The following is a 121,486-nucleotide window of genomic DNA, read 5'->3' as shown; positions in this document are numbered from 1 at the left end:
TGCTTCTCCCAGTAGACAGTTGCTTTTGGGCCTGGCACACTAGCCTACTGGCAAAAACCCAATCTGCTAATGCTGGCCTGCAGGATCAGTGAGAAACAGTGGCACTAAAATGCTGGCACTAAAAATCACTGCCACTTAAATATTTCCCTGAATCCTCTTATGATGTAGATTGTCCCAATTCAGGTTCTTGATATTCAAGACAATCTTAAGGATCCAGGGTTTTAATTCTTGTGCCTGGATTTATGTAAATACTTTAAAAATTATGCAAATTTACAATCTTGCTTTTTATGTTGTTGTTATAAGGTGTTTGCATGAGGAGACTGGAAACACTAAAGGAGAAAAGGTGTCTATAGCAATATGAGTGTAACTGACTATATAACTTCCATTGCTTTTTGCAGTGGTGGTGTAGCTGTGTTGGTCCCAGGATATTAGAGAAAGTGAGTGAGGTAATATCTTTTATTGGACCAACTTCTGTTGATGAGAGTAAAAAAAAAAAAAAAAAGATAGAAAAAGCTGCTGTTACCTACAGAAAAGGAGTAACTGCCTTTAGAGCTTACACCTTTTTCCACTTTGTATATGTATTGTGTGGGGGCGGGATTATAAATGCCAATCAAAGGATTTAGATCAGGGATGCCCATACTGTGGCCTGAGGGGCAAATACAGGCTGTGGAATTCTAATTTGCTCTTCATAGCCATCCTGTCCCTCCAGGGTCTGAACCAAGTTGATTGTCTGCAGGATTTTAAAATTCTTTTCAGTAGATAAAGGAGGATAAAAGTAAAAGCAAATATTGGGTGTGTATGAATTACTAAAACATGTAAATCTCTATGCAAACAGCCCCTAGTCTCCTGGCAGGCAACCAGCGTGACTGTCAGTGTTGCAGATTTGGGACACATCTTGGCCTAAAACCAAGGTCATGATAAACTTAAAATGTCAAAAGGGGAGAAATTCAGTTCTGCACCAAAAACACTAAACAGAGAACTTCCTTCTCCTCGGCCATTAAAGTCCTCCAACAGGCCATGCTGCTTCTAGGAATGGCAAAGTTAAGAACCCCTCCATTGTGGTTCTTTGAGGGTATTTTTTTAAATAAAAGAGTGGCAAGCACAGAAAATATCCTATAGATGCACAGTCCAACCCACCAGCTAGGCAGAGAGATCACAGGCACAATTCTGATTCTGACCCAATGATCTGCACCCTTCTACAGTCTGCTTCTGGAACTAACGTTGCCTGATTCTGATTAAGGCCATCATGGCTGTTGGCCTTCACATGTTGAGCAGTTAATACTACATCTAGTGTACTTAGGAGCTGCTATATTTATCCCTCATGTTAGGAACACCTAACTACCTGTGTGGGTTCCCAGGAAAGGAACCCCCCAAATCTTTGGAGCTCCTCTGATGCTGCCCTATAAGAGTGCAGCTCTTCTGCTGGCAGAGCTGTGATTTGCATTTGCTAAAGGAACTGGAAGAGAGTGAAAGATTCACAGAGAACTATGTTGCTTCTAGAAGCCTGGACATTGCAGCACAGGCTAGCCACCTGAGTACAAACCCAGAGAGTTGGGCTGTTGCTCGTGCCATGGTGTTCACACTGCTAGTTTTAGTGTGCTAGCTTGAGCAGAGCTAGTGTATGTCTGTGTACCCAGCCTGGGAGGCATGCTCCCAGGTGCACCCTGGGAGATTTAAGGCCTGATTCTGCACTGCATTGAAACCTTCCTAGTTACACCAGCATAAAACTGAATGGACAGTCAGGCACTTACCTTTAGTTTGTAGTTCCCAGGTTCTTCTGTTCTGGGGATGGGGGAGTAGATAACACAGCTTTTGGGGGGAGGGGCATGTAGATGGAGTTTGAAATAATTATTTAAGTTGCTTGGTATTGGACCTTTAGGGCCAAAATCTGTACCCATTGACTTCAGTTGGTTTTGGATTATGCCCCTAGTTCAGGGGTCGGCAACCTTTCAGAAGTGGTGTGCCGAGTCTTCATTTATTCACTCTAATTTAAGGTTTCGTGTGCTAGTAATACATTTTAACATTTTTAAAAGGTCTCTTTCTATAAGTCTATAATATATAACTAAACTATTGTTGTATGTAAAGTAAATAAGGTTTTTAAAATGTTTAAGAAGCTTTATTTAAAATTAAATTAAAATGCAGAGCCCCCGGACCGGTGGGCAGGACCCGGGCAGTGTGGGTGCCACTGAAAATCAGCTTGCGTGCCGCCTTTGGCACGTGTGCCATAGGTTGCCTACCCCTGCCCTAGTTCATTTAAAGTAAGGAGGCCGCATTTTAGTTTGTTATAAGGCTTTAGTTAATCTCTAGAATAGACTGGTCAAAGCATGACTAACAAATAATCTGCAGAGAGCAATACTATGCTGTAAAAGGGATGGACTAGGTGACCTAACAGGAATAAGTATTTTTCATCTCTGATTTATCTCAAATCTTCTGTTCAAGTTCTGAGGTCTGTATGGTATGACAGGTACTGTAGGCATGAAATAGGGAAGTGCCCATAATATTTTCTGTCAGATAGGTATAAAAAAACCCTCAGTATTCAATTATAAATTTCTCCCAGACAAGAAGACTTCCTGTCAAAGCTGCCAGAGTTGTATGCATCTTCCCCCCTCATTATTTTTTTATAATCAGTTTTAATAATACAGTCAGATGCTATATATAGTCTATGCTATCAATAAATCATGCCCATGCATCTTCATATTTGTCCTATAATTTATAAGTACCAGTTTACTTGTGTGCATCTGTTAAATTATTCTGGCTAACAAAATGTCCCTAGTCCAGTTCCAGGAGTCATGAGAGGTGAACTGCAATGCTTTTTAACTTAGAATTAAAGAAAGAAATTGTATTAGACTTTATGGACTCCTTCCCTTCAGTCACAAACCTGGATAATCATCTTCATTCCCAGTTCTAGCCCACCACAAGCCCCCACTTTAACACCTTGTAGTAGAAGCTATTCATCTTCTGATCAAGGGATGGCCATGACAGTCTCTCCCTAAGGGCCATATGCTTCCCCTCCATTGAGTGGCATGGAAGAGAGCAGAATGACAAAGATCTCTTGGAAGCGGGCTTGGAGGATTGTATGAAGGAGAAGGCAATGGGGATATACAGTATGTCCACCAAGTCTGTCGCAGAGCTGCAACATGATAAAAATAGTGACAGGCTGCCTGAAAGGGGGCTGGCTGGGAGATACAGCTACAGTTGGGGTGTTCTTCCTCCAAAAAGATGGAATTTATGCAGCACTAGTCAGCCCTCTCCACTGTGGAGTTAATCCTGCAAGGTGCTGAGTGCCATCACTTCCCATTGAAGTCAGTAAGAATGAAGGCGCTGAAGGCTGCAGAGGAGTGCTCAGCACTTCACAGGCAAAGCCATACATGAACCCCCTGGGAAGACCCATAGCCCAGTCCAGCAAAACACACAAGTATGTGTGTAGCTTAAAGAATGAGTAGTCCCCCATGTAGTCAAAAGGAACTACTCATATGCTTAAAGTTATGCACATTATCACACCACATTGGCACCTCCTGCTGGCTGTTTCAGGAATTAGCTCTGGTCAGCAGGTATGCCCTCCAGTGGTAGCAGCTCTCCCATCCTCATCTTTACCTGCAGACTCACTGCCTCTGCTTTGTGGCATAGCCCTCCAGCTGTGTCACAATCCAGGTTCCCCCCTTCCCGGGGACTCCTTCCACAACAGTCTAGCTGCTCCTTGCAGTGACTTTGCAGTCCATAGCCTGGCTGCTTCTTCAGCGGCAAGTGGGGGGGAAGAGAACCCAAGCCCACCCCCTATTCTGGGTCCCAGCTCCAGCAACAATTCTGGGTCCCAGGCCAGGGACCCTGTAAACAACAGCTTCCCACTGGCTCTCCTTTCTTTCTCCACCAGTGTCAATTCCCTGGGCCACTTCCCCACAGCCCCAGCACCTGCCTCTGGCTCCTTCACCCTCTTCCCAGGGCCTCAGGCCTGCAAGTCCTAGCAACCCTGTTCACAGTACTAGTCCCCTTCTTTGGGCTTCCTTTTGCACAGTCACTTGGTTTGGCCTGCAGCTTCCTTTTATATAAGCCAGCTGGGCCCTGATTGGCTAGTCCAGCTGCTTCCCTAATTGTCTGTTTCCTTGCAGCCCTCCAGGCTGTTTTAACCCTATCAGGGCCAAAGCGGGGCAGACACCCTGTCACACACATCCATATGAGCACAGCTGGAGTCAATGACAGCTTTGTTGCAAGTGGGACAAATTGAGAGGCAAGCAAAGCCAATGTGCATGTCCATATATACCCAGAGATCCACCGACAGAGTTCTGGATGGCTTTTCTTTTAGATCTCCAGCCTTCATGGGGATTTGAACCCAGGCCTACTGTACCAAACCCAACAGGTACACCTCACCGAACAGACTGTTGTGGATTTATAGGCCCATGTAAGACAGGCATGTTTTCAGTAAAACCTCTACTTAACTCACTTAAAAAAAAATCCATGGCCAAAGTGAATTCATGTAAACATATGAATGGGGATGTGTGGATTTTTTTTAAACAATATTTGCTCATATCTAGCAATGCATCTGCCAAGCAGTATGTTGGCTTCTGAGAATTAGTGTGGGATTTCCTCTTAGTTGTTTGTTTTATTGGATTCCTGTATATAATTTTATCAGGCTACGAGGACAGACTCTGAAATAATACAAGTCTTCAAAAACTAAATATAATATTTCTGGAGAAGTTGATTTAATTTATTCTTAACAAATTAAGGTATCTTCATTGCCTCATCACCATCCCCATCACAATCCCAAAATAACTCCCACTTAGGAAAGAGTTTTCCTCCAAATTTCAGCCTACAGCTGACACTCCTGAGGGCTGACTCCCTTGCAAACGGGAAGGTGTAGTCAAAGTGGATTTACTTCTCTTATACTGTACATCATAAGTCAAGCAGTTGATTTGGAGAGAACTGTAGGTGAAATTCTACATTTGTACAGATGGCGAACACATCCTCATCAATACACAGAATGACTAAAGGAAAAATCTGAACTGAGGGTTGAGTCACTTTTTTTTACTGGCAACACACCCCAAAATACCACTAATGAAATAGATGCTTCTAAATTTCATCCTCTTATGCACAGGAGGTTTTCCCTCATTGCTACTGCCATTGGATCTATCTGCCAAAGTCTGAGTAATGTAACGGATGTATTTAAGTCTACTGTGGCAGATTTTAAAGGAATCCTGTCAAAGTGCCTAAGCCTGACATTTCACACAACTTAAAATAGTTTAATGCACTGGGCTTGCTCCCTGTATCAAATTATCCTTGGGGATCTCCTGAAGAACTTTTCATTTTGGAGGTACTCCAGGATTCTTCCCATTCTCCTTCTGTTACTTTGTCTCACACATCATAGAAATCCGTTCTCTGGCTGATTAGGGTAATAGAGGTCTAAATGCTGCTGCTCCCTCCCACCATAACCCATCACTGCTACTCAGAGTGTAAGACAGAGGGAGTGGCTTAAGAGGAGGTGAACACACACACACAGTAAAATTGCATTGCCTTTGCAACACTCTCAGTGCAGGAAGCTCAGTAACAAATGTAGATACACTTTGTGACAGCTATAGTGTATTGTGACTAGGATCAAGCCATCAGAAAGTATTTAATAATGGACAACTACACTAATGCTGTTAGATCTGGCAAGAGCCACTGACACTGCTGATCATGAAGTGCTGACTTAAGCGACCTCGCAAAACTGACTGTGGAATCACACAAAATAGGCTTTGCTCAGTCATCTTTGAGAACTCAGAGGGTTGTGATGGGCAACTGTGTCTCCTCCTTCTGTCTGCTCACCCAGGTTATCCCACAAGCCTCAAGCTGGTCTCACCTCCTGTTTACATATATGTTAGTCACCTTGGGGAAACCGTGAGATGCTGTAGCCTCCTCCAGCAATATGCATGGAGATACGCATCTGTACTTCTTTACTTCTTCATGTCAGCTGCACACAGTGCCATCACCCAGACCTATAGGCCTTGAAGAGATAAGCAGTTGCATGAAAAATAGCTGGCTAAAATGAAACCCAGGCAAGATGGAGGTGATGGATGGAAGAGGGAGATTCCTTAAAATTGACATTACCTTAAAGGGTGTCTACTCTCATGTCTGTTACCCAGTCTCAGGATACTACTGTGTTCTTGGTTGTCTCTGGGATACCTAAATAGCAATGGTAAATGCCCTTCTCCATCTTTCACTGAGTAGATGCAAACCTAGTCATGGTGATCTACATATTCATCACATCCAGACTGCACTATTGCCATGCACTATGCCTGGAGAGGAAAATGAAAGTCATAGGGAAGCTCCAGCTAGTCCAAAACATAGTAACTCATCTACCAAGCCACACTGATTGATGGGAGCACATTTTTCCAGTGCTCTGCTTGCTACATTAGCCTCCTGTCCAAAACCAGAGCTACTTCAAAGCTCAGTTCTTAATTTTCGAAGCCATCATTGGGTTGGCTATGACTAACTTAGTAACTCATCATGACAGCTGCATCCATCAGGAACTATGGAGCTGATAGTGTCCAGAGGGAAACTCACAGGCGTTGGACCAGGTGTTCTTACCTACAGATTTCCTTCAGAAATCAGATTGACACCAACTCTTGACACCTTCAGAATGCAAGGTACATCTCCTCTCTTTGCTATTAGCGTCACACAACAATAACACTGAAGAATGGTCCAGCAATGCTTCCCTCAGGTTAATCAGCAAAGATTACCCAGTACACAAACAAAATTAAAATTAGAAGGCTCTTTTCCCCATAGCAGTGTAACAAGGAGCAGCAGAGAGTACAGTCCTTCTGACCGCATGTTGCTCTTCATAATTCTGTTAGAGCCTTGATTGCTGTGTGTGTTAACCGTTAAATTAAGTAGTACCTTTTAGTCTCATCTTATTACTGAGGGAGATTCTATTTTAAAACTGAAGTCTGTTTGGCAGTGGATACTCTGAGGGCTGGCATGTTGCCTTTGAGAGAAATAAAAGCAACAGCCCTGCTTTCTTCCCTGGGGGACAATCTTGGGAACACTCCAAGCTATCAGCTTGGCTACCGGATGGCATTGTCCAGATTGCTCTTTCTGGATCAGAAACCTTGGTCCCAGGTCATCCCTGATGTAACTCTGCTGAGGTCTAAAGGTAGATTTGGCCTTTTGAGTTTAGTCTGGGATGGTGTTTGGCCAAACAGTACCTGGTATGAACCACAATTCAGCATCCCTCCCCAGAGATGCAAAACAGGGTGAATATTCACCTTTAACTGGTGAAGTCCACTTGTTTTTAGTGTCTTGAGTAGGGTGACCAGATGTCCCGATTTTATAGGGACAATCCTAATTTTGGGGGCTTTTTCTTATATAGGCACCTATTGCCTCCCACTCCTGTCCCAATTTTTCACACTTGCTATCTGGTCACCCAAGTCTTGAGCCACTGGCAGTTCATCTACCCCTTTAGCTGCTCCTCTGGTGAGACTTTTGGCTTGACTGCTCTATTTGTTATTTAGTTGTGCTTTTGGCTCTTCCCAGCTCCCTTGTCACAGTCCCTGAGTTAACTATACCTCTGACCCCACACCCCCTCTTTGTTTCCATATGGGCCCCCAACTCTAATCTCAGACCTCCAGCCATCCCCTTTCTTGGAACAGAATCCTACAGTCCTTTCTCCCCCCCCCCACTCCCAGACCGAGGTCTTACATTGGAGACTCCTGCAATTCACTGTGATTGCCTGAGCAACTCTGATTGCAGTTGAGCACCTACAGTCCTGTTTTCTCAGAGGCAATGATAGGGTTATCCAATGACCAGCCAGGTTTCTGTTTATGCAGAACAAAAGAATTTCAGCAAAAACACATCTTCAAAACAATAATCACCTTGTATGCATGCTTAGCTTATCAGGTGGTCAGTCATCTTCCACATAGCATCCTGAAAGGTCTAAAATACTTCAGGTGCTTCTGCAGAGTCTGATTCTGCTAGACAATCTCATGCTTGCCAGTTCTTAGATGGAGTGAGAGTAACTCTCCCCTCAGGTCAGGGCAGTTTTTATACAGTTTCAAGTCTTTTGTTTGACAAGGCCTTTGAACCAGGTCAAACCAGTCTGTGTGCGATTCTCCAAGGGAGACAAAACTTAAAAAAAAAAAAATAATAATAATAATAATAAAAAAAAGCTTATAACCTGCATTGTTTCAGTATAGGGAATTTGCATTAATTACCAACCCTGCATTATCTTTAGTTCCAACAGAAAACATTCTTTATCTTCTCCATTTAGCCAGGAATGCAATCACTAGCCAGCTCGTAAAGATACATGTAATATTTATACCATTAACACAATAGTCTTTGAATATTCCATGATTCCATAGCATCATGTTTATCACACTCCTATGTCTGTAAATTTCAACTTGATTTCACTACATGAGAGTCTAATGCTCATGGAATGTGATGTGTTGGCATCTGTGGAGAACAAAGTCCTCTTTGCAGAGAGCAGGTATCACATGGGCAGTGACTGTTTAAGATTCCTCATTGTGGCTCACCTGTGCAGCTCTATCCTGCCTGGAGCTAGAGTGACCAGATAGAAAATGTGAAAAATCAGGACAAGGGGTGGGGGGTAATAGGTGCCTATATAAGAAAAAGTCCCAAATATCGGGACTGTCCCTATAAAATCGGGACATCTGGTCACCCTACCTGGAGCTGAGAGAATAGTTCACTTTCCATCTCTGTTGTAGGGTATGTTCTCCCTCTCCAGCAGTGTGAGCAGCACACCTTGAAAGAGGGGAGAGGACCTATAATCTGAAGGAGTAGGAACAGGGAGGGATTGGAAGCAGCAGGACTAGGAGAGGAGTAGCCCTTCCCCACTACGATGTACCTCTGGAGATGACTCACGTCAGGGAGTATGTGAGGAGAGGCTGCTCTCAGTGAGAAGCTTAGAGGCAGTGAGTGCAAGATGGAGGGAGCGAGAGAGGAAGAGGTCATGGCTGATGGGGATCAGAGCAAGAGAAGCGGAGGAAGGAAGTGGAAGAGTGTGGATGAGTTTTGGAAAGGATGGGCCAGAGGAGAGGAGATGAAGGAGGGACCAGAGTTGGAGTAGTTGTCACCAGAACCAAGGAAGAAGTGGTAAAAAAAAAAAATGAGGTGAGAGAGACATTTGTAAAGGTGGGAAGGGAGGCACAGGGATGGAAAGGAGAAAAGAGAAGGTAGAGTTGATATGAACCGCAAAGAAGGGAAGGTTGAAGAGGTGGGAGATGCAGCTGCCAGGAGATGGGAGAGGAGAGAGGCGCATTCCACACCCCTCCAGAATGGACAGAGAAAATACAATTGTGGGCTTTAGTTCTACCTGGGCAGCCCCAGCGCAGCCACTCAGGGCCTCATGGGACCCACACAGAGAATACGTCCTGTCACACTTGCTGTTAAATCCCAGGCCTCTCTACTGAGACTTCCAGCAGGGTTCTAGTTAGTGTCATTTGTGATAAGGACACCTGTCCACTGGAAACTGGACTGAGCCCTGCCCCCCCCCCCCCCCGGTGCATTTTACATAGTTCATTGAAAAGTCATCATATGACAACAACAACAACCCAATGATCTTATTCCATTACCAATCCCTTCAACTATACAGCTCCTCAATATTCAGAATGGTTAATATTGGGATCAGAAAACCCTGCATAATGGATGCATCCTTTCCCAGTGCCAGCCCATTAGAAAATAGGAAGTCCTTACAGACTAAGAAGGAATATTGCACTTGTCCTCTTTTGCTCCAAAGAGGCAGCAAAGTAAAAGCAATAGAGGATGCAATTCAAATGCTGATAAATGATTGATGCCCCCTTCTGCTTTTTACTTACAAAAAGAATATCAAAACTCATTTTGTAAATCATCCAGACAGATTTTCTTTGGACATATCCACAATTTGATTAACAGATATTGCATTAAGGTATGTAGGTGCCTAACTCACATTGATTTCAATAGGAGTTAGGTGCCAAAATGCCTTTGAGGCTCTGGGCTTAAGTGTTAGCATTGCAGCAATTTTACTGTCTTTGCAAATAGTAAGAGACATGTTTTGGGTTATGCTCTGATAAAGAGACAAAGGTTAAAGGCAGCTCCAGTGTCACCCAAAGTAATTGCTTTAACATGTAATTAAGACCAGATACTCATCCCTACACTAAGGCCCTGATCCAAAGCCTGTTGAAGTTAGTGGAAAGACCCTCACTGACTTTAACAGGCTGCAGATTAGGCCCCACAGTTCCTATGACCATTAATGCAACACTTGTAGGACAATGTGATGTAATCTACTTGTAATAATAGCACCTCTCATCCAGGATGATCCCAATATACCTGTATACATATGTCAATTTACTGACCACACATATAGAAATTACTCTGCCCCCTGCTGAAATGCAGCTACCTCTGGGGCAGAAAGTGGTAGCTGTTTAGCAGTGCACAACAAGTTCTCACCAGTGTTCAGAGGAGGGAAAAAATTAAGTAGTCATAATTTAATTACCTAAATTGTAACTGGATCAGGACAGAAGGTTTAACACCTCTCTTTTGATTAAGTTCTAGAGGATCTCTAATAATCATAAGTGGTCAGGACCTGTTTTCTGTCTCATCTGAAAGGCAGAAAACAAACACACATGCTCAAAGTGACTTAAGACAGTGATATAGCTCTGCAAATTTAGCTCCAATATTCTCTTAACTAAAATATAGAACAACATGCTTCCTGCTAAATTGTGAAATGGCCCCTGGCTAAACAGGAAGGGTCATCAAAACTTTAATTAACACATGCTCTGTGTTCCCACTCTGAGTGGTTGATTCTGACCTTACAGTAGCAGCAGATATTGACTGCACCCACTTCTTATTGCTCTGCAGAGAGGAGGTGTCACTGAGAATGCATTTTGTTCCTTGTTTTGCTAGCCATATAAAGAGAAAGAGACTAGGCATCAAGCCCAGATAGAGGGGGCAAACGTTAGGGTAGGGCATGTGAGTTTTGTGTGTCTGCCTGTAAGGCGCTTATCATACTTTGGCACTATATACATAATTATGCATATTTAATGTGTGTTAGAATAGAAAGAAAGGCTTATAAAGGGAAAAAATAGCCCCTTCAGGCAGATAGCGCAGTGACACTGATCCTCTGATTTATGGATCGCAGAATGAGCTTCTTTACATGGATTTTGCTGTCCTCTCTAGAATTTAAGCTTTTGGGGTTTTTTTCTGTCCCTTCTGGTTGTGAAGACAACCTTGATAATAAACTGATGCACTGAGTTTGCAGCTAGCGAGACTGAAGCAATAGCAAGTGCGATGTGACCACTTTCTGAAGCTTAATTATCAGGGACAGTAACAGCCATTCCTTTCACCCCTCTCCCAGATCTCAGTTCTTCTCTTGTCTTTAGGCTTTCTCTATGCTTTGCTTCAACTGCAGCCATAGTACTGACAGTACCTAGTATGCCAGGATGCCCACATGTGCCTCAGACCAAGAACCCCAGCTGGGCTTAGGTGCAGAATCTCTACCTCTTTCGCACCCAATCCCTTCGATTATCAGCCCTTGGGGTCAGCTGGCAGCAATAATCCTAGAAACCACCAGGTTAATTTAAGCAAATCAAAGTTTATTCAACATACAAAACTATATGAGAGAATCTATGGAAATGAAAGCAAATCACTTCGCTTCATACCACTGTCCAAAGCTTCCCCAACCCTCATTCGGTAGGTTCTTGCTTAGTACAGGTGAATGGATGTTCAATAAGTTGGGGGGAAATATCTTACATTCAGAATTCAGCCAGGTCCTTGTTTTTCCTTCCAGTCTGACTCAGCTTTCAACTCCGAGGTAGCTCTCCCCTATGCCGCTTCGCCCACCTGGGTGATGGCTTTCAAATATGTCAGGGGTGTGTGCACTGCAGCTCTGATCCAAAGTCCATAGACTCAAGAAGAGTCCTTCCCCTGACTTCCCTGGGCTTTGATCAGACCTGAAACAAGGTGGACCTCCCCATCTTGGTGGGATAATATGCATGACTGGAATATTGGTATAGAAGGGTACAGCTTGCTCAGGAAGGATAGGCAAAGAAAAAAGGAAGGAGGCATTGCCTTATATATTGAAAATGTATACAGTTGGACTGAGGTTGAGATAGAAATAAGAGACAGACTTGTTGAAAGTCTCTTGGTAAGGATAAAAGGGGTAAAAACCAAGGGTGATGTCATGGTAGGGGTCTACTGCAAACCACCAAACCAGGAAGAAGAGGTGGATGAGGCTTTTTTTAAACAACTAACAAAATCATCCAAAGCACAGGACGTGGTGATGATGGGGAACTTCAACTACCCAGACATCTGTTGGGAAAATAACACAGCAGGGCACAGATTATCCAACAAGTTCTTGGAATGTATTGGAGACAATTTTTTATTTCAGAAGGTGGAGAAAGCTACTGGGGGGAGGCTGTTCTAGATTTGATTTTGACAATAGGGAAGAACTAGTTGAGAATTTGAAAGTGGAAGGCAACTTGGGTGAAAGTGATCATGAAATGGTAGAGTTCATGATTGTAAGAAATGGTAGGAGGGAGAACAGCACAATAAAGACAATGGATTTCAAGAAGGCAGACATTAGCAAACTCAGGGAGTTGGTAGGTAAAATCCTATGGGAAGCAAGTCTAAGGGGAAAAACAATTGAAGACACTTCACAGTTTTTCAAAGTGACATTATTAAGGGCACAAGAGCAAACTATCCCACTGCGTAGGAAAGATAGGAAGTATTGCAAGAGACCACCTTGGCTTAACCAGGAGATCTTCAATGATCTAAAACTCAAAAAAGTGTCCTACAAAAAGTGAAAACTCGGCCAAATTACAAAGGATGAATAGAAACAAATAACACAAGTATGTAGGGACAAAATTAAAAAGGCCAAGGCATAAAACAAGATCAAACTAGTTAGGGACATAAAGGGTAGCAAGAAAACATTCTACAGATACATTAGAAGCAAGAGGAAGACCAAGGACAGAGTAGGCCTGTTACTCAATGAGGGAGGAAAGACAATAACAGAAAATGTGGAAATAGCAAAGGTGCTTATTGACTTCTTTATTTTGGTTTTCATCAAGAAGGTTGGTGGCGATTGGATGTCTAACATAGTGAATGTCAATGAAAATGAGGTAGGATCAAAGTCTACAATAGGGAAAGAACAAGTCAAAAATTACTTAGACAAGTTAGATGTCTTCAAATCACCAGGGCCTGTTGAAATGCATCCTAGAATACTCCAGGAGCTGACTGAGGAAATATCTGAGTCATTAGCAATTATCTTTGAAAAGTCATGAAAGATGGGAGACATTCCAGAAGACCGGAAAAGGGCAAATGTAGTGCCCATCTATAAAAAGGGAAATAAGGACAACCTGGGGAATTATAGACCAGTCAGCTTAACTTCTGTACCTGGAAAGATAATGGAGCAAATAATTAAGAAATCAATTTGCAAACACCTAGAAGATAATGAGGTAATAAGTAACAGTCAGCATGGATTTGTGAAGAACAAATCATGTCAGACCAATCTGATAGCTTTCTTTGACAAGCCTTGTGGATGGGGGGAAAGCAGTAGATGTGGTATATCTCGACTTTATTAAAGCTTTTGATACTGTCTCGCATGACCTTCTCATAAACAAACTAGGGAAATACAACCTAGATGGAGCTACTATAAGGTGGGTGCATAACTGGTTGGAAAATCTTTCCCAGAGAGTGGTTATCAGTGATTCACAGTCATTCTGGAAGGGTATAACGAGTGGGGTCCCGCAGGAATCGGTTCTGGGTCCACTCTGTTCAATATCTTCATCAGTGATTTAGATAATAGCATAGAGAGTACACTTACAAAGTTTGCAGATGATACCAAGCTGGGAGGGGTTGCAAGTGCTTTGGAGGATAGGATTGTGACGGGTTGAATCACAGAAATCCCTTTGGGACTGCCACCTGATGTGCTTAGACTACCTCTGAGCCTGTTTTCCCTGCCAGCTTGGAACTTCAGTCCCCTGCCTGGTTTGAGCCAGACACACTAGCCTGCTACAAACACAGACCCAGGTCTGAACTACGTCCCCCAAAAGCTGTAAGTTTAATTGAAAACAGCTTAAGAAGGCTCCTGTCTCCAGCACTCAGATACCCAACTCCCAAAGGGATCCAAACCCCAAATAAATCTGTTTTACCCTGTATAAAGCTTATTCTGGGTAAACTCATAAATTGTTCACCCTCTACAACACTGATAGAGAGAGATACACAGTTGTTTGCTTCCCTCCCGTGTATTAATACATACTCTGGGTTAGTTAATAAGTAAAAAGTGATTTTATTAAATACAAAAAGTAGGATTTAAATGGTTTCATGTAATAACAGATAGAACAAAGTGAATTACCAAGCAAAATAAAATAAAACACACAAGTCTAAGTCTAATACAGTAAGAACGTGATTACAGATGAAATCTCCCCCTCAGGGATGTTCCAGTAAGCTTCTTTTACAGACTAGCCTCCTTCTAGTCCAGCAATCACTCACACCCCTGTAGTTACTGTCCTTTGTTCCAGTTTCTTTCAGGTACCCTTTGGAGGTAGAGAGGCTAACTCTTGAGCCAGCTGAAGACAAAATTGAGGAGTCTCCCAGGACTTCATATAGTTTCTCTCTTGGGGTGGAAACCCCTCCCTCCTCCTGTGTAGAATCCCAGCTACAAGATGGAGTCTTGGAGTCACATGGGCAAGTCACATGTCCACACATGACTTAGTTCTTTACAGGGACATTCCCAGGAAAGCTCAGATGTGGATTGGCGTCTATCAAGGTCCATTGTTCACCAGATACTTCCATTTACTTGAATAACCCCTTCACGCTATGTTGATCAAATCTTAGTTAGGTGCTTTCTACAGCAAACACTTTAAATACAAGCATAGAGCCAACACTCATAACTTCAGATATAAAAATGATACATGCAAACGAATAGGATGAATACATGCAGTAGAACATAAACTTTGCAAAGATATGTTACATGGCATATCTAGCATAAAACATATTCCAGTTATGTCATATTTACATTCATAAGCATATTTCTATAAGGCATTATGGGGTGCAACGTCACAAGGATTAAAATTAAAAATGATGTGGAAAAACTGGAGAAATGGTCTGAAGTAAATAGGATGAAATTCAATAAGGACAAATGCAAAGTACTCCACTTAGGAAGAAACAGTTGCACACATACAAAATGGGAAATGACTGCCTAGGAAGGAGTACTGCGGAAAGGGATCTGGGGGTCATAGTGAATCACAAGCTAAATATGAGTCAACAGTGTAACACTGTTGCAAAAAAAGCAAACATCATTCTGGGATGTATTAGGAGAAGTATTGTAAGCAAGACACAAGAAGTAATTCTTCCGCCTTATTCCACGCTGATTAGGCCTCAACTGGAGTATTGTGTCCAGTCCTGGGTACCACATTTCAGGAAAGATGTGGACAAATTGAAGAAAGTCCAGAGAAGAGCAACAAAAATGATTAAAGGTCTAGAAAACATGATCTATGAGGGAAGATTGAAAAAATTGGTTTAGTTTAGTCTGGAGAAGAGAAGACTGAGAGGGGACATGATAACAGTTTTCAAGTACATAAAAGGTTGTTTACAAGGAGGTAGATTGTTCTTCTTAACCTCTGAGGATAGGACAAGAAGCAAATGGGCTTAAATTGCAGCAAGGGCGGGTTAGGCTGGACATTAGGAAAAACTTCCTAATTGTCAGAGTGGTTAAGCACTAGAATAAATTACCTAGGGAGGTTGCGGAATCTCCATCATTGGGGATTTTTAAGAGCAGGTTGGACAAACACCTGTCAGGGATGGTCTAGATCAGTGGTTCTTAACCTTTACTGCAGCCTGCACCCTTTTGGTTCTCAAAAATACGTTCTCGCACCCCTTATCAAAAATTGTTGAAGTAGGTCAGTTCTTTAAACCTAGATATATCATAACTATAGAATGAAAGAGAGAGAATTATATATTTATTTTAATTTCACAGTTAAAGTTTAACGCAGTAATCGTTATAAAAATGTATAATGTTAATAAATACATAGGTTTGATGAAACAAAGTAGTACTTACGTGCCTGTGCTTAATGTGTGTTTTCGATGATTTACCTTCTAAAAAAGTCTGGCATGTCTCACACCCCCAGAAAGGGCATCGTGCACCCCCAGGGGGTGCGTGCACCCCAGGTTAAGAACCACTGATCTAGATCATACTTAGTCCTGCCTTGAGTGCAGCGGACTGGACTAGATGACCTCTTGCTCGAGGTCCCTTCCAATTCTATGATTCTGTGATCTTAAAACAACCCTCCCTAGCCAGGTCTCCACAGTTAGCTGGAACAGTTCTGAGCCTCACAGTTGCCCTTCTAGCAGACTCTTGTTAGATATGCAAGGAGTGTGCAGCTAGAACTTGACCCACATTGAATGAACAAGCACCCTTAACCCATTTAGTTCATTCTGACCAACTCTTCTAGGAAATCCCAGCACCACTCACTGCTTTCGCTTGTGCAAGTGAACTCACCCACCAAGCATCCCTCTCTGCTCAAGAACCCTCCTGGCCCTGGACCACCACCCGATGGACCCACCAGCTTCTTTAAACTGGACTGGAGTTTATCAGAAAGGGGGCCACTTTAAAAAAGTAACATTATATGGCGGGACTGGGTGTGGGGTTACTAAAGCCAATAGAGATGCTTTGTGTTTGCTCACTTGCCTGCTTGTGAGACTTTAAAAGGCATTTTAAAAAATATACACCTCCAGGGCACAAAAGGAGAAAGGGATCCCAGGAGATGAGTCTCACAGGCCGCGGAGGGTAATCAAACATGCAGCAAACATGCAGGAATGCAGCATGACACCCCTGGTCAGACTGAGGGAAGTACTGTAGGAATGAACGCACTGAGTTCCAGCTGCAGGGAGCAGGAAGAAATATGGACAGGGCAGTCAGTTTGCAGGAGGCTGCAGTTGTGTGGAGGGGGATGGAGGACCGGGGATCTGTTGGAAACTAATGCGAACAAAAGAGAGGCTAAGGAAGCAGTGAGGTGTGTGGTGGGGGAAGGGAGGAGGCAGAAGGCCTTTCCTTGCAGGCTCGCATGTCAGGTGAAAGGAGGCGGAGGTGATGGGCGCTGGAGTGTGGTGTAGCTGAATGGAAGCGCTCCTGCTGCAGAAGAATCAAGGCCACCGCCGTGGGGAGAAGGCAGAGAACAAGCCCTGGGCTGGGTATAGCAGAGGACGCAGGTTTATTATCCCGGAGTTATGCATGGGATCTTTGGTGGGGCGTGTTAATACCGCTCCAAACAGCAAATCCCTCGTGCAGCGCTGAGAGCCGCGGGCCTCGGGGCAGGCGGGAACAACTCACACAAACAGGCTGGAGCTGTGCTGTGCTCGGACCAAGGCGGCCCAGAATATTCTCGGGTCACTTGCGGCTGGCTGGCCCCGTGCACGGAGAGACGCTAGCAGGACACTGGGATTTCTGGGCGTGGGGGAGATTCCCGCGCACTGCACTCCAGGCAAACAGGAGCTGTGGCTTGTTTAGCCAGGTGGCGACACATGCAGAAGGTTGTTTTTAAAACCAGGGAGTCTGCCCAAGAGCGACACCCCTCCTGCTTGCCAGCCAGCGGCCCGAGCAGGACCGTGACGGTCCGTCTCAGGGAAGCCAAGGGTGGGCTTTGGAAAGGACGCTCCGAAGTTGGCAGGGACTCGCTCCACTGCAGACTCCGGGGCTGCACACGCTGAGGCGATGCACTGACAGGGCGCGCAGGCGGGGAGGCTGCACCCTCCGAAGGGAAAGGAGACCCTGGCTGCCTGCAAAGCAACCTCCCCAGCTCCGAGAACGGCCTGTGTTGTCCTGGCTTTTGATCCCGGCGGCGTATTGGATTGCCAGGCGGAGTTCTCACGCCGGTTGGTGGGAGGCACTTTACCTAAATGCGGCTTCTGGCGTTGGCTGATAAAGTGACCATGCTTGCAACGCCAAGAGAGTGCGAGTGACTTACACACAGACACACACACACACACTCTCTCTCTCTCTCCCCACCCCATCCCCCTCCCCTCTTCATTCGGATTGTGGCGGCGGGTGCGTGTGTGGGGACCCGGCTCTGAGGCGTGTAGATTCTGCACGGAGCAGGACGCTGCTTTGGCGATGGGGAGAAACCTGCCGTCCCAGGGCTTTCTTACTGGTAAAATCCGACTGTCCTACTGGGAGGAGGAACTTGGAAACCCTGCGGCCCCCGGGTTTATTTGAGGTGGGGGGGGCTGGGAGACAGGAATGGCAAAGAATGTCTTCGGAGGTGGAACCAGAACCAGCTGCTGAAACAACTTCGAGCAGCCCAGAGGGAGGAACAGCAGCACCTGCAGATGTTCGAGAGGAGGTGAGCAACCCAGGGCACATCTGGGCGGGGCGGGGGTTATCGTTGGTGTACCTGTGTGCAGTGTGTGGATATATATGCGTGTGTGTGACAGCCCCAGCTGGGCGGACGGAGACACACGTATGCATTGTATACAAACCCAAGAGAAAAAGTGATCGGTAATTGGTCTTGGTTCCTGAACTCGGCGGGAAAACCCGGACACCGGGCAGGGCTCGATCACTTGCGGGGTTTGGTGTTTCTTCGACCGAATTCGATTAAACAAATGAAATGGCGAGTGGAAATAGGGGGGAGTTTCAGTGCAAGAAAAACAGTCTCAGGGAGCAACGTAAGGAGCTGCCGCTGCTTAAGTCTAGCCAGCTAGACGGGCATTTGGGGATCTGTGTGTGGTTTGTAATGCAAAGGAGAGAAAAAATAAGTGATTGTAATGCAGCCTCGCTGGGCTTCTTGCAGCCCCTTTACTGAAGCAGTAACCAGTCAGCCGGTATCAGTGAAGAAGCCGGTGCAGGGAGATTTAATCCCACCCTACACAGTAGAGAATATCCTCCCATGCCCCCAGCAGGCTCCGGGAGCTCTCCACGGTGCTGGGGTTCTCCCCATGACAGCATCGGATTTACCCTCCACCACACCCTGCAGGACCAGAGAGCTGAGGAAGGGGCTGTGCTTTCCCCACCACCCGCCCCAAAAGACAAGGCAGGATCACCCACTGCTCCTTTGCAGACCCAAGCACCAGGTCCCGAGAAGGGATTGGAGTCTCGCCCTGCTTCTCCTGTAAGGGAGTCACAAGAAGGGCTCTGCAGTTGTCTGGCTGACATTACAATTTCTTTCTTTCCTAACCATTGGCTGCTGCAGATTTATAGACTGTCCTGAACAAATCACTGTCTCCAGACAGAATCATGAAACTGTCTCCAGACGTTTCAGTGCCTCTTGCTGTGATCTCTCTGAAACATGGATACCCCGCAGAACAAGCACTGGTTAACTTTAATGCCTGCTGACCCTAATCACTAACATTTGCATTTTTAATGGGTCTCTACACAATTACAATATATGGCACCTTTAGGCAAGTACTAAAACTATGAGTGTTCTAAAAAATTCCTAAAGATCAAACAATATCAAAATCCATACTCATACTACACTCTCACATGATTATTGTTATAACATTACATTGATGCAATATAATGTACTGGGTATGGGGAATGCAAACCAGAAAGTTTCAGATAGATATTTAAACACAAAGCTTAAATGTTTCTAACAATGTAATATAGAACCAAATCCTGAAGTCCTTATTATGGCAAAACTCACCGAGTTCAATGGGAATTTTGCCTAAGTAAGGATTTCAGGATTTGGCCTACAAAAACACACTTCACCCCCCCCCACACACACACACCTTTTTCAACTTCCAAGCAACAATCTAATTGGCTGAGGCCTCAAGTGACTTAAAATAGCTTTGTACTATTGGCCTCCAAGATGATCACCTCTAATCAACTTGTGTTGTCTATTTGAAGGTTGACATAAAACATATTGACCCATAACCCATTGGCTGAGACAGAGTCACATGACTCAATGATTGTAAATATAAGCACCAGCGCATCATCCTATGTTAGAATACATTTAGAGCAAAGAGATAGTTAACCTTTTTGTCACACTTAGTGCAGCATTTGGTGTATACTTCTTTGCTCTTCTGCAGTTTCATAGGCTTGTCATCCCCATTATGGGACATAAATCATAGGAGGGCGAGGAAGTTTTAAAATAATATGAAGTTAACAACAAATTTAAATGCTACCCCCTCCCCAAAGGAAATGAATATGAGGGGCATACACTATCAATCAAGGAACATTTCCACTCTTATTCAGGATAGCTGGGGCTCTGTCCCTGATTCAGAGGGCCACATGATCTTGTACGTTTAAATAGAGCAGCCTCAGCAAACCCCACATTAAGCTCAGGTATATTTAGAGTAAACTACCACCAACAAAAATACAAACATTTCTAAAGAGTATAAAACTGACCTTTCAGCTTAGGTTGAAAAAGTTACTACAGGACAATAATGTCATCAGTCAGTGACTTCAAGTATTTTATCCCCATAGTCAGTCACTTTTCAACTTCTGAGGCATAGTTCACAACTTTAAACTTCAACTATTATCATTCTACAATTGCTGATATCACTGGAACTCCCCAATGTAATTACAGCCTAATAGAAGATCAATAACTGGGTAGAGCTGGGAAGGAATTCTTGATTTAGCCAGTCTGTGCTCCTAAACCACAGAGGGTTTTCACTGTATTAATCCCATCACAAAAATGTCTAGACTCTTACTGGACATTTCTGAAGATCAGAGTACTTGATCTCCACACTTACATCATGCTTAAATGATCCCCACTCTTAAATTTTTCCTCTGGTCCAATACAAACATTCAGTGTTTAATTTTACACTAACTCATTGTCTCATTATTTTAGCCTTATGTAATGAGTCCTTTCCTCCCCCTTCTGCCTGCACAGACAGTTTCTGTGTAATGTTCTAAGGTCCCCCACAGCCCCTTAAGTGTCTGGTATAACATGGGTGCTTATCTATTATTCACACAATTTGTGTGTTCCGGTTTCTTTATAAATCATGGAAGAAAATCTTAACAGTGACTAGAAAAGCTTTTAATTGAAAAGACAAAACAAAACTGGTAAGTTCCCAAGCTAGTAATAGATGTTTGAAACAGCGGAGTCTAAACAAATACAATTTAAAACAGAGCCTTTGAAGAACAATTTGTTTTCAGATACCTACTATGACCCTGATCCTGCATTATTTAAGTCAGTGGAGCTTCACCATTGACGTCAATGAGTGTAGAAAGAAGCCCTAGGATTTAAGACCAATGTTCTGTGGTTTACCTGCATGGTATTGACAATTAAAGCAAGACCTAGAGCTGGCGCTCTGCATTGTTTAGTAACGCCAACAGCTGTTGCAAAAGAAACACAGACTCGTTAACAAAGGTTTTGGTAGGGAAGGGAAGGAGAAATGATTTTCCAGGTATTTCAGAAGGTGTTTCCATATCTACATGGATTCTCCAGAAATAGTTTCCTTCCCATTTACCTTCTTTCTTGACTGCCTTTCCTGTTCTAACTCACCCTCCTCCATTGTTACGTTTTTAACTGCTGTCTGGCCAGGTTTCCCAGATTGGAAATTACTGTGAGATCCAGACCCATACCTTGTGCAAATCAATGTATTTCCATTGATTTCAATGTAGCAATGCCAATTTACACCAGATCAGGATTTGGCCTTAAATATCTTAATTTTAAAAGCTTAATTGGAAGTTTTATTTTAGCCAATTAAACTTCATGAATAAAAAGTCATTTATAACCTTCCATAGCTAAATAATTGCCAAGGAATCAGGATACCAGCGGGTAACTGGCATTTTGAAATATTTGTCTCATCCATTTCTGCAGATTTAAATAGTGCTTGTCCGTTGCTGCTTTTAACTTGTCCTTTGTATTAAAAAACTTTAATTGAGTGTGATACAATATAATCAGTTAAGCTCTCCAGGTGACAGAGAAAACTACAAGAAGCCATGGGCAGACATTACTGAAATCCACAGACTTGAGTCTGTGTGACATGATCATAACATTACAGATAAGAGACCTTTTAAGTCATCTCATCCATCTCCAGTTGCCAGTGCAGGCACATGGAGAGCTTATTTCTTATATCATCAAAGAGTGCCATTTATGGTCAGGACAGCACCATTTAGTACTGCTGCCTTTAAAAATACGGTATTGCAACTTTTTAAAAGATTGCTTATTTGTGAGCTTCTGTCTCTCTCTAGAGCAGCCAGCATGTTGCATGACTCTTTTCTCTCACACACACAAAAGGCCATACAACACAATGCATTTTCCATTTTGGGGTTTATTTTAATCACAGAATCCTGATTTTTCACCATACCCCACTCTCTGACATAAGTCTAGGCATCTCAAATGCACTTATAATATTCATTTGTCCACTCTCTCCCTGTCATATCATAGTCACTTGTGTATCACTGTTTGCATGAAGTTCTGAATTCCTAATTTATGCCATTTAATAAATTTTAGGTTGAATGCCCTAAATTTTCAGTCATGTATAGTGTTATTGTTAACAATCCCATTTCACAGCCTTGGAAATGCTAAGAATTGGATCAACTCCCTTTACCTTTCTTCATGATTTAGATTTAGACCTAACATTCTCATGTTCTAAATTGTACCCTGTTTATGGACTGAATCATAATCAAGGAAAGGTGACAAGAGGCCCAGGAAATTCATGGCATTTTCATCAAATCTTCCCTTTCAGAGAAAGGTTTATGGGCCCTGTAGTGTAAACAGGGAGTACAGCCCCCCAACACTGTAGATCTCCAGAATATGCAGGGATGGGAACCCCCTTAGTCCCATAGAGGGACATTTCCTCCATGCTCCCCTCTTGTCCTCCTCCTTCTAAAGGAAGGAGCTGTGCTATATTCTCTCCTTTCTCTGCTCAGTAGAAACAATGCTGAGGGAGGGGGGAAGACTCACATTGCTCCCAATCAGGTATCATGAGGGTCAGTAGGTGACAATCTTGCAGAGAGCAGTTGGTATCTTTCTCATCCTTGCCCCCTTCAAAATTCCATGAAGCACCATCCCCACAGAGTTCTGGCAGAGGAGCTTTTGGGGGTTCCCAGATCAGGGGCAGAGTGATGACACCAGAGAAGCACCATTCCCTCCCTGGCCCCTTCTGAATCCCACTGGCAAGATCTACCAAAGTAACATCCAAGATACCAGCAAGGGCCTCACCAGAGCGTCATACAGCAACAGCATCGCCCTTTGTTTCATATTCTATCCCTTTGCTAATGGGTTCTAGTAACTGGTTCATTTTTGTTTTATTTATATAAACACAGCTACTACAGACTAGGCTGATATTTCCACCTCTCCAATTCCCTTACCTGATTGCTTTGCCAGAAGACTGTCCCATGTTAGCACATAATCCTCAGACTGCTGCTTTGATCATATACTAATTCTACATTTTCCGACAATGAAGTGTATTTGCCACCTGCTGGCCCAATCACCTCACTCGTCCAAACGCTTTTGAATCAGGACAGAAGAGGAAAGATCCCTTCCCCTCCCCACCTCTATTCCCCAAGAAAACATAATGCAAGGAATAAACTTGCTTTATTGATACGGATAACATCACTGTAAATGCAGTTCAAAGTGCCAACCATAGCTGCAATGCAGGAAAATGGAACACCTTTCTTTACAGGTCTTGTCGTTCAAGGGAATATTTGCACTGCATATCCTGTCAACAGCTAGTCCTAGCTTTGTCATTGTGTCTTTTCACATCCTCACTCAGAGTTTCTGTTTTTCTTTTCTTATGTCCTGTATTTTTGTCCTGCTTCATTTTCTAATCATGTGTCTATGCTCTATGTTCTGGGGTTGGCTCTGTACTCTGTCCTCCTCACCAAAAGCTTCTGATAGTGAAAAAAATTACCAAGAAACTGCACTTGCCTGTGTCTGAGCTTCAAATGGCAGCTATAACTCCAGCAATATGTGCATTTTAACAGTAGTGTCCTTCCATAGGACTCTAGCAGTGTGGGCTTCCTCCTAGCAGTGAGTTTTTTAGTACCTATGAAAAACCATCAGTTTGGATTTCCTTTCAATAATGCTCTGCTATGGATACCACTCAGAAGAAAAAAGCATGGGAAACCATCTGATGGAACTACATGATCAAAATTGCACTAGGCCCTGAAAACCTCATTAATGTAATAAACAATATTCATTGCTTCATCTGTCTGCTTTATTTAGGACTAAAGTTCATCCTGCCCTTCTAATTGACTCTCCACAGTCTTCCAAGCATTAAAATATAAAGTACCAAGTAAGGGCTGGTCTACACTGAAAAGTTACATCGGCATGGCAACATCTCTCCGGAGCGTGAAAAATCCACACCCCAGAGCGGCGTAGTGTAGCCAACCTAATCCCTGGTGTAGACAACGCTAGGTTGATGGAAGAATTAGCTACCACCCATCAGGGAGATGGATTACCTACAGTGATGGAGAACCTCTCCTGTGCCACAGTGCTGCAGTGTTTGCATTTTACGTGTAGACCTAGCCTAAGACTCAAAGAAACATATAAGGTAGGTCCTTAAATACATGTGGTCAAATCTTCAGCTGGTGTAAATGGAGTAGCTACATTGACTTCAATGGTTCTTGGCCAGTTTAAACCAGCTGAAGATCAGGCTCATGAATTTAAATGGTATAGGACTGAATCAAATTGATTGTAACCACTGTTTGACAGTGGATAGGAATAACTGCTACTTATTGGATACTCAAAGGAGCAGTAAATTCTCTTACTTGGTGATATCCAACAATGCAGCATCAATACAACCCTTGTGGAAGGCCTGGTTTTCCCAATCATGAGTGATCTTGGAATAATATCCCTGAAAGAGAAATGGACTCACAATAAACAAAAGTGAAGACAATATCATGCCCTGCTAACCCCTCTTCTCCCACCACTTCAGATGGAGAAAGCTCTCCATGCCTGAAACCCCAAGAATGCTACTTGTTTTTCTCTTTACTTTCTCCTGCTTCATCAGGGGCCTCATACTGTGGCTAACCTCTCTCTGGCAGAGAACAGTTGGACCAGTCTCCCTCTGATGCTCACAAAGGCTGCTTCTCAAGCCAGTGGAAGTTTTTGCTAGAAAGTGGTATAAGGTACATCTTTTCCCTGGGAGCAGAGCATGCTGCCTCCGCTGGGATCCCAGCTTTTGCTTACCTCAGTGCAAGGAACCCACCTTGGGTCCCCTGAATAAGAGTGTATCAATCATTTCCTTACTTTAATCCTTCCAACCAGTACAATTTGAGAATCTGTGTCTGTGCCTGATATTGCTTTTCTTGCCATCTCCTTCTGCCTCTTTGCAAAAGATGGTAGTAAGTTTTTTTTCATCTCATCGGGAGATGTTGCAAAAAATGGAGGCAAAAAGACTGAGAAGCTCTGAAGTAGCACCTAGTGAGTAGCATGAGTCTTTAGATGAGTTTCTAGTATACTGTAGCACATTAACACTGACAAATGTTAGATGACAAAACAATAACCATTGAAAGGTCTGTTGAGTCATTATGACAACACGGTTTCAATGCCATCGCTAAAATTGTGTTCACTTAAATAAGGAATTCAAGCACTTTGCTTTTGATGAACAAGCCAGTGCATCTGGCCCAAATTTTATGTACATAATCTCTGAGGAAAACTTGAAGTTTCTGAGGAGTTTCAAGAAAATCAGTTAATTAGTTTCCAAGTTCTAATAAATGAAAAATTGATCCACAAAAGTGTGTGCTGAGTCTTGTGGTTTTTCACGCCCTTCTAGCTTAAAAATTACAACCTGTAAAAAAAACAACCAGGAGTCCTTGTGGCACCTTAGAGACTAACAATTTTATTTGGGCATAAGCTTTCGTGGGCTAAAACCCACTTCATCAGATGCATGGAGTAAAAAATACAGAGGCAGGTATAAATACACAGCACATGAAAAGATGGAAAGATGAAAAGATACATGTGCTGTGTATTTATACTTGCCTCTGTATTTTTCACTCCATGCATCTGATGAAATGGGTTTTAGCCCACGAAAGCTTATGCCCAAATAAATTTGTTAGTCTCTGTGACAGGGTCGGTAGCTCACCGCTGTGGCGCCTCCTCCTGGCCGCTTCGGGGAATTAGTTTTGCGCCAGTAGAGCGCCCTCTTTGGGTGGCGTTCCGCCTGTCGTCTCGCCTCTGTGGGGTGCACGGACTTGCGTTGCTCCCGACGTCGGCGTCCTCTTCCGGAGCACTGCCCTCCGACAGTGTCCCTTTGTCCAATCACACCCCCTTCCGGGGGGGGGGGGGGGGGTAAACGACAGCCCCACACCTTCAAGTCCGATCCTCACCGTCTAGGATCTGGTGTGGTTCTGACCAGCCGCTCCCTGCGGCCCGTGGCTGCGCGTGGGGTAGCACAGCAAACAAAGGGGGAAAAAAGGGGGGGGGGGGAACTCAGGCCCGCCCACTACTCTGAGTCCCGGTCCAGAGGCCCTCGTGTGACAGTCTCACTGTCTTCCTTCTCCTTCCTCCTCTGACTATCCCTCTGGACCGCTTCCCCCAACCGCCCTTCACTACGCTAGGCCTCCTCCTCCCAGGCCTGCCGCCTAGCAGGCTATGGAGTAGGGCCTTCTCCCACTCTCTCAGGCTGGCCTGCACTGCACTGCGCTGTCCGTGGTGCTGGCCTCCCAGCTCTGGAGACAGACCTTCCCCTCTGAAGGCCTGGGACAGACTGACTGCTCCTGCTCTGGGCAGCCTTTTATATGGCTAAGCCGGGCTCTGATTGGCTGGCTCCAATCTGTCTTCCTATTGGCTCCCAGTAAGCCCTCTCCTGATTGGCCGCGCGTCTACGCAGGCGCCTAGGCCTGCCGCAGCCCAGTCTCTCTAGGTGTGGGGTAATCGCCCCACCACACACCCTCCCCCTTAAGAACCCTCCGGGGGGGGGGGTGTTATCCTAACCGGCCTAATGGCCTAGAGCACGGAAAGCAATCTTTGTCCCGCAGCGGCTCAGCTTACCGGCTCAAAGTCTAGAAACTTAGCCCTTGTCACTGGGCCTTATGGCCTACTGGCCCCAAAGTTCCGGAAATTAGTCTTTGCCTATGGGCAACCCGGCTTATCCACCGTCTCAGCGGGGGGGTCCCACCGAAACACGCTGAGGCTTACCGGGTCCGACGTACCAGTCCGTCTCGTCCCTTAAGCTGCCTCCTATCTGCTCCACTGCTGGAGTGTCCCACGGGTCTCCTGATTCTCCACAGGTCTCGTGGTTCACCGCCTCGGCTGGTCCCCCCCAGAGTGAGGCTCCCTCTTGACCTGGAGAAGTCGCAGTTCTCGGCGGTTCCAGGAGAGTGGGCTGGTCCTCCACCAGGGCTTCCCGCAAGGGTTCTCCTCCCACGGCCGCCTGCCTAGGCTGGGGTATGTTCCCTCCTCTCGCACTCTCTGTGCATTTGAGACACACCCCGTACAAGCGTGACGGATCCTCTGCCGTCAGGGCTAACTGTTTAGGTCCTCGGCAGTTGGGGGGGAGCCTGACAGCCCCCTCACGGACCACCCCCTGCGCTAAGGATCCCCCTCCTTGATCCGATCCTTCGCCCTCCTCCCCTAGCCTGGAGAAGAAATCGGCGTTAGTATGGGCCTTACCCGGTCGGTGGAGCACCTGGAAGTCGTAAGGCTGGAGGGCGAGGTACCACCGCATAATTCTAGCATTCGTGTCTTTCATGCTGTGGATCCATCGCAAAGGGGCGTGATCCGTGATTAATTTAAAACTATTCCCTAACAGATAGTAACGGAGGGCGTCAATAGCCCACCGTACCGCCAAGGCCTCTTTCTCTATTGTTGAGAAGTGTCTTTCTCGGGGGAACAGCTTCCGACTTAAATACAGTACAGGATGTTCCTCCCCGTCTACTTCCTGGGAGAGTACTGCGCCCAGGCCGACTTCCGAAGCGTCTGTTTGGAGTATAAACTCTTTCGTGAAGTCGGGGTGCCGTAGTACTGGTTCTTGAGTGAGCCGTTCCTTGAGTGTGTTAAAGGCTCGCTCGCATTGTGTAGTCCACTGTACCTGTCGAGGCTGGGAGTTCTTCGTTAGATCTGACAGGGGGGCGGCTATGGATGCGAAGTCTGGTACAAAACGACGATAGTACCCAGCTAATCCCAAGAACTGACGCACTTGTTTCTTCGTTGTGGGAGTGGGTACATCTCTGAGGGCTTGTACCTTGCTAATCAGGGGTGTTAGTTTCCCCCCTCCTACCGTGTATCCCAGGTAGGTCACCTCTTCTTGGCCTAAGTGACATTTCGCCGGGTTAGCTGTTAGGCCGGCCGCCCTGAGGGCTTGTAGCACTGCTGCCAGGTGGTGTAAATGGCTCTCCCAGTCAAGGCTATAAACCACGATATCGTCGATGTACGCCGCCGCGTATTGGTCGTGGGGCTGGAGGACCTTGTTCATCAGGCGTTGGAACGTGGCTGCGGCTCCGTGCAAGCCGAACGGCATGGTTACGAACTGGAAGAGGCCGAAAGGCGTAGGGAAGGCCGTCTTTGCTCGGGAGTTTGGCGTCAGTGGGATCTGCCAATATCCTTTAGTTAAATCTAAAGTTGACAGGTACTTGGCTCCTCCGAGGCGCTCTAACAGTTCATCCACTCTCGGCATTGGATAGGCATCAAAACGAGAGATAGCGTTGACCTTTCTGAAGTCGATACAAAACCGGGTCGCCCCATCTGGCTTCGGTACTAAGACGATAGGGCTTCGCCACTCGCTCGTCGATTCTTCTACCACTCCCATCTCCAACATCGTCTCCACCTCCCGCCGGACGGTGTCCCACATTTTCTTGGGTAACGGTCGATGGTTGTCCGTCACTCTCTTCCCGGGGTCTGTGGCAATATGATGACTCATTAGGGTCGTCCGGCCTGGGCGGGCCGATAATACATCTGAGAACTTCTCCACCATCTGTTGCAGTTGTCCTCTCTGTCTGGGGTCGAGGCCTGACCCCACCACAGCCGGTCCGGGGTCGGGAAGATCTCCTGCTAGGGGTCCAAGTTCCGCCTCTGGGGTGGACGGGCCGATGAACATGGCTTCCCGGGTCTTCCAGGCCTTTAGGAGATTAATATGGTAAATACGGGTCTCTTTGCGTCGACCAGGTAGTCTGACCTCGTAATCGATTGGTCCCACTCGTCGGATCACTTCGTAGGGACCCTGCCATTTGGCCAGGAGCTTCGACTCGGAAGAGGGCAGCAACAGCAACACCCTATCACCTGGGGCGAACTTCCTCCCTCTTGCCCTTCGATTATAGAGGCGCTCCTGACCTGCCTGGGCCCGTTCCAGGTTTTCACGGGCGAAGGCCCCTAACGTTTGGAGTCGCTCCCGGAGCTGTAGCACGTATTGTGTGGTCCCAAGGACCCGTGTCTCCTGTGCTTCCCACTCCTCTTTCAGGAGGTCCAGTATTCCTCTGGGCTGCCTGCCGTATAGGAGCTCGAAGGGCGAGAACCCCGTCGAGGCCTGTGGTACCTCTCTTATCGCAAACAAAAGGGCCGGCAACAAGGTGTCCCAATGTGAGGGGTCCTCCTCCACAAACTTCCGCAACATGGCTTTTAGTGTACCGTTGAACCGCTCTACCAAGCCATCGGTCTGCGGGTGGTACACCGATGTCCGGAGGGTCCGGATATGGAGGAGGCGACATAGCTCGGCTATTAACTTGGAGGACACATTGGTGCCCTGGTCCGTCAATATTTCACCGGGTATCCCCACCCGGGCAAAAATCTTTACTAGTTCACCCGCAATGGTCGGTGCCGTCGCTGTCTTTAGGGGCACGGCTTCGGGATAGCGTGTGGCGTAGTCCACGACTACTAGTATAAAGCGGTTCCCTGTCTTGCTTCGCTCAAGGGGGCCGACGAGGTCCATCCCGATCCGTTCAAAGGGTACCCCCACGACTGGCATGGGTACCAGGGGTGCAGGAGCTACCCCTTTCGGTCCGGCTCGCTGGCATTCTGGGCACGAGGCGCAAAAGTCTGCCACTTCCCGGTGGATGCCTGGCCAGAAAAACCGGCGGGCCACCCTCTGTAGGGTCTTCTCGCGTCCCAGGTGTCCAGCCCAAGGGTTCGCGTGGGCTAAGTGGAGGAGGCCGGCTCGCAGTCTCCGGGGGACCAACAGCTGGCGGAACGTCTCTCGGGTCTGGGGTTCCTGCGCTATTCGGTACAGGCGGTCCTGCCATACCTCAAAGCGGGGGCCCTGCGGAGTCCGTACCGTCCCGTCCCCCTCAACAGCAGGGTTGGTGGCTTGTTCCCAGGCTCGGCTTAGGGTTGGGTCTTCCCGTTGCTCACGTAAGAAGTCCCCGTTGCGCTCTAACTCTACCCGGGCGTCCTCCACCGAACGGGGTCTGGCTCCCGGACCACTCGCAGGGGTCTCCGCCGTCGAGGAGGTCCCCTCGCCGGGGTCATCCCTTAGCCTGCTCCCAAGCAGCCCCGTTCCCGGTGCTATAGTCCTGTCTGGTCGGGGCTTGGGTGGCTGATATCTTAGGAGGACCTCTCCAAAGCCGGGGCAATCTCGTCCCAACACCACCGGGTAGGCCAGCCTAGGGGCCACTCCTACTCAGAGACCCTCCTCTCGGCCGCCTACTCCCATCTTGACCCAGGCTGTGGGATACTGGCGGATGTCTCCATGCACACACTGCAGGTAGATCGGGGGCCCCGAAAGATTGAGGTTTGGGACCAGCCCCTCTCGTATGAGGGTCTGACTACACCCCGAATCTACGAGGGCATTGGTGGGGTTCCCTTCAACCTGGACCGGGACTATCAATTTTCTTACTCCTTTCTGCCGTGCCCGTTGTCCGGCCATCCAGGCCTGCCCGTAGCTGCAGTCCATAAAAGGGCAATCTCGCCGGAAATGTCCTTCTTGACCGCAGTCCCAGCACCTCTCTCGGGACTCGGCTGGGCTTGTGCCTCCTCCGGGGGGGCCTGTTCGCTCTGGGGGCTGTCGCTCCCTCCAAGTCGTCCCCGGTAGTAACTTGGGTCGGGGTTCAGGGTTGGGAGGCCTCGGACGCCCATGGCTGTGGCCTGCCAGTGGTTCGGAGGCTCCCGCCCCACGAGAATTTACCTTCTCTGCGCCGCCCTTGCGACCAAGGCTTCCGGTCGCTCGGGGTGGTGCCTCCGCCCCCTCTGCCGACAAGTAATCCTCCATTAAGGCCACTGCTGCGGAGAGGGTGGCCGGGCGATGCCGTCGTACCCAGGCCCTCCCTCCCGGGGGTAGGATCTGGGTGAACTGCTCTAAGGCTACCATCTCCGCGACCTGGGGCCCCGTCAGGCCCTCTGGGTTCAACCATCTCCAGCAGTGGTCTCGGATGCGTTGGGCCACAGCGCGGGGTCGGGCCCCCGGAGGATATTGTTCCTTGCGGAGATGCTGTCGGTAGGTCTCTGGGCTAATGCCGGTATGGTCTAGGATGGCCGCCTTGACTCGGGCGTACTCGAGCGCTTCCCGGGGGTCGAGGCTCCGATATGCGGCCTGAGCCTGCCCCGTCAAATAAGGGGCTAGTAACGTGGCCCAATGTTCTGAGGGCCACCGGGCAGCAGTCGCCACCCGTTCAAATGTCACCAGATAGGCCTCTGGGTCATCCTCGGGCCCCATCTTGGTGAGACGTATCGGTAGTGCCCCTGGGGTATCCCCCAGTCCGGTTCCCATGGGGACAGCAGGGGTGCCTCCTGCCGGTCGTAATAGTGCGGCCATCTGTTGCACCAAATGTTCCTGCTGCACCCGCTGCTGGGTGGCCAACTCTCGGAGGAGCTGCTGCTGATTCTCTTGGTGCTGAGCCATCAGCAGCTGCTGCTGAGTGGTCATTTGCTGCAGCATTTGCATCTGCTGCTGGTGCTGCTGGGCCGACTGCTCCTGCTGCTTCTCTAGCAGCCATTTTAATAACTTCTCAGCCTCCATGTTGGGGTTCAGCGGGTTACTCCCGGTTCAATCCCCACACTCTGGACCCCTTTGGTGGGTCCGGGTCTGTACCCACAATCTGGGTCGACCGTCTGTCCGCGCAAGGCACTGTTCTGGGCAATAGTCCGCAGTCTTGGCGCTGGCCCCTCGTATCAGGGGTGGACCGCTATGCCCGCATTCTCCACCACGTGTGACAGGGTCGGTAGCTCACCGCTGTGGCGCCTCCTCCTGGCCGCTTCGGGGAATTAGTTTTGCGCCAGTAGAGCGCCCTCTTTGGGTGGCGTTCCGCCTGTCGTCTCGCCTCTGTGGGGTGCACGGACTTGCGTTGCTCCCGACGTCGGCGTCCTCTTCCGGAGCACTGCCCTCCGACAGTGTCCCTTTGTCCAATCACACCCCCTTCCAGGGGGGGGGGTAAACGACAGCCCCACACCTTCAAGTCCGATCCTCACCGTCTAGGATCTGGTGTGGTTCTGACCAGCCGCTCCCTGCGGCCCGTGGCTGCGCGTGGGGTAGCACAGCAAACAAAGGGGGAAAAAAGGGGGGGGGGGACTCAGGCCCGCCCACTACTCTGAGTCCCGGTCCAGAGGCCCTCGTGTGACAGTCTCACTGTCTTCCTTCTCCTTCCTCCTCTGACTATCCCTCTGGACCGCTTCCCCCAACCGCCCTTCACTACGCTAGGCCTCCTCCTCCCAGGCCTGCCGCCTAGCAGGCTATGGAGTAGGGCCTTCTCCCACTCTCTCAGGCTGGCCTGCACTGCGCTGTCCGTGGTGCTGGCCTCCCAGCTCTGGAGACAGACCTTCCCCTCTGAAGGCCTGGGACAGACTGACTGCTCCTGCTCTGGGCAGCCTTTTATATGGCTAAGCCGGGCTCTGATTGGCTGGCTCCAATCTGTCTTCCTATTGGCTCCCAGTAAGCCCTCTCCTGATTGGCCGCGCGTCTACGCAGGCGCCTAGGCCTGCCGCAGCCCAGTCTCTCTAGGTGTGGGGTAATCGCCCCACCACAGTCTCTAAGGTGCCACAAGGACTCCTCGTTGCTTTTGCTGATACAGACTAACACGGCTACCACTCTGAAACCTGTCAACCTGTAGAAAGTAAATTAAAAAATAATGTACATAGAGTTCAGTGAGGTCTCTGGGTTATGTAATTATTTTATTAATTTAAAAAGAAAAATGTGGTTTTATATTAAAACTGTTGGTTTACATGGCCATGAGCCGAGTGAGCCCGTTGTTTATGATGACCAGGACCTTCTATCAAGCAGTAGCTGTTGGTTCATCTTGGACTAGGAGCTCTGACACAGTGGTCATCCAGTTCTGGAGTGGCACCACCAAGTCGTCTGGGCATTATGTAACTGAGCAATGGCTACTTTCAATCTGAATATCCCTGGGAAATTAATACACACTTTTGTGCATCAGTCAAGGTTGTTCTGTACATAACATACCTAACAAAACCACATAAGCATGGAAATGAAAAGTGAAGGTACCCAACAGTACACACCTTCTACTCCTCCTCCTCCACCCAGAGACACAACGCCCCACCATTGAACAATCACCATACACCACAGACAACATACATCACAACCTTCACTCCACCCCAGTAGGGATCCCAGCTCTCCATTCCCCAAACATGAGAGAGTGTGATGTTCCAGAAACATGCAGAACGTAGTAAGGGGTGAGGGATGGCAGAAAGCTGGTGATGGGTTTTGGGAAGAGAGTGCTGGAAGGCTGTCATCCCTGCTGGGGCAGAGTTAAGATTGTGACGTGTTGTCTGTGGTGTATGGTGGTGGTTCCAGTGGTGGGTGGATGTCTGGGAGAAGGAGTAGAGGGGGTGTACTATTAGATGCCTTAACTTTTTATTTCTTTGCTTTTGTGATTTTTGGATTAGGTATGTTATGTACAGAGCAACCTAACTCACACACAACGTTGTGGTTCTGGGTATTAGTATAATACCTGCTGGCTCATTACAGGGCACTATGTTAATCCCCAATTCAACATCCAGCCGTCTGAGAGCTCCATAATCTGCAAAGCACAGGAAAGGGAAGTGACACCTGAGTTCAGAGAGGAGGGAGCAGAAACTGCATGGGAGCTAGAGCAGGGGCTGCAAGCAGCCTGGGAACTGGGACTGAAGGGCTGAGAACCAAGCTGGGAAGCAGCCAGTTGTGAGCAAAGGGACTAGTGGTATCTACAGCTGGTGGCCAGCCAGGAAGAGCCTGCAGATTGGGGCAGCTATGTGGAGTGGCCTGAATGAGACCACAGGTGCTGAACAAGGGAACTGGACTCTGGCTGGAATATGTGCAGGCCAGTGTGTGCTTGTCTCCAGGAAAGGGGACGGCTGGAGTGATTACTCCTGGCATGAGAAGCCCCACTTTGACACCACTGGACTGCACCTAGGGGCTGCATTAGGACTGTGGAGTACCATCTCTTTTGTGCTGTAACTTAAAGCAATGGTGCCTAGGTAATCTGGATCCTATTTCCAGCAGCTCTAGTAAAGAAATCCTCTGATACCAAAGCCATCAGTGTTCTAGGGGTTAGAGCTGGAAAAGCCTAATGCTTGGAGCATCTACAGCACTTGCCCCTGACCATGTGGAACCCACCACCAGCCACCTAGGAACTGGTGTATCCCCAACAAACTGGTGGAAGCACTGGGGATCCCACCAATAGCTAAAAGAGAGGAGAAGAAACCCTTCCAATTGGCAAGAGATTGAATGGCTGGCCAGAAGAGCAAGTACCAGGTGTAACCTCCAGAGGACTGTTCTTTGGATGGAAATGAGACAGTGGGTGTGTTCTAGGAGGGGGAGAATGACACCCTACCTCCATGCTGAAGGTGTACAATAGAGTGGACCCCACTAGGATTTCAACACCAAAGAAAGATGGTTTATAACAGTCTGCTGGCCCCACCACAAGGTCCTGTGGCTTTGGGGGTGCAGGTTGGAATCCCATAGCTACCACAAGTTTGTAACTGACCCCATTGCAGGATATGACTGCTCCCAAGCTGCCTGGCCTTCTCTTCATAGCCAGCTCTTAGGCTGCTGCTTTGCATTTTCAGGGTGCCTTTAATATGGTGATTTTAAATCGCTTCACGGACATGAATTCTCAATGTCCCTTTGAGGCAGGTGGTGTGTTTTCTATTTTATGGATGGGTATATTCAGTCACAGCAAGATTAACTGAGGACACAATGAGTCAGTGGCAACAAAACCCAAGACTCCTGGCTTGGACGCACTGGATAAAATTAAACTGATAAGTGGATGTGCCTCAGCTGAAGTCCTCTGAAGTGCTATGCTGTCAGAATCTTTGGCAGAACTTGTCTGTGTGACCTTCCTTTGGGAGGCAATATTTACCTTCAATTCTCTTTTCTCCCAGAGAAGCATTGACTGCAGAGATTTTAGCTGGTATTAGCAGGGGCACTGTTATAATTACCACACTGCCAGGGTCCTTGCTACATTTGACAAGGTGCGGATCCTTAAACCCCACTTTTCTGTGGCAGCATTGCTGATGCATAACAATGGCTGGACATTCCTGTGAGGATCACACACTGCTAGCACTGTGAGGAAGCTACCACAGCTGATGCCTGACCCTTGTAGACACTTCAGTGATAGAAGTTTCCTTACAGCAGCGTTAGCTGCCACAAACAGGTTATTACTGTGAGGAAGCTGTTACATGGATTCACAAGGTGCGTGTGGAGTCTAACCAGAGAGTCATCACATAGGATAAAAATTGAAAACTGTCTAGTTAAAAAGAAGAAAGGAGGAAATAACTGCAGAGGTGTGAATAAAAACTACATGAAAACAGAACAATTATTCTTATAGGGTCTGAGCCAAAGCTCACTGAAATCAATGCACATACTAACATTGACTTCAGCGGGGTGTGGATCAGTCCCATAGAATACTTCTTTTGAGGATTTAACAGAGTTTTATATTCACAAATTAAGTCCTCCATGATCCCTAAGACATAGAAAGGGATTATTATTATTATTATTTTATTCTAAGTGTCTAGGTAAATTGAGGCACGAGAGGTCAAATGACTCCTCTAAGGATAGTGAATTGATGGTAAGGTCAGGCACAGAGCCTTGCAGTTGTATTTTCCACACTCCTGTGAAACCCACAAGCCAATTTAACTTCCTTTGAAAGCTATAATGACAGTCTTGAACAGATATGTATGACACTGACAGGTGAAGAGACCATGCATCCCAGTTTTACTGGTACAGTCCTCATTTTTCATATAACTTCCTGGTGTCTCAGGAATTTCTTTCAGGTCATCTTACATTTCCTGTTTGTTTTTTCATTTCATCAATCAAACCTTTTTTAATGCAAAATCTATGTTCAAGACACACTGCTATACTAATAATAAAACTTGCTCTGTCCTTATGAGAGATAACAAACAGTCCCGTGGAATCAGAGTTTAGTCTGATGAGCAGAATTTGGACTGAAAATTTAAGTGACTGTAGTCACTATCAGCATCTACTTTGAGTAAAAGAGTAGCTTTAACACTTGTTCAGCACTGGATGATGAACTCATTCGGAACACAAAATTACTGGAAAAAGTCCTCCTCTCCTAGAAATATACATGTTGTGTTGCTGCTGAGTCAGAATGCAGCAGCAGCAACATCAGCACACATTTTAAAAGGTGGTACTTTTCTGTGCATTAATGTTTTGCGACCATGTAAAAAGTTGCCACAGAAGTGGGCCTTTTATAAAATTCTGAAAAATCATGGTCACCTTATTGATCAGGATCCTCTGCTTAGATAGCTACATAATTTTTTGGCCCTCACCACTGTAGAATCTGAATGCCTTAAACTCAAAAATGGATTCTGGACCAAATTCTTGTCTTCATACCATTGGTGTTGAAGTAGGGGGCATTCCCACCTGTTCTTAATATATTACATACACTGTCTAAGATCCAAATTTACTTCTCTCCTGGGGTTTCCTTTACTTCTAACTTGAAGAACAAGCAAGCACCCCGCAAGAGTTTGTCCATGAACTTGACTGTTTTCAGGGTTGGAGGCTCCTTCTGTCCCTGCCTCTGGTTCCCTCTTCTTCAGAGGGAGGCTCAAATGTTTTTATAAACTAGGTTGAAGTCAATAGGACCCATCTGGGACGGTGGCCAGTATGAGTCACTAGAACAGCTTTGTGTGTTTATGCAAGGTCCTAGAGCCTGCCACTCAGACCAATCAGCAGAAGAGCTCTGCCTCTCTCTGCTGGGTACTATACCCTGCCATCCTGCTTCAGGCTATTACTGAGGAGAGAATTTGCCCCCTTCCATTTTGCATGGCATTTTCTCTCTAAACAATCAGTCTGATAACTCGATTTAATGAGAGGAAAACAGAAGCTGCAGAGATTTAAAACCAAAAGAGATTCAGGTGCACAAGAAGCAGATGGGAGTGATAAGGATTAAATCTTCTGCAGAAATAAACACCTCTAGGTTTGTGACACTACAAAGGCACAGAGTGTGTGAAGACTTGTTTTTTTAGACTAAAGGAAAGAACATTTCTGAGCAGCATTTGACAGCACAGCTTTTAAAACAAGAGTTATTGAACAAAGATTTCACTTTGATTGGAATTCCATCCCAGAAGAGCAAACAGTGCATTTTTAACATATACCCAATAACAAACAGGTGCTGTGGGGAAATCCTCCTGGATGCTATATGACTCTTTCCATTAAATTCTCCCCTTATATTTTCCTCTCTATACACTTTGGCAGCCATGTTTTCAGCACTTCCTGTTGGCTGAAGGCCATGACATATGTGTCCACACACCTTGAAATTCAGGAGTGGTCATCTTCCTAATTCAGGGATGTTGGGAGCTAGAATTTTGGTTCAGGACCTTCTCTAGTTATATGGATGTCAAAGTAGACCTGATATAGGGGTTCAGCTGGAACTAGATTGAAAAAGGAGCATGTGCACTGATTTTGAATGGTTCACAATCAGTTAATTTTCTTCTCTAGACATCCCCACCTCCACAGCGTTAGACCCGTTATGCCAGCTCCCAAATGGTCAGAAGAAAAGTGGGTTGTAATGCAGTTCTCACTGGCAGCTTCACAGGGAGTTTTCTGTCTCTCTTTTCCAAAGCTCAACTGAAGCAAGCTGAGAATATTTCTCTAAAGTGTGGGACACTTTGGAATACTGCAGCACCTTGCTGCATGTATGGTGCCACTGTACTGGACAATATCATTTTATTAACACCCTGGTCATCCAACAGGTAGCCTTGCACAACATTTCTCTTCTTAGGTGAAGCATTTCCACAGCTCTCTCTAGATCAAGATGAAAAGATTCACAGAATTATAGCAAAAATCCATCTCCACCCAGGCATGGCACGCACCATGCTGCTGTAGAGCGTAATGTTTGGTAATCCAGTGTTTTTTCCTCATCTCACTGCCCTCATTCTCTGAGCCACATTCATCCCAGGTGTACACCCACTAAAGTCAGTAGAATTACACCTGGGATTAATTTAGCCCATCATATTTTTCTTTATTTGCTTGTTCCCTGTCTAGCTCTGTTTCTTCTTCTCTGATTTCCTTTGTCTGTGTCCTCAATCTTTTACTTATTTGCCCCTTATCTGGTATATAAAAAAAAAAGGTTCCTCCAATGTAAACATTGCCCACATGAGTAATCCTTAGCCTTGCTGAGTTGTTGAGTTGTTTTACCATTGAATGGCATCATAAAGGCACTGTAGAGTGATGTCCATATTTCTGCAATGCCGTGATGCAAACATCACAGTGGAATGCAGAGGCTGATTGTTATGAGGCTCTCTGACTCCATTTGCCACAATCTCTCCCCACTGCTCAAGTCTGCTAAAATGGAATTTGAAGGAAAGAGTTTCTTTTTTCTCTTTCTTGCAAAGCTCTTATCCAGCAAATTCCACAGGCACCATATGTGGTACCTGGAAAGGCCACATGCAACATTACAGCTACACTACACATTGAGAATCACTGCAGTATATCATGCTTTAGTGGTGTAATCTTCATTGCCATCCAATTAATTCTTACCTGCGCCCCATCTCTGTGCTATATTCCAGTCTCTTCCTGTGTAGGTTAGTTGCTCTCTCTCTCCACTGTCTGTCTTTGCTATTTCCCTGCCTTTGTTCCATTTACATTCTGCCCACGTCTGGGTTATCCTTTCTCCCTCCTCTCGCTCACTTCCCTCTCTCTCCTTTCTTCTCTGTTTCCCTGTCATTTTTGCTATTTCCATTCAGGCCACGTCTGGGTTACCCTCTGTTTTTTCCCTCAGTCTTTCATTTTAGACATGATAGCAGTTTGCTTCAGCAAAATTACAGCTCTTGAGGTCAGCCATCAAAGGCAGACATGGTTTTTAAAAGGGACAGAGGTCTATTTTAGAAATGCTTTTGCAATGATTTTTTTATTAAGTGTGAATTTTAATGCTTTTGAAAGTGGGGAACCAACAGATCTGGCTTGGAGTCAGGTACAGCACAGTCAGCACTGGGCCCAAACTATCCACAAAAGGAATGTAATGGATCATTGTATTTATCTGCAACACATTTTCTGCAAATAGACCCACTGCAAGAGTTTTCAAGATTTAAGATGTGGAAAATCTGAATGGGTAGTAACAAGGCAGTTTTTAACTAGAGAGAGAGAAAAAGAAATAAACCTAGGTCATCATTTCACATTAAGGTAACATATTTAACGACCTATAACTCAAAAACAGTTTGGTCAGTTTCCTTTGAATTTTGCAGAAAATGTCTCCCCAGCCTTCAGTGTAAGAATGGTAATTTCAGGTCAAATTTATTTTGCCAGCCAGAGTTACAATTGGAATAAATATAAGGCTTATAATGGAAGCTGCTTGCAACCTTAGCTATCCTCTCTCTATAAACTGCACTTAGCTAGAAAAAGATATACAGAAAGGGATTGCTTCATGCATCACCAAAATGCAATTGTTTCTGGAGTAGAACACTACTGCTGTCTAACAGCATACAGCAACATTAAATAACAGTTTAGAACAGAAAGTAAATAATAAGTTATTCAATTAAACATAGGCTCCATCTTTATGAGTTGCCAGGGGGTGCTCGACCCCTGCTCCTCCCCAGGCTCTGCCCCCACTCCATCCCTTCCCCCCAGCCCCACCTCTTCCCGCCTTCGCCCTGCCTCTTCCTGCCCCTGCTCCACCCGGTTCCATCTCCTACCCTGAGCACACACCCCCTTACTCCTCCCCGTGCCCCCTCTTCCCTCAGCGTCTCCTGCATGTTGCTAAAGAGCTGATCCGCAATGGGCGGGAGGCCTTGGGAGGGAGGAGCTGATCTGAGGGGCCATTGGCAGGTGGGAGGCACTGGGGGGGAGGGGGAGGCGCTGATCCACAAGGCTGCTGGTGGGTGCTTAGCACCCACTGTTTTTTTTCCATGGGTGCTCCAGCCCCAGAGCACCCACAGAGTCAGCACCTAGGCAATTCAAGTTACAAGGAGGACTTATGTAAAACTGTTACTATGCTGAATTGAATGTTGTCATTACACCAAAGCATTGGTGCTGAAACTGACATGGGCTCTTGAAACTGACATTGGGGCTTATGGTTTTGGTTTTACAACCTAGACATTTAGTTTTATGAAGGCATAAACTTGTATAAGTTTACTAATTAAATTAGTGGGGTTCTGCAAGAATTGGTGCTAGGCCCAACACTATTCAACATTCTCATCAATGTTATGGCAGTAAATGTAAAATCACTGCTGATAAAATGTGTGGATGTCACAAAGATTGGAAGAGTGGTAAATAATGAGGACAGGGCAGTCATGAAAAGTGATCTGGATTGCTTGGTTAGCTGGGTCCACTCACATAAAAGGTGTTTTAATACAGCCAAATGCAATTTCATACATCTAGGAACAACGAGTGAAGGCCATACCTACAGAGTGGGGGACTGTATCCTGGAAAGTGGTGATTCTGAAAAGGTCCTAGTTTTAAGAATGATGTTGAGGTATTGGAGAGGGAGCAGAGGAGACCCACAAGAATGATTCAAGAGCTGGAGAAAATGCCTTACAGTGAGAGACTTAAAGAGCTCCATCTGGGTAGCTTGTCAAAAAGAAGTTGGAAAAGGCATTTGATTACAGTGGATATGAACCTTCATGGAGAGACAATACTAAAGGGCTCTAATCTAGAGGAGAAAGGTGTAACAAGAACTAATGTCTGGAAGATGAAGCCAGACACATTCCAGTTAGAAATTATGCACAATTGTTAACAGTGAGGGTGATTAACTGTTGGAACAAATTACGAAGAAGAGGTGGATTCGCCATCACTTGATGTATTTGAATCAAGACTCAATGCCTTTTTGGAAGTTATGCTTTAGTCCAGGGGTCGGCAACCTCTGGCACGTGGCTCGCCAGGGTAAGCACCCTGGTGGGCCAGTCCAGTTTATTTACCTGCCGACGCGGGCAGGTTTGGCCGATCGCGGCTCCCACTGGCCGCGGTTCGTCGACCCAGGCCAATGGGGGTGGCGGGAAGCTGCGGCCAGCACATCCCTCGCCCGCGCCACTTCCCACCGCCTCCATTGGCTTGGGACGGCGAACTGCGGTCAGTGGGGGCCGCGATCGGCCGAACCTGCTGCGTCGGCAGGTAAATAAACTGTCCTGGTCTGCCAGGGTGTTTACCCTGGCGAGCCGCGTGCCAGAGTTTGCCGACCTCTGCTTTAGTCAAACACAACTGGGCTCAGTACAGAGGTAACTGGATGAAATGTACTGGCCTGTGATATATAGGAGGTTAGTCTAGGTGATCTAATGATCCCTTCTGGCCTTAAACTCTATGAATCTGCTTTTAGTTTTAATGGAGGCTGAAGCTCCCTAGTCCAGAATATCCCTACAAAACCAGGAATATTCATAAATATTTTAGATGCCTAAGAATATCCTTAAATATCCAAGAATAACTGAGAACATCCTTGATTATTATTTACAAGATAAAAATCCCAGCTCATTGTTAGCTGGGACCTGTCATGTGGTCATTGGGTCAACATTTTCACATGAGCCAACATTTTCAGTTGTCTGCTAATTTTGGATGATGAACTTGACACACAGTGGACCTTGTTTTCAGAGGTGCTGCTTGCTCCTACCTCCAAAGTGAAGTCAATGGCCGTGCTAGAGACATTTCTGCTGAAGACATTCAGAATGAGTGTAATAATGCACACCTTAATGGGCTCCTAACTACTTACTCAAGGACAGTAGACATCAGGAAAAGAATCCAGGTGCCCTGGTACCCAGTTCCTTGCTCTAGCCAACAGAGTACACTCCGTCCCTGATAGGCAAGTGGAAGAATATGCCAGCTTGTATATTCAGACTCTCCTCTTCCTTCACCCGTCATTGGTATCTAGGAGTAAAAGCCAAAGTCTGACCCCAAGCTTGTTACAACAAACAATATTGTTTAAAAAGGGGTGGGGCCGGGGGCGGTACTGAGTTACTGCTGCAGAAGCAAAAGGACTAACATGTTGTAGCTGCAGTTCAACAAGGAACATGAAGCACTGGGTGTGCCCGGTAAACCAAAACCATTCCATAGCTGCTCTTTATTTTGGGCACCTGCCACCCCACAGAGTCTTTGAATGCAACTGCCCATCAAGTCAGGGCTTTGATACTTTATGATTTACAAATGAAACTGCACACAGGATTCTCTAGGTGTGTCCTGAAGGGGAAAATTAACCTAATTGTAGATTCACACACCTGCCCAACCTCTGGTAATCTCTTCAAGTGCCAACCTAGAAACACCTGTTTGGTACATGTACCAGAAATTCCAGTTCTTAATCTGCAGATTCTGACATTCCAGACTATTTTCTAATAACCATAGGAACAAATTAAATAATATCTATCATGTAAAGCAGTGATCCAAAGGCTTCACACCAACAGATAGTAAACAAGCCATGACAGCATATGAAGCTCGTAGATTGTAGTTTAATATATAATGAATTTGTATGAAAGAAGGGTGTGTTTCTTTATTAGATTTTGAGAGTGGGTGATACTTTATTACTATTATTGTTGTTTTTATTCTTTATTATATCTGGCATCTTTCATGCAAACTGAGCCAAAATGCTCATATGCCAATAGAATTACAACATTAAATAATTATAAGGCCAAAGGAAGGGAGAAATGAAGGTGTATAGGCCAGGGCAAATATATTTGGGATTTGAGATAAAATGAACAGCTGAGGAGATAGAAAGATACAAGGGAGCTGCAGAGAGAATTGGTGCAGGGACAAAAAGAAGGAATAAGACAGTGAACAAAAGGAGAGAAATAATGACAAGGTTCCCTGAGCAGTTCCATGGAGGGTTTTGAACACAAAGACCATTTTGAACTGGATTCTGAAGTGAATGAGGAGTCAGGGGAGCTGTTTGAGGATGGGAGTGATATAGTTGCACTTCTTTGTGCCTATGAGAATGGGGGGAGGAAGGCAGCAGCATTCTGTACCTGCTGGTGTGTGGAGAGTGGGCCCTAGAGAACTGAAATCTAGACAATCAAGGAAAGAGATGGAGGCATGATTGGGGATTACATCTGAGCTGCTGTGGAGGCATTGGCATGTATGGGCAATGGTACAGAGACAATGACAGGCTGTAGGGATGGGCAAAATGAGTTTGACAAACTGCATGAATATCTGCCATTTTGGCGTGATTCTGGTATTTCCAGTATCACTGGGAACATATTATGCTTTCCGGTATCACAGCGAGCCTTAAACAATCCTAGTCCACCCTTGCATTGTGCTCAGGCCCAGCCTGGGGATTTGGAGAGGTGTTGGGACTACTGAGGGGGGCTGAGATTTTCAAAGCTGTGCAGGGGATTTAGCTACACATCTTCCATTATAATAGATGGCTGGAGCCCTGGCACTGCTTTGAAAATCTCCTCCAGAATTCGCACGTAACTGCCTCATTTTACCCAAAAAGTGCCTGTGTGTGCTGGTGAGTGTGGATTTGAAGTTCCATCATGACCTTCTGCTGTAGAAGGAAAGCCCAGCTGCTGCTTCAGTCCAAGCCGAGAGAGTGTTTTATAGAAGTTTACAGTCCCCTCACAAAGAAGAGGGCTAGAAACTTACTTTAAAATATAGAAAAGACGTCTGAGATTCTTCATGAGGTTCCCACCATAGTTCCCACATATCAGGAGAGCCTGGGGCTGTGGGCTTTGCTGGGCCCAAAGGCTGGGCTGTGCAGAAATGCACAGCAGAGTGATAATGGGATTAGGGTTTAAAGATAGGTGCTAGAGGGAGTTTCACAAGACTGTTCCACCCACTCAGGGTACATCTGCACTGCAATGTAAGCCCAGGGTTAGCGGGACTTGAGTCAGCGGACTCTGGGTCTGAGAACTCAGGGCTTGAGCATATACAGTGATTGCCAAATTTAGGTTAAGAATTTTTTAACCCAGGCCCAAACCTGAAGCTCTGGCGTCCACAATGGAGTATGCAGACATGAATCCAACCAACTGTATCTCAGACTTCCTAGCACCCTCCCAAAATGTGAGGCGCTGGTGGGCAGCTTGGCAGTGTTTTCTGACCCACTGAAGGTACCTGACAGAGATAATGACAGAGCAGGAGGAAGAGGAGGACACAGATATAGCAGACTTGAAGTGGCTGATGCTGCTTATGACACTCGGTATAGCCACTGATATCCCTTCCATAGACCAGCATAAACTGGTAGGATTACATTGTCATGCAGACCTCGGATGACCAGCAATGGGTCCAGAACTTTCACACAAAAAAAACTTGTATTTCTGCAGCTTTCTGAGCAGCCTGCCCTGACCTTACAGTGTAAAGATACATGCATGAGCCTGGCCATGACGGTCCACAAGTGGCTTGCTATAATCATCTGGAAGATGGCTACCCCAACCCGCTACAGGTCTGTGGCCAATCAGTTTGGTATTGGAAGGTCGACTGAGGGTAAGTGGCAGTAGAGGTTTCTGAGGCAATCAGGCATGTGGTTTAGCACAAGATGGTAGGCATAAAAGATATTCCTGAGGTAATTGCTGGCTTTCAGAGAATTGGGTTTCCAAACTGTGCCAGGGCCATTGATGGGACCCATGTGCCCAAAGTTTGCCCTCATCATGGAGCACATAAGTACATAAACCACAAAGGGTACTACTCCATTGTTATGCGGGCCCTCATGGACCACAGAGGTCGATTTGTGAACGTCAGTATTGGCTGCACTGGAAAAGTTCATGATGGCAGGGTTTTTTGCTGATTGAGAGAGTCTATATTCATGGACAGGCTGGGACATTATTTCCACCACATGACATTACTGTATATGAAGTTCCATCCCCACTGTTATTCTGGGGGATGCTGTGTATCCCCTTTTGCCTTGGCTTATGAAACCATACCCTGATCTCAGATGCCCTGGCAAAAGAAGGTTTAATTACACTCTTAGCAGGTGTAGAATGGCGGCTGAATGTGCATATGGCAGACTGAAATCCCAGGGGCGGTATCTACAGACCCATTTGGATGCCAGTGTCATCAATGCTGTCCGCATTTCTGTGGCTTCCTGCACTCTTCACGATCGTTGTGAAGCCAATGGTGAGCCATTTTCCCCTGAATTAACCTATGACTGCAAGGCCCCCTGAACTGGTACACTCAACCAGAAAGTGCATCTACCACAGCTGGAGCTGGATGCACCCAGGCAACAGAAGTCAGAGCGGCTTTGTGGTCCCACATTATAGACTTCCATGGGCCAACTGAAGAGGGAGAATAGTACCTCTATGTGCTTGTAGGGCACTGATTGCCCTGCATTGTAGTTTGAATGATGTGACTGTTTATGTAATAGGGTGAGGTGGAGAAACCAGAATGGATTGATGTTAATAACTGATGTATGTATATAGCTGTAGTGAGACATGGGTTTTGCATACAACCTCCCACTTGTCCCTGCTCCTCTGTTTACCTTTATTATTTGAAATACACATCATATGATGTGTTGCAGTGATGGCAATACATCTTCTTTATGAAATAAAAACCTTTATTTTTACACAGTTAGTGGAAAAGTACAATATTCAACCACTGCCTGGCAGGCCAGCTGCCATTAGCCCACCATAACACCAGCAACACCAAAAGCTTTAAAAGTGTCCAAGAGCATAAACGTGTGCAAACAGTGAAATGATGTACAAGACACCCTATATACACATTATTGTGTTTCCCCTGGCGCACCATTCTCCTTTCACTTTTGCCATGCACTTGGTGCCGGGGCAAGGGTATGGAGGCGTCCACGGGGGTGGGGTTCAGCACTGAACCGGGGCACATTTGCCCGGCCTGGCCCAGCCACTGATAGGGTCTGATTGCATCATGGCCCACACAGCCATGGAGTTGTCCAGGCTGTTCCTGGAATGCAGGCCAGGGTACCACAGAGGGGACACAAGCCAGTGGAGTCTTCACTTTTGCAGCCATTCGAGACAGCCGCTGCTCAAAAAGTTCTTTCTGTTGCGCTCTATCGTCCTCCCTTCACCACCTTTCCTGTTCCAGGAAATGTGAAGCAAATGCCTGCTCCTGCACCACTACCCTGTCCTCAAGCTGCGCAGCCAGACCGAGCCTTCCTGCTTGCCTTTCAGCTTGTCTTTCCTCTTGGAATAGGATGAGACTCAGAGGGTTACTGTTTCAAATAGCTCAGTGCAGGAGCCCAGAAAACATCATCTTGGAATTTCAAGGACAGAAAATGTTCCTTACTGAACGTCAGTGTATTGGCAGAGGGCTGCTTCACACCACTGACGCTCCATAGACATGGCTGGGCAAGCCCCCTCGCCCCGACCCTGCTCTACAGCGGGAGTGCCGGGCAGGCAGGCAGGCAAAGGGAGGCAAGTCCCCGTGCCCCGACCCCGCTCCCCGGCAGGAGCGCCAGGCAGGGGGGCAGAGCAGGGCAAGCCGCTGCCCCCTGACCCTGCTCCCTGGCGGGAGCACCGAGGGGTGCGGGAGACTGCAGGCAGAAGGGGAGGGGAGGAGATGGGCCCCCACTTGTCCTGGCCCAGGGCCCCACAAACTGTAATCCGCCTCTGCTTCCCAGTAAAAACTCACTTTTACATGCTTGTTTTACTGTTTGTGTTTCCCCGTCTCCATTTTGAATTCCACAGGGTGGGGGAGGGGGGATGCAAGGCACTGGCATGCAATCCACCATTAGCAGATATACACTGCTTCCCAGGGTTTGCATTGGTTCATAGAGCCAAAAGCCATCTCTCTTTCCTATACTAAGAAATACACAAATAGAGTCAGAAACTTACCAGGCTCCAGGGCAGCTTCTCCCTCTTCCATTTCTGCTGCCAGATCCACAGTGGGCTGTTCCTCTGGGCCAGGAGGGCATCAAAAAGCTCCTCTGAGTATGGCCCCAGGATGAGTTGCTCCTGCAGCAAAGCCTCCTCTGGGACTGGTTTCATCAACAGAGTCACTTCATTTGCCTCATTCGGTGCCTGCTGCTGGCTTCCATCAATTCCCATGCTGGCTACAGGGGCCAGCAGGACATCATCCCAGCTGACCAGGTCATTGTGCACCGCTGATGGACCAGTCCTCAGTGCAATCCCCAGCACTGGGTCAAACTCATCATAAAATAGGTACAATGCTGGTGAGTTGCCAGAGACACATTTGTGATCTCTGGTTTTCTGGTATTTGGTCTTGATCCACTTAATCCATTCCCTGCACTGATCACCCCTACGGTAAATTTCCAGCGCCACCAGCTTCTTTGCCATTTGCTGGTATGCGTGGTCATTTCTGGTACTCTTACTAATAAAATTAATTGTCTGGTAATCTCTCATGGCCTCACACAATAGATTAACCAAAATTAGACTGTGCTCCTGTAACCACAATGCAGCATGCTTTGTAAAGGACTTCTGGTCGGTATCCATGGCAAACACTGTAGGTTCTCCGATGGTTTGTTTGCAGGTTGGCGGTCAGAATAAAATGCTAAACTGTTGTATTAGAACAAGGTGGGGTGCTTCCTTTTCCCTGGAGTCAACTGACGATTCTTGGGAGAGAGAGGACAAAGGAAGTCTGCCCACAGTAGTGTGGAGACTTTTGGTGGACTCCAAGAACCTGAGTCTGGGGAGTTGCATCTACACTGCAAAATGATAGGGCTCGAACCCCGGGTCCTACTTTGACTTGGGCTCAGACCCTCTACTCTCACAGGCTCCTAGGACCCTGGGTCCAACCCTGAGAGATTTGAGTGTAGATGGAAGGGGGCTTAAGGCTTGAACCTGAGTCAGAGCCTGGGCTTACATTGCAGTGTAGACATACCCTCAGTGGTTGGATCTGGACTCAATTATATACCTACATGGCTCCTGCTGTTTTGCAGTTATAGTTCAGAGTTCTGGGTGCGGGTTGTAACCATTTTGCTGCTCTCTTCAGAGTTCCCTAAAGGAGATGAGGAAAAATGGGCCTGATTTACATTTGTAATAAGGTCCCTTTACACCACTATTGCAGTATAACAGGGCCTTAGAGTGGATGTAAATTACATTTTTATAAATTTGGTCCCTTTACACTGCCAGTGGTTGTCATAATTTCCTCCTGGAAGCATTCCGATCTCAGGTACTCTAGATTTACACTGGTGTAATTCCATTGAAATCACTGGAGTTACTCTGAGTTTACACCAGAGTGAGATGAGAATCTATGAAATTAGAATCTCTAGTCCCATGAGTCCAACTGTACAGGGCTCAGCCTCAAAGGAAGCAACAAAGACCTCTAAAAATTACCTAAAATAGCTCTTTCATGCCTAAAAATGAATGACTTTAAAGTCAAACCTCAGCCTTGCAATGTTAAAAGCAAATGCTGCTGTCCCACTGGGAAAAGGGCAAACTCTTCTTTCAAATGGCATAAAGCTCCCATTTCTAGCTCTGCAGTAGGGTGACCAGACAGCAAATGTGAAAAATCGGGACGGGGATGAGGAATAATAGGAACCTATATAAGAAAAAGACCCAAAAATTGGCACTATCCCTATAAAATCAGGACATCTGGTCACCCTGCTCTGCAGGGTCATGAAGCATTGGACCTTAAACTCATCACTGGTCCAGAACTGAATCTTGCCTGTTGTGGGCCTCAGGCAACCAATATTAGGGGGAAACAAAAACATGGCATCTGTTGGAAGCTGTTAAGAAATTTGGAATGTTAGAGGTGGCCCCTTGGGAGATAAATTGGTTCTATTTTTTGCATCAGAGGTGGAAAAGCAGAGAGATGGTGGATGTGTCTTGGTGTGTTTCACTGTATTTATTGCTGTAACACTCTTACTGTAAAGTGGGGCCAAATGGCATCAGTAGCAAGAGGGAGGCCAGGACAGAGACACATCAGGTGTAAGGCTCTTGCTGAGTGTGCTCCTCCCAGCCTGTACACTGGAGCCAGCCGGTACTGGAACTCTCGCTGCTGCTGCTCTTTATAAAGAGATAGCTCAGTTGCTACAGTTTCTGGCTACTTGGCTTGATTTGTTTCTTATTACAGCCCAGCACAGCATGACATGCAACAGATGCATTGCAACATCATCAGGGTGAGGACGCTAATCCTGTCCTCTCAGGGAACACAGGTGGGAGTGTACGAGTGTAAATTGTAAACACTTGTGATATGTGTCCTGCCTTTTGAGCCCCAAAAGCAGGGGGATCTGCTGGATTTGAACTATTCACATATATACCGTTAGCTACATAGCTTAAGCCCTTTTTTTTGCTTCTAGCCAATATTGTTTTCAGCTTGTTACCATGCTACCTGGAACTGTGATTCTGTCAGAACTGAAAGTAAACATGGTTGAATCTAGGCAGTTTCTGGATGGGAGACCTCCAAGACAACGCTGCCGCACACATGGTGTTGATAATTTGGTAGGTGTTGCTCTTACCTCTGAGTCAGCTCCGTGCTGCTGGAGGCACAGGCTCTGGTTCTGGTTTACATTCCTCCGGCTTCATGCTGCTCTGGCAGTCCTCTGCCAACTCTGGGGCATGGCCAGAATGAGTGGGTGCAAAACCACTAAAGAAGAGTGCTTGCAAAGCTTCTCAGCAACAGAGCATGGATTCAGAAATTTAGCAGTTGCAGAATGTAAGGGCCGAGACAGCAGCCAAATTGTCTTCTCATTCATACGCTGTGCAACCCTATTGATTTCAGTGGGATTGCACAGGATGTACATGAAGGCAGAGGTTGGACTATGTGTCCTTATAGGGGTGTAACAAAGAATAAGAACCCTGTGTGGGCTATCGGATCTGGGGCCCAGGCACACAGGAGTGAGCAGGTATTGTGCCTCTGCTTATCCTCACCCCTGAGCACATGGGCGAGGTGAGAATGGGTGAAGCGTTAGCTCTGCTCCTAACACATCAGGATAGTACAAGGACACAGTGAGACAGTATTGGTCAGCATGATCGACGTTGGCCTCCGCACACTGGCAGCCTAACCGTTGTCATGTCTTTTGCAGGCATCACAGCACAGTAAAGTTTTAAGAAAGGGTTTGCAGATGGTTACAGAGAGCACCTCCCAGGCATGAGGGGAAACGGGAGAAAGTACAAAAGGTGCTTGTTTGAAATTTAACATATGGGTGATGGAGACTGGCCTCTTGGACTGGTCAGAGGCAGGAGATGACTTTTCCATACTGAATAAGAGATGATAGGTAGGGTGCTTAATTTGTGCCAGGGCTGAGCCCTGGCACTTCTAGGCTTGGCAGTTCATAGCCCCCGTGCCTCTGGGGTTGCTGCATCTGTTGTGAATGTAAAAAAATTGCTTGAGACACGGCACCTCTTTCATTACAAATTAAACCCTAGGTAGAGCTCTGTCATGAAGGGCCTAAAAGTGAAGACAAGCAGCTTGCGTTTGATACAACAGAGAAGAGGGAGTCCGTGAAAGGATATGAAGAGAGGGGTGACATGGTTAAAGAGACAGGCTAGGAAATGATCTTTGCCTTCTGAATGGATATGAAAAGGGCACAATTGCCTTTGTCAAGGCCAGAGAAAAGGATGTGGCAGTAATTGGGACGCAAGATGATAAGAAGACTGGATGAGAGTTTTAGCTGTGTGTATGGATAGGAATGGCCATATCTTAGAGATGTTAAGCAGAAAGAATCTACAAACCTGGATACGAGGACCTAGACAGAAGTCTGAATCGAAGATGACATCTGGGCTATTGGCATGAATGACAGGAAGAATGGTAGTGGTATCCTCAGGGACTGTGAAAGGCGGTAGCGGGGAGAATTTTGGAAGAAAGATCTATGTTTTAGCCATATTTGGCCTGAGCTGAAGGCTAGACATCCACAAGGAGATGTCAGAGAGACAGGCTGCGATTTTAGTTTGACCAGAAGGAGAGAGGTCTGGAGTAGATTTGCTGTCGGTATAGGCCAGTAGCATGTTACTCCCATTGTGGAGGAAGGAGAAAAAGGAAAGGTGTTGTGCCTTAGAGAGGTTTCAGAGTAGCAGCCGTGTTAGTCTGTATCCGCAAAAAGAACAGGAGTACTTGTGGCACCTTAGAGACTAACAAATTTATTAGAGCATAAGCTGAGCCATTACAAACATTGAATCTATCTCCCCTTGTAAGTATTCTCACACTTCTTATCAAACTGTCTGTACTGGGCTATCTTGATTATCACTTCAAAAGTTTTTTTCTCTTACTTAATTGGCCTCTCAGAGTTGGTCAGACAACTCCCACCTATTCATGCTCTCTGCATGTGTGTATATATATCTCCTCAATATATATTCCACTCTATATGCATCCGAAGAAGTGGGCTGTAGTCCACGAAAGCTTATGCTCTAATAAATTTGTTAGTCTCTAAGGTGCCACAAGTACTCTTGTTCTTTGTGCCTTAGAGAGACATTTCTGAGGCACAACGCTTTCTGGGGCTACTCCTGTGACTGCAGTTTATACACCACACCTTACTGAGGGCTCTGCCTATAGGCCCAAGCTAGTCCTAAGGCATTCAGCAGCTAAGCCAAACACAATCTTGAAAGTAAGAGTCATGTATTATGTAAAATGACGCCACTGACATAAATTACTCTTTTTCTTGCTTCTCAGCAACGCCCTGTCAAGCAGTCCTTGAGTGCCTCCATGTGCAGAGAATCCCACTGGAAATGCCTCCTTCTTTCCATCCTTATGTATGGCTGCCTGGGTGCTGTGGCCTGGTGTCAGCTAGCCCGAGTCACCAAGCTCAGCTTTGATAGCTCCTTCAAAGGCAAGTCTATGATCTACCACGATAGCCCATGCTCTGATGGCTATGTCTACATCCCCCTAGCCTTCCTCACCATGCTGTACGTGGCCTACCTGGTGGAGTGTTGGCACTGCCATGCCAAAAGCGAACTCCAGTACAAGGCAGATGTGGACAGTGTCTATGACCGTATCAACCTCATGCAGCAAGCCACTCCCTGTATCTGGTGGAAGGCCATCAGCTATCACTTTGTGCGACGCACCCGGCAGGTGACCCGGTACCGCAATGGTGATGCCTATACCACCACGCAGGTCTACCATGAGCGGGTCAACACACATGTGGCTGAAGCTGAGTTTGACTACTCTCACTGTGGATTCAAGGACATCTCCAAGGAGCTGCTAGGCTTAGAATGCTACACAGCCACGAAGCTGAAGTTCACCAAGTGTTTCAGCTTTGCCAACACAGAATCAGAGAACTCCTACCTGACCCAGAGGACTCATTTTTTCACAGAGATTGAGGGGCTGGATGACTACATGGAGGTCAGGGAAGGCATGCAGCTCAAAAACATAGACTTCAAAGAGCTTATGATGGCCTATGGGGACCCAGAGCATCTCCCATGGTACGTGTCCCACTATACTTTCTGGGTGGCAGCTGTCTTGATGATTTCCTGGCCGCTGCGGGTGCTCATAGAGTATCGGACTGCGTACGTGCACTACCATGTTGAGAAGCTCCTCGGCCTAGAGTACACAGTGCCCGGCATAGCAGAGGAGCCCCTGTATAGGTATCGCATGCCCCGGGATAACACTCAGGACAGCACTGAACTGGAATGGCACATCTGTACCAACCGACAGCTGATCCCCAGCTACTCGGAGGCCATGCTCCTGGACCTGACAGACTCCCCTGTGTACAACGGCTACTCCATGTGTGGGTACAGTGAAATAGCTCATGGCTGTGAGCGCTGCAACCAGGCCTCCAGCAACTCCTCCATCTTCTCCCGCTACGCCTTCCACAGTGGCAGCGGAAACTCACGCCTCTCCCTCAACACCAGCCGCTTCTCTTTGTGCCGGGTTCATGGCTCCCACAGGACAGGCCTCGGGAGGAGCTGCAGCAGCAGCATTGCGGACCGTGGCTGCCAGGATGAACAATGTTGCTCTTACTCTAGTCAGCTAGCCATCAATGAAAACCCACCCACCTACCAGGATGCCCGCTTTTTCCCAGTGTTAATTGTGCACAGGCCTGAAGGGCACGAGGGGAGGCGCTTCTACATCCGGCGCTCATCCTGCCTGGAGACGTCTCTGTGATCAGGCCTTATGGCTCTATGGCTCCTCCCTCTCCAGGACAGCTCCATTGCACTAGTGCTGTTTGACAGAGATGCCATCAGCAGGGAAACCGTTAACTTCAAGACTGTGCCACCACACACTAGCTCCACAGGGCAAACTCTCCAATTCTAATTCCCCTCACTGCCAATGCAAGAAAATATATCCACTCTGACAAGCAGCTACTCGTTTCTCTTCCTCACATTTTCCATTACTTCCCCATCACTGGGTGTCCCCTCTCTTTTTTCCTCTTGCCTCCCCTTCTTCTGCTCATCAGTCACCCTTTTCCTTTCTTCCCCTGTTTCTGTCTCCTCTCTCATTCCCATCTCCATCCTCCCCTCACATTTCAGTCATTATTCTTTGCACCACAACAGCAATTTTCACCTGAGGATCTCAAAGCACTTTGCAAACACTGATGCATTTAGCCTCCCAACTCTCTTGTAAGGCAGGAAACTGAGGCCCAGAGAGGTTAAGTGATTCGCCCAAGATCACACAGCAAGTCAGTGGCAGAGCCAGAAGCAGAATTCAAATCTGCAGACTCCCAGTCACCTGCTGTTACCACCAGACCAGGCTTATCTTTCCCTCCTCCTTCTCTCATTTACTCCCTCCCTCTTTCACTGTCTCCTGTTCTTCTCTGTCCACGCCTGTCTTTCTTTCTGGCTGTCTCGGTTCTGATCCTTAAGTTCACGTCATTCCTTCCCAGGGTCTTAGAGAGCTGGATCTTGCCTAATCAAAGTGTCTTCCTTGCTTTCCAGGTACAGCCATTTAGTACTGGTAAGAAATTATATCTACACAGCACAAGTGTAATGGTCCATTTGTATAAACAAAGGGCCTGATACTGAAAGGTGCTGCGCACCCAGCACTTTCGCTGAAGGGTCAAGCCCCAGAATACTGAAGTTTACCAGTAAAAGGAAAGAACATGCTCCATCCCACCTTTCCTCCTACTCCATCACGCTCCCAGGCCTTGTCAGTAAACATTTCCTCCTGTTGCTAGCCCCATTTCCACTCTTCAGAGTTAGCAATGTTGGAGGCACTAATGTAGACTGAGTGCTGGTTGGCACCACCATTTTTAGCATTGTGACCCTATTTCCCAGGTACTTCATTCCCACACCTGGCACAGGAATGGGGTGGCCAAGAGGCAAAGGTGGTCTTTTGTCACCTTTGTGCTCCCCATATTCTGGGGCTGTTTGGGGGTTGCCACAGCCCTCAGTGTAAGTTAGAGCAACCTCAGAGCTGCTCTAACTTAAACTCTGCTTCCCATGCCTTCTATGGGCCCTGGGAAACAAAGAATAGCTGTAGCTCTGTTTACTAAGCTACATCCCCTGCCCCATTCTCAGCATCCCACTCCATCACCCCAACATCAGGGGTTGGGAGCACAGTTGTATCAGGCTAGTTCTATGCTGGCTAGGAGACCCATTTTGCAGGGGTATCCTTGGGGTGCTGTTTCTCCTCCCCATAAGGCCCCTTTATGCTGCCAGACCATGGTAAAGGTGCCTTAGTGTAATGGCAGATTGGCCCCTGTGTCATCTAATCCTGCTCAGAGCAGGTCTAAATGACACACTGGTTAAAACAGCAGTGGCAGCCCATGATACATCTACAGCAGGGTACTCTACTGCCGGTGGAGCTGAACTGCCGTTAGCAACAATAGACAAGGCTCTAGGCTCTGTCAGTGGCATTCCTGCTTTCCCATCTTGGGAGTCAGCATTTTTTAAACATTTCCTAGCTCCAAGATCTGAACGAATCAAAGGCGGCTGGCCGTTCTCAGGAACTGCGAAGGGACCATCTCAGAATGCAAACCTGCATCCAATGAGTGATCGTCTAACACTGAACAAGACCTAGAAATGTTGTTGGGTGGATTGTGGACATCATGATTATCAGTGGCTTACAGTGAATATCGGAATGCAATACAGTATTTTTCAGAAACAAGGTGTTTTAATACCACATGGCTAATAAATAAGAAACATTGTCCACTAAGGGATTGTTAAAAATGCTTACTCCCAAATCAGTTTCTTATATATCTACTTGTAATTTGAAATCTATACTGTCTGTTTGGTATGTGTAGATCAGATCTGTATCTATACATATACAGTGATTTCTTATGGCATTGACTGTTGCATCATGTAAAAATCCTTTCAGTTTAATTATTCTGTTTTGTAATACTGCTTTTATTTCAACACGAGAGATAGGGATTGCTTTCACATATGCAACACAAAGTTCATCTGTAAATGATGATGATTGCAATCAAAAGGTTGTCTCAGTCTACAGGAATTTATCTATTTCTATAAATGTTTTATGCAAGTGCTTACCACTCTGACAGCTAGGCACTAATTACAAAAGTTAGGAAACATACCTGATGCTTTTAGTTTATTACCTTTAAAAAAAGTGCTTAGAGTTACCTGCCCCAATGCTTAGAAGAGCCGGATCTAGGTTTGGGTGAGTTTTCAGAGATGGACTCAACCCAAAATCTCAATTGTGATAAACCTCAAACCTAGGAAGAATTCAGACCTAGATTCACACTATAATGAGCCACCCAAACCCTCAGATCTGAACAACGGCATACTCCACCACCACTCAGAACAGGGGGAGATTTTAAATCCAGATCAAGAGTCAGGTCTGAGCTCTATAGCTTGAGCTCATCTCTAATTATTTTTAGATGGAGTAGTTGAGACTGTTTAATATGATTCCCTTTCTCCTTTACATACACACACGCGCAGAGTTAAACTGAGAGCATATGAAAGACTTAAGAACTGGAGGAGGCTGCAGCTTCCAGAAATACAGGAACTGGACACATTTCAGCATGATTTCCTACTAGAAGAGGTGATGGAGAAGTAGAGGAGAGGGAGAAGGGACACGAAAGGAGACAGAAAAGGGATGATAGAGGCATACACACTAAGTGAAAGGAAGAGGCTCAGATGTGGATAAAGATAGCTCTCAGCCTGCGATCACACAACCATGTCAGATAACAAGGTTACAGTGCGAGTACCCCCAACACAGTTAAAATGTGGTTCAGTCTTGGAGCGTAGCTGGAGCCTACATCTCTGAACCGAGCGAAAGCCCCAGTCACGTCCAAGGCTCTAGCGCAGTCAGTTTGGGGACATGGTTAAAAGGATATTTAGGTGCAAGACTGAGACTGACCCGTGTTTCAACTATGTCCAGGGACAGCCGTATTGTAAGTGGGTCCCTAGACATGGTTATTACTGTGTAAAAGTTGTTATATGATGTAAACAAGCTGTAACAAATCCATTATTATGATGGGTTGGGTGGAACATGGGAGACAACTGTTGCCAAACCAATTAATTTTCAGTGAAATGTTCACTAGGTATATGCAGGAGCGCCGCCAACTTTTCTGCCACCCTAGGTGACAGAAGGTCCTGCCCCAAAATGCCGCCCCCCATAGAGGCGGCGGAAGGTCCCGCCGCCGAAATACCGCCGCGGTCGCCGCCCCCCAAATGGTAGCGCCCTAGGCGACCGCCTAGGTCGCCTAATGGGTTGCGCCGGCCCTGGGTATATGCACTACCTCCATCAGAATGTCCCCCATCTCCTTGGTTATATTCTTGGCAGGGCTTGAAAAGCCCTAAGGATTCCCACCAAGTTTTCCTCCCCCCCCTTTGAACATGCCTTGGGGCATAATTGAGGAAGCTACACCTTATCTTAGCAGGCCCACACAGCTGGGTTAGCTTCAGAGCTCATTCATGCTATTTGACAAAACAAAAAGCCCGATGCAGCTCCCATTCTGACCTAGGGCTGAACATGCTGGTTCAACCATCCCCAGCCAGCTCAGGAAGCATATGAACAGTCATCTTGGATCTCCTTCCCCACAGAGCAGAGCTACTCCTACTACTTGAATGGCACTTCACTGTCACTCTTGCCAGCACTTCAATTTACTAATGCAGGATGACAGGCCTATCTTCTAACAACTATGGGAACAACTTGTGCCCTTTGAAGCTAAAGTCAGAGAATGGAAAGAACTGGACATTCACATCTTGAGTGTGAACTACGTCAGCTGTTTGGAGACCACCTCATTTAAAACATGGGGAATGCATGTACAACTGCAGGGGGATAGCGGTAAGCAATGACAAAGATGGATGTAATCTAGTAGTCTTTGCAGAACTTGATCCCTTTTGACACACAACAGGGACACTGGGACACTATAGTGAGGCCTTTATTTTGCAGCCATCAGAGAGAGGCTGCGATGATAATGAAGACAACAGGGCTGCTCAGAGGGGGGGGGGCAAGTGGGGCAATTTGCCCCGGGCCCCGCAGGGCCCCCCCGGAGAATATAGTATTCTATAGTGTTGCAACATTTTTTTTTATGGAAGGGGCCCCCGAAATTGCTTTGCCCCAGGCCCCCTGAATCCTCTGGGCAGCCCTGGAAGACAAAGCTGCTTTCTCTTTTGATGGCCAGTTCTTCTTTTGTGGGCTCATTTTTCAGCAACCCTCGTAATTAGAGCTGGTTGAAAAACAGAGCAAAACAATCTGGCCAATATTTAAAAGAAAAATTTTCCCCTTGCCTTTAGAAATTTGTCAACACTTTGACCAGCTCTACAGTTGCTCAAAAAAAGGTGGGGGGGGATAATGAAAATTTCATCACTAAATATTTCACCAAAATTTTGAATTTCAACATGCTCTGTTGGCACGTGACCCTTTGTAGGGCTGAGCTCTTTCTGCCTTTGCCAAAATGCATATAAAGCATCCAATGGGTCAGGTGAAACATAACACCGCAATATCAAAATACAGGAAGGAAGGAGATAGATTAATTATGAGTCATTGTGGTGTGTGCTTTATAAATGGATGTGTAATGAACATTGTCATTGGTAGTCTAGGGCCAATACTACAAGGGCACCAGTACCCAAAATCATTGAAGCTGAAAAGCAAGAAACATTTGTTCATGATCCTTTGAATCTTAAAAGCATTCAAAAGTCACAAGTTCTTTTTGATTTCTTCATGGTAATATAGCACTTCCCCATGTTTTCCCGCAGCAGTTTGCAGTCCAACTGGCAAAGAATCCAGGATTTCAGTCCAATTTTCACATAGTTCTTCCTCCTTATCATTGCGGATATAACCGACTTCTGAGACGATATGAGGCCAGATCCTCAGCTGGTGTAAGTCAGAGTAGTTCTGTTGAATTCAATAGAGCTATGCCGAGTTATTCCAACTGAGAGTCAAGCCTATGGTCCTTAACAAAAAGTTCATATCACATACTCACGTTTGCAGAAAAAGCTGCTCCTGTAGGCTCATTTTTAGGGACACTGGTAATTAGAGCTAGTTAAGAAACAGGAAAAAAAAATCTGGTGGATGTTTAGACAATTATTTTCTATACTTGGTCAAAAATGTTTAAAATAATAACCATAAAAGAGTAAATACGTATTTCAGATCTCCCAGCAATTCTTAGGTGCATTCTCTATAGTTTCCTTGCCTTTATTGAACTCACTGCCAAGATGAGGAGACAGGGCTGTGTGTAAGATAGCACATCAGATAAAAATCTGTATGTACAATTGTTTATATCTCATATAAATCTCTTGGGCGGCAGATCTCTTTTTCTGTGTGTCAGTTTTTCTATTATTCCACCTTGTTCTCTGCCCAGCTGCAGTTTGTTTCAATTATCTTGGCCCTGAGCACACTTGTATGTGAAACATTGTCTAATAATTACAGCATGGGACTGGGAATCAGGAAAAATGAGTCAGTCCTTAACTATGCCACTGACTCTCTGTGTGACTTTGATCAACTCACTTCATTTATCTATATCTGAATTTCCCATTTATCACTGCCTCAATTCCCCCTTCTCTAAATTGGGAATATTTATACCCACATCAGAGGGATACTGTGACATCTGTAAACCTCAACAGTTGAAATCCTTAGATGAAAGATGCTGTAGAAATGCAAAGAGTTCATATAATGCCCATTACTCTTCACACAAGGCTACTAAACCTTGAGAATATAGTTACTTTCTATAAGCAATGACCCACATAAATGTGTGCATCAATATACAGCATATATAGCTAGATCTGTACATATGGATTTAAGGGAGAGAGAGAGATTAGCTACAGTGATTATACTGGAAATGCTTTATACTTTTAGCAGTCATATACACTTAGCATCATAGCCCAAGAACTGACAAGAGCACCATAGTCCCCACAAAGGATCTGCCATAGATTCCTCACCCCAAGAGCACCATGGCTCCCTGCTAGCTGTTTGATATACCTGATTTGTCAGTGTCTCCTCCTTGCCTTTTCATTTCAGATTGTAGAAACAGAGGAGGGAGAGAAAACACATTTTCATTCCAGTCATGCACCCTTCTTGGCATTGTTCCAACACCTTAGGGATTCCTAACAGAAATGCAAATGGATGAAGATTAGTATGAGTACAGAGACCAGAGCCCAGGGCTTGGGAAACACTGGCGTAAGTTATGTAACCCTGTTGTGCCTCAGTTTCCTCATCTGTAGAATGGGGATAGCAATACCTCCCTTCCTCACAAGGGACTTAATTCACAAATGCTTGCTGGGGAAGCCTGAGATGGAAGGCACCATACAAGTGCCACACATATTAACTATGATTACAAATTGAAAATTGCACTGTGCTATAATGATATTTATGGTACCTTTCAGCTGTGGTTCGCAGGGTGATTATGATGGAAGTACAGTGTCAGGGCAGGGGGGCTGGAACAATTTGTATAGTGGGGTGCTGAGAGCCATTGAACCCAACTGTAAACCCTGGATAGGATGGAAACCACTTCAAGCCACAGGGGGTGAGGCAGCACCCTCAGCAACCCTAGTTCCAGCACCTGTGTGTCAGGCTATTTGTTATAACCTTTACAGGGTTCTTTTCCCCCTCTGGAAGCTAAAATTTGTTCTCTTTTCATAAGCTACATCATCCCTTACATTTTGACAAGCAAAGGGGGCCCAAATCAAGTCGACCAGACCTGGGGGACACAGAATATCCCCCAACTGTGCCAAAGCTCCTCTGCAGACGAGCTGCAGGGACTAGGCTTCACATATTGGGAGGAGGTTGGCCTTGGTATCATTTCCCCACCATAAGCCTTGTGGGGAAATACCTCTCTAGCATAATGCCTCATCAGTCAGCATTACCTTCAGTGCCTCACTGCTGCAGGCACTCCTAGAGGGGAGGGTTGAGGGCTTTGCTATGAGGAGATGCAGGTCCCAAAAGCAGTGCAGAAGCACAAGTGCACAGTGTGGATGACCAGGCCTCTTCAGTGTTTGGGAGATCTTCTGGGCTTGGGTCTGAACTGCCTAGTTGTGCTTGTGTCAGCACAATCCATTCCCTCGCTCCCAGAGAGTGCAAGTCACAGGCACTTCTGCAGGAGGAAACCGAGGACAAAACTTTCAGACAAAGTTACCTAGTAAAATTAGTCTCCTAAAGCCATAGTTGGACACCAAAATAAGTGGTCTGATTTTCACATGCATTGACCAAGCCCCCAGTGACTCTCACTGATTTCATTAAGAGGTATGACTGCTCAGAATCGCTGAAAATCAGGCCACTTATTTAGGAGTGTATATATGGGCTTAGGACCCTAATGAGCACCCAAATTTGAATATTTTTTTGCTTTTAATCTCCTGGTTTGTTGTAGGGTTGCTCACCACACAGCTGCTCTGCTGGCATTTATTTAAAATAATAAATAGCACCAAAGCATTTCCTTGGGGGGGGGGGGGGGAAAGCCATATAAAGAATTACCTGAATCTTGCAAATAAACTCTTGCCAGGAAGGTAGGTTACATTTTGATTGATGCAACTTCGAATATCCCTTTCCCTCAGGAAATTCCTGGGGGAGACACTGACTCTGCAGATCTGTTATTTTCCACTTTATTAAAAGTTCAGGAAGCTTGGATAATAAATAGATTCTATAAATATTCATGAGGAGTGATGTCATAGGTAGGTGTGTGGGGAGGGGGGGTGCAAACCAGCTCTGTGACTGCCTGACAGCGCCATTTCCTGGAGGAAGAACAGGAATAAGAAGAGCCGAAGGAATTAGCAGCAGCAACAACAGCAGAGGGTGCCCAGAGCGAGAGAAGCAGCCGTGGCTGCGGGGACTCCATGCAGCCCGAGGCCAGCAGAGGGAGACCGCCCTGCCTGGCATTCCCTCTCGTGTAGAGTGACCCGCTCTGGGAGGAGGGAGGAAAAAGCGATCGGGATTTTGGGGGCTTCCTGAAACTTCCCCTACACACTCCTCCACCCCGGGCTGGCGCGGGGCAGCAGCAGGGCCCGCTCCCGCCGAGCGAGCCCAGGGGAAGCGGCGTGAGAAGTTTGCACTGCAGCCTCCCCTGGGAGCTTCTTGGGAAAGGCACCGCTTTGGGGAGGGGAGGGGGGTTCCTTCCTCCTCCTCCTCTCGGAGCAAGAAGCAGCCGCCAGCGTGGAGCTGGGGGGGATGCTGCTGACGATGAAGATGCGGGAGAGATGGAGATGAAGCAGAGCATGGGGATCCCGGGGCTCCTGTTGCTGCTGCTGGAACTATGGGCGCTGGCGCTCCGGGACGCCGCTGCTGAAGCAGGTAAGGCTGCAGGGGCACAGGAGGGAGAATTGCCGCTCGCCCCGGGGAGGAGGCTGAGCGCCGACCCTGGCAGGCTCTGTAAGGGGCTGATCTTCCGAGGGGTAGTGTGGAAACGTTTGGCCCAGCGGTTCTCGGCTGCTTTGCTGCTGCAGGGGTATTGAACCTGACGCCCAGCCAGCGGCGGTTGGCTTTTGCCCTGATCGTCAATTTCAGGAGCGCTGGGTCCGCCCCGCTGACACTGCACTGACTCCACTCCTGGGTCCGGACTGCGCGCAGGAGACGGGGCGGGGAAGGGGTTCCCCGGGGGGCTCCCTTTCTAGACCTGTCCACAGCACTTGCCGGAGTCCTTCTAGTCTCGAGTGTATTGCTCAGATCCTCACCTACTTCCTAATCAGCTGGAGCTGAGACAAGTTACACTCCGCTGGCGAACACTATATTTTATGCGGGAGGAGAGGGAAGGTGACGATTGGCTTTTTGGAGGGCTGTGGTCTCCCTCCCTGCGCAATCTATGATTGTGAGTTGCTCTGTATGAATTGTTTTCATCGAACTATTTTTTTTAAACGTAGCTTCTTTTTTATTGTTGCCCAATTGCCCGTAAATAGGTCTTGATTTTGACGAATTTAGTTGCTATTTTCAACGGCATAACACTTTTTGTGAACAATTTTTAGTATATGTTCTCCAAATGGTTGGGATGCACCATTTGCTCTTTGCACCATGTGATTGGTCACCCAACTTGGTAATGTTTCTGTCCCCTGATGGGATGACTTGGGCCATAAAGAGTGCTTAAAGGAGGATCCTCAATCCATATTTAGGCACCTAAATAAGTGGCCTAATTTTCAAAAGTGATGCTCCACACCTCTGACAATGAGACCATTTATGGATCAGGCCATCTGTGCCTAAATGTGGGTTGAGGAGCCACAGTAGGCAGCTACATTTGAAAATGTTGCCCTCAAGTTTTCTATCTCCCACACACGATTTCCTTTGTAGTGGAGGTTGACTTCAATGGGACCTGCTGATGGCTCAGCTCTTTTGAAATTCAGGTTGCTTATTTACGTGCCTGTATTTGGGGAGGGTCTAAGTATACATAATCCTGCCTCAGTGCATTTGTGGGTGGACTAGATAACCTCTTGAGATCCCTTCCAGTCCTACATTTCTATGGATTAAGGAGCCTAACTTTAGGCATCCATATTTGAAAATCTTGTCCATAAGCTTTAAAAACAGAAAGACGTCCCTTTTCTGTTTGTGAATTATCCACCAATGTTTGACTATGTGTGACTAATAACAAGAGCTTTCCAAAATGGTGAAGAGATCACTTCTAGAGCAAATGCTGGTGGGAATACTGATTCAACACTCATATTTATGAACCTTATGCTTGCTGTGAATATTCTTGTGAATAAGACCTAGATGGTGGCAAATAAATAGAGTCCTGAATACCATTTAAGTGAGTCAGTGGGAATGTTTGCAAATGTATTGTTCCTGTATTTGCGGAGCTCAAATTGCTATATAGGAAGGCTAGGTGATAATCCATTTTTACATGACTTTTGTTTGTTTTCCTTCTAGCCTACATTTTCCTAGTTTCACCTACAAGTAGACATACAAAGGTTTGATTTTCTAGCCTAATCCTTCCACATACACATTTCCTATTGACTTCACTGGGAATTTAGGTCTCAATCCTACATTTAGATCCACATGGGTGGAGCACTGTTGGTTTCAAGGGTTTGCCTTGTAGATTTTGATTGCTAGATTGGGGACCTCAGGCATCAAAGGAATGGAAGGTCTTTTTGCCTTAGTAGGTAAAAGTCTGCAGTTATCTGTTTCTCCCTCCACTCCAAAAACAACTTCAAAAAACTTCTGTCAGTAGTAATCAAAAGGTACAGAGATGATAAGTTAACAAGTAAAATACACTGTGCACAGAGACAACTGGTGCACTCATTTGTTGTCAGTTCTGCCTGACAGGCAGTATGAAGTTAATATGATTTCATTTCCTAATCAGTTATGAATCTTTACTTCTACAGTCATCATATTTTGAAAAAAAATAGCTAGTTTTTATTTCCTGCACTGGTAAAAATGGAGAGTGGGAGAGTAGGAGGAGGAATACTGGGAAGTAAACATTAATCTTAACCTCTCAGATGTTCAAAAAGTCCAAGCCAACCTGTGTGCACCATTCCCTTCTCTTCAGAAAAAGGTCCTGCAGCTAAACTGCATCTTATGGATGACAGAAATGTGTATCTGTTAAAAATCCCCATGTTATTATTTTCCCTTTCCTTTCAGTTCAGGTCTACTTGTGGATTACACAGAAGTGCTGTTGAAAATAGCCAAATAGATATAGTTAGCACTGTCCTTTAATTTCTTGCATAATCAGTTTGGCTGGGAACTGAAACCTTTAAAGGCCTTCCAGATATCTTGTTGTGTACATTGTGATTAACCCTTTCGGCAAAGCAGACTGTAGCAAACTAAGTCATTTGCTGTTTCAGTAAGGCACCTATTCTGAAAGAGTGTCTGCCAATTTGTGTGTGCATTTGGATACCTGGCTACATTTAGGTTTATATAAAACAGATGGATGTATTGTGAAATTTTAATGCTCTGTTTCAATATTCTGCGTGGTGAGAAGGAGGATGCTTTCTGGATGCACTGGGATGTGTAATTTATGCCACTTTCACGTTAAGTAATCTGAGGTTAGATCATCCTCACTCAGTTAGGTGATTAATTCCTTTGCCCAACCAAAGCTGCATCTAAAATTAAATGATCACTTTACTAGTTTCAGTGCTCTTAATAAATTTGCTAAATTAACAGTTGCTAAAACACAGCTTAAAATACACAAAATACTTTTCTGATATCACTATGCCATGGAAGCATTTGCCACTTTTACCAGTGGGATGCCATGTAATGGCAAATGGGAAATGGGACACCAGACTATTTCTGTATTCAAATGCAATTCATGCTATGAAAAAGTTTGAGAACAGCATGGCTGCATACTTAATTAAGGGCAATCTTGGCTTCACAGTGTTTTTCTATCGGGGTGTGGTGGGCTGGAATGTCATCTGGTGATAGAGCTGACTGCATGTGAGCAGAGATAGGGTCATAAATCTGCACAGCTGGTCAAGGGCAATATAGTGGTGGACAAGTTAACCTTTCTCTGAAGGATCTGGTATAGGCCACTACCAGAGGTAGGATACCAGACTAGACTGAACCATTGGTCTATTCTAGTCTGCCAGTTCCTGTGCTAATGGAAAGGAAAAGGCTACTTTCCCCAGCAGGACTGAATACTTTACCTTTGTCTTCCACCTTTTTGCTTTATCTAACGTCTCCTTTACTCCCCTCATTCCTCATATACATACCCATCTTTTAAAAATGTACTTATCCAGTTGGCTTCTGTGTTTTTACAAGGTGACATATTCCACACATTCACTTCTCATTGAGGGGAGTGCTTCCCACCCACATGCAACTGCGCTTTGGGCCAAACGCTGATCACTTTTACACCAATGTCAGTCACAGTAACTCCACTAATTTCAGCAACGTTATTCCAGATTTACACTGATGTAACAGATCCAAATGAGGCCCTTTGTCTCTGTTCTGGAGATACACAGTGGCTGGCTGAAGTATTCTCCCACCACATACTATGGAAAAATGTGTTCTGGAAACAATTTTTTCCTCTGATAGGAATCCTTTAAAGTAGGCTTTACTTTCACTGGATTTATAAATTGCATTGGCGCTTTTGTAATGCAGTGGAACACTGAGTAACCTGCTGTGATTGAGTCTAAAGTCCCAATTCTTTACAAATGCGTACAGTGGAACAGAAGTATGACTTATTAGTAGTATAGGAACATACCATAGCAGCTGAAAAGTGAGAGAGGACTTGGGGGCAACACGATACCGTTCTGAGGGAACACACACATCACCATTGTCAGAGCACTGCTGTGAAGAAGCTCACGGCATTCCTATCTAGCTGTAATGGGGCACTGCTGTGTGGAAGCTCATCCTGCTGCTATCCAAATTGGCACTGGCTTTGAAGAAGCCCTGTATAGATTAAGACTCCGCCATTTTCAAGTAATTGGAATGTCAGTGTTCTCATTTTATAATCATGAAACAAACATAATAAGGCTCTGGCGAGGCAGTTAGAAAACTGTGCAGTGTGTTCTTTTGTACTGTATGTCCTTACAGACCACCAACCTAGATTAATTTGCTGTACTCCAACCCCCACTTCTTTTGGGGCTGGGGAGGAGGAGTATTTTTTTTTTTTTTTAGGTATGAAATTGACAGGATCTCCAATCAAATTAAAGGTGTCCCAGGGTCAGCCGGTGAAACTAAATTGCAGCCTCGAGGGAATGGAGGACCCAGAGATGTTGTGGATCAAGGATGGAGCGGTGGTGCAGAGTGTAGACCAGGTGTACATTCCAGTAGATGAAGAACACTGGATCGGTTTCCTCAGGTACAACAGCTGTGGAGGAGATAGACTATCATGGAAGCTACAGGGCCAAATTCTGTTGTCAGTTACCTCAGTGGAACCCCACTGACCACCATGTGATTATACCTTTGTACTTTGTCAGGGCATAACTGAAAGCGGAATTTGATCCACTGTGTTTAAGTCACTAAGGAAGGGTTGGATTGTAGCTGGGGGAATCTGACAAGGCTCCTAGATACTGTGGTGATGGGTGCTTTGGAAATGCCTGTGATAGATAGGTGACCAAGAGGTGAAAGGTATTGCTTATCCTATCAGCAGTTCTTTACGCCATCCAGTCCTGTGGAATCTATGCTGAAATTGTGAAGAGATATTTAGCTGTATTTCTGTCCTCTCCCTTTAAAAAGAAATTTAAAACTTTTCTCCCATTCTGTGTTGTATGCATACCTGAGTGATATCGTGGGTACAGAATGGCTCAAAGGATTATTAAAGGGGAGCAGAGACTCTCACTTTAAATCTCCAGTTCAAATCCAATCTCAGTCAGTTGTGTCTAATGGTCATTGCCAGACTTTAGTAAGGCATTTGATACGGTCTCGCATGATATTCTTATCGATAAACTAGGCAAATACAAATTAGATGGGGCTACTATAAGGTGGGTGCATAACTGGCTGGATAATCGTACTCAGAGAGTTGTTATTAATGGTTCCCAATCCTGCTGGAAAGGCGTAACGAGTGGGGTACCGCAGGGGTCTGTTTTGGGACCGGCTCTGTTCAATATCTTCATCAACGACTTAGATATTGGCATAGAAAGTACGCTTATTAAGTTTGCGGATGATACCAAACTGGGAGGGATTGCAACTACTTTGGAGGACAGGGTCATAATTCAAAATGATCTGGACAAATTGGAGAAATGGTCTGAGTTAAACAGGATGAAGTTTAACAAAGACAAATGCAAAGTGCTCCACTTAGGAAGGAAAAATCAATTTCACACATACAGAATGGGAAAAGACTGTCTAGGAAGGAGTACGGCAGAAAGGGATCTAGGGGTTATAGTGGACCACAAGCTAAATATGAGTCAACAGTGTGATGCTGTTGCAAAAAAAGCAAACATGATTCTGGGATGCATTAACAGGTGTGTTGTGAGCAAGACACGAGAAGTCATTCTTCCGCTCTACTCTGCTCTGGTTAGGCCTCAGCTGGAGTATTGTGTCCAGTTCTGGGCGCCGCATTTTAAAAAAGATGTGGAGAAACTGGAAAGGGTCCAAAGAAGAGCAACAAGAATGATTAAAGGTCTTGAGAACATGACCTATGAAGGAAGGCTGAAAGAATTGGGTTTGTTTAGTTTGGAAAAGAGAAGACTGAGAGGGGACATGATAGCAGTTTTCAGGTATATAAAAGGGTGTCATAAGGAGGAGGGAGAGAACTTGTTCACCTTAGCCTCTAAGGATAGAACCAGAAACAATGGGTTTAAACTGCAGCAAGGGAGGTCTAGATTGGACATTAGGAAAAAGTTCCTAACTGTCAGGGTGGTTAAACACTGGAACAAATTGCCTAGGGAGGTTGTGGAATCTCCGTCTCTGGAGATATTTAAGAGTAGGTTAGATAAATGTCTATTAGGGATGGTCTAGGCAGTATTTGGTCCTGCCATGCGGGCAGGGGACTGGACTCGATGACCTCTCGAGGTCCCTTCCAGTCCTAGAATCTATGAATCTATGAATCTATGAATCTGAAGTCCCTTCAGTGGTCACAGAGTTGGGTTAGTGATCTCAGCCCAGTTACCAGTAAATAGTTCTTCACCACCATAGTTAGTAGCCTTGCTGTTAGTCTCAGCAGAGGACTGAATAGACCTGGAGACTGAATTACCTCATCAAATTCTTCCCGGGGGTCCCATGAGGCCATAGCTAAGGATCATTGCCAGGGTGGTCAGGGGAAGCTTTCGCTGGTTCTGTCCATGCTGTATCTGGATAATCAATAGGGGGTTCTCAGTCCTAGCTCCTTTACTGGAAAATGAACAAAACAAAAAGCAGCATGGTAGGATGCTTTTGCCTTGTTTGTTCTAATAAGCTCTGCAGTGCAGCTGGAACCTTACATTCTGACCTGGATAAATAAGTTCTCTCTCTTACAATCATTAATTCTCTTCCTCTCCCTCTCTCTGACTAAAAGGGTTAGGTGTCCTAATTAAAATTAGACTCCTGGGACCAGATTTCAATCCTGTTTGGAGAGGAGGATTTGTCACACACTATCCCTTAGTCATTCCAGCACATTTACTCCAGCATTTATATCAGGCCTGCTCTTGTCAGAGGCCCAAAAAGCTGCCTGTAGAGCCAGTCTTTTATATGTTTTCTTCAGCAGGAGGTGGCCTCTCGTGTGTCCCGGGAGTAGTACTGGTTAAGAAAGGGTCCATGCTCCATCTCAGACTCCTTTCTCCATGCATAAAAGGAGCTTGGTACAAACAGCATGCTCTGAGAGACAATGTACTTGGAACTGCCAGACTCAGTCTAGGATCACCCATTCGCGAACACAGGCCTCCTCGCCTCCTTTGGATTAGCATATCTTGGGGTTTAATACCTGTCACTAATAGGGTTGCCAAGTGTCTAATCACACAAACCCAAACGCCCTGCCCCTACCCTGAGGCACCGCCCCACTCACTCCATCCCCCCTCCCTCCATTGCTCATTCTCCCCCACCCTCACTCACTTTCACTGGGCTGGGGCAGGGGGTTGGGGTGCGGGAGGGAGGGAGTGCGGGCTCTGGGCTGGGGCTGAGGGGTTCCGAGTGTGGGAGGGGGCTCTAGGCTGAGCCTCAGGCAGGGGGTTGGGGTGCAGGAGAGGGTGCAGGGTGTGGGCTCTGGGAGGGAGTTTGGGTGCAGGAGGGGGCTCCAGGCTGGGACAGGGGATTGGGGTGCAGGAGGGGTGCAGGCACTGGGAGGGAGATAGGGGTGCAGGCTCCAGGAGAGGGCTCAGGGCTGGGGCAGAGGGTTGAGGTGTGTGGGGGGGAGGTGAGGGGTGAGGCTGGGAGTTTGGGTGTTGGAGGGGGCTCAGGTCTGGGACGGGGGTTGGGGTGTGAGAGGGGGTGAGGGGCGCAGTCTCCAGCTGGGCAGCACTTACCTTGGGTGGCTCCCAGTCGGCAGCGCAGTGGGGCTAAGGCAGGCATCCTGCCTGCCCTGGCCCCGCACCACTCCCAGAAGTGGCACGTCCCCGCAGCCCCTGGGGATGGGGGGAGGCAGGGGGCACTGCCCCTGCCCCTGCCTGCAAGCACTGCCCCCGCAGCTCCCATTGGCCACAGTTGCCGGCCAATGGGAGCTGTGGAGTTGGCACTCGGGGCCAGACTTTTAGCAGCCTAAAATCTCCCAGTTTGGCTTCAGTAGCCTCCGGGAGATAAAGCCCGATTCTGGGAGCCTCACGGTGAAACCAGGAGGGTTGGCAACCCTAGACAAGTCCCTGGGATTTCATAGGTTCGTTCAAAAGGGACCAGTAGATCATCTAGTCTGACTTCTTATATAACAGGCCGTCACATTTCACTCAGTTGCCCCTATATTGAGTGAGCCCAATAGGCTAAAGCATTTCAGTTCTCAGGAGACTAAGCTGCTGTGTGCCACAAGCAGAGAACAGGAGAGACCAAGATGCCACCAATGGTCTTGCAATGGCAGGGAAGTCATTAGGTAGGATATGCCCAGAAGATCCCAGCAAGTGAACTATGCATCATGCTGCAGAGGCCGGCAAAACAAAACCCCCAAAGTCCCAGTTAATCTGATCTAGGGGAAAATTCCTTCCCGACCCCAACCTGGCAATCAGCCTGACCCTGAGCATCTGAGCAAGACCCCTCCAGCCAGGCATCTAGACACAGGATTCTCTGTACCACTTCACAGCAGTCATCCACCCCGTCCAGTGTCCCATCTTCAGCCGTGGGCAATTTCTGATGCAAAAAATCCCTCAAACAGAATACATCTAGCCAATTGTGCATTGGGGTGGGGGAGGGGGGGAACCTTCTTCCTGACCCCTGCAGTGAACTGTCTGAAACGTTGAAGCATGAGACTTGATTATAGATGAATAAGCTGCAATGAACCTTCCTCTGATAGGAAAAATCTGTGTGCAGTAATCCACCCTGCAGCACTGCATCATATACCATCTCCATTATATACCCCTTCCCCATCCCCAGATTAAGGACTTTTTTGTCTCCCCACACTCCCTTGTTCTCCTGGTCTGATCTCCATAGTCCTTTCTCACCCCTCATACTCCTCCACTGACAGTAGCTCCACAGCATCAGGGCTGACTCTGGATGCTGGATCTAGATATGGCCATTTTCTTTTTCTGTTTCCTTCTTCCTCCTAAAGTGATCATTTCAACCACCCACTGTTTTATGACTTTCTCCTACAGTCACTGTGTTTCAGAACAAGCGGCTGGATGGGCAGGACAGCTGGTTTCATCTGAAGGTACAGCTCTGAAAATCAGGCTGTAGTGGGAGCATTTTGTGCATTTCAGCAAGCACTCTCCCCTTCTTCTCTTCCACCCTGCACATTCATCCCATCACCAAGACCAACTGTTGGCATAAAAAAAGGGAGCATCAGATCTGCTCGGGGTCCCTGCATGGCAGCAGATGCATGGCTGCAACATCACAAGGGTGCATTTTGCATTTGTATAATCAAAGGGCACTCTCATGTTCTCTGAGGTCTTTGGTACCTGAGACCCTGAAGCCTCAACGCCTGGAGCAAATTCTGCCCTACAACTGAGGGCAGAATTTCCCCCTTGAGGTCTAAAACTCTGATACCACTTAGGCCCCAGTTCTGCCCTCACTTGCATGGGCCACCTCTCTTGGAAGTCAATGGGAGCTGCACCTGAGTGAGTGAGACCAGACATGGGCTCTCAGGGTCAGATTCTCAGCTGGTGTAAATCAGCATGGCTCCACTAAAAACACTAGCCCTAGGTGGTTTGTAGTATGAACAGATCACTTAGCTAGAAGTGTTCCTCAGATAAGAACAATGCTGAGTAGGGGCAGAGTGAAGGAGGTCGTTGTGTGAGGGTTTGTGCAATCAATCCTGTCCCTAACAAAAGCACAGCATTTGCATTCTCAGCAGGTGCATGAATTGGAGCTGCTGGCTAGGGATGATTTAGTAGTTCAAGTAGACTCTCTGGAATCACAAGTTCAGAATCAAGTGGGTTAAGTAGCCCCTTTATTCAAGATAGGTGAATTAAGTGCCATGCTGTTTCCTATTTGTAGATATTTCAGATGAGGACCTCTCTGCTCTGTGTGGGTATTAAAAATCCCCCAACACCTTTCACAGAAGTAGGGCTTGACCCAAAGTATCTCTGTTCTCTATCCACTGTTGTGCCACATGCTTTGTGCTGGTTAGCTACTTCCCTCCTCCCCAGAGGTGGCTACATATTAGTGGTGTTGTGTGTGTATCTAGTTTTCTTAGTGCTTTAGGATTCTGTGGGATGAAAGTTGCTTTATAAATGTAAAATATCAATATGGTTTTTCACTCTTTTCAGTTTGAAATCCGTTGAGCGGACGGATTCTGGGAAGTACTGGTGCCAGATTGAGAACAAGGGGAAGAAGGAAGAATCACAACAAGTGTGGCTCATAGTGGAAGGTAAGGAGGACGAGTGCTAGCTTCCCTTTAGCGCTCTCTCATGTTGGGATCACACTAGTAGGACTGGTCAGAGGAGATTGCGACAGGCTCTCCAGTCTTTTTACAGCTGGGGACAGTAGCAGGAACTGTAAAGTACCACAGTGAACTAATTAAGGTGCAGGCAGGAATGGGAAGTGATAGTGGCGGCAGCTGCACTGGAAGAGTGTGTATTAGTTCACGGGTTCTCAGTTTTTAATTCTGCAGACCAGGAAATAAGTGAAGGATCATCTCGTGGACAAAGTTCCCTTCCAACCTCCTAATCCCGCGTTGCTTGGGTCTTCAAATGACTCATTCTGCAGGTCACCAGGAAGAGCTCCACGGATCATTGCTTATCCACAGACCATAGTTTTAGTACCATTCTCTTAGTTCCATGAGAAGCACTTTCCTTTAGAATTTCCATGACCAGTGTTGCTTCAAACGGAAGCTTTTTTGGATTGGAGCAGAGTTTGCTCAAGTTAAGTGTATAATCTTTGATGCATTTTGCACAGCAATCTGGCCTGGTAAATGTAAAGCTTCTACACATTTGTCCAATAGTTACCCAAGCCAGGGTGGATAGGTGGTGCTATATAGCCTGCAGCCATACCTCCTTAGGCTATGATCATATTAGGTCTCAAGCATTAAGGCTGCTTAGTATTTGAACAGGAGATCTGCAAGAACAACCGGTTTCCACCAAGAAGTTGTACTCTTGGCTTAGTAGGTGGTACTCATCTCTCTAGGCCAGAGCTGAATGAGTCTCTGCATAGTCCTAGGGGGCCTTGTGCTGCTGGGGGTGCTGTGTTTTGGATGGAAATGTGAAACCAGGGTCCTAATCATTCATAGTCATTAAAGCTTTCATAGCGGTCTTCACAATAATAGGGTGTTCATCCTGCTATCTGTCCTGACTCAGTTCCAGTGTTTTGTCAGTCTAACATTTCTTCTACAGCTTCAATTGGAGAAAAAATGTTATAGATAAAAATATCCCCAATTGTGTAGTGTTGCTGGTTCACAATGGCTACCATGTTTCACTCCAGAGGTGGCTGCAGTAGAGTGGTGAGTGTGTGATCCCTATACATACAGTTTCTGTGAGCTTTGACATCCTTCAGGAGAAAACACTACACAATATAGGTTATTAGAATTATCTAGCCTGGGTGAACTTGAATGAGTTCATATGCATTTATTTATCTAAAATCGAAGACAAAATCTCATAGTCTATATTCAGGCAGAAATCTTATTGCCTGTAGTGGGGATTTGGCCTAAATTAGGACTACAGGATGTAGCCTTTTGAGAAACTCTTTATCCAAGAACTTAAGAAAGCAAAATGACTTTGAAACTGGTTCCAGTTTAGAAAGCAGAGTCTGTCTTATGTAAAATACGACAATATGTGATACCTGGGGAGGTAACACAATAGGTGCACTGTGGCTCTCACTGGCTCCTAACCGCTGTTACATGATCATACAGTAGCAACTTCCAGAGAAGTCTTTTTTCAATTTTGTCCAGCTAGGAGAGTGTGACCTTTCCTTTTGGACACAGATTTTTCCATCCCCATCCATTCATAACAACAGTAATGATTCTTGTAACTTCAAGATTTGACTACTGAAGTGTGCTCTACACTGGGCTTCATCATAAATCAACTGGAAACTGAAACTGCTGCAGAATGTGCCATCCGTCTCTTTAAGCGGTGTATCTCACTAGAACCATGCGTCACCAGTGCTCCAGGATCTGCACTGAGTCCTTATTGGTACCCGGGTAAAGTTTTAGTTGTTTTGGATCTATAAAGCTGAATGGTTTGGGACCTATGTATGTGAGTGACCACCTTTCTCCTTGCACTTAGATACTGTAATGATGGACAGCAGTATAAAACCCAAAGACGCAGTTGCAGTCAGCTGTGAGGCTGGTATGAGCCTGCTCCAAAGTCCTTTTAAAATCAATGGGAATCTTTCCACTGACTTTAATGGGCTTTGGATCAGACTGTGTGAGAGAGAGCTGACAGCAGAGTGGGTCTGTGTGAGGGGCCCTCAGCTGTGGAACGGACTCTCCCCATTGGTGTGAGAGAGCCTGACTCTGTTGGCCTTCAGGACAGCTACAAGGCCCGTCTGTTCAGCCAGGCTTGTGGAGGGGGCACAGTAAGGGCTGCTTTTTGTTTCATTTCTGGGACAGATATGGCAAGTTCCTGCAGTCTCTTTGGGAGATGTTAAGTTCAAGTGTCTTTGGAGTCCATTGTATTAAATGCAAAGGTTACATATTATTACAATAGTGGCGCTGGATCATCAGAGGACTTTCTTGAATGAAGTGGAAGCCAAGAATTAACTTTTGGGACAATGCGTGTGAAGTGGATTTCCTGGGAAATATCATGGGGGGAGGTGAATGCAAATTCCAGTGCTCCCCACTGTCTATGGTTATGCAAAACCCCAGGTCTTTAAAGCTATGTCCTGAGGAGAGATTGATTGTCTGCTGATTTATGTGATCCCAGGCCCAATCTGCCTAAAGGAGGAACTTCTATAGATTCATGGGTGCTTGTTCTTAGCTAACAGCTGTTATGGACTTGTAACCACAGAAAACCCCCTGTGTGGGTTTGGAGTACTGATCACCTATCAGAGCCTTGGTTGGAGTGGTTTCTAGTAAGCTTATTGGCTGGTGTGGAGATTCTTTTCTTGTTTTAATGTTTCTCTGGAATGCTTTCACCTTAAGAATACGTGTGCTTGCTTAGAAAGGGCTGTGCAGTAATTTAATTGTGGGCAACTACAATTGTTTGTAGCCTCTGAGAAGGCAAAGCAGTCAGACTTGCTGGGGAATTCACAGTGCAGGCAGGGAGCTGTTCCGCCTGGAAAAACCCTGGTTGGGGGGCGGGGGGGGGGGGAATATAGGAGCAGTTGCCCTGAACTGTGACAATTTCATCTTTGGCTAATTCTTTTCTGGTTTGTGGTTGAGTGCAGCTGTTATTTCAGCATTCTTATGGAACTGAATTTTTAATGTATGACAAAGGAACCTAGGCCAGGCACCTTTCATATGTATAAAAAATTTCAATGGATGCATCCAGAAATGTTGGCCACAGGATCTCTGGGCCTCAGTTTCTCCATCTGTAAAATGGGGCTAACGCCATTAAAACCCACCTCAGAAGGTTGTGTTGAGGCTTAATCATTTCTGGTGGGTATGACATTTCAGGGTGCAATCCAGACCAGTGAGGGTCTGTGTCAGCCTTGCCCTGCAACCTAGGATGCCTCACAATGCTTTGCTGCTCTAGCTTCCAACCTGGACTCCTCACAAACAGCATGCAGGTCATACCCTGAGTGTCTGTGTATAGCCACAGCCCTGGTCCAGCAGCTCTGACCCCAGCAGCCTGTCAGCAAACACCAGCCACACTCTGGCTTCCAGCAGCATTGGTTACTACTTGCACAGTGATGCCAACACACTCTCTGTCCCAGATCGTCCCCTAGAACAGTGGTCTCCAAACTTTTTTGATCGTGCACCCCGTCAGTAAAAATGTTTTGAGCACGCACCCCCTGCCGCACCAGCTCTACCATTTTTGCCGAAGCGCAAAAAAAAAAAAAGCCGCTCCGACTCCCACACAAACTGCCGAAGCGCACACACACACAAAAAACGCTCCTCCTGCCGCGCACCCCCAAGGATTCTCTTGCACACCTCCTGGGGTGCGCGCACTCCACTTTGGAGACCACTGCCCTAGAAACTTGTGTTCTGCACTGTCCAGCCCTCTCCTGGGCAGTCCAGATATATTAGGTCCGTTGCCCCGTAAGGGGATCAACATACAACAATCTGCTGCCTTAAATGGAGTTACCCAAACACTCCACAACACTGGATTAGTTTAATTAAAGAATAAAACAAGTTTAGTTAATTATAAAGAGAGAGGTTTTAAGTGAGGACAAGTAATGAGGCATTAAAGTCAGCCATGGCTGCAAGAAAAATAAAGATAAAACGCTTTCTAAACATAACAAATTTGACTTGGTTCAAGGTGAAGTTTTTCCCCCATGTTTTCAGTACATTGCTGACCAAACTCTCAGGCCAGGATCTGCTCTCAAAGTCCAACAGCTGCTTCTCTTGTCTTCTTAGGTGAACAGAGAAAGGTGGGTAGGGAGAGAGAACTTGGGTGGTTTTGCAAATTATTTTTATAGCTCAGTCATCCTTTGAAAACATTTTCCTGAGCGTGACCTCTATTTAAAGTTTTTTCCAGCTGAGAGCAAGGAGACATGGAGCCTGACAGAAGAAGGGGGCTTCATGCTGTTTCTTTTCACCTATGTATACTGAAATACAGCTTTTTTTTTTGTCTTCTTCCCCCTCTCACTGTTGTTTACAGCTTATATGCAAATTGAGGTAAAGGCACATCCCTTTAAGACAGGCCTGCCTGACCAGTTCTACCGGAGCTACATGAGTTTGAACATGTGCCTTTAGCATCATACAGGGGAGATTTCTTAACTTTGCACATAATGTTGCTACATACATTTCACCATGAAATTATTTACCAGTGAGTAATTAGTTTTCAAACAGTACCTCACAAGGCACATTTTGGCCAAAGTACTGTATCATAGTACTGTAGTGTGTAGGGTGTGAATACAGGGGTGCATTCAGTCACAGGGGGACTTTCAAAAACATCTCAGGGAACAGGTGCTCAAGTCCTACTGACTTTCAGTGAGAGCTGGAGGCCTTAATGTCCTGAGGTGTTGTTGAAAAGGTAACCCTGGGTGTTTGTGGAGTGCTCTGAGATCTCCAGGGGGTGGTTCGCTGCTCTATAAGCGCTAGGTATTAGTGTTAATGGAAGAAAGTGGGAATGTTCTGTTGGAAGCAGAGGGAAACTCTCCTGCTACTACACCTTTGTGTTTGCTTTTCTAGGTGTGCCCTACTTTACTGTGGAGCCGGAAGATTTGTCTGTGTCCCCTAACGCCCCATTCCATATGGCCTGTGCTGCCCTTGGCCCTCCTGAGCCAGTGACAATTGTCTGGTGGATGGGAGACTCCAGAGTGGGGCTTCCGGACATCTCCCCCTCCATCCTAAATGTGTCAGGTAAGGCTGCCTCCAAGATTAACACCACCTCCAGTGCAAGGAGGGCGGGGGGGGGGAAGAGGAGAAGAGAGCTTTTTTGCTGCCACGTGACAAGGCAGCGACCCCACTTCCCCCACTCCCATGTAGTCCTGCTGGACACTGGCCGACCCCCTCTCATCCCTGCAACCATGCTGCACGCTCCCCTCTACCTCAGCCATGCTAGACACCTTCCCAATTAACCTTTGTCACCCAGTTGCATTGTTGGGAAAATGTGGAGTGAATTGATTGCTGCTAAAGGTGGCAGACTGACAGCCTTGGAGACCAGAGTCTTCTGTCCTCCCCAGAACAGGCCCAGTGTGGACCTCTGTACCACAGGCCTCCCCCTTGGTGTGCATGAGCTCTGAGCTGCAGGGAAAAACTCTAGGGTGAAAGGGAAGTTTGGCCTTTCTGCTGAGATGGCCCACAAGGGGGTCCAACTAGGGTGACCAGACAGCAAATGTGAAAAATCGGGACGGGGGTGGGGGGTAGTAGGAGCCTATATAAGAAAAAGACCCACAAATCAGGACTGTCCCTATAAGATCGGGACATCTGGTCACCCTGTCAATGGAGAAAATAACATCTGTCCACTAGGACCTGGACTGCTACTATCCACTCTTCACATTGAGCACCAGCCAGCCATCAGAGAGAAACACTATGTGATCAGCGCAGTCCTGGGCCAGATTTGAACGAGCACCTCACTGACAATAGGTTCTATGCACCAAATTTACCCCTGGTGAAATCCATTTAAATCAGTGCAGTTGCACTAAGGATTAATTTGGTTCTCTATGCCATTGACCAGGCCTTGGCTATCCAAACTGCCAGTCATATTAACCCTTCCATAGTGCCTAATTTCTATGCAAATCAAAATAAGGGCTGCAATTCATAATGGTTTTCTCTGTTGCGCCCTCTCTTGGGTTGCTGTTTTGTGCTGTTCTGAGAAGGAAATGTAAATTCTCCTGGGTGGTATAATCTGTCAGTCGAAATGGAAGCAGGAGTGAGTGACAGACCATCAGGAAAGGAGAGAGGCCAAGGAAACAGTCTCTTTACACCCACGATCCCAATCTCATGGCACCTCACAGAGCTTTAATCTCTTAGGGAAAGTGACTTGGGGCCATAGCAGAGGGCTGTCTAGTCCTCAGAAAACCAAGGGTAGAGCAGTCTCCAGCCGCATTCTTAGTGCATTCATTCATCACAGGTGGCCTCGTTCGCCCCTCCTCCCCCCAGACACGCATACACCAAGAGGCCAGCTTTTCCTGGTTTAGGGCAGCATTGTTCTGCGTTATGCTGGAACGAGGTTGTTGACACTGGAGATCCAGCACCTTCTGTCCTTGTGGAGAGTCTCAGTGGAGGTAGCAAGCTGGCGTCTGCTCTCACCCTTGGGACACAGCTCCCCCTGCCAGGCAGAGCAGTGCTCCACTCCAAAGTACTGAGCAATCTGGGAATTACTCAATTTTTTTTTAAATCATGAGGAAGCTTAAAAAAATAATCCTCTTGACTTGAAACCCAACTAGTGGTTACTTACAAAATTTAACTCCCCAGCGTCCTCTGGCCTTTGCCTGTTGGTCTTGCCTTTGAAACAGAAAATAGGTTTCCCTGGTGAAGCTGTGTATGCTGACACCAGCTGGTCGGAGTTCCCAGGCATGTCAAAACAGCAGGTCGGTGGTGGCAGGAGGACATGCTTGTGGGTTGGCAGAAGAAAGTATCAAATCACTAAGGAAAATAATAATAAAGCAGTAACTAAAAAGCAACTGTCTTGAGATCCAAGTCAACAATCGGCCCCTGATTGAACAGGGAAAGGAATGGTGGACTGGGAAAGCACAGCTGCCAAACCAGAGTGTGATGGGAGCTTGATTCACAATCTTCTTCTGGGCAGGGACTGTTTCCCTCTATGTTGGGAAATTGCCTGCCATGTTTTGGGCGCTGCTGCTGCAATCCAAATAATAACAATAATAATAGTGCCTGCTTTGTTGCCAGCTGGAATGTCTTTCGCTGTGGTTTGATGGGATCAGTGGAAGGTATTAAAATGTGTCATTCTCTCTATCACTCATTGTAGTCTCTCCTTTCCTCCTCCGCCTCCTTTGCCATCCCTCCTCCTTTTCAATCCCTGTCAGTTTCAGTCCCCGTGAAGATGAGTCAAGCACAGCGAGGGCAGGCACTATGCAAGCTACTCCACACAGCTTTGAGATGGCATCTCCATCCTAACTTGCACGCACAGGTGCTGCAGTAGTCATTGACCTAGCTTTAAAGCAGACTAGGGCCATGTGTAGCAAGGGCAAGTGCTGGATGCACTTCTCCAGGCAGCTTTGCCAATGCCTCTCAATCCTGATTAATCTGTAAGCATCAATCCCGGGCTTCCCCTGAGAAGCTTGCCAATAGTACTGCATTATATTTTGGGTTTGAGATGTGGACAAATGGTCATTGGGGACAAAGGGCCTAATCCTCCCTTGCCGTGTCCCTGGTGTAGTCATTTACCCCAGTGCAAAGGAGTGTAAAATGCCTCCATTCTGATTTAGTAGCATTTGACGTGCACTTTAGCCTCATTTTGCACTGGGGTTAATGGCAACCTACGGTGTAAGGCAAGGGACAATTAGGCCCTAAATTGACAGTACAAACTCTGTTTACTCATGGCCCAAACTGGATTCCTACCCTAGCCTGAAGCTGATTATTATTTGGATTGTGATAGTGCCCCAGGGTCCTGATGAAGATCAGGGCCCCATTGTTCCAGGCATGGTCCTTGCCCCAAAGAGCTCCTGAATAGTGAGTGCCACAAACAGTAGGAGGCACTGGGTGGGGAAGAAGGCCGAGGTTAACAATAATGAGATGGCAACTGTGACGAGAGAGCTGCCAGCCTAGCGTTTTGATCTCCTCCTTCCCAAGGTCCCTCACTCTCCTTTGTTGTGCTGCAAAGTGCTGATATGGGCTTGTCTACATTCCTCTCCCTTTTATAATGAGCAATTGACACATTAATTACACTAAAATCCACCTGCTATTGGTTGGCCCCCAGCTTTGCCCCCAGTTGCACGTATAGTGTGAGCTGGATGTCAAACGTAACCATGATTTTGCTTGTGGTTGAAGTTGGACTCTACAGCAGTTTGTGTTGCTTTCTTTGTCTTGCCTTGGCTGATATCCAGGTATTAACCAGAGCACGGTTTTCTCCTGCGAAGCCCACAACGTAAAGGGATTGTCTTCTTCTCGGACAGCCACTGTTCGGATTAAAGGTGAGAGAGCCCCAGCGGAGAAGAATTGGGGGTGGGGGAGGAGTTGCTGAGCTGCCTTAGAACCGAGCTGAGAGGAGCCCTCAGCAGATGGAACAACACACGGTGCTGTAATGGCTGCGTGCTGCTTGATATGCAGGCCCATACCCCAGCAATGAAATTGGCAATTGAAAACAAACCACAACTGGGTCAGGAATGGAAACATGATGTCAGATAACAGATTTTCCTCGTAAAGGGGAGAGTCAGGGCAGTAGAGTTGTTCACAAGAGATGTGGCTAGACGTAATCTAAAGTGTAAATGGGGAAATAGTCCCTTTCCGGAGATAGATGGGTCTCTTTGGAGCTGAAGATGCCTTTTCCTCTTGTGCCAATGCACTGGCCGCTCATTAGATGCTGAAAAAAGAGAGGCCAAAGTCAGAGATCACCGGGGGCCATTAAAATCAACAGATTGACACTGATTTTATGGATTTCTGTGTTCTATACCCTTTAAAATCTCATTTAAAATAAATAATTTCTAACCCTTCTGTGAATATCTGTCATTCTGTGAATCCCTGAGCCCTTGTCATGTTTTCTTTTCAGACAGACTGAAACAATAGAGACCCAGGACGGCAGCTTTCCCCCTTCATCTTAGGTCCTGTCTGCCCTTGAGTTTTTGGTTGTGTTTGAACATGTGTTAACTGCACGATCGTAAATTCTAGTATAGACATGTCACAAAGACTTGTTCCAGGCTTCAGCCCAAAGTTGAATGCAACTAAGAGCAAATGTTTGTGTCTATACTAGAATTTACGATTGTTGTAGTTAATGTGTTAAAATACCCCTTTAAATCCAACTATAGACCATATCCTTCGTGGGGTGTGTTTTTCTTTATGTTGACATTTGTATCTGCAAGATACAGGCCAAGAATGCAACACTTTGTTCTGTTGTGATTTATGACTGACTTAGAAAGCATTTAGTGTTGTCAACCTAAGGCTTGTCTACATGGGGAAATTAACTGGAATAGCTGGTGCAGAATAGGAATTCCACAATAGCTCTTCTGGAACAACTCCCCGTTGGACACTTGGATTCCAGAATAATAGTGCCTTTTTCCTACGTAGCTCACTCCACAAAGCTATTGTGCCATAAATTCACCTTCTATTTTCATCTGAAATAACTTTCAAGTTGTAGACAATCCATAAATAAAAAAATATACTTTAAAAAAAAGTTGACATATATCTTTAACGGTAAATTACACCTCTACCCCGATATAATGCTTTCCTCGGGAGCCAAAAAATCTTACTGCGTTATATTGAACTTGCTTTGATCCTCTGGAGTGCGCAACCCCGCCCCCCGCGGAGCACTGCTTTACCGCGTTATATCCGAATTCATGTTATATCGGGTCGCGTTATAGCGGGCTAGAGGTGTACCATGTAAATAATTAGGCTGGGTGAAGACTGGCACATATCCTTAATGGATCTAGAGTTCTCATATATTTCATAATAATTATACTTTGCCACAATATAGCACCTCTTAGCCAAGGTTCTCAAAATGCTTCACAATCAGAAATCAATGAATGAATCCCCACAACACCCTTGTGAGGAAGGCATTGCCCCCATTTTATAGATGGGGAAATCAAGGCATGAGACGTTAAATGTCACACAAATCGGTGAGAGACCCATAAAAAGAACCTAGATTTTTAGACTTCCAGTCCTGTGCTTTAGCCACATGTGTCCTAGCTGGTATTCTTCACAAAGATGCCTAAGAAAGTTGCAGTAAAGTGAAGGAAGCAGGGAGGCTTTAAAAAAGCCCAGTGTCTTCAGATCTGATTCTGCTCCCATTGAGACACTGGCAAAACTCCAATGGCTTCAGTGGGAGCAAGAGCAGACTTGAGGGGACTCTAGGGTTACTATATTTAAAAAATAAAAAAAGAGGACACTCCACGGGCCCTGGCCCCGCCCCAACTCCGCCCCTTCCACGTCCCTTCCCCAAAGTCCCCGCCCTAACTCCCCCTCCTCCCTCCCAGCCATGCGAAAAGGGCTGCCCGAGCGCTACCAGCTTCACGGTTTGCCGGGCAGCCTCCAGACTCTGCGCTCCCGGCCGGCGCTTCCCCAGCGCAGCTGGAGCCCGGAGGGGAAGCTCCCAGCCGGGGGCGCAGGGTCTGGAGGCTGCCCGGCAAACCGTGAAGCCGGTAGCGCTCGGGCTTCGGGCAGCCCCCATGCCTCCGGACCCTGCGCCGCCGGAGCAGAGCAGCTGGAGCCCGGGAAAGGAATTGCCTGGCCGGCGGCTGGGGTCCGGAGGCAAGGGGGCTGCCCGAAGCCAGTAGCATTGGCTTGGGCAGCTTGGCCCTTAAACAGAGCCGAAGTCTGAGTCAGGGGAGGAGCAGAGCAGCCGCGGGAGAGGAAGTGCCCAGCCGGTATTTTTCCCGGACATGTTCGGCTTTTTGGCAATTCTCCCCAGACGGGGGTTTGATTGCCAAAAAGCCAGACATGTCCGGGAAAAACCGGACGTATGGTAACCCTAGGGGACTCATTTAGGCCTGATCCTGCAAACACACATATGCTTTACTCTAAGAATGTGAGTAGTCCCATTGGCTTCCATGGGGTTACTCAAATGAGTAGAGGAAAGCACATGTATAGGGGCAGGATTGGGGCCTTACAGTTTCACAGATGTAGAGGTTGGTGGGGACTCTGGCGTCTCTCCCCAGTTTATTACTGACTCTTTTCATCTGTGGCTCCAGGGAAATTTACAAACACTTTCCTCCTGTAATTGTCATTATGTGTTCACCATAGTGCCCGCAATGTGCTAGGTACATTCTAAACAGAAAATTGCGGTTATTGTAGCATCTACAGGCCCCACTCAAGTTCAAGGACCCATTGTTCTAGGCAATCTACAAGCACACAGTAAGAAGCTATGTCTTCACTGCAGAGTTAACTTCAGTTATCTACTCTCCAAGTTATTCCCCTCTAGTTAGCTCAGCTCACAAGAGAGCAGCCGTCCTGCCAAGTAACACTCCAGCTGCTGTGTCCACACTGGTGCTACGTATGGACTTTTTGGATATGGACTTTTTGGAACATAGCCCATGGTTCTTAGCACTGCAGTAAATTGAGCCGCTCTATTAATTTTATCCCAGTAATTGTGGGAGAACTTGTTTGTCCTTTCTGGACACAAGGGAATTGTGGGAAGGCATTGGAGGACTAGCGCCACTTGAGTGGCGCTACCTACATCCATGCTACAGAGTGGTCATGTGAGCAGTTGATGCGTTGTGCTCACTAGAGTTTCAGTCTGTACCCCCTGAAATAACAGCCAACTTGAGTTAAAAGCACCACCACGCTGGAGTTAAGGATTTATGTGTGTGTGGACAGGACTCGAGTTAGGGGCAACACTTGACTTATAATTCGATTTAGGTTTGCAGCGAAGACAAGCCCAGAGACAGTTCTTGCCCCAAAGAAGTTACAACCTAAATAGCCAAGACACAGGGCTGGGAGACACTAAAAATTATCATCACCTTTATCACAAGGAAACCAAAACCCAGAGATGTGAGCAATTTATTCTGGCTCACACAGGAAGTCTATAGAAAGACTGAGAACTGAACGGAGATCTCCTGATTCCCCGTCCAGTGCCTTAACCACCAGAGAGTCCCTTCTTTCCAGGGAGGCCCAGTCTCAGCCCTGGAACCTGTAGCTTGCTCACTATTGGAAAGAAGCAGACATTCAGCTCCAGTGTGTGCCACCCTCTCTCACAGCCCTCAGTGTCAGAGGTATGTGGGGGAGGGCTGGGCAGGACTAGGGTGTGCTGCACTTCAGCTGCAGATTGGCCTCTTGGGGGTTGTTGCAGCCAAGCATAAACGAGAGTAGACCTGAAGCTCCTCCAATTGATGCAAGTGGTACCGTGGGACTCTGGCAGGGCCGAGAATGAGGCTCCTCCTCTTGCCACTGGCCACAGCCTGGGAGAAATGGGGATGTCTCTGGCTGATAGACTGAGACCTGCCCCTGCCTTAAGGACTTTAAAGTCTTTGAAACAGGACATGTGAAATCATCCCATTAGAGGGTGATATGCAGATGATTGTGTAGGAGAACAAGGGAGATGTAGATTTTAAGACAGGATCTGTAGATGGGAGAGGCACTTGCCAGGCATGAAGTTAGTGATTGGTTTAAGCGTAAGATGCAGCATGAATGGAGAGACAAAGCCAGTAGTGGGAGAAGAGGACGAGAGGAATGCTGATGGGCAAGGCTTGGGAAAGACAAATGGAATGAGAGGGAGATTAGGATTAAATGGGTGGAGAGAAAGTGCAGGGGACTGAAAGTGAGGACAAGGAGCTTGCATTAATGCATTAAAAGACTGGAAGCCAATGAAGAGATTTAGGTGAACGGGCAGAGTGACATAGTAAGAACTAGGTAGCAAAGCTCCATTCATGCCGTGTTGTTATGGGGGGGAAGGACAGTCATGTTAAATTACTAGTCTGGGAAGCATGGTTCTGTTCCCAGCTTTGCCACTAACTTGGAGTCTGACCTTGGACAAATCATTTAACTGCTCCATGCCTCAGTTTCCCTATCATAAAATAGGGTGCCTTGTGGACCAGTAACCATAAGCCTGGGACTGTCAACTCAAGTTCCATTTGAAAATGTTTGAGAGAAAAATCTAGAACAACCGCCATGTGTTTGCATTTATCTTTAATAACCAAACAGTGAATAAGTTCACCGTTGAGCAGGAATTAGAATAGCGTGAGCAAGCCCACTGAAGTCAGGCCTTTGGAGATGGCCCGTGAGCCATCTCCAAAGGGCCATCTCCAAAGGCCTGACTTCAGTGGCCTCAAGATCAGAGGCCGTGGGTGACTAGGACTAGAGGGGGCTCAGCTGTCCCAAATCTATTATCTGAGCCATCCTGCACACCTGCCCAAATCAGCAGGCAAAGCCCCATGGCTGGTGGTGCCATAGCCAGGAAGAAGGCAGAGTGGGGCATTACAGGGGGAGGGCATCATGGGGGGAGGGCCCCACTTGTGCACAGATGCGTGCATCAAGTGACGCTGTGATGGGCTTCTTTGGGTCTGTGAGCAGTGAACGCCAAAGGGCCAGAGCAGGGAGCTGGGCTCAGCCCCGTGGGAAAGCAGCTGCTGCTGCTGCAGGGTGAGTGTGGGGCAGGCTCAGCACCCCCAAAGAATACTTTCAACCACTGCCTGTACTCAAGCCCCAAATCCCCAGACTGTATCCTCTGCCTATTTCCATGTGACCTTCTGCTCAGTTCTGTGTATATTAAAGAGTTTCCTTGTTTTTTTTCCGTAGCCGTGCCTCTCCCCCCTTTCAACGTGACCGTAACCCGAGTCACCAGCAGCAATGCCAGCGTGACGTGGGTCCCAGGATTTGATGGTCGCTCCCCCCTTCATTCTTGCATAGTTCAGGTACAGCCCTCGGGACTCTCTTCTGGCCTGCATGCACAAGGGGATCCCTCTGATTGGTCTTGCAGCTAGGCCATCCTTCACACTCAAATCTTCTGTGGGAGCGTTAGAATTTGTAGGCCAGCCCTTTCAAACTTGGGAGCCTTCGTCTGGATCTCGGCACCAAAACAGGTGGCCTGATTTTCAGAGGTGCTGAGCTCCTGTCACTCCAGTTGAAGACCGTGGAAATTTTGGGCGCTCAACACCTCTGACAATCAGCCCACTTACATATGTGCCTAGCTTTAAGTATCCAAGTTTGCAACATTTGGCCCTGGTGTTACTTGGAAGCTGAGCCATATGTTTGGTGCCAGTGTGCCAAGCGGAGAGACAATCAGTCCTACAACCCAGGCCAGTCAAACCAGGCTCATTCCCTCAGCTTGTGCATCTATCAGGTATGAATACTGGGAAGTGTTCACACAGCCCCCTTTGACTCTCCTCCCCTGTCACAGCTTGATGTGAGCTTCAGTGGAATCACTGTGTGATGCTGAGATACTTTAATTGGAAGGAGGGGATTAGAAGCACAAACGTAAACCTGGAGCACAAATGCAGCATACACTAACCTGCTTCCTCTCCTGTCCCCTTTGGGGAGGAGCAAGGAAATAGGAGAGTCCATGCTCTGATGCTTATTCCCTTTCATAAATAAAGTAAATCATCATTGCAGAGACATTTCTTCTCCCCTCTTCGCCCCCCACCCCCCAGCAGAAATTATGCCTGGATGTACGTAGCTTTCTGTATCTCTGGTAGTATTTTGTTGCTGCTGCTGTTGTTTGCAGCTCAAAATGAATTTCTTCCTATGCTTTGCAAGGCTGAGTTAGCCCCAGTTGGTACAGCCCATGGTTCCTGGTGTGCATGCTCATCAGCCTCAACAATGCTAATCTTTCTGGGGTTTGAGCTCCTCCTCTCTGCTTTGGAGCAGGGAGAGAGGCAGGAGGCAGAAACAAAACAGCTCAGATTCCATCCACTCACCAGGCTTCAGCATTTTTTAAGCCTCCCGGCCTTTTCTATGCCCATGTTTGTATCTCAGATCTGGTGAACTGGACAATAATACTCCCTTTACAGGAAATCGTTAGACCGAGGGAGCTGAGGTTCCCGCAGTGGTTTTGGCACCGGTGATCTCATGTTTCATTTTCCCTCCCTCCTCACCCAACAGCTCTGATTTTGTGCAAGCCGTTGACCCACATTTCCATGTGAAAATGCATGCCTCTGGCTCCCCGTGAATGAATGATTGTCCTCCTGCTAGGAGGGTGCAGAAAGGGGGGGTGCATTGGCTCTGGTTCTTGGGCACCTTGGATACACTATGGGTCAGTGCACCCTTGGCTCAGATGGGCAGGGAGCTTCTCATAGGAAAGGCTAAAATAGTGCCACTTCTCCTCACTTCAATGCAAGAGGTATTTCAGAGGGCGGGGGTGGGAAATGAATGCAGCTGCTCTGACTCTCCAGAAGCATAAGCAGAATGAGAGAATTTAAATGTAAAAGTCTGATAGCTCCCACCCCACTCAGGATGACATTGACTTTGCAACAGGAACAACAAGTCAGTCTATTATATACTGTACACAGCCGGAGCGTCATTATTATTAGCAAAATAAATTAATGGATCAAAATGGGGCGGGGGGCTGTTACATTTGTAGTGGAGATAAAGTTAGCAAAGATGTTTCCCCTTTGTCCTGGGCTCGGTCCCCAGCTTCGCTGCTGACTCATGGTGCATGCATTTGAGTAAGATGTGCTGAGTTGGAGCTGCCTGGTGGAGGCTGACTATTCTCAGGCCATCAAGTTGTGCTAGTGTTGAACCTGTCTGCCTACAAAAGGGACCAGGGCCGGCTCCAGGCACCAGCTTCTCAAGCAGGTGCTTGGGGCGGCCGCTCCGGAGAGGGGCGGCACGTCCAGGTATTTGGCGGCAATTCGGCGGACGGTCCCTCACTCCGCCTGGGAGCGAAGGACCTCCCGCTGAATTGCCGCCGCAGATCACGGCTTTTTTTGTTTTTTTGGGGTTTTTTTGTTTTGGCTGCTTGGGGCGGCCAAAACCTGGAGCCGGCCCTGAAAGGGACACAGTGAGAGCAAATGGGATCCAAAATTCAGGTCTGATAAAACTTCAGTTTTAGAGAAACTAAGGCCTGTAGAAATAATGCCAAGATTCTTTTTCTTTTTAATTCCAGTCGAAAGCTTTTTGGTTTTGAAAGAAAAATGCTTTTTCTGCAGCGTTTGCAACCCAACCGCTGTAGCATTGTGCTAATGCAAGAGATCCTGAAAGTGACATTGATTAGAAACCGACCGTGAACAAGAAGGGAGCTGACTGGTCTGTTTTCTTTGTCTAAGCTTAGAGAAATGCAAAAAGTCAACAAGCAGCGTCAGTAGCATAAAGTAAATTTCGATTTTAAAAATGCCTTTCACTTTTAATAATCCAATTGTGATTTGTAATGCAGGTGAGGAAACATTTTTAAATGTGGGGCCAGAGCATCAGGTGGGATAAATCATTGTACTTGCATTGAAGTCAATGGAGGGGATGGCCCATGATTTTTAATTTGACAGCATCCCTTTAAATATGGTATTATACTGCTGATTCAGCATTTGTTGCTACTTGGTCCTGAACTGGTTCAGAAATGGGGCATTTGCATGAACCAAATGCCCCATTGTACAGCATGGTCTTGTTGTTCACTCTGTTTATCCTAATATATCTGCCTGCTTTTCCTCACGAAACAGGTTGCTGAGTCACCCGAAGATCACGAAGGCTATACAGAAGTTGTCCCTGTCCCTCCTTTTACCTGTGGTTTACCAGGATTAAAGCACTCTACCAATTACAGTGTGCGGGTTCAATGCACGAATGAGATGGGCACCTCCCCTTTCACAGAATGGGTTTATTTTCAGACCCTGGAGATAGGTAAGCAGATGTCAGACAGAGGTTGGAAAAGTTAAAAGAAGTGTTACTATATAACGAGTCTATTCTGATCGGGGGGGGGGAAGCTCGGGACAAACCACTGATAAATTTCATTGAACTCCTCACTGAGTCAGAAAGACAAGGAACCTATAGGTCATCCTTTTGCAAATCCACTCTGAAGTCTCCTAAAGTCCTGCTCCTATTATTTGTCTTACTGTGAGTGATGCTATTGTCAGAAAAATGATTGTAAACAGGATTTTTTGGGGAGGTGGTTCCATATTTATTCTCACCCACTAGTTTCCAGATCATATTTGCAAGCTTTAAGTCAAATGTGAAAGCTACAAACCCCGCTTAGGATCTGAAAATAAAATCAGTATACCGGGCCAAAGGTACGTCTGGTGACTTGTTGCTGGTGTAACTTCATGGAGTCACACCAGGGATGAATTTGGCCCATTCATTCCGCTTCTTACACTATCCCCAGTAATAAAAATTCTGCAGTTGGAAAATGGCTGGCAATACTGATGGGCAAAACAGAATGGAAACTAACTCACCCCCTCTCCCCACAGCTGTATTAGCTGGGCAGGCCTACCAGGCTTAATGCCTTTCTTATGGAGCTCCTTTGTGCTGGTGGAAGATACGTTGGGGGCCTGAAGCCAGTGTGCAGGCACAGGGCTACTGTTTGCATGTGCCTGTGCGCTGGTGGATCTCTGAGAGCCATGTGGCCCTTAAGAGTGGGGTGGGGGGTAGGGTAGAGATCTGCAAGGGAGTGAGGGCTAGCCCCCTGCTTATTCTGTAGGAGTGAGGGGATGGGGGCAAACCCCAAACTGCACAATGGAAGAATTGAAAGCAAATGTAGAGAAAAGAACCTTGCAGAGATTTTTATTTTTCTCCCCGTTCTCTCTCCTTTGGGTTTTCCCCTGAGAATGAGTGATCCGAGCCTTTCGGTGACTCTTGCGCCTTGGGGGACAGGAGTTCTTGTTTTGCAGTGCAATTGACTGGGTATCATCCTTTGTTTCCAGCTCCAGGAAGCACTCCACAAAACATCCACGTCATCCAGAGAGACACTAGCCTGGTTCTGGAGTGGGAAGGAGTCGCTCCGGACATGCTGAAAGAAAATCTACTGGGATACAGGCTGGAGTGGAGTCAGGATAACGTCACGCAGGTAACATATCCAGAAATCAACCCTGGGGAGATTGACGGTGACTTCTTCAGGACAGAGTTATGGAATGTTCAAACTGAGTCTTCTAAACCACGCTGCCTGTCCTATGTGCTGTTGTCTCTGGGCTGGATCCTCAGCTGGTGTAAATCAGCATTGCTCCCTTGGTTTCAGTGGAGCTACTCTGATTACACCAGCTGAGGATCTGGTCAAATTCTGCATTCTCCCATTCATATCAATTAAATACCATCAGTAAATCCGTGAACACAATCACTTGAAATTAATGGAAGTTCCGGGTGTTCAAAATCTGCAACATCGGGGTGTGTGTGTGTGTGTGTGTGTGTGTGTGTGTGTGTGCGTAAATCACACACAGTGGCTGCATAGCAAGGCAAGCAGTCCCTTGGATTGATCACTTATTATATGTAAGATTGACTGTGCTCAGCTATCACAGCGATGGGTACAGGGCACTGGAGAATCAGGTCCTGAAGCATTTGAAAATGGAAAGTGGTGTGTAAGTGCAAAGTATTATTACAATGTGCATATTTCCACATTTCCTTGGGCCCCCACTATGTCCACTTTGCACCCCAGAGCTTTTCTACGAGGACAGCTGGGGATTCTTATCACCCCTACAAGCCCTCCTCTCCCCACTTGCCCTCCAACAGCATGTGTCAGTGCATGGCTGAATGCACTGTGCACTAGTGATCTCCAGCAGCATAACTACCTCTAGAAGGCCAGAGTAAGTCAGCGCAGCCCTGAGCTCTGATGCACATTGAGGCCCAAACCTGTTCCCAGCTGCTCCCTGCATCAGAGACGCATGAAGGAAAACCACCCCCCTGGCCTTCTTAAGGTCCTGCACCAAGTAGTTTGGCCAGTGTGTTGGATCTGGGCCTTCTATTTTCTGTGGCTTGTTTATTTTTCAGATGCCAGTGATACAGTAGTATTAATAACTGCAAATTATGCGAAAGGGGGTTAAAATCCTTTATTTCATTCAGTGATTAATGGAGTTTAAAAGGGCACTGCCAAGGGTCTGGACCGTAAGTTTGAACATCCCTGATACCTGCTTTTGAAGTTTATGTGATTCTTTATGGGGGTTTCCCACTTCCATACAAATGCTTTGCCAGTGACTCCATAATGATGGGCAAGCCTGAAATAACAGACAAAGATGGGGGAATCACACATGCACCAATTTCACACCAGTACAGGTCCACTGACTTTGGTGGAATTCCTCCTTGAATGATATCAGTGGGAGAGGAAAATCAGGCCCAATATTGGTAGCCAAAAAGATTCAAGGCTCTATTGTAAGTGATGCATGTAAAAATTATCTTAAAAATTATAGCAAATACCTTGGCCATGTTCTCTTCAGTGAAACTTGGCTACGAATGCTGGATGGTGATTAGAATTTGGCAACACGTTAAAACAGAATTTATTTTTCTGATTAAACTGGCAGTGGCTTTGCAGCGTGTTACAGCAGCTTTATGTCTTTGAAGCAGGAGGAACTTTACATTTGAAAAGGACAAAAGAATACATTTCTGTAGCCACTTTCATCCGAAGACCTCAAAGCGTTCATTAATTAAGCCTCACAACGTTCTTATGAGCTAGAAAGATATTAGTGTTCGCCACTTTAGAGATGGGGAAGCTAAAACACAGAGGAGATGAAGCCTAAGGTAACACAGCCAGTCAGTGACAGAAACAGGAGGCGAACCCAGGAGTCCTGACTCCAGGCCTTGCTCTAACCTCTGGACACAATGATCAATTTTAATAATAATAAAAAAAGAACAATTTTCCCCTGATTCTTTTGAATGCAGGTTATTGCTTGTTCTTGTCTGCTTTCAGGGGGAAATGACAGTACAAGAGGCAAAAGCCAATCTTACGACATGGAATCCCCAGAAAGACCTTATAATCAGAGTGTGTGTACTGAACTCAGCTGGCTGTGGACCCTGGAGTGACACCTTAGTGGTTGCAGCCCAAGAGGTTGTAGGTGAGTAGCAGGATGATTTTAGTTTATTTTTGCTCTGGCAATGTTCTCTCATAAGCTGGGAAACAGTGATTGCTGCCGGTACCACCGTATCTTGCTGGCCCGGTGCCTTTCAGTGCACACAGCTGACCAAGCAGCATGGCTACACACACAGTACATTTCACTGAACAAAACAGAATTTAAATACCCTTTAAAGATCTGGCGTGAGCAAAACAATTCCCACCTGCTGCTGTCTTCCTTAGCTGATGCCGCAGCGGGTAGCACATGGAGGGGGGAGGGAGATACAATTCAAGAGATAAAGGCCAGGGCCTGATTCTCTTCTCGCTTAGGCTGTGTCCACACACATTTGCCCTGATTTAGTGAAACCGGTGCAGTTCCCCATGTGGAGTCTCTTCTCTGGGTTTAGTTTAAACCAAAATCATCCAGGTTTAAACCGAGTCCCCACACAGCCTTTTGCACGGACTTAACTAAATCAGTTTAAAATCACACCTTATATTAAATTGGAGCAACCCTGAATGTAGACACGTTCTTATATTGGAGTAAATCTGGGGTTATTTCACTAGAGTCAGTGGGCCAGGTCTACAGCTAGTATATATCAGCATGTCAATGGAATGGAGCGATGCCAATTTATACCAGCTGAGGACTTGGCACTGTGGAGTTACAATGGTGCAAGTGGGAGGAGGCTTGGGCACAGTGAGCCTGACATAGGAATGACCATGCTGGGTCAGACCAATGGTCCATCTCACCCAATCTCCTGTCGTCCAACAGTGGCCAACGCCAGGTGCGTCAAAGGGAATGAACAAAACAGGGCAATTTCGAGAGATCCGTCCTCTGTTGCCGAGTTCCAGCTTCTGGCAGCCAGAGGTTTAGGGACATTCAGAACATGGGGTCGTGTCCCTGACCATATTGGCTAATAATAATTGATGGACCTGTCCTCTCCATTTGCTTTCATCAGTGTGATCCTCTACTCCTAGGCAAAGGCCCTCAATCTGAATGCAGGGGAGAATCTAGCCCAGTGAGTGCAAAAGGGCCGCAAAACCCTGAAGTTGTGATATGGAAGCACTTTTCTCCTGGGTTGCACTTGGCATAAATGATTTTGAAGGTGCAGGGCAGTAGGCAAATCAGGCCCTATCTCATCTTTGTGAATTATTTTTTACTGCGTTTGCTTTGCATGTGGTAGTTTTTACTGACCCTTACCCCATATGCGGTTTCAGTGTCACTTTTTATAGTTCATTTCCTGCATTAAAAATCAACTCTTGGCTGGGTCTCATTTAAAAATATAATGAATTGTGTGACTTTGGCGGTCATGAAAGTGACAGACTAATAACATTGGGGCAAATCCTGAATTCCAAGGGAAATCCTACCTTTCCCATTCCTCATTCCATACTGATTCTGATGACATATGGCCATCAGTGCCCGATGATGATATTATCATTATTATTATTTGCAAATCCGAATTGGGGCCCCATTGATTTTCAATGAGATTTAGACTCCTAAATGCCTTCACTTTTGAAATGGGACTTAGCCGTCTAAATCACTTAGGCCTTGCAATGCTGATCGAGCAAAGCCCAAAAAATACCTTTCAAAATCTGGGCCTTACAGTCTAAATAGACAAGAAAGACACAGATCAGGAAGAAAGGATGTGGCGTATATACGGGTGATTGGGATGTCTATTCTGTTTTATATAAGTTCTTAGATTGCACTCCTCACTGAGCTCCTTCTAGTCGTGCATTAAGCAATATGACTAACATCTGTTTGTCCACTCATTCTCTCCACCGGGGGAGAAATGAGAATGGATATCTGCTTCTATCCACTGACAGGAGGAGATCATCCATTAGTGCCACTAAAGCGGTTTCAGTTCCATGTCCTCGCATGAATCCAGATTTTGCCAGGTCTGTGACATGAGCTCCAGATAGAGGAGCTTGTAGTTGGCTTTTGGACAAAGGATGAAAGCAGTGCTGCCAGGGTGATGGGTGGCACGTGTCCTGTTTGCACCGTGTTTATTTTTTCCATTTGGTTTGGGGTTTGTTTTGTCTTGTTTTAATGATATGCCCTGGTGTGAGCTGGGGAACGGGTAAGGGAGGGGCTAATAGGGTCCTGGGTGTGGGAAAAGGAAGGGCAATACATAGGGGGACAGATGGAGGGCAGAGACTCACACTGTGGTGGAGGGAGGAGATGAAGAAAACAACGAATCAGAAGGGAAGAAAAACATCCAGCATCAGGATGTGAGGTGGTGGGGGGAGTCTCCCTGAAGGTTCCAAAAGCTTCAGAATTGCTGTTGCTGCTCCCAGCTCCTGTTGGGGAGAGGAGGCTCTTTGCTCCCAAGGGGCTAACTTCACTTGTGGTTTCTTTCTCCCCCAGCCCATGTGACTAAGGTTTGAGGGAGAAGCATGAGCCCCGGTGCCCTGGGTGAGAGGGTGGACCGGGACATGGGGGGAGTGGTGGGGAGAGCCCAACTAGATTTCACCAACCACCACCCTCTCTGTTGCTGCTAATGATGCTTTTGATGATTAAGCCAGCCACATAGCCCTCTAAAGCCCCATGCTTGCAGTGAGGTCAGCAGTGGTGGTCATTTGTGCCACGCAGCGGTCATGACAGGATTGGCGCTAGGCCTTCAACATAGGGCTTAGGTGGGACTGAAGGGCTGGCGCCCCACACAGGGTGAGTGTTACCTTCAGTCAGGCAGCGTCCCATGCATGTCTTTCCCAGGGCAGCCCCAACGAGAAAATCATCTTCAAGAACTGGAAAATGTGACTGGAAAATCACTGAAACTGGCAGGGGCCTCTGGGGCAGGTGTTGTGCCTGAAGCAGTGTTTAGTCCATTCTCGTTTGCTGACTAGATTTCCAGGGGATGATGTCCCTTTAAATTGGAACAAGATCACCATAAAAGAACAAAACAGTTTTTTGTTTGTTTTTGTCTCAAAAATTGCTTTTTTTTTTTAAATCTCTGGACTGATGCTTGTTGTGGCCGAAAGTTGGCCCATGACCAAGGGCACAAAAGCAGGGAAATAGGGTTATTTATAGAAATGCTGACAGGCCCTAAACTATAGAACTGCAGAACTAATGTCATTTTGTTCCAGGCCTGTGCCTGAGAGAAAAGAAAAGTGGCTGACTTTCTAAAAATAGCTAGCTGGCACTGGATACACTTTGTGTGGGTGCTCTGTGTGCAAAATGCCAAGAGTGGGTCATTAACATCTCCCTGGGCTGTGGTAGGCTAAGCTTATAAAAACTTTAAATCATGTCATATTGCAGAGAGCCAGTTGGAGCTCTGCTTTCTACACATAGGAATCTCTTGCTTTGATAGAAGCACCTGACACAAATTCTGCAGGGACATGGGCAGAATGATCTAATAGGTTTTCTATCTCTAATGTTTATGATCATGTTCTCAGGGGGACCCTTAGGATGTACTCTTTGTACATCCTTGGGGTGGAAGAATTGCAAAGCTAATAAAAACCAGTGCTCTTATAACACCAGAATGCATCTAAATGCTCACGTTAGCAAATATATAATTCTGCCTCATGCAGTGCTGTCAATAAGATGCCTTCCACAGATAGACATGGGCTGCAGGGTGAGGAGCAGACGCTATCCGTGCCAGCCAATATTAGGGGGGAGGAGTCAGAGCAGCCAGCTTCAGCAGTGTTACTGAGCATGCTCAATCTGTGTGAACATGCTCAGGACAAGCCAAGTAGCAAATCTGGGGAGGCGTGACCCCGCATGCCCCCTCCACATGTGTCACCTCTGGTGAGGAGGCAACTCTTGCTGTCTTTACTCAGGCTGCAATGCTTCCCTCTAGTTCAACAGGAAGAACGGATGTAACGGGGAACATCTGGAGTGGGGTCCAGTAGCTCTAAGACACGCACTTCCCTTCCCTCCAACCCTATGAATAAATTGTGCAGTTGACACTCCTTGGTTCAGGAGGGGTCAGAGCTAAGGGGATGGTCACTCTGCAGCACTAACCCCTTCCATCATGCACAGAGGTCAGACTGGGCTGGTACATGGTGATTCACCATTCCAATACATCTCTGCTGGTCCTAGAAGTTTCTGTAGAATTTAGTTTTCCTTTAAAAAAAAAAATAAAAAAAAATGAAGGAAGTTTCTAGCCTTTCTGGTTTTGAAGGAGACTTTCTGCATGTGACCCAAAGTGATACCTTCAAACAGACTGAAACAATAGCTTTGAGAGAGGTGTGAATTGCCCTCCTTTGTCTCAATGTGGCATTATCATTAGATTCCAGAGATGGTCTGAAAGTGATTAAGAAGATGTGAGTGCTGATAAATGGACACCAAATTACCGTTTACACCGGTGCAACTAAAGCTCTGATAGCTTTTACTCAAGCATAGGGGTATTAGCCTCCGTTTCCTGGATTTATTCCAGCTTAGGAGTTTACACTGTCTCCTTACATTTCCCCAATTTGTTACATTAATTATTCTTCATTCCATTAAAAATTCCACACCAGGGGTGTACAATTCAACCGATACAGAAGGCCCAGAAACACCCTCACCAGACAAGGCTATACCAGCTATAAGAATGTTGGACTCCCTTCCCCCAGCACCCATCAGAGCAGATGGGACCCATGGAGAGAGGTTCCTCCTGTTCTCAGTCCATTGGACTGCTACTTTTTCCAATCACTGGTGACCAGAGTAGCCAACAAGAATTCCATAGAATTCCTCAGACCCCTCACAGATCATTCCCCTCAGCCTCCTTCTCCCAGAACCTGGTAAAGCCACAGTCAGATGATGGAGTTTATCAAGCCAGTGCCAAGGCTGGAGAGATGCCCAGGGACCTGTTCCACATTCTTCTCCCATCCCCAAATAGTTGGGAAGCATTAAGGTTATCCTAGATTTGAAGAACTGGAAGAAATGAGTAAAAATATCACAATTCCAATTGAGACAGCAATGGGTATTTAGAGACCATATATCAGCTCTCATATCTTGTTGCTGAAGTCACTCCATTGCTCCATACACTTCCTGATCAAGCAGGTTCTAAGGTGCTCCTGTGCCTAGGGATATTTACAATATAGGGCTTATCCTTTGGCCTCACCCCTTCCCCAAGTATATTCCCAAATATATTTGTTCTGGAGGCAGCTCTCAATCAGAAAGGGGTTCATATCCATCCTTTTCTGGACAGCACACAGCAAAGAGCACTGTCAAAACAGAAGCTAGAACCAATGTTATGATTAGTTTCCTCCACGAATGGACTCATGGTGAACTTCCAAAAAGTCATCTTACTCAGTTTCACTTACAAAAAACATCAGAGTCACAATTAATGTCAAGCTCCTCTACTGTCTTTCAGAAGGCCATCAAGCCTGTGAGGTATGCTTGGCATCATGTATAGATATCTTGGCCTGGACAAGACTACACACTTCAGAGAGAAAATAGAATGAAACCTGTACACGAGACCACCCTTGTTAAGCAACCTCTTGTCTTAAGAATCCACGCCAATACATGCTGAATGAAATTCTGATCTCATTTTCAGTAGGGTAATCTGGAACAACTGCATTTACTTAATTGCCACGGGTGTAACTAAGAATAGAGTCCACCCACATGATACAGGTCTGCTCCACCTTTGCTAGAAGTTCATCTCAGTTAAGCAACCAGGTTTTAGATGATCAGTTGAGTAGTTGCTTAACCCAAGTCTCTGTGTTGATAAGATTCCCCAAGGCACACAAAGTACAGTAAGATTGTTCTATTAACTTGTAGGAGGAAAATATCTCAGTGAGGTGAATTAATTCAGCTTTTGTCTGTCAAACATAGATGGTCGCCTACTTTCTAACCAGTGTCTTATCTTCCACCTAGATGGCCAGAGACAACCGCCCTATGGGACATCCTGGGTCCCTGTGGCTTTGGGCATTCTCACTGCCCTGGTTACAGCTGTTGCCCTGGCACTCATTCTCCTTCGAAAAAGAAGAAAAGAAACTCGGTTTGGGTAAGATAGATTCTTTTCAGGTTATGGATGCTGGAGAGGGTGGTCTTCAGCTCCCTCACCACTGGGTTTTTCATTCACTGTTTTTTATACTGAAGACTTGTGGCAGATTGAATATTTCTGCTCCTTGTTTGGAGCCATTGCATTGTCTGATAGATTGGGGTGGAGATACCCCTGTAGCAAGGAATGGCCTGTTCATTGTAATTTTGTGCTTCTGTTTGCCTCCTAGACAAGTCTTTGGCACTGTGATCGGCAGGGGAGAGCCAGTGGTCCATTTCAGAGCAGCCAGGTCTTTCAACAGGGAAGGCCCAGAGCAGATTGAGGCAACATGTAGGTAAAATGGTCTGAGTGACTCTTTCCAACAAGTCCCATTCACATGTATATCTTGGTCTCTCTCACCTTTCCCTAAAACTCACTCTTTAGGATGAAAAACTGGGATTAACTTGAATGAGGCTCCAGACTTAGTGTGAGCAGGTGCTGAGCATGTTTCCCTATACCAATCTCATAGCTATTAAATGCTAAACCTTTGTGTAATCCAGCTCTGGGAAAAGGCTGTCAATAGGGCTGGACTGTCTTGCGGACAGATGTCCACAAGAGTCTAGGTTGAGGCCACCGTGTTGGATTTGAAACAAAGTCGACGGAGGTGAAAGGCTAGTATGTTAGCCTACTTAGTTCCATAGCTTCTAGCATTTGATTTTACACTAAGAGAACATCTTCTGGCCGCTATCATTCCATACTACAGTGCAAAGCTCAATGGGTCTGATTCGCCACTCCCCTGCACCAGTGTTACACTGGTATGACTCCACTGAATTTAAAGTCAGTGGTGTAATGGAGATCAATCTGTCCTAATAATAATAATAGAACAGTCCGTATAATTAAAAATAGCCCTTCAAAATGTGGTACAAACATGAACTAATTAATCAGTATGTGGCAAGGAAGAAATATTAGGCTGCTGTTTACAGATGAGGCACTGAGTCACAGTTAAGTGATTTGTGCAAGAGTCAGATCCAGGATTAGAAATTCCATCTTCCAGTTCTGTGCTCCACGCTCAAAGGGGTGCAAAGGAGTGATTCCTTGGAGTGGTGCTGCATTGCTGGACTGGGATGGTTGCAACACATTCCTTTGAGTCTGTTCTTCTGGAGTCAGAAATTGCTCTATTGCCCTAATGCCCATCATATATTGGGTATTATCTTATCCATCCTCATCAGGCACAGGGAGACTTGTAATGTGTATAATAACAGCTAAGGGCCAGATCCTCAACCATTGTAAACTGGTGCAGGTCCACAAACATTAGTGGAGAGAGGCTGATTTATACCAGCTGAGGTCCCAAACACCCTCTGGGAAACTGATGCAAGTCTGGCTCCTCAGTGTTATTTACTGTACTCTTATATCCCACTTGCTTTTGGGGTTACCGAGAGCAGTGTTTCATAGCATTTCCATCACTGTCTCTTTGGCACTGAAAGACCAATTTTCACATGCCTGAAAGTTATTGGCTTCTTGTCTTGCATGAGGCTTAAGGATGTGGGAGGAGCCCTCCCTTTTCCCAGGTCACCAACATATAATGTGGGAATAGGACTGAAGGGCTGGATTATGGGAGCGTGCTAAAGGGCTGGACTCACTGCATGTTCTCATAGAACCTTTTGTCATGCATCCCTCTTTTAATCCTTCCTTCATTTTTCCAGTGGACAGCTTAGGGATCAGTGATGAACTGAAGACCAAACTCAAGGATGTTCTAATCCAGGAGCAGCAGTTCACTTTGGGAAGGATGCTAGGCAAGGGTGAGTCTGTACCAAAACCTGAACAAGACCTAATACACTCTGATTAATGCCCCATCTATTTCAACCGTCACCAAGTCAGGGGAAGCGGTTACAACCCTTTTGTCCCTTGATCATGTTAAACGTGGTTAAACGTTGTAGCTTAGATGGGCACTAACCATCTCCTGGGTTAAAACAATTCAAGGCTTTGGCTTGGTTATGGGGATGTGATTAGGCCGCATCTACACTACAGCTGTTAAGAGTTTTTTAATCAGGTCACAAGATTTAGTTATAGCTATTGCACACATAAGGTTTTACACAGTACTCCTGGTCCACTGGTATGCAAACTTCCCAGGTGTTTTAAGCTAAGGAATATTTGCTTAAATTTCAGCCATCCCTTCAATTTACAAATGTATACAATGCAACTAAATGGTATGGAAGGAGTACTATAAAAATTGTATTACAATATGCTTTCTTTAGAGTCTTAAACGAAATAAGACAGCACAGAGAATATGAGGCACTTTACAAAAAAACAAAAAAACAGCCCAAGACCAAAAAATTATATGGATCCAGCTTCAAATGTTCTCAGTCTGGGGCTGTTTGAATGCAGGATTTGGGTTTAAAGCATTATGGGGGTAAGTCTGCAGTGGGATCTGAATTTTACCAGAATTTGAGGGTGTTCAGCTTTAGCGTTTTAGTTTAGGTTAATCACTAAAAAACATGAAGCATTTAATGAAAAGGCCAGCAATTAATCCAAAAAGAAACCGAAATCAGGCGGCATAGGCAATGGAAAAGGGAGCTGCTTTTCATTTTGACATAAACAATAGATTTCTAAGATTAGATTTAATGCAATTCTCTTCAATCCTGCTCCAATGAGACTGTTCCGCCCCCCACACACCCACCTCCCCTGCCTCCAAAAAATGTGCTTCTGAAAGTCAGTTTCATGGTAGGAGGAGGATCTTTCTGCAGAAGAAAGTGGCTCAGATCTTGATGCCGCTAGGCAATAGAACTTGGGTAAAACTGGTGTGGAGGCAACATGTGCCTGCCTCTTGTGTCTGGAAATCATTGACAAGTACAGAGGATCATCCCACTGTTGACCCATCTGGCCAGATCCTCTGACCCTCCTGGGCTGCTTCCATGGTACAAATGAGCTAGAAAGTTGCCCTAACAAGACACTTGGACATTCCCTTAGTCTGAGAGAATCCTTAGCTGGCATAGGCCTGGTGCGTCCAGTTCTGCACCATCTGATCCAGGCCCCCAACCCCAATTTTCAGCACAGGGGTGTTGTGGGGGTAGGAGATGGCATGGGTGCAGTGGGTGGAGTTCCTTGTGCTCTGATGATCCCCGGCTGTGTAACAGCCTTTGGTTGCCCTTAGGGACACCATAAAGATGGCTTTCAACCATCTTTTACCCTCCACCCCCTGCCACTTTGGGTCCTGTGACCTGATCTATTGTGCTGTGATTGTGGAATGACCACATACAGCACTGGACATGGCACTGGGGAAAAGCTAGCAGGAAGAAGCTGACATCTATCAGGTCCTTTCACTTGTGGTGCAGATGCCAGAACCACCTTGCTCCATTTTTTCACTCTTACTCCAGTCCTGCTTACTTGGCAGCATTCCAATCTGAAACAATATACCTCAAACCAAGTGCATTCGTCCACAAGATAAGTGGTTATGAAATCATGTGGATTTAGCAGCTGGAACTTATTCCATCAGGCAAATCAAAGCTAGACTGAAACTAATGCAAACTGATACATTATATTTGTTTTAAATCTGTGTTATGGTTTAAAACCACTTCAGGCCAAAACAACTTTAACATGGTGTAGCCAGCCATGCTTTGTCTACACCGGGGCCTTGTTTCCACTGGAGAAATTTACTGGGGCAGACACCCCCTCGATCGATTGACATGTGCCTCCTGTCCACACACAAGTGCTGGAATAGATTGTCAGGCCATCTATAGTCAGTGGATGTTAATCCCTGAATTTGCAGAGATAAGGCCTGATTGTGTCTTGGTTTGTTGATGAATCCCACTGTCACGGTCATCTCTGACAGCTGTCACCTTGGAGAGCTTCCTCAGATGAAAGCTTCCTTAGTTCTTCAGCTGAGAGACCCCTCTCTGCACCAGCCAAGCCTGATTCAGCCTTGCCTCTCTCAATATCCCCTCTCCAGAAATACTCCTCAGCTGTGATCCATGATCCTCCCTCCAGCTCTGCACGTCCTCAGTCAGCAAAGGATTGCCAGTTGAAACTGTCCCCTACCTAGCATACCTCCATCACGGTATTTTCTTTCCCTTGGTCATGCTGCTCTGGCCTCCCACTCACACATATGCTCATGGGGCTGCTGTAGGAGAAATGGAGCTGGTAGCTATACTTCTTATAGCTCTTCAGCTCCCAGCTCCTCCCTCCGTGATCCCTGGAGTAAACGTGATGTGAATCATCTGTGCTAGCGCTGTCTCCTTACTGCCTGCTCTGGTTATTCCACAGGCGAGTTTGGGTCGGTTAGAGAGGCGCTACTGAAGCTGGAGGATGGTTCTTTCCAGAAGGTTGCAGTAAAAATGTTGAAAGGTGGGTGAAAGCGGGGCCACTTGAAACACTTAAAATAAAATCACTTGGAAAGATTACATTTAGGCTTGGAAGGATTCGATTTTGAGTGGTAAATGTCTGTCAACATTGATTTCATCATATATGCTCCCACTGAGCCTCCTCACTTGTTTGTTAATCCCTTTTCTTTCCCCGTGATCTCTGTCCATTTCGTCTTTTAAAAAATATAAGCTCTTCGGGGCAGGGACCATGCCTGCTTATTGTTTGTACCCCACCTAGCACATCCTGGGCACCACCAGAAGCAAATAGTTAATATTATTGCTACTAAGTACAGAGAATGCCACTCAATTCCTTGATTCTGTACCATAGTAAGTCCTATGGCATGGACAATTCTGTCAAGTCTACTTGGCCTACACAGGTAGCAACGAAGGGCCAAGTCCATCCAAATATATCCTGGAGTAGATGGATGAAAGTCTCTGGGCCAAATTCAGTGGTGAAATAAATAGTAACATAAGTTATGTATCAAGCGTAAGTGACAAAATAGCAGAACGCCCATTGATTTGGCATTCAGTGGACGTACAAAACAAGCCCAACTTCCAAGTTGACTGAGAAGTGGGGCTGTAACTGGAAGAGCAACTACCGGATAAAGCAGATAAAATAAAGCAAGACCTTTTCTCACATACACACACTCACATACTAGCCTGCGCCACACCATCCCTGTCACTCCTGGAGCCAAAGTCAGACGTGGTGTAGATGGCTGTAGCTGCCATTGACTTAAACAGAAGTTATGCTTGGAGCTGAGTTTGGTCCCCACTGATACAAGACTGTAAACAACACTCACTTTGCATTTATTGAATGCCAGATTAGTGCAGGTTACACTGCTTTGCCATTTACAAGCATTCTTCTGACCAGCTTGTAAACCTCTGGGTCTGAATGTGATCTCCCAGTAGGTCTTAAGAACTCCCACCAAATTCAGCAGTGACATAAAGGAAGGGGAAATGACATGCTGCACTGAACCCTTAGCTCACTTCACAATCTGGAATAACAGCAGAAAAATCTAGGAAGCTGCTCCAGATTCATACTGCTGTGATCAGATTAGAAACTGGTCAATGAGTAACTTTCAGGCTCCTTAATGTCACTGCTGAATTTGGTCCAAGATCTCCAAGGCTGCTGGTGCCAAAGAAATCATTGCTCCTGAAAATTAAAAGAAACAATACTGCTAAGAGATATAAAAGCACTGATCTTTTGTGCCACCAAGGTCATGTATTAAGTGGTCTCCCCCATTTTGGACTGGGATTCCAGACTGACTAGTTGGTTGGCAACATCTTTAATCCCTTCTGCCAGGCTATCACCTCGCCCCCCCCCCTTCCCCCATTATAATTCAGTTCCTTTTTAGCTAATTAATTCCCACGTCTTTAAGCCCCACTCATGATTTCTGTGGCTTCCAATGAAAGCTGTTGCTGAGAAAAGAGCTGCTAATCGACAGGTCTTTGCTCTGCCAAGAATGAAGTCACCAGATGTCCCTGATGTATGCTTGAGGCTCTCTCCCTGTTCCAGCTTCTGTTCTCCCCCCACATCCCAGGAGAATGTGGCAGGCTAGGCTTTGTTGTGAAATGTTATCTAATTGTGCGTCTGAGACAATGTGTTATGCCTCACAAAGCAAGCTTCTGATAATCATGTCTCCTAATGCTCCTCTGAGTCACTGAGGAAAAATCTCGTGCTTCTGCCTTTCAGCGGATATCTTCACCTCAAGTGACATTGAGGAATTCCTGCGAGAGGCTGCCTGCATGAAGGAGTTTGACCACCCACACGTTACTAAACTGATCGGTGAGCCAGCAGCAGAGTTCTATGGCACAATGTAGTTCCTCCTGCCTTGCCGGATCTCAAACTGCTTCATAAACTATACACATAAATGTATGCGGACTATACAGCAGCACTGAGATGCAGCCACCTTCTGGAGTGGTGGGCAGCAGCGTTCAATTGGCCCTTCCCATTCTGCGGGATGTGGATGTTGCTCTTTTCCAGGCCTACCGGGAGTTGACGTGTGTGTAATTATAGACGTGTGTGCATGCACACACATATTTTTAATGCAGCTGTAATTGATTTCTCTTAAACCGTTTCTCCGTTCTTCCTTGGCTTTTGGAAATCCATTCGGCAACGTTAGCCACAGATGGCCTGGCTGAGAAATGGCTTGTGAAAGGGATATGTTAGATGGGTCAGTGGAAAAATAAGTAAAAAATAAACCTTTGTTATCCGTCAGATTAGAAACTCCGAAACAATGAGGAAGGAGACAGCAGGACATTTCCTGCCTTGCTCTAAGGCATTGTGGGACATGGGGCAATGCAAGCAAAACTCCGCGTGCTCTGTGAGGCAGGTCACCACCCCCTTTGGAAGGATCCTAGGAACTTTAGGGCCCAGGCCTGGAAGGAGCTGAGTGCCTCCTGAGTTGTGTTGAGCACCTGCAATTCCCCCTGAAGTAGGAGTCTCTGCACCTCATAGGGTCAGGCCCTGAGAGGGAGGGTGGCACATGGAATTCAACCCTCCAGAAATGTGGGTGACCGTGTTTTTCCCCAGACTGTTAAGAAGAGGGAGAGACAAGTGTAATGCCCTGTTCAGGATGGATCTGTTTGCAAACTGCTCTTTGCTGTGTGCTCTCTCACCCCAGGAGTCAGCCTGCGGAGTCGCCCTAAGGGTCGGCTCCCAATTCCCATGGTCATCCTGCCCTTTATGAAGCACGGAGACCTCCATGCTTTTCTGCTGATGTCCCGGATTGGAGAAAACCCCTTTGTAAGTCTTTCTCTTTGTACATTCCCTCCCAGGAGGAGGTGGGTTTGGGAAGATCACATTCACACTGGTGCAGGTTTTTATCTCTCAAAGGAACTTGCAAGGGGCTAGAAGGTTTTGATCTCACTGGAGACTCCGGGCTCACAAGGTTCTAAAATGACTTTACATTGTTGCGCTTGCATTGAGGACAAGCTGCCTCTCCACTGCCCCCAGTGTAGACCAGGGGGTAAATGCCCCCGTTTGGTCCTGAGTGACTGGAATGTTCCAGGGACCAATCTAGAACTGTGCTTTCTTGCAGAATTTGCCTCTTCAGACACTACTCAAGTTCATGATTGATATTGCCAGTGGGATGGAATACCTGAGCTCGAAAAACTTCATACACAGGGACCTTGCTACTCGGAACTGCATGTAAGTGGGCCAGGCGCTTTCAGACCAAACAAAGGCTAGGGAGGGAAGGAGGCAAAACCTTCGTAAGAGAGAGAGAAGAGAGAAAGGGGTGAGAAGCCCCAGGAAGTCACAGGAAGGGGCAGTAGCCTGCCTTCTCCTGAAGGGTTAGCCAGATACAGTCCTTCCCTCCAAGAAAGTGGCAACAGATATGAGGAAGCTAGGACCTGTTAGCCGTGTAGGGATTCATAGATTCCAAGGTCAGCAGGGACTGTTGTAATCATCTAGCCTGACCTCATGTGTAACACAGGCCAGAGAACTTCCCCAAAAGCGGAGCTTTTAGAAAAACATCCAATCTTGATTTACAAATGGAAACTCTACCACAACCCTTGGTAAATTATTGCAATGATTAATCACTCTCACCGTTCTTTCCCATCGGAGGAGTGGCATATCCTCACAGGTGACTCCTAAGATTCAGCGAAGCACCCAAACTGAACTCTTATCTCCAGCACTCCCGTCATTGGGCTCTGGGTGTATTTTGCAGGGCTGATGTTTGGTGGGGTGCATGTTATGTTTTTGCAGCATTGTGTCATTCTGATGAGACATCGTCAGGTAGTGATGCGAGGTCACAATACAACATACTGAGCAGAGGGTGGATTGGGCTGTGATAAGAGAGAGGAGCTTTTAGAACTGCCAGAAACTGTATCAGCTCTGAGGGCTTGATAATGAAGATGTAAAAACTAATCTAGGATTCCCCAGAGTGCACATGGAACCCTCTGGTGACATGCGGACCCTGGCCCATGTGGAGGATTTTCTCTTGAAATAATAAAATTGTTGACAACTGTGCATGATGCAGCATTGCAGCTTCTCTCTCCCAACCACCTGCCTGCTGTGAGGAAGGAGAGGGCTTTGTTTCTCATCCCTCCTCCTCCCCTGGCTACTTGGGATGGAGCAAGGGAAGGAACCAAACTCTTTTTTAGTAGAACTGGTGTACATCTAAATAAAACCACTTCCAACCCATTAGGCACCTGTCTGCATCTTTAGGCACTTAAATATCTTGGAAAAATTTGGCCCAGACAGCAGAAGCTTAAGTGCACCATTTTGCACAAACACTGTGGGGAGGGGAGGCAATTCTCTCTGGACTCTTTTAGGTGGAAGTCACTCTGCTCCCACACTTACAGAGTCGTAGTGACTCCCCTGTTAGTCCTTAGGCTGGAGGTCTCAGTACAGTTCCTATTTCACATTGGCCACCAAACGGGGATGACTTGGGAACACTACCAACTCTGGGCCCTGTTTGAGTTGGTGAGCTGAGGCTGTAAGGTGCTCTACCTCATTACAACTGCCCTGAGCTGGCCAGTCTTGGACATATTTCTAGCTGCCTGAATGTAGCCAGTAGTTGCCTTCTTACTCATTCACATTTTCCCTCAGGCTGGATGAGAATATGAACGTGTGCGTTGCAGACTTTGGGCTCTCTAAGAAAATCTACAGTGGAGACTATTACCGTCAGGGCTGCGCCTCCAAGCTGCCAGTGAAGTGGCTTGCTCTAGAAAGCCTTGCAGACAATCTTTACACAACACATAGTGATGTGGTAAGTTTTGCTCTGGTGTTTGGAGCCAGGACCAACTCCCCTAGAAGCCAGTGGGGATTTTTCCGTTGACTTCACTGGACAGTGAATCAGGCCCTTGGTGACAGAAGAGGACCATGTGAATGGCTGATGCCTTGTGTGAAGGGATGGGCACATCTCCCTTCTGGCTTGGATCATGATGTCAGATCTGGAGAATCTGGGAAATGTTTTGAAGCTGAACAGAGCAGTTTGTGGTGCAAATGTGAAAGCGATGAATCCCTCTCTCCTGGCCCTCTTCTTCTTTCACCCCTCATCATTTCTCATCCCTGGCCACCTTCCCTCACCTCTCTGCCTCTCTCGTTCCCCCACCCCATGCTTTCTATTCCTCCAGTTTCGTCTTTCCTTTCTCACCCTTGTTCTTTTCCCTTTTTCTCTGTCATCGTTCCTTGCCACCAGAAGGTGACATGATCTCACACGCACACACTGGAGTAGCTCTGGCAATGCTGTTTCATCCAGCAGAGCGCTATGTTGAGGATGACACCACACATCCCTGCCATATTGTTATGTGGATTAAAAGGCCACTCACTCCTTAGATACTCCTCCTTATTACGTTTCACTAAGGAAGTGAGGGCAAGTACATATACCTTGAGCTCCTCTTCCTTTCCTCTAGGTCTTCCTTCTGGTTCCCTCCTCTCTCCCTTGCTGCCTTCTGAGCTGGTTTCCCATTGGCCCCTTCCTTTACGTGTGGACCTGCACTGCCAATTACCAGTTATTGACACTGCCTCTGAAGAGGTGGCTGGTGATACCCCAACGGTTCTCAAACTATGGGTCAGGTCCCCAAAGTGGGTCATGACCCCATTTTAATGGGGTTGCCAGGGCTGGCATTAGACTTGCTGGGGCTCGGGGCCAAAGCCCCAGCCCCACCGCCCAGGGCCAAAGCTAGAGGGCTTCAGCCCTGGGTGGTGGGGCTCAGGTTACAGGCCCCTTGCCTGGGCCTGAAGCTCTTGGGCTTCAGCTGTGGCCCCCTCCCCCACGCAGAGCGGTGGTGCTCGGGCAGGCTCAGATTTGGGTCCCCCCTCTTGGGGTCATCTAGTGATTTTTGCTGTCAGAAGGGGGTCGCGGAACAATGAAGTGTGAGAACCCCTGCCGTACAGCCTGACTGCAATACTGCATGAGTACTGCCCTCGACCTTGCTGCAGAGTGTGCCCAGCGAGTGACTGATGACACAGCTGCGTGCATCGCTGATTATGAGAAACAGTCCTCTTTGCACACAGCACATCCTGCTGGTTAGACTTCCCCAGGCATTTTCCAAAGATACGGGTCAGAACATACTGAGCCAAAAGTGGCTCATTCCCTTTACTGCCCTAGGCATCGTGGCCAAATTCTGCACATCCCCCAATAGCCCCAAATCTGGCGCAGCGCAAGAAGCTAATTAGCTCACAGCCACCAGTTGGAAAAAATAATGCCCCCTGCCTTGGCAAACAGGGAACCTACGATTTGCTAGCTCTGTTTCCTGTTCTGTTTCAGTGGGCATTTGGTGTGACAATGTGGGAGATTGTGACACGAGGACAAACCCCTTACGCCGGCATCGAAAATGCAGAAATCTACAACTACCTCATCAGTGGCAACAGGTTGAAGCAACCCCCAGAGTGCCTGGAAGACATGTGAGTAACTTGTTCCTTGCTTTGTTTTGACCCCCATGGAGAATCCTCTCTTAATGGAGACAGAGAGAGACAGAGTCAGCTGGCATGGCTTCTGTTCACAGTCTATTTCTTTTCAATATTTGAAGATACCTGCTAGAGACAGTCATTGGGGTTGCTACGAACTATAAAGGGGCCAGTTTCTCTGCTGGCGTCACTCCACTGAAGTCAGGGTAGTTACACTGGCAGCTAACTTGGTCTGAGAGCTTGGACAGCATCAGCACTAGAGAGTTTTGCCCCCCTTGCGAAACTATACCCAGGTTCCTTGAAACTCACTGCTACCCACCTCCTCCAGGCCAAAGCCTAAGCAAAGAGATGGGCCTCATGCCGTGCCCTGAAGGTCAGGAGATTAATAATCTGGCATAACGATGGGAGAAGCATATCTCAGAGCAGAGGACCCTTTACTGCATTTTCCCTTCAAAGCTAGGCACTGTCATCAAAAGCATCTCTGCTGACCTCAACTGCAGTTGGCAGAATATATAGGAAGAGAGGGGGGCCTCTCAGGTAGCCAGAACCTGCGCCACGTAAGCCTTTATAGATCAGTATCCACATCTTACACTGCGGCTGGAAATGACAAGGAAGCCAAGCCAGTGTTTGGAATATCCTCAGACCCTGCAGCTAATGCCACTAGGCAGCCACATTCTGCACCAGCTGTAACTTCCAAATGGCCATCTCCACACTGCATTGCTGGGTGATGAAGTGTTCCCTCTTCATAAAATTACATGGAATGTGTGTATCCGGATCTTTCGGTCTATAGATGCTGGCATAAGCCCCCCAGTGCTGGAACAGACTTCTGCCTAGATTGAGCTATCAAGCTGGACTGAATCCCCTGGGGCTGAAGCAGTCTTTGTAGTTCCTTAGGTCCACCCCTAATACATGCTGACCAATCAGTGCCCTCTACCTGACTCAAAAAGGAGTCTCAAACAGTACCACCCAGAGGATTCAGGGGGCCTGGGGCAAAGCAATTTTGGGGGCCCCTTCCATAAAAAAAAGTTGCAATATTATAGAATACTATATTCTCGTGGGGGCCCCTGCGGGGCCCGGGGTCTGGGGCAAATTGCCCCCTTGTCCCCCCCCTCTGGGCGGCCCTGGTCTCAAAGCTGGTAGCAAACACTGCCATCTTTCTCAGCTCCAAGAGGATTACTCTAGTGCATTTCCTAAGGTAAAAGCCTTTTCATTCTGGACAAAGGCATTTGAGAAGAAGAAATGAGAAGCCATCCATGCTGAGCACTCCCAGCCATTGGTTTCTACTTTCCCATTTTTCCTTGAGCATCTTAGTACAAATAATATATTCTCCATTTAACCCTTTCACTAGCCGCCCTATAAGGTTTCCATGTCCTCTGTGGCAGACCACTCCATCACACAGCCCAACTCAGGGGACGCTTCTGAAAATGTTGGCTTTCCCCTCTCTGTCCCGCTTTCCCCTAAAGTGGTGCCTAGAGAATGATCTGGAGGAGTCCATGTTTCACGGAGTTGCCTGTCCCCCACGTTGGCTGTTCCACATAAGGGAATGCTCTGGGCTCTTGTTAGTAAGTCATTCACCCTAGTCTTCATGGCAGATCACTTTTTGACTGTTTCCTAGCATTTGTATATCTTTTTGTCAACCCATTGTTTGACTCTGGCAATGAAGCCAAAATATTCAGTGAATGTGGCGTTGCAAAGTAGCGAGCAAGTCAGAGCAACCAGGCTTTGGTCAACTCTTTTGTACGGCATGTTTGTATAGTATGTGGGCCTGCTTCTGATTGGTGTAAATCAGGAGTAATGCCATGGAAGCCAACTGCTCCACTGCAAAATTAGTAACAGGCTCAATAAAGTGCTGTCTAGCTACAGTGAGAAGAGTAAAAAATGCCATCATGCAATTCTGTATTCTTTGTTTCTCACTGAGCCCCATATCGGATTGTTCAGTTTACAAGTTTACAGGTCTATTTGTTTTGGGCTGCTTTTCACTGTAAGATCATGCTCTCCCGGAAGAATCAGCAACTATAAAGATTCTGGAATAGGAATTTAGTTGCCAGCTTGGTGGGTGATGCACAAAGAAGAATACAGGAGATCTGGCTTTCTTCCAGCTAAATGAGTTCTGCTGTGCTGATGACACTAAGAACTTGTTTTGTTCCCAGGCTGAGCAGAGCTGAGTTAAGTATAAAACACGTAAGACCTGATTCTGTATTCCTTACCTGAGTAAAACGCGCACTGAAGTCAGAGAGAGTTTGGCCTGATTGAGAACTGTGGGTTCTGATCCACATGAAGCAGATATGTGACAAAGATCCCACTTTTCAGACTATATCGTCACCCTGGCCACCCCACAGGATCTAACCCTTGGAGTATCTGGGGTAAGCTAAAGGTGCCTTCCCCAGTAAAATCCCCACACTAAGGGGCAATACCACTGTTGCCTGCCCTCTGGAGGGTGAATCCTGCCTGGCACAAAAGGGGCAGCCTAGCTCTGGGAGGTTTGATGTATGCCTCTCTGCAGTAAGTTCTGTGAGTTTGGCCCTCGTTCTTTAGTGCTGCATTGTAAGAGGGAAGAGCTCCTTCCTGGCTGTCTCCCTTTGTCGGCTGTGCAGTAGGTCCAATGCTTAATTTGTACCAGGGCTGAGCCCCGGCACCTCTGGGCTTTGCAGTTCATAGCCCCGGCACCTCTGGGCTTGCTGTGACAGTTATGAAAGTAAAACAATTGCTTGAGCCCCGGCACCACTTTCATTACAAATTAAGTACTGAGTAGGTCTCATTGGAGATCTCTGACTCTGACCACTGCAGCAGATGTTTCCCAGGCATGTCTTGCGCTAAGTGAGAAGATGCTCTCTGGAGAGTAGGGAAGCATGTGTGTGCCATGTCTTCAGCACGTACCGGTTGTAGGAGGTTATTTACCAGCCCTGAAGTGGGTGGTCAGGTTTGGGATCTATTTGATCGCCTGGTCAGTTTGACTAGGACCAGGTTTTTCTAAAAGTTCACAAACTCAGGATAGTAGGTCACGGTTTTATTTAAATAAAGAGAAGCAACCATGTGATCCCCAGCCTCCAACTCTGTTGGCTCCCTGTCTGTTTCAGGACCCAGTTCAAAAGCCATGCTTTTATTTAAGAACCTCCATGGACTTTCTTTATCCCATTTCATGGATCTCATCTTCCCTCCTCACTTTCACTGTTCTTCTAACATGACCTAGCACTCCTGCTGCAAGATCTACAGTGCCTGCATGGAGGCGTGACTGGATGGAGGGGGACAGAGTGGGGAGGGCGGTTGTCAGCCGGTGAAGTGTAAGAGGTTCTCCTGCTGAGCCACAGTGAGGAGCTAATAGCTCCACTCCTGACTCTGACCTTCATCCACTCTGGCACTCATACAACTTCGCCTGTAATGACTGAAGCTCAATTGCTACTTGACCTCAGAAAAAGCAGTCTATGTAGCATCAGGGCCGGCTTTAGGCCAATTCCACCAATTCCCCCGAATCGGGCCCCGCGCCTAAGAGGGCCCCGCGCCTAGTGGCAGGGCCGCCGGAGGGGAGGGGAGAGGAGAAAGAAGTGGCCGAGAATCCCTTCCCTGGCTAGAGGCTCCTTTTTAATTTTTACTCACCCGGTGGCGCTCTGGGTCTGCAGCAGCACTTTGGCAGCGGGTCCTTCACTCGCTCCGGGTCTTCGGCAGCACTTCGGCAGCAGGTCCTTCAGTGCCACCGAAGACCCGGAGCGAGTGAAGGACCCGAGGACTAGGAGCGCCGCCCGGTGAGTACAAGCCCCACGTGTTTTTTTACATGGTTTTTTTTTTGAGTCATCCCTGCCGGGGCCCCGTCGAAACTGTTCGAATCGGGCCCCGCACTTCCTAAAGCCGGCCCTGTGTAGCATGACTGGTACCGTGGCTAATAAATGACTGATAGAGTTTTGCATGCAGAGGTGGAGTGTATCACAGCCATTCTAGGGGGAACACACAGTAATCCTGGTAATTTTTTCCAGAGCAGACAAGGCCATTTTACGTTCAGTTATTCAAGCAATAAAGACTTTGTTTGTTTCTTTATAGCCCTCTGAACCAGAATAATAGTGCCCATGTTACAAGGGGATGGTGCCCTTTACCAATCAAGTTGGCATTCCATCATAGTAATAGTAATAGCATGGGTGGCAGGTGAACCCCAGGCTCGGGGAGGCTAGACCCCGGCCCGGACCACACCTTCTGCCTGAGGCCCCACCCCTCCTGCGGGAGCCCAGAGTCCCCCCACCTCCCAGTGTGGCAGCCAGCCCCACCCCCACCCCCAGGCTCTCTGAGCACCCCCAGCCCTGAAATGCCAGGGGAGTGAGCAGGCGGCGGGGGCCCCCCCAGCCCAGGAATGCCAGGCAGGTGAGTAGGTGGCGCATGCCGCCCCCCCCCATCCGCCCAGCCCCAGAGCACCAGATGGGTGAGTGGCGGCACAGGCTCTCCCCTCCCCCCCCCAGCCCCAGCTCCGGAGCACCAGGCGGGTGAGTGGGCGGCACGGCCTTGCTCCCCTAGCCCCGGAGTGCAGGCCGGCCCTGATTAGCCCCCCAGCCTGGGGTCCCGTCCATGGGGGGGAAGAGCCCCCTGCAGCACAGCCCAGGAGGGGGTCTGGGGGCGAAGCGTGGGCAGGACCACGCAAGGCTGTTTGGGGAGGCACAGCCTCCCCCTGCCTTCCATACCCGCAGCCCATGAATAGTGGATGGGTTCCATTATGCCCGAGGAGCTGAGATAACAAAGTTTAGATAGAACCTTTTAGAACTCTGACCAGAAATTGTTGCTCCTAAAAATCTGGCTTCTATTTTGGTTTTGGTTTTTTATTTTTCCTCCTCACGGTTTTATCTATCATTTGATTAGAATCTGGAACAATAAAATCTCTGATCCACTGTTGAGAGTATAAAACACATACTATTGAACAAAGAGCAGTGGTTCTCAACCAGGGGTCCGCGGCCCCCTAGGGTCAGTGAGCCCTTTCAGGGGGCCTGCAGGGCCCCAAGGCTGAAACCCAGTGCCCTGAGCTCCAGCGCTGAAGCCAGGAGCGGTGCGGGGCTGAAGCCATTTCGACCCCCCCCCCCCCCCCCGCCAAGCTGGGAGCAGCTCCTGAGTGAGTCAGGGGCTGGAGGTGGCGCTCCCTCCATGGACCCCGCTGTGTGGAGCTGGCTCAAGCCCTGCCAGCCCTTGTCCCCCAAAATAGAAGTTAAACTATGCCTATGCCCAAGGGTCCCCTGGCTTGGAGCCCTGAGGTCCCCCCCCCCCCAACCCCCGCTGGGCCCTGGAGTTTTTATAGCATGTTGAGGGGAAGAAAAAGGTTGAGAACTCTTGCAGAGAATAAAAATCTATCACTAACCATTGCATTTATTCGGGGTTCTATTCATGCCAAGCAGCATCGGTGAACTGATGCTCTACCAAATCAGCTTTGTCTGACTGGCCTTTTGATTTTGATTTTTGTGTGTGTGCGACTCCTGAAAAACCTGCTTCTTGGCAACACTCATTCTGACCAAAGTGAAAATACTCTGGAAAATGTGAGGAGACTAGGAATTTGATACTATTGAACATACTGAAGGCAAATCCTCTCACCCTGTGCCAAGCCTGAGCAAATGGCCTTTGTGTCAGGGAGTTCTGGAGAGGGATGTGTGCTTTTTATTTTTTTATATTGTAGCTGTGTCAATTTACTACCCAAAAAAGCATCTAACTGCTTCTAAAACGTTCTAGTGACACATCTAACTCAACCAAAAAATAAGCATCCAGAATTCAGATTTGACAAATGCCCTTAACTCTCCAACACATCAAAACTAGAACTCTCCCCTCCCCATCACCCTGCTCTTTCCCACTCAACTCACCCCAGAGAAATCCTAGGACTATTCACTGAGGGCTGTGGGTGACTCCTCTGCAAATGTGGCTTCTTGAATTGCCTCTGTACACAGAGATTTTGGGGTGGTATAACAGAATTACTCCCAGAACTTCCACTGGGATAGGGTGGAATTGCATGCCCCCCCATTATAGTTTGTCGGCACAATTGATCCCTAAAGTGGTGGTTGTACCATGTCACTGAGTGAAGAATTGGGTCCTGTTTTGTTGTTAGTGGCATTGCCACATGATTAATGGGCCGGGTTACTTTGCACACAGACCCACTATATTTTTCAGCTCTCTTTACTCTGTTTGCATTGCAGCTATGATCTCATGTGCAGATGCTGGCATTCTGAGCCCAAGCTACGCCCTAGCTTTGGAATGCTGAAATTACAGCTGAAAATGATTCAGGGGAGAATGTCCATGCTCTCGTCCAGTCAGGATCCTTTATACGTCAACATTGGGGAGGCCAAAGAGACTTCTGGGAGCGACCCTGCCCTGTACACTTCATTTAGAAATTTGGACAGCGGAGAGAATATTGCTGGAGCAGCTGCTGCTGTCACTAGTGACTATCGCTACATCATGAGCCCCTTGTGCCTTGGAAATGACGTTGGAAGTGAAAGGCATCCCAGTGCAGCTGAAGGGGAGGCCAGGAGCCTTCTGCAGGAGCTGGAGTCAGAAGGAGAGAGAAGTTGTTAGCCTGTAAGAAAAAGACGCTCCAGTTCTCTACAATGGGGTGTGTGTAGCTGTATTGCCACGTCACACTGCTTTCTAAAGCCAGTTAGAGGATGTTTTTAAGCCGCATGGGTAGCTATAATTAGGGCTACTTCTGTAGCTAGCACCATCTGTGTGGGCTGCTGTTGCAGACTGCTCAGAAAGATCAGAAATCATAATAACCCCTTGGACTTTTGGGGGGTAGGATTAAAGGTCGATCCCATCCAATGGGAGTGGGTTCAAAGCTACAGCAACCAATGAGTGTTTATTTGCTCAGCTAATTCTCATTGGCTGCCACCATAGAGTTGAATGCACATACTAGTCCATCAGTGCTCGCTATTTTGTGGATGCTTTTTCAATTCTGGCTGTGTGAGCTTTGGACCAGTAGATCTGGAAACACTGGCGAATAGTTACACTGTCGTTCAGGCCATAGGGGAAGAAAAGCCCCCTTGTGTTCACTCAGCAGTACTGCCTAGACCTGTTGCCTACCTCAGTGGTTCTCAATCTGTGATCTACGGAGCTGCTTACATACAGTGATAAAACAGCCAGTGTTTTTCAAGCAATGACACTTGTTGCTAGAAGTAGCCCTGCCCAGGGCTCTCTTAGAATTTCCAGATGCTTTTGTTGAACAACTAAACTGAAACCAACGAAAATCCAACACCTTTCTCCACCCTGTGCACCTGTTTTGTGTCTTTCGTTGTCTTCTGTTTGGTATTAATGCAGCCCTGATCAAATGTGCAGCTGCTGTAAAATGAGTTGGTGGGGGCAACCATGCAAGAGGATAGAACCAGACTTCACAGGGAAGTAAATCGAGCACTGCAGTGGGGGCTGGCAGCAGTGCGGGGAATCCCTCCTCAATAACATAAAGTGGAGAGGAAAGAAACAGCACAGATACAAAATGAAGGCCGGTAACCATGCACTGACTTCAGCAGAAGCAGGATCCAGCATTTGCTTTATTGCTTTATTTTAATCTCCCTTAACTGTCCCTTTCTTACCTTTTTTATGTAACCAAGCACTGTAGGTGCCACTGAAAAGGTGTGGAATCGTTGGGAGCAAAGGGATCAACAAGCAGGGGCGCTGGAACAATTTGTATAGTGGGGGTCTTGAGAGCCATTGAACCAAACTGTAAACCCTGGATATGATGGAAACCACTTCAAGCCAGGGGGTGCTGCTGCACCCCCAGCACCCCTAGCTCCAGCACCTATGTCAATAAGGGGATATCTGTCTAAAAAAAGCAGTCCTCACTATGAAAAAAATTGAGAACCAGGGGCCTTGCTGATTAGGAGGTCTTCAGGCATCTGCAAAAGATCAACCACATTGGAACGTATTCTGTTTATCACTGCAGCCTTCCAGCAAGGGAGAGATTCATATTACAGCTCTCTCCTCCCCCCCGAAATCAGCATGTCGGATACGTTATAACTGCAAACAGTCATGTGTCTTGTTTTTTTAAATACTGTAATATTTTAATGTAAATGAGCAAGTGTTTTGTATAGCAGTTCCCAGCACTGCCAGAGACGTGCAGTACACCTTACCCCGGTTGTCTGAATGTTTACAAGACCAGGATCTAGCTCATTTGACTTCCTGTGCCCTGAAGAACTTTGCAGTATTGTGCGTCTTGGGCTTCCACATTGCACTTCCCTCACAGCGAAATGCTGTAAAATTTAATGTTTATACTTTGAAATGAAGTGCTAAAGATGGGACCAAGCTGCAAAATTCAAATCCAGATCTGGAATACGAATACCCAAACTTTGCCGACTATGATTTCCATTTTACCCGTTGTAAGGAGAGGTGCTGATAGCAAAATTCAGAGCCACATTTTCGAGTCCTAATTTAGAACAAAGTCTGGAGTCGTTGGCACTGGGGTTTTGAAACACAAAACAACAATGTCCTAAAGCTGTCTCCCAGAAGTCCCACACAATAGACTGCACCATCTTATAGACCAGGAAATGTAGGATTTTTCTTCTTGATTTAACTGGTATACAGAAAACAATTATAAGTGAGCAAATAACACATAACAAAGGGTATTGTTTTACCACAGTACCTGTGCAGGTACGTATGTGAGTTTATTGTGAGAGCTGAAGGCCACGTTCCCTGCAGCCAGCTGGGAAGTGGAGATGTACCTATAGAATCTAACTTCTGGAAGCATCTCATTAGTTTTTATTCTTTTTTTAATAATAAAACGTGTACTGTGTCCGAGCCCCAGCCTTGTGTCCACTCCATCTCACAACTGGTGATGTTTTTCTTTAAGGGCCTTCTCATTCAAATGAGGCACTGATAAAATTGGTTGGCCTCATACATGATTTCCCCCCGGCCCCTTCACATAAAAACACAATGAGCCAAATCTTTCTCCTCACCAAGCCTGAGGAGCTGAGCTCAGGGCAGGAGGATTCCTGGGAGTGGGGTGGGGATGAAGGAAAATTCCAGCCATCCTAGACTGCAGAACCATTCTGTGTCACTACTGCAGGCATGAGACTGCCACTACCCCTGCTGCTGTGCCCCAGTCTGTGATGGCAAGGGCTAGTGGAGTAGCAGATGTTCCAGCCCAGCGCCTAAGCCTTCCAAATCCACTGGGAAGGAGCTCAGAGGGAACCCCGCTGGGGGATGATCTATAAAGAATGTCAGTGACTTGGATGTGGGCATCTGTATCTAATGGTCAGAGCAGGAGTCAGGCCTTGTGGTATAGGAATCAGAGCCAAAGGTCAGAGGTCAGAAATCAGAGCCAAGGGGCAGAACTGGGTTACCTAGAGTGAGGCAAGGCAGGAGCAGGGCTAGGAACAAGCAGGTGCAGGAGCCATTGGCAAATGCTTTGAGTAGCCACTGAACTGCTGCTGCTGGGCTTAAGAGCCCACCTGCGGACTCAAGAGCCCACCTGCGGACTCTTCCAACCAATCTGCCAGTTAGGCAGCCTACTACAGGCCCGCTGTGGAGCCTGGCTCCAGCTCTGCCTGTGGCTCTGTGCAGGACCTGATTCCTGACAAAGAAGAGCTGGTGCCAAAAGAGGAAGGAGGCTAAAAACACTCCTGGGTGCATTGATACCTTAAGACAGACCTTGCCCCATGCTCTGAAAATAGCAGCTGAGTGATTCAGGAGGACAGACTTAGGGAGGACCTTCCATACAGTACCTTATCAGAGAAGATTGTGCCCCAAATGGGTCCAGGGGATCTTTGGGACGGACAGCAGAGATATCCCAGCCAATCCCAATTGCCTTGCGGGTTGCTCAAATATTTTGGTGTTAGATTGTTAGGGGCTTCATATACTTGGCTTGTTCCTGCTCCCATTAAAGCCAGTGGGAGCTTTGCCATTGAATTCCGTGTCGGTGAGATCTGGGCCACCCGCAGCAAGACTCTGAGTAAAGTCTTAGTCTAATACTTCTGATTTTGCCATTTCTGCCATCGTTTTGGAAGGCTGACTGTCTTCAAAACGGAACCAACTGTTCCCCCTCCTTGCATGGAACCAGTAGAATAGCACAGACTCCCCCATAATGGTAGTTTTGCTTGGGCTGCAGCTTCACCATAGCATTCCCTCTGGTGGCAGAGCAGAGCAGTCAGAAGATTGGGCTGCCTGTTCTTACAGTAATGGGAGCTCCACAGGAATCCAGCCTGCAGATTTAAACCTGATCACGCTCCCTCCTACCCCCAAACCTCCCTCAGCAATGGGACCACGACTCTTCTCTCCCCTTCTAAGGTCTGCTCAGGCCACTCAGTGGCTGCAGCACTTACAATGCCTTTTGCAAAGTAAATTCTGCTGCCTGGGAGCGGGGAGCATACCCTGCTGCATGGTTCTCCCCTGTCTGTGGAGCTATAGCATACTGGCTATGAAGAGGAGAGAGGCAGCTATGTGATGAGGATGCTGTTGCTGCATAAATTGCTTTCTCCTCTGTGTATGCATGCCCCTAGCCCTTAGTGAAGGCCCCTGTATGCGGCACAGGGATGAAGCATACGCCCCTTTAAGGAGGAAAGAGAAAATGTACTATGGGGGTGGTCAGATTTGGGGCCTGTCTACCTAGACACTTTCCCCTTTGGGAAATAATTAAAACCCAGTTATTTAAAATGTTGATTTATTTCTAAATCTCAACAGAATTTCTTAGCCCTGAGTCATCTCACCAAAGGGGAATAACCTCAACCTGTCACTTACCATGCATGATTGTTTTTTTTTTATGTCAGCAGCTAGTTTTGGGCAAGCTGGGATGATTCTTTCCCCTTCTTCCTACAGTACCTTCTTGTAACACTTGGGCCAGAATAGGCCCCCTTTTTGAAACGTTACTGTGCTATTGCGGCTAGTAAAGGCACCTATGGAGTCTTGTAGCACAGCCATGGTCTCTTGTGCAGCTTGTTTATATGTAGGGACTGATCCTGCACTCATTGCAACCCCTCTGACATCAGTCCTATTGCCTTGGATAGAACTGCATTAGTGTAACTAAGGTCAGAATTTGGGCCACAAGTTTGATGGGACAGAATAGACGTTTATTGATGTGGCCGGACACGTCTGCAATATGAGAATAAACCACTAACCCAGTCAAATGAACCATTCTCCCCACCACCGCCACCCCCTTTTGCTTTGGCATGCACTTAGTCAAGTCTTGCAGGCCTTACTTGGTAAAAGCTCCTATTGAACCACAGTTTTGCCTGGCTAAAATCTTGAGCTGGTCAAATAATGGAAAAAAGCATGTTTGCAAATATATTCCTGAATAAATGACTTGAACTCCATTTGGCTGTTATTCACACTATCCATTTTATGTCAGTTTTCAGCCAACTGCCAGCATTTGCCAATCGCCAGCGTTTCAAGAGTCCATTGCTGAAGTTTGTTTATAAGCTTTTCTATGACGCTCATCGTCGGTATCGGAGACCCACATTCATGGATTGAGCATTATTTGTTAGTCAACATTCATTATGCTCCTGTTAAAAAAAATCGGTTAGCCAATCAAAGAGCAGAAAAGACAAATGGCCCTGCTTCTCATTTATTTGTTCTCTTAGTGTAAAAGGACCTTCGTGTCAATGAGCATTAAGACCGTAATGACTGTAGGTTTTGAGCCTGACAGTTGTAAAATGTGAAAAATGGCTGTGATTCTGCTTTGGCACAGTCTCCTATTCCATATAGCCTCAATCTTGAGAGAATATAAGATGTTCCATTCCTAAATCTGTGTGGGCTGGGGAAATAGGATATTCTCCGCTCTGCCCACAGTACCATTGAAAGCAGAGTATCAGAGGGGTAGCCGTGTTAGTCTGAATCTGTAAAAAGCAACAGAGGGTCCTTCAGATGCCATCTGAAGAAGTGAGGTTCTTACCCACGAAAGCTTATGCTCCCAATACTTCTGTTAGTCTCAAAGGTGCCACAGGACCCTCTGTTGCTTTTTATTGAAAGCAGAGGGGCTGTGTATTTAAACACCATTGCTGCTCACCTGGGTCTAGCAGAGCTTCTCTGACTACTATTCTGAGAGCTTTCCAAACATGGCTACAACTTGCATCTTTCCAACTGTAACATGAAAATGATGTAAATGTTTGGGGGGTTTGTTTTTGCAAGCTGCTGTTTTCTAACTGAGAAGTTACCACAAGAAATAGTTGACCTTAGGAAATTAGTTGGACCTGCTAATTGAAGCGCTCACAGCTAGGATAGGGATTTAAAGGCATTGGTCTAGGTTTTTTTAAACCTTTTTAGGGACTGACTGTTGCCAAGCTGCTATATGAATGAATGGGAATTAGGAGCAGGAAGGGGGTTGATCTGTATGTGGAAAATCCTGCTGGAAATATACAACATGATGCTAAATAATGCTCAGAGCATTTCCCCAAAGAAAAAATACTGACAGCTCTGAAAGCCTTGAGACAACTTGGAGAGCACTTAAGAAAACATTCTGTAACTGTAACATAACTAATACACTGGATTCAGCATGTCACTGCACTCTTAGCTGACATATAAGACATGGTTTCTGATTGCTACCTTGTTATTAACTGGGCGGTAGACTGCTGTGGTGTTTCTCTTGTGTTCAGACTATTATTACATTTATAACTATGGTTTTGCCTTGTGGAGCATTGATGGTTCACGGAGCCCTTGCTGGTGGTTTGCAGAGAGCTGGTTGGTCACATGAGGGTTGCTCTCATCTCTAATTGTTAAAAGAAGCTCAAAATAGTTTGGGCTAATTCTGGGTTGGTGTAAATAGACAGAGCTCCATTGACTTCAGCTGAGGAGCTGGCCTATTAAATAAGTATTTTCCTAATACTATTTCTCCATGTAAGCAATTGCTGTAGTTTCCACAAGGATATTACATAAACATGAATGGGCGGGAGGTAGTCTGCACATTTGTATATGGGAGGGAGATGTACATGGGAGAATTGTTTTATTAAGATCTAGCCTACACTGTGGAAAAGTTTGAGAACCCCTGCTTTTAGAGTATTGAGATAAAAGTACAGGGTGCAATATGCCTTTCCAAATATATTTCTTCACTGTGGATACATGTTCTTTATTCTTCTTCACATTCTAGTAAAATAAAGTGACAATGAGGAGCACATTTCACAACGGGATCCAATTCTACTCAGTTATACTAGTGTAAATCTAGAGTAAAACAACAGTGAAATTCACCAATTTCATCTGAGTTATTCTGGATCTACAGCAGTGCAAATGAAAGCAGAATTTGGCTAGCTATGTGCAATATGCCCAGAACAATAAAAAGCATTAAGTCGGAGTTTAAATCCACCATTAATGCTCTGCTTACTTACCAATTTGAGCTCTGAAGGTGCTGTAATAACTCTTCAGTGAACATGCCTAAGGTGTAATATGTTACTGAGATAAAAAGTGCAAATTTGAATAAGGGGGACACAATAAATATATGAAGGATCTGAACTGAACTGAACTCCCAGAAAAACATTTTTTCCTCTGTGTCATTTAAATATCTTCAAATATAATGGGTCAGATGCTGGCTTCAGCTTTGTGGTTTTAAAGGTATTATGCCAAATTCTGATCTTAGTTATGCCAATGCAGCTCCATTGAAGTTAATACATTGGGTTGCACAAGTGTACCTGAGAGAAGAATTTGATTCATTACCTGAAATATTTTCCAGCGTCAAATACATCTATTAATGAAGTCTATGTGGGACATCACTAAAGTTTCCTGCGACTG

The 121,486-nt window shown here is 46.6% G+C and overlaps 2 protein-coding genes and 1 long non-coding RNA gene across 4 annotated transcripts; 2 read left to right on the top strand and 1 right to left on the bottom strand.

Annotated features, from left to right (window-relative positions):
- The first annotated feature begins 18,206 nt into the window (after positions 1–18,206).
- LOC128836755 (transmembrane protein 151B-like) lies at positions 18,207–53,043 on the top strand. The gene is made up of 2 exons (XM_054027315.1): positions 18,207–18,299; positions 51,613–53,043. Exons 1-2 carry the CDS (start codon positions 18,207–18,209, stop codon positions 53,041–53,043), a joined length of 1,524 nt encoding a protein of 507 aa, XP_053883290.1.
- A 4,790-nt stretch (positions 53,044–57,833) lies between these two features.
- On the bottom strand, positions 57,834–60,866 carry LOC128836522 (uncharacterized). Of its 2 annotated transcripts, XR_008444789.1 has the most exons (4): positions 60,748–60,866; positions 60,144–60,370; positions 59,260–59,384; positions 57,834–58,320 (listed from the first exon to the last, which is right to left on the bottom strand). It is a non-coding gene; the product is annotated as an uncharacterized LOC128836522 (long non-coding RNA). The 2 variants fall into 2 exon arrangements; XR_008444788.1 differs by lacking the exon at positions 60,144–60,370.
- Positions 60,867–61,033: 167 nt separating this feature from the next.
- On the top strand, positions 61,034–119,082 carry TYRO3 (TYRO3 protein tyrosine kinase). Its single transcript, XM_054027838.1, has 19 exons — positions 61,034–61,560; positions 65,806–65,989; positions 71,448–71,548; positions 76,409–76,579; positions 79,729–79,815; positions 85,067–85,182; positions 87,916–88,093; positions 89,110–89,252; positions 91,080–91,224; positions 97,015–97,144; positions 97,371–97,471; positions 98,824–98,919; positions 101,381–101,461; positions 103,172–103,264; positions 104,103–104,224; positions 104,520–104,629; positions 106,034–106,193; positions 107,697–107,833; positions 113,986–119,082. The coding sequence occupies exons 1-19, from the start codon at positions 61,467–61,469 to the stop codon at positions 114,359–114,361; spliced, it is 2,625 nt and encodes an 874-aa protein (XP_053883813.1). The 5' UTR covers positions 61,034–61,466; the 3' UTR covers positions 114,362–119,082.
- The last annotated feature ends 2,404 nt before the right edge of the window (positions 119,083–121,486 follow it).

The sequence above is a fragment of the Malaclemys terrapin genome, chromosome 4 (genome assembly GCF_027887155.1).
Source record: "Malaclemys terrapin pileata isolate rMalTer1 chromosome 4, rMalTer1.hap1, whole genome shotgun sequence".
In the NCBI taxonomy this organism is placed as follows: Eukaryota; Metazoa; Chordata; order Testudines; family Emydidae; genus Malaclemys; species Malaclemys terrapin.
This window is presented reverse-complemented; position numbering and strand designations above follow the sequence as displayed.

Coding starts and splice junctions, on each gene's coding strand:
- LOC128836755 (XM_054027315.1), top strand. CDS start 18,207: ATGTCTTCGGAGGTGGAACCAGAACCAGCTGCTGAAACAACTTCGAGC. Junction 18,300..51,612: donor CTGCAGATGTTCGAGAGGAG/GTGAGCAACCCA, acceptor CTTGCTTCTCAG/CAACGCCCTGTCAAGCAGTC.
- TYRO3 (XM_054027838.1), top strand. CDS start 61,467: ATGGAGATGAAGCAGAGCATGGGGATCCCGGGGCTCCTGTTGCTGCTG. Junction 89,253..91,079: donor GTCAGGATAACGTCACGCAG/GTAACATATCCA, acceptor GTCTGCTTTCAG/GGGGAAATGACAGTACAAGA. Junction 98,920..101,380: donor GGGAAGGATGCTAGGCAAGG/GTGAGTCTGTAC, acceptor GTTATTCCACAG/GCGAGTTTGGGTCGGTTAGA.